The sequence below is a fragment of the Oryza brachyantha genome, chromosome 6 (genome assembly GCF_000231095.2).
Source record: "Oryza brachyantha chromosome 6, ObraRS2, whole genome shotgun sequence".
Classification (NCBI taxonomy): domain Eukaryota; kingdom Viridiplantae; phylum Streptophyta; class Magnoliopsida; order Poales; family Poaceae; genus Oryza; species Oryza brachyantha.
Window position 1 is genome coordinate 21,169,531 of NC_023168.2, and position 139,584 is coordinate 21,309,114.

Below are 139,584 nucleotides of genomic sequence, written 5' to 3' on the forward strand. Positions count from 1 at the left end.
GAATGTGCTTGGAAGAAACTCTACATCCAGGTAATCATATCCAAAACTCGTCAATCGTCACTAGCTTTTCAAGCTCACTGAGGTCATGGGGTTCACAGTTCACATGTTCTAGTGCTGCAGTAAATTTAATGTGATACCAATTTCTGAACAAGCACAAACAGTTTGAATGTGCAAAGTAAAAGATTATTTTTCTCTTGTGAGTTGTGACCTAGTTGCACTCACTGAAAAAAATTCAGTTTCATATTGCAATGTAATCCTTTTCACTTGCTGCCATAGTTATGTGCATAACTTTGTTTATTGTGTTGTTATTTGTAAATTCCAGCAAGATAGAGAGGATATGGTTGAGTTCGTGAGAAATACACCTACAGAATTCAAGGAGTATTATATCCAGATGCAGGCTTCAAAAAGGAGTCAAGCTCCCCTTCCTTCAGAAGTAATCACTAATTCTTATCTTTGTTATGGTTTCTCTGCATAGCAATGGAATTGTCTTATGTTGACAAGGCTTAAGCATGTCTCTTGTGAATTTTGAAGGTCAACGATGACAATGTTATTCTTGATAAAACGATAGCCGATCAGGTGTCTTGCTGGAAAAGCAGCAGAGGTCTCACTGATGATGCAATCAAGGGGCATTCTTGTTCTGGCAATACATGCTCTTACACGCAGATTGGTGATGCTTATATTTGTGAGAAGACAGGCCGTGTCCATGGTATATTTGTTTTTTGCACACTGTCTATCCGCATACTCACATGTAATTGTAGAGATGTGAAATGGTTGGTTTGTTCTGTTTTTCAGTTTGTGATGATGCTTGTCGTGAATTTGTCTTGGACCAATCTAGCGGGCTGCTGCTTTGTACAATATCTGGACACTGCTTTGAAAGATGGTTGTGTCCTGATGATGAGTGGGACGCTGATGATGATATTGTAAGTCCATTACATAGTCTCATTTTCATATCCTTCAAATAATTCGGTTCTTGTCTTATTTTAACAATGTGCACAATGGCTTCAAATTTATCTTATCTGACACACAACTCCATGTCGGCAACCACTTGCTGGAACACTTCAGTAATTCTGTACGAGTTTTTTTAGTCTAGTTCTGCACTTATTCATGATCCTGCTACTTTGAAATGTGTAGGATCAACAACAAGGTGGTGTGACTGATGAAGCAGAGCCATTTATGGGATCTGGACGATTTGGTATGAACTTTGAACTTCTCTACTGTGAAAATATCTTCTCCCATCATTTATGAGATTATGAAGAAAGTAGCCTTTTGGTATCACGATTTGGAAATTTAGACCATATTAAGGTGGTGATACAACATCAATAATATAATCTTGTTTAACCTACAGAAGTGAAATAACAGTGAATACCCTTTTGTACCCTCATTTTCCATTGTTTATTTGTTTTATATTATTGGATGTTCCAGTAGTGGAATGTGGTGCCACTGTGCCAAGCTGTGGTTGTAGAATGTTATAATACAATGTGTTTTGCTTCATTACATTGAGTTACTTATTTGTGCTTTGATACTGAACAGCACGTGCGTATCAGCTGGGTTACGACTGTGCTGATGAAAAGGAGCTTGAATACACTTTGCGGTTCTGCTGATGTGCTCAATGGGGATTGCCTTCACTCATACTGGCTACATGAGATCAAGTTTTTGGTTGGCAAGGAAATTAGGTTCAGAAGGCTAGTGCTTGATGCTATATTGTTTTACCTAATTTAGGTAGCTGGAATGTTCCTATGTGTGCAACTCACGCACAAATATGTGATGGCTAAAGTCTGATCTGTTTTTGATCAGTTGGGGAAGCTGTATATTGTTGTATAGTCTCCCTAAATTTCAAGCTGCAGCATGCTAGTAATAAAAGAAACTATCTGTGATACTTACTTGAATTTGCTCTTTCGCTGTTCAATTTGTATCAGTAGATCCAAGAGAACCCCGTTGGACTGTTATTTTCACGCTCCGGTGATGAACCGTGTGTATACATCTGACCCCTTGTTTGTGTATAATGAGTGCGTGTTTTTGTGATATGTTCTCTGTATAATGAGACTATCGTATTGCCTGATGGTGATCGACATCAGCATTACAAGAATGATCATCTCGATTTATTTGTGGGGCTGATCAATCGTTTAGGGATATGCTGATAATCGTTGATTAAGAGTAAATCTCACAAAACTAATCAAACTATCACAAAATTACAAACTGTAAATATCGACAATGTATCATAAAACTACAAATTTAATGGCAAAATTATTATGTAACTACATATTAAATATTAAGTCACAAAACTAAAATCATAACAAAATTACATGTTTAGTGCCAGTTTAATTAGAAAACCAGTATATTTATAACCCAAAACATAATAGTAGTAATAGTGATTTAACCCTAAAATACATAGTTTTGTAATAACTTCATATGTGATTTTTCTATACTACTACTTAAATGTGTAGTTTTGTCATAAATTTAATATTAAATCTATAGCTTTTGTGATACAACACCTTAAACCTTAAATATATAATTTTATGATAGTTTAGTTAAAAGTGCTTGTAGTTTTGTTAATTAATTGTGCCTTCCAAGGAAACATTATCGGTGATACTTAATGCTTGCGGTGAAACTGAAGCCTGGAAGAGCGGACCACAAAATTGATCTGATGGATTTCATTCAATCTTTGCACTAGCACAAAATGAGCATATCCTAGGACTATAGTTGTTTACAACATGAGACACGTCTAGCAAATCTCAGCAGATCTCTGAATACTCTATGCTGGAGGTCACGGGCAATATCTGCCATGCAAAAAAACCATGGGAATTTAAGAATTGGCTATCTTGCTACAACATCTGCTATTCTGAAAACAAAGGTTAGTGGGGAATCAAGCTACTTATGCTACAAAATTCACACGGCTGATCATCTGATGTTCAATTCCATGTACCAGAGCTATCAAGCTGAACTACACTTTTGTGTGTGTCCTTTTCGCTTGCAGTTTTGGCAAAGGCATATCCTGATGTTCACTCATTTGCTGATATTTTGCAGCCACAACATCATCAAATGCTTTTTGAAGCGCAGCCTTTGCAACCTTGTAAACTTCTGGGGACATGGCTCCTCTCATTCCATATATTATACCGTCAAGAGAAAGATCATTGTGCCAAGCAACTAGGCGCTCAGGAAAGCTACCTGCAGGCTCCAATGATCGCTCATCTGGTACAACACTAGTCACAGCATCCATTGTCCACCTCTTCAGAATGTATCCCTCCGGTAGAGTCCGAACCCCTACCATGAAGAAGATTCTTAGCACATGCCTGCACAATATACCAGCGTACTCGAACTTACAACATGTACACTCTGCTTTTCTGTCCAGCTGGTTGAAGGAAACTACATAGCTACGTCCATTTTCTCCCTCTCTGGCCACATTATACTTGAGGATAACTCCATCCTCAATTTTATCAGCATGATAGCCCAGTGATTCGATAAATTCCTCCTGAAATAAGTCGAATACTGCTCTTGTATAAGTATTTGCAGCCTGCCTTTCAATCACAGAAGGGGTTTTCAGGGTAGGCTTTGAATACGCTGTCACAGAGTTGGCCTGAGCTTCCTTCTCAAAGCTCAGTGACATCACTTGATCAAACCTAGAGATAAGAACAAGCAGTGGAGTCTTCATGTTGAAATTCGTCTTAAAAAACTTGTTCAACCTATCAGATCTTTGCGACTTGAGTAACTCAGGAAAGAAGGATCCCTTCTGATACACCCAAGCCCATTGCTGCCGAGAGTCATATAATGACTGAAGCCAAACGTTCTCCTGGAGACTATACTTGTCGATGACATAGTCCCACCGAGCCTGAAACTCCTCAGTTGTCTCAGCCCCAAAGACACATTCTTTCAGATCAGCTTTCAGGTTGATGTGCTGTGTATACAGAACAGACAACTTCTGCTTACATAGGCTCAAAATGTTCCGCTGGCAGAAACAATGCCGGGTGTTGGGCAAAACCCTTGCAATTCCTGCTTCCATTGCCTTACCCTGGTCTGTCACTAGCAGATCAGGTTGGCGGCCACCCATCGCAGCAAGCCATGTATCAAACAACCAAGCATATGAACCTTTGGTCTCATCCATCAACAGACAGCACCCAAATGTGATCCCCTGCAGGTGATGGTTGATGCCGCGGAACACCGCGAATGGCATCATGTACTTGGTCTTCCTGTAGGTGGTATCAAATGTCACTGCATCCCCAAAGCTCTTGTATGCCATCCTTGCCTTTGCATCAGCCCAGAACACATTGGTTACGCAGTTGCCGCTATCGACCTGCATCGCGTAGAAGAATCCGGTGCTCTCGGCCTGCATCTTCCTGAGGTAATCGAGCACATCTTGCACCTCGGCACGCACCCCGGCCGGATTCGCTCTGACGAGCCTATTGCAGAAGAGTGCCGCTCCATTGCCGACTGCGGCGGGAGCTCCGGTAGGTTCGTCCGAAGGTTCGGCGGCGGCTCGGGTAGATTCACCCAGTGCTCCGGCGAGAGCATCGGATGGTCCGGTGGGCGGGCGGCGGGAAGAGACCTGGAGCGAGACGGGATGGACGTGGTGCGCGACGAACTTGGTGACGGCCCAGCGCAAGGGCGGCTCCTTCTTGGTGACCTCGCACATGGCCATGCACCCCTCCCGGATGACGAGGCGCTTGCGCCTCCTCTTCCCGGCGGCGGCGGCCTCCGCGTCCGTGAGGTCGTCGTGCTGCCTGGTTGGGTGGAAGCCCTCGCGGGTGCAGACGAAGCGGCGCATGATGACGGAGTCGTCGCGGCGGGAGCGGCGGGACTTGTCGGTGCGCACGGCGAACCCCGCGCGGTCCGCGTAGGCGCAGTAGAACTCCCTGGCCGCCTCCGACGTCGGGAACTCCATCCCCACCGACGGCGGCTCCCCGGCCACCACCGGAGCGCCGGCGCTGGCGAGACCAAGACGCAGCCCCAGCCCCTCCTCGCGCTCCTTCCGCCCCTCCGCTTCGGCGCGGCTCTGCCCCTCCATTCCGCTTCCGCCCACGCCTCGCGGCTCGCGCCCCCGCGATGGGGAGCAGCAGCTGGAGGCCTGGAGCTCGAGCCGAGGCCGAGCGGAAGGGGAAGGGGATTCGTTTCGTTCGAGAGGAAGACGACGAGGCGTGGGAGGAATTGGGCCTTGTAGGGTGGGTCCAAGGCCCAAGCTCTGCGTAACTGGGCCTCATTCAGTTGGGCTTCTTCCATGGCCTTATTCAGTTGGTAATTCGATGGGCCGCTTGCTAGCTGGTAATGCTAACAGGATTATCTTTGTACTGCATATTACTCCTATGTTGTAATGGGATTTTATTAAAAAAATATTATTAGGATGTTATAAAAGTAGAGTTAATATATTTTTTTGATTTATAGGTTCCAACTATTTTCATTTAAACAAATAGGAGGGAGTTGGTGGTGGGATAGGTGACAGATGCAACACCACTCATCACTACTTCTTTTTATAAGAATATAGATAAGAGAAAAAACAAATAAAATTCTCATTATTTGTATCGGCTAAAGAAACAATAGGCATCCCCAAATGGCACACTTCGACAGAGTTGTATCATCTAATGACTTATAAATGGTCGGGGTGTTCTTTCTCTAGATTATTCTTTACGTTTTCTCAGATTTATGTGCATATTTTCTAAATTACTAAATAATGCATGCTTAGCAAAATATTTATATATAAGACTTCATCATCTCAATAGATGTTCAACTTTTAGTAATTAATTATATCTAGTTACACTATTAAATAGCTATCAAAAAATAAGATATTTTTTCATCAACAAATAGAAAGAACAAAGCCAATATCATGCAACCTTATCATATATTTGATCACAGAGAGACATTTTAACCAATCCAGATTTGAAGATATCAATGCGGCCTTTTTTCCAAAAAAAAAAAATCAGGTGATACTTGTACATGGTGAAATATGCCTAGGAGTTATCATGCATGTAAACCCAATGCACTGAGGAAAATAAGAGCAGGTACAATAGAACTATAAGCTAGCTATAAGCATATTTTAAAAAGATAAGAGGGTAGATAGAAGAGAGGTAGGCTACTAATTTATAGCCAGCTGCACACGGACTCCAAGACACAGTATGTGTATGACATGTGGGACCATGTACTAATATTTTGTAGATAACTATTGTATGAATTGGCTATTAGATTGATTATAGATGAATTGGAGCTAGTAGTTGGCTATACTATTGAACTTGCTCTAACTAGGTGAAACGGTGAAATTTAAAGTTGTATCTTCGAAACTAGAGAACTATTATTGAGGGAGAGTTTTCTTTTTATATAGAGCTGTATCTCCTATGTGGAATCTAGCACCTTACTATTGTCGAGACTCCAATTGATTAAAGGTCCATCCATTGGTTGTAATGTATTGATGAGCTTTTTAAGATGTTGGTATTATAATGTCATGTTCTCATAAATATATGGAGGCATGGTTTATTGAACCTGTTATCTAAAGGGATTTATTTTTAGACTTGGACATTTATAATCTTGACATTGCTCTTGAAGTTTTAGGTAGATGCCATGTACATATATATCCCCTTTGAACTTTTAGGGAGATGACATGTAGATATATCGAATGCCCAACCTGACTGCAAAATTAATTAGTGCCTATTTTATTGTCGAGCCTTGGGCATCTATATTTTTATTTATAACCTTTAATTGATGATATGGCGGGAGCGAGTGGTTTATTATTTATTGTAATAGTGCTAACTATCGAACCCTAGCGGTTTATTTCTTAGAAAGAGAACTATATTGATCTCCAAATATACTTAGGATCTATTCAGTTCAAAGAAAAAGCAAAAAAATTGATTCCTAAGGATTAATTCCTATAAAAATCATTCTATAAGGCTTATAGGAATAAAGTATAGAAAAACCAAAGAAAATTTTACTTTCCTACAAATTGTAAAGAGAAAACGTAGAAAAATCTCCATCCACTCAAATCTCTTAGAAAAATTCCTATGGATTATGTCGACATGTATTAATACTCCTTCACCTTTTCTATTCATACTAACAAAATACATGCTTTGCTATGGAAATGTATACAAAATGTTATAGGTATTTTTATCAACTATAATAATATCACTTGTTTAAACCAATTATAGGTTAAAATTCATATAGGTTAAAATTCCTCCAAATTGAATAGGTGACTTCTTGTTTTTTAAAGTTAGGTTTGGCATTTTGGGCAACCTTGTTTGTAACTGAAGCTAGAATTTCTCGACACTAAACATTCTTGAATAGAGAACTTATATTTTTCATTAGAGTTCATATATGTACATTCCTGAATATTGTCTTAACTAGGTCAGCACCTCCCATGATATTTCTCTTGACATCCAACCGGGCCGTTGTCATTTACAACATGCCTTTTCTTATCGTGGCGTGTACTTCTTTTGTTCTTATTTCCTTTGCAATGTTTTATGTGTCATTTCCTTTGTTAATGAATTTGTTATTAGTGTGTGTACCTAGAGACTAGATGATAGTATCTGGGTGTTGTGAACTATGTACCCAGTTCTTAATGAAATCCAAATTAAACACAGGTTGTCCTGTCTATACCTTAAGCATGAAACAAACAATTACCATAGCCAACTTTTATGGTATTAATATACTGATATTACCGGTATATACAAAATCACCTTAGTAATTTGCAATAAGAGCATTGGAGAACTCATTCATCTCCTCTCTAGGATCACATAGATAGGGCATCAGCAATGTTCGTTAATCACATCAGGTTCAGAAATCTTCTACTGTTCTGCAGCAACTATCAAGAATGAACAGGACAGCAAAAGTGCTCTCACCAATCACACATTCACACAGATGAATCAAAGATTCATTTTTTTATAGGAACTGAAGAAAAAACAGAATCATAGTAGCAAGGAAATGCTTCCATTATCAACTGAAAATGAAACTGATTTACAGATTTTTTGCGGTGAACTCAGAAGCACCTAAAATCTGAAGATTTTCTCTTCAGTAGAGCACAGAAGCACTCCTCGCAGAAAAACCTAAAGCTATCAAAACTACAGACTTGCGCAAAGGCAAGCTTTTTATGATTTTATCTGAAGCAAGAATTGACGGTGGCCAGGCATCGTCGTCTCCGGCGACGGCAGCCGGACGTCCTGTTAGCGGTTGACGAACTAGTTGAACCTCTCTGACGGGGCGGACGGTGGCACGGGCGGCCATAGGGCCGGCCTGTCGAGCGCCGGCGGTGGCGGCGACGACGACGACGACGACGGCTCGTTGACAACAGGTTCTTCGATGACAGCAGCTGGTGCTGGCGCACCGGGTACTGACTCATACACGTCGCCGCGGATCGCCGCTGCCTGCGGCGGCGAGGTCAGGACCAGGAAGGCGAGGGTGGCAGCGAGGACGAGGTGCGGTAAGGATGCCGCCGCCGCCGCCGCCATGGGAGCCGAGGCCGCGAGAACTGCGAGCTCTCTTCTCCCTGAGGCCGTGAGAGTACGAATGCGATGCATCTGCGGCTGGTGATCGAGCCCTTAAAAGGAGGTCGCCGCGAGCCACTGCAATAAATTTGCTCTTGGATTCTTGCGCTCGGCGAAGGCCGGGTTACCTCGCCGGCGCCGCCGTGGTCAAAGAGAGCGCGTCCAAACGGCTCTGCCAACTGGAGCCATCGAGTTGATGTCATCATGCATGGAAAAGCAATCAATTCACCTTCTTCAAATGCATCAATGTAGTTGCAACAAAATGAAGAACTCAAGATCATTTTGTGTTCTTGAGCAGAGGCCAGTGGTTTCGGAGCAGAGATTTGTCCATGATCATCTGACCAGAGGAGATAAGTTTATGAGCAATACAGTCTGACCAATGTTCTTACCACTTATCTTTTTTTTTTTTGAAAAATGCTGTCAATGATCATCTTGATGTAATTGTCATAGTTCAACAAAGATTTCATTATCTTAAAAATAAGAACTGAAAAATGTTGTTACTACTAATTTCTTACTACACCATGAAGTGGCACAAATACAAGTAAAATAATCATATTTGTATCGTTTTATTATGCACAATATAATTGTTCTTTGTTCATATGATATTGTTGATATATGCAAGCTATATGATGACACTTCTGTTTTGGCTGGAGGCTGTAGCGTCAGCATTTAAGTTGCAAGAAGAAAGTCATTTTGGACTCCAACTTGGAAATGCCAAATGCCCCAGAGCAAACTCCCTGTTCTTAATTAGAAGCTAGAACACCCATGGCATCACCAACTGCATGAAATCATTCATTATTCAATCGCTGGAGATAATTAGCATCATGAACTCCCAGCAAGACATAAAATTAATTATGGAGCAAGAACCGTAGTACTACTGTACATAAGATGGTCTGTAAATGGGTGAAATCTCTGAAGAAGAAGCACCTGGGACTAGAAATGGCATCCAGGTTCTTTCCCTTCAAAAGGCTGTCATATGAATGGCGTTTCTGTGATGCAGAATGACTTAAGCTTTTTTCTCTCTTTCTGCTACATTAAACTCTCTGAAGATGATATAGGTGAGGCCAAGGGAGAGTAGTACTTGGTGTCCGCATGGCATAGTACTGCCACTGGGTGATAGATGATGCAATCAACGTTACTTGGTGCCTTTCGTTGCATATAGCGAGGGACAGATCTAGCATCGGGACGGCGGAGACGAGAGCCCCCACTATCCTCGTTGAAGTTACCGTAGCTCTCATGAAGATATTCCTCTAAAACTTTATGATAAAAATCAATAAAAGAGGGCTGAAACCCTAACTAATTTATTTAAACCCGTCTAAGCTTATTGGCTAGATCCGCCACTATATATATATAGCCTTGGCCCTAAGGGATTAATTTTTTTTTTTTTGAAACCAAAGCCAGCTTTTGCGCTGATGTTATATTAAGGAGAGTTTAAGAAATTTACAACCCGCTAGGGGGTAAGGCCACACAAAGGAGCCCTCACTCCCCTAAGGGATTAATGATCAGTGAAGTACAAATCATTCAAAACACAATCCAATAAAATACCATCGCGGTATTTTCATAAACAAGGGTACCATTGTTGTGTTTAAGGTTATTTAAAATTCATAAAGATTGCATGTTTGTTGCTGTTAATAAAATTCATATTCTGCAAGTCGTTATGGAGAAGGCAAATCAGGCATGGAACCAACGCTGTTTTCTCATCAAGGTAACTAGACATGATTTTCCATTTCCCCCTCAAAGCCAAATGTTATGTTGATCGATTTTCCAAACTGATTAGCAGCTCAGCCAAACATGAGGTTAATTTCATTTCCTAAATCAAGGGATGTAGGCTATATCAATTAACACATAAGTCAGTTCCCACCATAATCTGCATCATGTTTCTCTGAGCGAAATACCTGATCTAAAGCGTATTTTTTTTACTTTTCTCGCAACCAATGAAACAAAATTCTGAAAGATGGTGCACACAGAGGAGAGAGCAAGAACATGACACCCACTGTCCAGCTTCGATGGTGTCACTAAAGCAATCATCTACATATATAAATGATGGATAATATATCGCCTCAGTTCCAACACAAAGTGGAGAAGCCCACAGCTAATTAAGCCAGCTGACAGCGGGTGAGGCGAGCTGCATACACCTCGTACTTATCAGATGAGATGGAGGCAGGCAAATATCTGAATTCTCAAAGACTCCAAGTAAAAAATAAACACAAAAAGTTTGGTCAGATATCTGTACAATCGCAGCGCGTATGCACAATATATCTCAAGATATAACTTCTCTAGCAGAAAAACAAGAAGCATTCAACCACGTAGCCCAGTGATTTTTATATTTATGCGTGATGAACTGCTACTTAATTACTTCAGCATGCACACAAGAGTTCGATCTGTAAAAGAGAAAGAAATCAGCTTTCTTGCCACACTGAAGCTTGCATTGATTATCTTGGAGAATTCAGGCTAGCCAGTCATGATTTGATTAATTATTCACTTGTTTGCAGTGACCTGATCACCACCCATAAAACAAAAGGTTAGTGAAGGAGTTAAGAATGAGATATCATTGTTTAGTTACATTTTTTTTTCAGATATCTTATCACTGCTTAGTCACATACCCTAGTTAGGAAACAGCTTTGTCAGGCACTAGCTGCTGCTGGTCAAGTTAAGGAAAAACACTAAGGTTCTTTGTTGTAAAGGAGATGCACTACTCTGTACCTGCAGATGCTCTAGTGTTGTTGTCGGCTTGACCATGCATCATTGATTCACCAGCAACAAGAGAAACATCGACAGCACTGTGAAAAAAACTCATACCTCGGATAAAGTGTTCAATTAACAATGATTGCTGAAAGATCACTTTGTTTTGTTTGCATGAGAGCAAGATCAACACTCTAATTTTATTTCATGTCATACACAAATAATTTTGTAGCTCACACATATAATAAGAGACTCTAATTTTCAGTTTATCCTATTATGACAATAATATTATATTCTTTATGTATCCTATCACCTCTCTTTCTTATTTTTCTTGGTTTGTGTGTGCAGCCTAGCTCTAAATTAAACATTCATCTATCTTCTCTACTCTACTTTGTTTTGCCAACTCAGCAATAATCTTTTAAAGTCAGCTTAGCAGCGTCACTGGAGTCTGACACTTGGCAATTGCAAGAACCATCACTCTTAGTATTATTTTAATTTGTAGCTGAAACTCTTGCATAATTGCGGCGGGCGGCTACATTATTGCTCCACCTATTATAAATACTTGACGCGGTTGGCTTTGAACATGGTATTTAATATTTTTTATGTAATAAAAAATATATAATAATCATTATTTTATTATGATTTTTATTATTAAAGGTATTTTAAACATTTATGTGTACATCATTGTTATATGTCGAGACTAGATATTAATCAATTATGTAAGAAAATATTACCTTTTTTCACGTAATGGATTAATATCTGGTCCAAAGTCAACATCAACAATATTTATGACTGGAGGAGTATTAATTATTTAATCTTTATTCTGAAGTTTTTTTTTATAATTTATGTTGGAATCCATATTGATATCAGATTTTTTTTACCCTATTTTTACCTTTATTTTTATTTTTAAATCTGAATTTGAATTATCATTTGAACTGTATTTGATGTGAATTCCTTTTCTAGTATAGACAATTGCAATATGTGCCCACGATACAATCAACAATGTGGATTTATTTCTTTTCTTCGATCACATGGAAATTTTTAGGCCATGAAATCAATGGGTACGGTTAACGCTTATTTTCACTCCATTTTGATACTATAATACGAGTAGATATAGTATGACTGTCTTAGGGGAGTTATAAATCGAAGTGACTGATCAAGATGAAATTTCTCTCCAAGAGCTTGAAATTTCTCTCACAATTTCCATAAAAAGATAAAAAAAACCGCGCTATGTTTGAAGATAGTTGATGCAGATTCTCTACCGATCAATAAAAAATAAAAAAAATAAAGAAGATGTGTTAAAAATAACCTATCACTTCTAACACATGCCTTAATTCGGAAATATCTTTCTCAAACACTACCTGTTGTTGGTCATTTTTTGAAACAATGGCTTTGCCTTTTCTCAAAAGGAGATGCATTAGCATGGAGTACTACCTAGGACACTGTGATTTGTTTATAAATTGGACCAGAAAGTGATTTGTGCTCCACTAATTGGCTTATAATATTTTAACATCAGAGTGCTAGCTCTACTGCCATTGCATTCTTTTGCCTTGAACCTAGAGTAACAAAAAATAAGGGACCGGTGTTGCTTATCTATACTATTTTAATTTTAAATGTCTCTAGTCACTGCCACGTTACTGTTTTCTACAGTTTTTTTTTAAAATTAACCCATGATATTTTCTAATATCGTGGAATAGTTCATATTTAATTCAAACAAGTGATATTAGTATAGTTGATAAAAAAATCATATAACATTTTGTAATACATTTCCATGGCAAAGCACAGGTATTTTGCTAGTGTAACAAAACAACTGAAGATCACATGAAAACTCTTTTCATTTGAATACTCAGTCTAACAGAAAAATGATGTTATGCAAATATTACATTTTGAAATAAGAATACTAGACGGATGACTTGCAACAAGAACGGATACAAAATTGAAAAGAAAAGGTTAATTAGAACATTCATGTTACATTAGTCGGAGCTCCAGGGATGCCACAATCTCACTAGTTAATAGTATCAGCAGGATACAATTGTACACCCCAAGCGTTAATTTATCTGTCAACAAAGGGTAAGAAAAGAAGTGTTGCCACTCTACATACAATTCTGCTAGTGAGGAAAGATAGTGCAATCTGCCCGGGCCAGGAAGAAACAGCCGCTCACCTGTTTCTACACTGCAACTTCGCTGCCGACTTCTGGAGCCGTTTGGGAATCCACCCCGGAATAACATCGATGTCAAATCTACATCACATTCAACCAAGCTCGACCTTGCCGTCTAATAAACACTTTCGGGTCTTTTTTCTACTTTGCTTTTGGGTGGTGTGGAATCATATATAGAAATGAGGTTATTTTCAAGAACCTACCACCCAACCTCAGCCGGGCAGCCGCTTATGGAATTTCGGAGGCTAAACTCTGGAGTGAACGGCTACCACCTCAGGACTCCTCGCTACTAGCCTTTTGGAAGCACTTCTTTCTCCAAGCTGTTTAAGCCTTTCTGTGCTCTTTGCTGTTTTTGCCGCCTCTGCTGTTGAGGGCTTCTCTCTCTTTTCAGTTTAGTTTGTCGTTTTTTTTTTCTTTCGTTGGTTGGACTTGTATCTGTTCTGTACTTTCTCTCGTTTAATTTTATGCAGGTGGGGGAAGCTCTCCCCCCGGTGATTACTCAAAAAAAAAAAGAGTAAATTTCAAACTACAATTATTTTATCAAAACGATCACTTTACTGCAACTTTAGATGCGTATATTTCATAAAACTGCAACAATAGCAGATGATTTTATCCGAGAACTACAACTTTACACATTATGTGGGTATGGCATAGGACAAGTGGGCCTAAAACTTGTTAGCCAACTAAAACTGCAGCATTATGATAAAACCATACACTATCGTTGCAATTTTCTAAAATGTATAGCTAAAGTTGTAGTAAGCTAATAATTCCAACAAAATAGTTATAGTTATCTGACTATATATAGTTTTTTCTTTTGTAACCCTAAAATGTCTAGTTAAACTGTAATTATTTTGTCAATTTACACAAACTTAATGTATAGAGCTTGACTATGGTGCTCTCTATTATTACTATTATATTAAAAGTATTATCATTGGTAGAATAATCTTGGCCTGTATATATTGAAGAAAGTACATACTCAACAAAGGATAGGGAGGGGTGATTGAGATACAAATGCCCATGACAAGCTGCTTCATGAAAGTACTACTTACAGCATACCTCTTTACAATATTGTAAAAGAAAAACTTTGAACAAAAAAAAGCCAATTAACCTCGCCTTACAACATAAATTCTCAGGTATAATATAACATATAGTGAGTTAAAATTTTCAACAAACACGCTGCAGGAGAAGTTTTTCACATAGGTTACAAAAGAAAGCATGCATGCAGCCAGTCATGCACAAGTTTTAGGGTGACAAAAAGAAAATTGAAAACAAAATCTTCGCGAGTTCTTCAGTCGCATGCCTTCTTGAACCAAATGCATATATAGAAGCTCCATGGAACAGCACATGAGTTTCATATACCCCAAGCTACAAATTTTTCAGGTTGGGACACGCAGCACAGCAGCATCAGATCATCGATCTCAGTTGGGAGGACTGTTGTGGCCAATGCTAGGGCTATGGCCAGGAGTGGTTGAATCAACTTGTTCAGCAGGGGCCTCCATGACATTCCTTGATGTGCATGGAAGATGCATGCAGATGATTGGTGCCCTCACTACCAGCTTCCTTGCATGAATCGGCACAGAGAGCTGCATGAAGAAGATGGAACTAACAAGCAACATGAACACAGCAGCAGTTTTCGATGAAATGGCCATGAAGCTGACAAGGAAAATAGATATTATGGTTGCTGGTTGGAATTTGGAGGAGATGGAGAACTCACAAGTTAATAAGTCACAGCTAAGATGGTTCACCACCTGAGCCTGCTCCCTTCTTTATATATGCAGATTGTTTCACTAATTTAGTTCAAGAAAGGTACTTTTGGAGAAGTGATGGGAGGACCCGGGAGGTGATAACAACAATCCCCAGCCAATTGTTCAGGATTTGGATGTCTCAAAATCTTCATATTTTATTAATCCTATGCCAAAGGGAACACCTTTTTCCAGTTCGGTTTTATTCTTAGAAACATCTAAGCTTCTTCTGCTAAACAGACACTGTATAGAGTGAGATTAGTAATAAAAAAAATGATGCTGTGGGAATATGTCTAAGTCTGAGAGAAATATGTGGGCATCCTGACATGTATCTGGATGATGGTTTTGATGTGAAATCCTCCTCCTTGCCACCATGATCACTCTCAACTTATTTTGCCAGAAAATGAATCAAAGCTAACTACCATTTCTTTGTTACCAAATGTTACCAAGGATTGAGGATCCAGTCATGGATCATCTGCTCATAACCATGATCAGTTATCCCAAACTGTGCTCAATAACATATGTTTAATTCACGAGTTGATCCACTTGTAATAACTAAATCTAACGGATAACACTCGATCGACAGCCCACACTTTGGCAGCAACAAAGTTGTAAATGGGCTAAACATATCTTGCAAGCCTTATTGAGTATGCAAGTTGCAAGCTTGGAACATCAAGTGCAACACTTGCATGTTCCAATCAAATTCAAGCAACCATGCATGACCAATCAGAGACGGCCAATCCATATTAGTATATGGAACAGCAGCAAGTTGGAGCTTCTAATTTTGTTGCCCAGCGCTGCATATAGAAAAGAGAACATACGGCAGCAAATGTTCAAAGTAATTATAATGTATATATGTTCAAGGTGTTGCAGCACTAAAAATTATTCTTTCCCTGTGGATCCTTATTTTCTCAAATTCCTGGAGCTTTGATTTATATTTGGAAAGGGAACTTTGAAGTCTTTTTTTTTTTTTGATTGGGAACCTTGCTTCCTGTTGGTTGGCTTGGAACTCCTAAATAATTTATTTCAGGTTCTGTCATCGTTTGTGGCACAATCCAGCTACTTTTGATATTATTCCTCTCCTTTAATTTAAGCACCCAAGAAAAAGTGACATACCTGACCAAATGTCATAAAGCATAGGAATTTTCATCATTCTTGCCACAACAGTTTTGCCTATGAAGTTTTTTTAAGGAAATAGGTCAATTGCTGTTAGTATCGGCATCAAACATGCATTAATTCACCCAATTGGAAAACATTGAATGTTGCAACCGTTTGAAAAAATACTACTGATATTGGTTGTAGGCAGTTCCCACCATAATCTGCATTAAGTTTCTTTGAGCGAAATACCTGATCTAAAGCGTTTTTTTCCTGTTCTCGCAACCAATGTCGAACGTCGATGGTGTCACTAAAGCAATCATACTAACCGGCAAGTATACGTACGTATATATATAATTGGGCAACTCTCGAACAACATGTAATTCAACATAATTTTTTTGTGAGTTTAAAAAAAATTAAGTCAAATATTAATTGACAGTACAATACATAAACTATTTATAACATGAGCTCTTTTCAGTCAAAAAGTATACTGCATCGTTGTTTAAAAAAAAGTGAACTTACCTGTATTGTTTTCACAGTTTGTGTTTCTTGTTCATCGTCTACAAAGTCTTCAATATATCGAAAGTCGGATAGCATATATTTTTATTTTTATAGGAGCTCTTTTAATAAAAGACAATCCGAACCATTGGATGAACCATTGGATTAATGCTGATAATTCTGGATCGTAGGATTTATCCAACGAGTAAAATTAGTTAGTGCAATATAGGATACATAAAGCAGTGTTCATTCCATACAAAGAGTATGTGAGACATATGGAATCCCCACTAATTTTACATCATGTGGACATAACATGAAGCGTCGTACGGCACAGACAACACAACAGGCCTATCCCATATGTACAAGACCTTTTTGTGTTCCAGACATTCAAGTATGGCTCATTCCTGTTTTTTTTCTACTTGGTACTGAGCCTGGAGAGCAGGTAGAGGCAAGCTGAGGAGAGGAAAATTGATGCCGCAAAGCACAAGAGGTCAGCACATGATGCTATGGTCACCCTCTTGCTCTTCTCAAAGATGCCAACCAGAAGAACCATGACGATGACATGTCCCAGCTTGGTCTTGAGGTCATTCACTGACTGGATCTCGAGCCACTTAGGCCGTTCCTGCAGGTACAAGCAGAGGCATCAGGACAATGAAATTCCCTTGGCTCCATGGTTAATAAGTGTGTGGACAACCAACCGGAAGCCTGAACAAGCCGAAGAGGTTGGAGCCATAGGATGATGTCTTTGCAATGTCCATGTTGCTGATGAACAGCTCGTACAGCCCTGTCCCGAACACAAACATGACCGTTCCGACCAGAAACATGTCTGAGGTGAAGCAGGTAATGCACACTGGTTAGGCCATTGCTACGTATAACTTCCCTTTAGGATGCATAAAGCAACAATGCAAATCGTCTGCAGTGAGTGTGCAAAAATCTGAAGATGATACTGGTGTTTTGATTTCTCATTGCTGAAGTGAAGAATTGGACAGCAAGGAGTTGGCCAGATTAGTTAGTTACCAATGGCTTCAACTAGCATCAGGATGACCTTGCCACCGCCGTTGCCGTGCAGATAGTACTCGATGAAAGCATCCATCACGTAGACGCAGCCCTGCAGAGTTCAACAATTTGGCGATGAACAATTTGCAAGGGGAAAAAAGGGTTCCAGCTTGAGGCGGAGACCAAAAATCGAGGAAGCAGAGCATGGTGGGCACCTTGAGGAAGCAGGGGACGGAGCCGATGAGAGAGCCGGCGATGGCGAGGAAGGTCATGAATCGGCAGGCGTAGATGACCTTCTCGATCCGCGCCTCCAGGTCGGCGGTGAGCCGCAGCACCACCGGACGGAAGTGCAGCCCGTGTACGCCGCCGCGGTGGTGCTCCGAGTGGACGGCACTCGCGGTCGCGGCCGCCACCGCGTGGGTACCACGCCCCCTCGCCGACATCACGACGGCGGTGGAGGCCACCGACGCCGGCCTCGGCCTCCACGCCCACCCGCCGCATCCCGCCCCCACCAAAACCTCCGCCGCCGCCGCAGCACCGAAACCGGAAGGCCTGGGCTTCATGCCTAGACCTACACTTGGCTTCCTCCTCCCTCCCTCCCTCCCTCCCTCCCTCCTCCCCTCTCGGCGCGCGGCTGGTCGTTAAGTAGACAAGACGGCGGCCGCGTCGCGCCCAAGTGGGGGCGCCACGTTCAGTGCACCGCGCGGGAGAGGACACCGACGGCGACGTCCCCCGTCGAGTAGCGGACAAAGCAGAGAGAGAAAGAGATAGAGATAGAGAGAGAGTCCACTGTCCACGTTGGCGGAGCGGAGGAGACACCCCACCTGCCCTCGCCGTGCTTCCCCTCGGCCGGTGGCGGCGACAGCGACGGAGATTATTCCGCGGCAATCATGCCCGAGCCCGACCAATCCAACCGGCTCTCCTCCTCCTCCTCCTCCTCCTCCTCCTACTAGTCTCGTACTGAACCAACCCGACGACGACCTGCCGCTCCGTGTCACGGCGTCATCCTCCTCTTCTCCGGCGATTCCCAGCCACACGCCGGCCTCGCGCGTCAGTCGAGGCTGACCGGCTACTTGGGCTTAGACCACGGCCCAACTCTACATGGGCTTTTCTTGTTGGGCCAATTCAGGCCCAGCCCAACGGCAAAGAAGAGCGCCTGATTGTGTCAGAGAATGTTTCGTCGGATTGCAGTTACACTGACCGAAGAGATTACGTAGGTGACGGTTCGATTGATTCTGATTCCTGACAAGACATGAACTCATGAACTGAAAAAGAATTGGAATGGACACTGTTTAGTAATTAGGACCGACTTAATTTTGTGGTACAAGCAGGGGACTGATCGAAAAAATGAATTACAAATACAAATGTGATTGCTTCGCGCTAAATTTTGAATGACCTCTTCTTCTTGTTGTTGTTGTTGTTCTTGCAGCTGCAGAGATTCTTGTATGTATAGGAGCATTATTTGGCTGTACAAGTATGGCGTAATGGTGTAATGGAATGTGGAAGAACGTGTCTGCAGATGGTGTCGAACGAACGAACGAATCAATGGCGAACGGTTCTTGTCATGGCGACCTGGAGGTGCAGGTGTTGCGATCGGAGTCCATGACGGTGCCGTTGCCGGGGTAGAAGAAGTGGAGGCGGCAGGAGATGCGGGTCCAGAACTTGAGGGAGGCGAAGATGCCGACCCCCCACCGCGTGCGGGCGCGGCCGAGGAGGTCGAGCGGCACGACGCCGGACTTGAGCGACGCGTCCATGACCCGCATCCCGTCGGCGTCCAGCGTCCGCCCCCTCGACACCACGTCGTACCGCAGCGGCGCGGCGCTGGCGCGCGCCACCAGGAACGGCGCGGCGCGGAGGCGCGCGACGTCGGCGCCGTGGAAGCGGAGGGCGAGGTCGACGCGGGAGAAGGAGGCGTCGGCCCTGGAGTTGGTGTTCCTCGCCTGCACGGTGATGAGCACCTCCAGGTAGGCGATGGTGCCGGCCTGGTCGTACTCCAGCTGCACCAGCTGCGCGTCGGAGACCAGCAGGTACGGCATCCTCGGCTTGTAGATGAGGTACACGGCGAACACCGTCGCGCCGGCCACGATCACCGCGATCGCCAGCACCGTGCACAGGATCACCAGCGCCCACGCCACGCCGGAGCTCCTGTGCTCCTTCTCCGGCCTGATCCGCGGCTCACGCCACGCCCTACGGCCATGCTCCCCCTGGGGCTGACCGGAACTACTGCGCCGGCCGGCCGGCGGCATCGGCTGCTGCCCGTCGTCCGCCATGAGCGATCTCCCGGTTGCTCGCGAATGGGAGATGGCGGCGGCGCACGGCGAGGCGAGGCGAGGAGTGGCATTAAGGGGAGGCTGGGGAACGGGAGCTAGAGCAGATAGCTAGCTAGGGTAGGATAGGATAGGATCATAGGAGGAAGGTGGATAGGGGAAGAAGAGGGTTTGGTATCTTCTTTGCTCTCTCAAGCAGCTTCCTTTTTGGAGATTGCAGGCTAGCTCAAGGTACTTGTTCATGTCATGCTACTCTTAACTCTACTGCTCTATTTGCTTGCTTGCTTGCTTTAAAGCATCTCAAAGAGAATTGCTACCTTAATTAATTAATCTCAGGTTTATACTAAGATATGTTTTTTTATAAATTAATGATGAAAGCTTATCTGATTTTTATTATAGTTATTTAATGGTGTAAATGATGAAATTAAGAAGTTAAAAGTTCATTTAGAAAGACAACATGATAAGTTCTATATAGAAACTTTTTTTTAATATACACCGTTCAGTATTTCGAAAAACATGCATACAAAAGCCAGGGAAAAATCCGAGAAAAATCTTAGGTAAAGAATCACAAAGCTTATTCTCCAAAAAGAAAGATCATCACAACTTGCCTTTTTGTTTTCTTCTCCCACGCACTGGATTAATTGGTTGAACTGATCCTGTACTGGGTCATACGATCTGTTTTGTGTTGCAGCTGTAATCTGAACATCTGATTCTGTAGCAGCGCGACTGACTGTTGCGAGACAGTCTAGGAATCCTCCTGTCCAACTGGAACCTGCAGAGATGGAGGTGTGCATTGCACACTGACGTGTGTTTGTGTATCTGTGTCTGTATGAGCCTGAGTGAAAAGAAAGCGGAAAGAAAAGGCAAAAAGCAACAAAGGCGACGGCACATCGATCTGGATATCTAGATCGAAACAGTTTTGTGTAGGGTCGCCTCACCCACCCTGAAGAACAATTCGATCTGGCCAATGTATCCTGCTGAACAATACTTTGGTCTTGTTTGGTTTGGAGCCAGTTCTTGACTTATCAAAATTTTGGTAATTTTAACAGTGTCTTACATTTGTTTTGTTTGCTACTAATTTTTGCTCATTCCAATTCAAATTCTATACCACCAAATTTAAAGGTGTCAAAAAATAGTTTCAAACCAAACAAGTCCAAAATTAACCGACGTGGGCCGTGAGAGCGCGTGGTTGACGGTATGGCCCATTCCCGTTCAGAGCCCACTTCGCAAGTTTGACTGCCAAGATTTTTTGTTTACCTTGATTAAATTTTGAATGAAGAGCAGATTACTGAAAATTACTAGTACGTTGACAGCCAGCTTATATATTGACCAAACATCGTTATGGTCATGTTTTGTGTAGAAAGCAAACGACAAGTTGTTTCAGACTATTCATGCAAATGCTTCAACAAGGAGATTTAAACAACCAGAGGTAAGAGGAGCTGTTGACCTGCTTTGGTCCTTTTTATTCTGTGTGATTCGTTGGTCCAATGGAAAATAAGTTTATGCAAGACCATAGGCATCATTTGGCCAACGGTTTATAAGCATAAGCGAAATTTAAAGTCCAAAACTGGTTTTGGAGTTGATTTTAAGTTCTTAGTCTATTTTATGGTATTTGATTTTTATCACCCATAACACATATATAAAAAATTTATTTGTAAATACTAACATATCGCTTATGCGTTGCAACGAAATTTTATTCATAAATATCATTAGTATTAACATATGTAAAGTTAATAAAAGTGGTTTGATATATAGGTCTTAATTATTTTCTCTTTTAAAAAATAGGAGGGAGTTGGTGGTGGGGTAGGTGGCCGATTCACCGCCACCCACTACCACTACTTATAAATATATTTATAGTAGTATAGAAAAAGTTAATAAAAGTGGTTTGATATATAGGTCTTAATTATTTTTTCTTTTAAAAAATGGGAGGGAGTTGGTGGTGGGGTAGGTGTCAGATTCACCACCACCACTACTCATATAGTAGTATAGATATTTTTAATTACTAATAAATCGTTTCACTTATAGTAAACAAACGAAACAACAAGGCTGAAGTTTTTCAGCAAATCCTTTGGGATACATTCCCATATTTTTCACTCTTCTCCTTATACTTATAAGGCAAATTTTAAATTTTAAACTTTAAATTTGAAGTTGATTTTATGGTTTTCTTAATCGTAATTTTTTTAATCTTGGACTTTTGATCATCAAAAACACGTATAAGAAAAGCCAAACAATCACATCTTCACCCATTAATCTTTAGATTCCGCGTTCCTTGTCTGAATATATTGCGGTGGTGTTTAGATTGAGAAAATTTTTGGGAGAAATGTCACGTCAAATGTTTGACCATATGTCGGAAGGGGTTTTCGGACACGAATGAAAAAATGAATTTCACGGCTAGCCTATAAATCGCGAGACGAATCTTTTGAGCCTAATTAATCCGTCATTAGCACTTGTTGGTTACTGTAGCACTTATGGCTAATCATGGACTAATTAGACTCAAAAGATTCGTCTCAAGATTTCTTTCGTAACTGTGCAATTAATTTTTTGGTTCATCTATGTTTAATGCTTTATTTAGGTGTCCAAAGATTCGATGTAATGTTTTTGGAAAAAATTTTGGTAGCTAAACAAGGCCAGAGGATGCAAATAGATCGAATACGACTAACAAACCTCTAAAATAATCTAGATTATAAATAATAAATTGAAATATTACCAAATAGACCGAATCCTCGTCATGTGTACCAACTACCGAGGATGCAACAGAATGGATGTGGCAAAGGGGCATCAACCTACTTTTAAATCTTTGGACTCAAAAGATCCGTCTCAAGATTTCTTTCGTAACTGTGCAATTAGTTTTTTTGGTTCATCTATGTTTTATGCTTTATTTAGGTGTCCAAAGATTCGATGTGATGTTTTTGGAAAAAAAATTTGGGACTAAACAAGGCCAGAGGATGCAAATAGACCGAATACGACTAACAAACCTCTAAAATAATCTAGATTATAAATAATAAATTGAAATCTAAAGTCTTAAAGACTTCCCCGGATTGAGCCCTCCACGGCAATTTGGCTGCCGTGGCCAGGGGCCTGTCCCAACGCGTGCCCCCTGCGTGCTCGTGCCCTCGTCTGAGCTTGGTGCATGGTGCGCCATGTCGCTGCATGGTGGGCTACACTAGGGTATTGCGGTTTTTGTCCGTGCTGCTGCAGTGCTTTGCCTCTTTTTTGCTGTCTTCCTATGCCTTGTTACTTGTTGCTCACCTTTTTCTCATAGGTTATGTGGACTTCATCTATGCGTATTGTCTCACTATTTTGTTGGCGGTTTTACTACTTGTTTCTCTACCTGCTATGCGCCGGGTCTATTCGGTTCCTCTCTTTGCGTCGGTACTTGTGTGTTTCTTTTCCTCCTTTCTACCTGTGTACGCCTGTTCCATGGATCGGTCTCTTTGCTGGTTTTGCTTTTCCTTTATTTTTGTTGTGGGTTTGGTCCAGCGGTCTATTACGTTTCCCTCTCTCATGGTTTTGCATGGCCTATGCAGAGGTAGGTGCGTTTGGTCAGTGCTTCTGCCTCCCTATTGGTTGCTGTTCTCTGCCCTATGACCGGTGCACAGCCCCTGCATGGGAACTTTCGCTGCCTCGTGAGCCCGTTTTATTTCTCATTTGCTACTCCCTTCGCCCCAAAATAAATCAATCTTTCACATTTTCCTATAGTATTTGTCTCTTCGTCTTATTTTTAACAAAAATTTAATCTTTCATATTTTCCTACAGTATTTGCCTCTTCGTCTTATTTTTAACAAAAATTTGTGGTTCATATTTTTTATTAGATGCTAGATCGTTGATGGTACTTTGAGTGTGGCTAATTTCTTTACAATTTCTTTAAAATTTTTCGAATAGGACGGCCGGTCAAACGTTTGATACGAAAACCAAACGATTTGTTTTTTTGGGACAACAGTATTTCTCAGTGGGGTTGCCGCCTGCTTTGCCGCATTTAAAGTCTGACAGTTTGTGACGTTTACTTGGGTCATCTCCGTTCTTTTCCTGCCTCGCTGCCGTTGATGGGTGGGGTCACCCTCTGCGGGGCCGCTTCTTGCCTCTCTGTTTTGCCTGTGGGTTCTCGTTGTTCGCGTGCCTAATGTCGCTGCCGCTCTTATGGTTTGCTCCGCCTTTCTGCATAGCTTGCTTCCTCTTCATTTTTTCTTTCTTTCTTGGTTCACATGCTCTCGTTCTGACCTGATCCTTTTGCGTTTGGAGTCTGGCTGACCGATCATGTTGCTGCCTGCGAGGATTTTGTACAAAGCCCTGGGTTGCTCACTGTTTTTCTATTGTGGTTCGCTCTTCGGCTAGATTTTGTCTGTTCTAATTTTGCGTTCGCTCTTGGTTGGCCTGTGATTTTGCTTTCGTCATCAGGGGGATGGAGCTGCACTCCTTCGATTCGGGTTTGAAGGGCTCGTGATTGCCTCCATCCATTCTGGTCTGCGCGCTGGTAGGTATTGTTGCTTCTCATCTTCCGCTGACTGCGCTTATTCCTGCTCTTTGTTGCCCTCTCTTCTTTGGTATAAGAATGTTCTCTATTATTCATTGCTTAGTTTGCCTCTGCTGTCGGCGTGCCCTCGGTTCTGTTTCTGTGTTTGTGCTGTTGGTTGGTCGCGCGGGGCGCCTTGGTCCAGTCTAGATTGGTGATCGCATTTGCTGTTGTCTACGCTGCTCTCATACCAGATATTTTTCCATTGCTCTTTTTTTCTCTTGCGCCTACAATGTTGTTCCCTTGGTCTGCTTATCCGTGTTGTTCGCGCTGCTATTTTTGTTTCTTTATTGGTTGTCCTGTCTTTTTTGCATGCTTATATACACTAGCTGCTGCTCTCTTTATGATGCTCCTCTTGCCCTATATGGGCGCTGCGTATCGTTCTAACGGTCCATTCGCTTAGTCGTTCTAGCCGTTGCGTTGCCTGTTTTAAGCCATGCTCTCTCTGGATGATCTGTCGGGCTATATAGGAGATTGTATGCTTGGTTCACCCATCTATCCTGCTATCTATGCACCGTTCAATTAGCTGTGCTACCCTCCTTTCCACCCTCATACCTTGCCCGTTTGCTCCTAGCCTTCGTGCGTTCGCTATTTGAGTGCGTGTCTGTTTACTGCTGCTTATGGTTGTCGTTCGTGGTTCTTGTGTTATGCTTCTCAATCAGGCTACCCAGCATTGTATGATTCCTTGTCTGTCCTATCTGTGGGAGTTGGATTCATGCAATAACCTTCTAGCTGGTATTGAGCTCGCCGTTCCGTTGGCACAGAGTCCGGCTCAGTTACGGCCAATCTTCTTCTGGGTTACAGCCTGCGATCCACTTAGTTGCGCGCATGATGAACCAGCTAGAGAGGCTCTTCGATATTTGCAACGTTCATACGCTTTTATAGTTGACGATTACACTTTTCCTTCGATGATGGCTTATAGAAGATTGGCGCGAGATGCTATTGATGCCGCGCTATCGGCGTGTGGCTATATCGCACGCTTGCTGTTGCGTTCTCGGTCCACACGACCAGAGTGTAATAATATTCTTCGTGCATGTTGTATGCTGTGGTTTGGTTTTTTTGTTGAGGACAGTGAGCATCTACGGCTACGGTGATTGTATAAGTCCTTGTTTCTATCTAAATGTTATATATAATTTCGCTGTTTCGGGTACGTTATTGTTGTTTGTCTGTAATTTTCGGCTATGCTAGACTACATCCTCACGATGTCAGCTGAGCATGCTGACAGTGCATGCACGCTTCGTCTGGGTGGAGATAGGCAGTCCGTAGGTCGTTTGGTTTGCCAATCAGCCATGCATACGCAGCGACCGATACCGGTGTTATGTCGATTAGCTACCGATCGCGCACCCAAAAGGGCACGCTCACTTCTGGATTTTCCTTCTGCCATGGCTGGATTCAATAGGCAACGACATTCTTTGCTTTGGTTCGGTGATAGTCCTACGCCTTCCACGGTTGGTCATAGCAGTATGTTGCGTTCTAAATATACTATGTTAGCAATATTTTAGCCTATGTGTGCATTTCTGCTAAGTTATGGATTCGATGCAGCTATCATTGGGCAGCCCAGTGATTGCTCGCAGCGCGTGAGTAAGGAGTATGTTGCGTTGCTCAAGGATTCGTCCTTTATACTGTGTATGCTATTTTAATTTGCGCTCCATCATTGTGACGATGGCTATGTGTGTGATGCAGCATCGTACCCTCATAGATCATACTATGGCCCTCCAACATATGAGTGTCCATATTGTCGTGCTGTCTTTTGGTACTAGGAAAGGGTAAAGAGCGCTTCTGCTGTGTCCAGAAGGAAAATTGTCTATAATCTCTGCTGCAAGGGTGGAAAAATACGTCTCGCACCGTTACAGACTCCCCCTGAACCATTAGCTACACTGCTAACATGCCATGACATACGATCAAAGAGATTTTTGAGATAAATAAGATCGTATAATTCGTTGTTTGCTTTCACGTCGATGGGTGCATGCGTTGATAAGTCCATTAACACTGGAAATGCACCCTATGTTTTCAAAATAAACGGTGTCGTGCACCATAGAATTGGTACTCTGCTTCCATCACATGGATCTGCGCCTAAATTTCCTCAGCTCTATATCTACGACCTGGAAAATGAAATACAGAATCGAATAAACCTTTTTGAAAATGAGAGCGACGATGCGGAGAGACCCGACCCCCATATTGTTAGTGCTCTATCGACTATGCTTGATGCCCATAATAGTTTGGTTCAGAAGTTTAGATATGCTAGAGCACGACTGTCTGAGCATGGTGGCCAAAGAATCACTTTGCGCCTTTTAGGGTGCAATGCAACAGACGATGTCCAGTATAATCTGCCAACGAGTGGTGAGCTGGCTACGATTATCGTAGGCGATTTTGATGCTGGCGAGTATTGATTTGATATTCTTGTCCATGATAGAGATTTGGGGTTGCGCCATGTCTCTTCACTGCACCCATCATACATGGCTTTGCAGTATCCGCTTTTATTTCTTTATGGTGAGCGCGGCTTTCACCTTGGTATAAAATACATCGACTATGATGGAGTTGGCAGAAAGTATGTTACGGTGCTCGAATACTATAGGTACATGGTACACTACAGACTTAATGAGCCAAATCCTTTGACATGCTATGGCCGACTTAGTGACCAGGCAGATGTAGATGTCTATTCAACGATCGAGACTAATAGACTCAAATTTATACTTGAACATCAAGATGACATTCGAACAAAATCGGTTGAAGGAATAACCGATGCAATTGATAGAGGTATTACGAATGGTGATTCTATTGGTAAATGTGTCATACTTCCTGCCAGTTTCACTGGTAGTAGGCGGTATATGGTCATGAATTATCAGGATGCGATGGCAATATGCCGTGTCTTTGGGTCGCCTGATTTATTTGTGACCTACACCTGCAATTCTAAATGGCAAGAAATAAGCGAGGCGATTCGATTTGAGGTTGGCCAGCAGCCATCTAATCGGCCCGACATAATTGTTCGTGTTTTTAATATGAAGGTTAATGAATTTATTACCGACATCAGAGAGGGAAGGACGTTTGGCAAGGTTTCGGTAGGTAGACTACACTTATTTACTGTCGTAGAATTATTTATTACAGTTTTGTCCATGCTAATACCTACAAAACTATCACAGTCCTCTATACAGTTGAGTTCCAAAAGCGGGGCCTGCCCCATATACATTGCTTGGTGTAGCTGGCAGCGGACACTGCTGACGTGTCAGCATCTTTGATAGATGGGTTTATTTGTGCTGAGATACCTGACTATGACACTGATCGGCTAGGATACGAATTAGTTAGCGAGTTTATGATGCATGGGCCATGTGGTGATGCTAACAAACATTGTCCTTGCATGAAAAATGATAGATGTTCAAAGCATTACCCAAAAGATTTCCAGGACGAAACGATCATGATGAATCTGGATTTGCTATATATAGAAGACGCAATGATGGTCGTTCCATCATCAAGAATGGTGTGGCTTTGGATAATAGGTCTGTTGTGCCATAAAATCTTACGCTTCTTAAAAAATATCAGGCTCATATAAATGTTGAATGGTGCAACAAATCTAACTTGATAAAATATATGTTCAAATATATAACTAAGGGACATGATTGAGCCAAGATTTATTTTGAGACTACAGCTCCGACAGGAAACATATCACCAAATCATGATCTCGCACCCCCAAATGAGGTTTTGGAATATATGGATGCTAGGTTTTTGTCAGCATGTGAATCGCTGCATCGCATGTTCGAGTTTGATATCCACTATAGAATTCCCCCGTTGAACGTTTGGTTGTGCATTTACCTAGCCAAAACTATGTTAGATATGAAAGAGGATCCGATTTGCATGATGTCCTTAATAGTCCTGCGGCCAAAAAATCCATGCTAACTGAATGGTTCGAGGCAGCACGAACGCTAACATACTGTGAATTTCCTCGACAATATTCATGGGATTCTTCACATAGAGTTTGGCGTCCACGAACCGCTTCTCCCAAAATTAGTCGTATCTATTATGTGCACCCAACTGCGGGTGAGCTATATTATTTGCGAATGCTGTTGATGATTGTCCGCGGTGCACAGAGCTATAGTGATATTCGAACCTACAATAAAATTCCTACAACACCTTTAGGGAAGCATGTGATGCTCGTGGCCTTCTCAAAAATGATAATGAGTGGCACTTGCTCTTCGACGAGGCTGTTGTGTCAGCCTCCTCTCGTCAGCTGAGACAGCTATTCGTTATTGTCATCTTGTATTGTTCTATTGGTAATGTTAGATCATTGTTCGATAAATACTAGATTCACATGACTGACGATATACATGATAGAATAAAGAAACAGCTTGGTAACCCGCACTGCCTTGTTTCTCATTAACATCTACTTAACCTTCTTTTGCATGAGCTAAAGGCTGTTTTTGCAAATTCTGGTGGGAACATTGCACATTTTGACCTCCCACAACCATCCTTTGTTTCATCTCTACACACAGCGAATAGACTAATCGATGATGAGCTCTCACATGATCCGCTTTTGTTGTCGAATCAGGCACAATCATTCATCGATCAACTAAATCATGATCAGCTGGTTGTTTTTCATGCTATTGTTTCCCGCGTAGTTGCTGGATCACCTAGGTTCTTCTTTGTCTCTGGCCATGGTGGCACAGGGAAAACCTTTCTGTGGAATACAATAGTAGCGAAGCTTCGATCACAAAATAAGATTTTCCTAGCTGTAGCATCATCAGGGGTTGCTTCTGCTTCTCCCAAAGGGTCGAACAACTCACTCTCGCTTCAAGATACCACTTGAGCTTAATTATTCGAGTATCTGTAATATAAAACGAGGCACTATGCTGCTAAGCTATTAACTGAAACTGCATTGATTATATGGGACGAGGCTCCAATGACACATAGGCATTGCTTCGACGGTTAGACCGGACGTTACGTGATATCCTTTCTGAGGTTGACCCTCCAAATGTTGTTGTCCCTTTTGGTGGAAAGCCCATTGTTTTGGGTGGTGACTTCAAACAAATATTACCTGTCGTGCCTAAAGGTTCGCACTCTTCTATCGTCAATGCATCCATCGTTAACTCATACCTATGGAAGCATGTTACTTTACTAACTCTCAATATAAATATGAGATTGTTGAACACAACTCTGTCAAGCGAAAAAAGAAAAGAGCTACAAGAATTTGGTGAATGGATTCTGGCAGTTGGTAATGGAACCATAAACGCGACTGCAACAGCGAACGACGCATCTCCTTGCTGGATCACAATTCCTGATGACCTCCTTGTTAGAACTGATGGTGATAAGATAGCTGCTATTGTTTATGAGGTCTACCCTGATTTTCTCCTATCATATAAAGATCCAGAATACCTTGCCTCGCGTGCCATAGTTTGCCCTAATAACACAACAGTCGACGAAATCAATGACTACATCATAGATCTTTTCTCAGGAGATCTTGTGATATATCTTAGCTGCGACACCATATCAAAATGCTCTGAATAGATCCCAGACTTTGACTTGCTCTACCCGCCTGAGTTTCTTAATTCAATTAACTGTGCTAACTTTCCTGCTCATACGATTGCTTTAAAACAGGGTGCTACTATCATGCTGCTTCGAAACCTTAACCAATCCATAGGTCTGTGTAATGGAACTCGCCTATTGGTTAATGAGCTAGGCCAACGAATTCTGCGATGCACCATATTAACAGGCTCTAATATAGGCGACACTGCGTACATACCTCGAATTGCACTTGCTACCACACAGATGAAATGGCCTTTCACTCTACAAAGACGTCAGTTCCCTATACGTGTCTGTTATGCAATGACAATCAACAAAAGCCAGGGGCAGACACTACACCATGTTGGTGTGTACCTAAAAAGACAGGTTTTCACACATGGGCAGCTATACGTTGCTTTTTCGAGAGCAACAAGTCGATCTGGCCTGAGAATATTGATTGAGGACAGCGATGGCTCGTGTGGTAATCAAGTAAAAAATATAGTCTATACCGAGATACTCTCGGCTACACAGCCAACGGTGACTTTTAATGCGCTGCCTCATATCCTATAATTGCAGTGGATATACATCTTACTCTAACATTTCACGTTCTTATATTCTGCAGCCTCAAGCGCACGCCAACTAGCAATTACTTTCCCCTCTTTTTGTTTGTACATTATACCTGTTACTGCACATATATGCCTATAACACACTACGGTTTTGTGATACGGTATACCTCCATGCATGATGACTTTGCCTTTGTATCGTTCGTTCCAACTACATTATCATGATATTCTATATGTGCTAACAACTAGCGTTATCCATCATACAGGTGTATTATGGCGCATAGCCTTATTTCGGAGCTTTCAATTGGAGATACAGGCGCCAAGATTTGCGCAAGGATTTCTAGGCTGTGGGACTTCTGCGATGTAAATGATGACACAAAAATTATACACAACAACATAGTCCTCTTAGATGAAAAGGTCATCCATCATTCTCTTTGTTCTTTACAGTCCATTTACCTAACTATGCTATCGTATATGCAATTTTCTCACAATCATCTTAGCTGCAGCGAGCCAGTATACATGCACAGGTTTATCCACCAACAGCTCAAAGGCTCAAGTCAATGTTACATGAAGGGAAGGTTTACTATATTGACTCCTTCTGTGTCAAACAAGCTACTAGGACATATAGGCCAGTAGGGAATGATTTAATGCTATCATTAACAAAGTGGACATCCTTTGAAGAACGCCTCCATGTTCTTGAGCAATTTTCTACTGTCACGTTCTCGCTCACGCCGTTCGAAGACATTGCCTCTTTCGTTGATAGAAATCTCTTCTATGTTGGTATGTTGGTTGTGCATATACATTTAGTTATCTATGTCTTCTTTATTTAGTTTGACATGCCTAATGAAATGCCCTATACAAGTAGATGTTATGGGTCTGATCACCCAAATAGGAGACACAAATATACTCCGGCCTAAATCAAGAAATGCTGACAGCCTGAAGAGAACTCTGCAGATTTGCAATGCAAGGTTTATTTACCAAAACAACTATTCCTATGCATGTTAAATACATCGCTATTATGCATTGTTCTCTTCATTTGTGACTAACAGGCTAATCCATACACTAGAGTAACCGTTTTTTGCCTAACATTACACCACAAATTTTCCCACAAATATACACATACAACGGCTCAACGCTACCGGTGACGTTGTTTGGGGACAGAGGGTTGCTGCCTTTGATGCAGAGAGTATATACAAGGCTGGGCAAACACAACCTCAGATTGTGGTGTTTGTAGGCACACTTGTCAAAAACTATAGAGGCATAGGTACAGTCATCCCATCTTCTTACATCATTACATATTGCATTCCACCATGTGTGCGCTTACTACATGTCCGTAATATATGTTTCAGGGCTGACAGTTACTGGGAGTGCACCCTGCAAGTGGTACATCAATCTTGATACACCAGAAGCTCTTGAACTAAAACAAAGGTGATGCTATTTTCGCTACCGTATTTTACATACTGTTGTGCAGCCCGCAAACCAAACATCACCATAAAATGTTTCATGATTTACACCTACCCGGCTTTTCTACAAGCTTCCAGCCAATTAGGTGGGCCGACAGTGCACAGTCAGGATGCAAACAAGAGGATCCCAAGCAAAAAACCATCAAGGAAATTCTTTCCATTAATCCTCACAAAAACAAGGTTATTTTCTTCTCTCTACATGCTGTTGCCTTCATTGCTACAGGTTGTGATCAGCCTCTCTTCATAGTACTTCTATGGTTTATAGGGAGCTCAGTACATAGTCAATGTGACAATTAAGACAATATGCAGTGAGAATTCCTGGTGGTATAAGTTATGTGACATATGTTATCGCACTTCTAAACCGTATGTTTCAAGCTACAGATGTACTGGATGCTTTAGTATAGGCACACCAGTGGCAAGGTAATTCTTCTCATGGCTATGACTTTGCTCTCACTGTGTTACTCGCTTCAGTAAATATCTCATGCTCACATTGCTTTCATTGCATATGTACAAGATTATTCTTATAGCTGCTGATAATACTACCAGCACCACTTTTATCATCTTTGGCAAAACAGTGCAGCGCCTTATTCGTAGACCTGTTGAGTCTCTAATTGAAGAAAACCCAACAGACAAAGATTTTATCCCAGATGAAATCTTACGTCTTACTGATCAATCTTTTACATGGAATGTGAGTTACACACAGGAAGCTCTCCGAAGAGACCAGGAATCCTTGCAGGTTAACAGTGTGCTGTCTTCCAGTTCCTTGGTTACTCCACTGATGCTAACTTGTCCAAGTACCTCCCAGTCACCATCAGCCAGTGCATCAGCAGACTCTACATCCTCTCTCAAAGCACCTGCATCAACTAGCGAAATGACAAGCCCCTCTCATATATTAGATAATGAGAAAGAAACTATCCTGGTACCTCAACTTCCATCAACCCCCTTGAAAAGCCCAGTCCTTTCCACAGGGGACAACACACCAACAAGCAAACTGAGCTCAGTCAGCCTAGAAAAAAGGAAAGATATTGTATCAGTGTATCCAGTGCCATCGCCATAGCTCCAACCATCAACAGATGCAAAGGTATTATCCCCCCGAACACTGGTAATCAACAAGTACTTTCTTTTGGTATCCACAAGACTAATTTCAGTGTTTCTGCATTTTTTGCAAGTCTGATAGTCCTGACCGAAAAACCGCAAAGCACCTGTCTAATCCATCGTCTGCTACACCAACCATGTCTGCATCAGGAACAAAGGTAATAATTTTTCCTTGGTTCTTTTACCTCGACTGCATTCTATCCATCCCATGCTAACCTACCAAGGCAAGATAGGTCTCTGTGCCATTACATGTTGCGCAGTCTACACAGTCCTCTGCAACAGCGAAAATCAGTGCAAACAAAAGGTATGAATCCATTCTTCTATCGATTACAAACGTGCATCCTTGCGTACATTCAAAGCTGACCTCGGTATTCTTTCATTAGAACACGGTCTACATCTCCAGCTCCAGCTGCAAAAAAGTTGTTCAAACAGAGTGGTACCGACTCAAGGTATTAGTATAACATACTACATTTTTCCATTTGCATCGGGTGTAATGTTCCTGCTCATTTTTCACTGCAGCGAGTAAGCCCTGATAAACACCATCTGCCACGTCTTTTGGAGCCCTGTCTATATCCTATCATGTCAACCACAACAGACATTATAACGAACAAACATATCTTACCCTTTTGTATAAAATCCACTGCCTTGTTGGATGGGCTCTATACCTATCCTTCATTTTGCTAAAAACCTCTATATATTGTATAAGGCTACCAAGATCTTCTCTAATCAACATACAAACTTATTACATATTGCTACCAGTGTAGCTAATGCTGTATATACTATGGAACTACACCTTCGCTGTCTGTAAATTATTCTGTTAGTCTATAAACCAGATTTGACTGATGGCCATGTTACTATCTCGCTCGCCCTCTATATACCTTATATATATCTTCTAAATGCATCTAACATGAACAAAGAGACTGTGTTTTCCCTCTATGCCACTCGCATTATTAATGCAGTAAACCAGCATGTCTATGTACCCAACATAAACAAAGACGTTCTGTTTTGCCTGTGTACCACGCACATTGGTAGTGCAGTGCACCAGCATGTCTATGTATAGTTATGACCATCCACCATGCAACATCATCTATTATGTCCCAATTCTATCCATGTATGCCTATGTAATACAACCATCTCTTTTATATACATCTGCTACTACAAATGGTGCTCTGCGATCTCACATTGTACCGCGCGCATAGCGCGCGCCCCCCGCTAGTATTACCACATAGACCGAATCCTCGTCATGTGTACCAACTACCGAGGATGCAATGGAATGGATGTGGCAGAGGGGCATCAACCTACTTTTAAATCTTTGGACACCTAAATAGAATATTAAACATAGATAAATCAAAAAAACTAATTACACAGTTATGTGAGAAATTGTGAGACAAATCTTTTGAGTCTAATTAGTACATGATTAGCTATAAGTGCTACAGTAACCTACATGCGCTAATGACGGATTAATTAGCTCAAAGGATTCGTAACACGGTTTCCACGCCAGCCGTGAAATTCGTTTTTTCATTCGTGTCCAAAAATCCCTTCCGATATCCGATCAAACGTCTGATGTGACATATAAAATTTTCATTTCACCGACTAAACACTCCTTAAACAGCAGTAGAGGAACAGATTCACAGGGATCTACGGCAACGGCATTGCCGGGGCGATGGAGTAATTGTTTCGTTTTTCATGAAAAATATCAAACGGTATATTTACAGATAAAATATAATTTATAAATAATTTTTTTATATATGTATTCTTAACCATATAAAATTTAATGCTGAAAAATAACTTCAAAACCCAAAATTGATTTTAAAATTAAGGTTGATAGTTTAATTTTTTGGTTATAATCATAATCATAATTTATAAACGAAAAAATGGTGTGGATGGGTATCCTCACACCTCCCTTGACGTGTAGCACACATCTTCTGCATCATCTATTCATCTGATTGATGAACAGTGCCAGCATGTTCCCGTAGTACATAATAGTCCGTGCATTTTATTGGACATCGATAAAAATCTGATTAAATACTTTCCATACCAAGAAGAAACAAGAACAATATAACACACCTTGACTGACAAATACTTTTTATTTTAAAAAAAAGAGATAAGTTGAACACACGAGCTGCAATTGCATCACTGGACTGGACAGCAGCAGCAGCAGCAAGCGAGCGCCTAGATGAGTTCGGTGGTGAGGGCTTGGACCTCGAGCTGGAACTTGTCCATGGCGTCCTTGGGCAAGCAGATTGGCACGACGACGCTCTGCTCACCCTTGCTGTTCTTGGACCTGGAGAAGTAGTTGGTGACGCCGACAAGCGGCCCTTCTCCGCCCTTCGCCGGACCGCCGTAGACGGCCTCCCCCCACCCGAAGTCCACGCTCTTGAACCCGGCGTGGCTCACGTCGGAGACGATGTACGTCCGCGACAGCGCGAACAGCGGCCGCCCGGCGACTACCATCAGGTCGGCCACCGACTGCAGGTAGTCGTAAGTCACCGCCGACTTGGCCTTCTTCACCAGCCCCAGCGCGTGCCCGAGGTCGCCGCCGGCGAGATCCCCGGCTGTCGTCGCCGCCACGGAGTAGGCGAACGCGTTCCCGTAGAACCCCTCCGGGAGCGGCACGTCGGGGCGCCCCCGCGCGTTCACGATGAACGACAGCCGCACCTCCTCGCCGGCCGCGTATCCGAGCGCCGCCGTGCGGCTGCACCAGATGCACGCCACCACCAGCTCGAACCGTGAGCAGCTGCCGCGGATGCTCGCCGGCGCGTGCTGCCGCAGCCCGGCGATCTCGCGTGGCCCGAAGAAGAACGTGACGCGCACCATGTCCTCCGGCGGCGTCGACAGCATCCGGTCCGGCCCGCCCGCCGGCTCGCGGTACTCGAGGTGCGGGTACGACGGCCGCGGCGGGTCCCGCGCCATGAACATCTCCCTCCCCCACGAAGGCGCCACCGACGGCGTGTCGGCGCCGCGCGCGAGCTCGCACACCGCCTTCTCGAACTGCATCCCGCCCGGCGCGTCCACCACGCAGTGGCAGAATCTCTGCCCGAAGACGAAGCCACCACACCGCAGCCTCGTCACCTGGATGTAGAGCAAGGGGCGGTCGATGACCGGCTCGACACCGGCGATGGTGGTGCTCTCCAAGATAAACTGCTCGAAGCAGGGGAACGGCGGGCTCTGCACGTCACCAAAGTCGTCGGCGGTGAGGTCAGCATCAGCCTCGGCGAACATGACGCCCTGGCCGGTGCACTCGACGACGAGCTTCCTCCCGGCGTCCTCGCGGAGTCGGCCGGCGAGGGGGTAGTACGGGACGAGCGCCTTGGCCAGCGCCTCCCGGATCACCATGGCCGGATCCTCCCCTTCCTTGGCCGGGTTGTTGCGGTACAGGTGGATGCCGGAGCTGTAGAACCGCATGCCCTCGCCGTCGTCGATGTCCGACAGTGCCTTCACCTCCCGCGGCGTCGGCGCCGCCGGTGCAACTAGCACCGGCTCTCCCCGCCGCACCGTGAACGCCGGCAGTGGCGACGACACCATTGTTGATCGATGGATCAGTGAGACAGGTGATGCGTGGGATGGATGAAAGGTGGTTTCGTAGTATGCGTGGCGCGAGTGGAGTGAGCTAAGTTTTGGCGCGTTTTATAGCGCGGGAAACGAAGACGGGGTTGGTGACTTGGTTTGGTGCCATGTTCACCCATGCAAGTCCATGTCAGTCTTATTTTCTGATGGTAAACAATCAAATGTTTTCTTCCTCTCACAAAGAATTCAATTTTCACCTTCTCTAATTGTTATAATTGTTATAGAAAGACTGTGATGTAATTAATGTATTAGAGTTTGGTAAAATAGGTGACAAGTGTATTAGAATTTAAAAATGGACGCAATATATATGCATTGAAATTATATTGGTACATACGTGATGAGTTAAAAATAATTTGTTTTGGATAAAAGTGTGATCAAATATTTAAAAATTTGGCGGTTAATAACTTTAAAATATTTAAATGGTCAATCTTGGATAAATTAAATCAGGGTACTTATATTTAAAATGTAATACACCTCAATAATATAACATCATTTTGAGTGTTTACGAGTCTTTATAAAAAAGACAAAGGTTAAAATTTAAATATGAGTAGTATCATGTTGTTTAGAGTGATTTTTTTAGTGCTATTTGTTTAGTAACGAGGTTTGCAATTATAAAATGTGGTATTCCTACCTCCCAACCTCCTCGTTGTTCAAGAGAAGACGCCACACCTTTCTTACTGTGTGAATTAATCCGAGCTACAGAGCAAAGTACTAATCAAGAGCAGAGAATGCCTAAAGTTATAAACGTACGGCTCCTTAATTAGGTAGTAAGAGTAGTAATCAAGCTGCTATAAATCATATATAGCACATTTCTTATTATTCCGGCCGTTCACATCACCTTATTCATCTAAACTGCACTCATAAAATCACTTCGTTCCCGTCGTAAAAGATCTCGAAGAACAACTTTATTGGTCTCACTGATTTTGTCTCTTTTCAAGTGAGGTTTGGTGGCCATTTTAATACCGGCGGGCGACTCCTCAGATTAGGTGGGTCATCTTTTCGACTTTTCACTAAAAAAATATCTATAAATAGAAAATAATTTGTAAATAAAACTTTTATATACGTAATCTTGGATATCCAAAAGCAAATGTTAAAAATAAAATATAATAAAAAATCCTCCAAATTAACTTTAAATATAAGATTAAAAATTAAAAATTTGGCTTATAAACATACGAGTAAAAACTAAAAAAATGTGGTGTAGGTTTAGAAACTAGTGGTGGAGTGGTGTTGCAAATCTGGATCTTTTTGACCTGAAGAACAAGGAATTCAGTTAGCAAGAGAGAATACTGGCAAAACATCACTGTTCTTCCTGCCCGAATTATTAGCCGGTGCTGTGAGTAATCAAGAATCGCACGTAGAAATTCTACGCTCATTACTGCCACGTGCATGATGTGATAATAAATTAATAACAGATTATATTAGTGCAGATCTCTCTTGTTTGATGCCTCTTCTGATTTTCAGTCTGTCTGCGCTGTTTTTACACGACAATATCATCAGTGAGATTAGCAGTGTACCTAAGAGACCGCCCACTGAATCTGTATTTGTTCATGAATTAATGGATTACTTTAAATGTTGCGTCCAAAGTACACCGTATAACTAGTTGATACCTTCAATGGATCACCATTCACCAATCTACAAATATGTATTGTGTAGTGGTGTGCATGGTTAGCAAAATTGATGTGTTTTTTCATGAAATCCGTTGGCCACCGGCGGCTAAAAAAACGATATGTTTTTAGCTGGTTTCCATACAAAATCGAATGAAAGTCATCAGTTTTCAGCAAACCAGTAGGAAGTGGTTTTTACTCTTAAATGAAAGGTAAACCCTGGTGTGTGTGTGCTTGAGGGTATACTTACCTATGGGTGTAGCTTGCAAGGTTTTGCATGGCTAGGAGACCAATTCATTTGAAATCAGTTAAGTATATGTTTGGTTCATGAATTTGGTAGGATGGATTGGATCTATCCCTAATTTATAGGATGAGTTAGTTCTATTTTATCTGTTTGGTTAGAGGATGAGTTAAACTTTCTTTTGTTTGGTTATAAGGATGGATGTGATGGGATGAAGTAAACCTAACATTTGTTTGGTTCGACTATTCGAGAGATGGATATGAGATTTGAATGTGATTACTTTTTCACAATGAGTTTGTGAGGTTAACTACCATATCCAAAATAAAATATTGGATACTAGGATTAATACATGAATAACATAAAGTAATTGATCGTACGTTTATACAAATAATATATTTTTTAAAAAGTAATAAATGAAATTGATATTTCACAACTAATACATGGAATGGACAACGCAACACATGTTAGGACTAAATTATTTTTTTTGTCATGCTCTGAGTATGCCATTCAATCCGAGCAACAGAAAAATTCAAAAATCAGAGAAACAACACATTTTCTACTTTGCTACATGACGGCAGAATATTGCATCCCTCTACACAAGGAGAGCCAACCATATGTGGAACCATCCACCGGCGTCGAGCCGTCGACGGCATCAGAGCAAAAACAAAATCAGCTAATTTTGAGGGCAAATGCGACGGCCACACAAAGCAGTTTTTTAAGCACACGGGTGTATGTATGTTCGTTGCTTACATGTCATCTAAATAGTCATAAACAATTATAAAAAATTTGACAAGATAATTTAACCTGAGTTATATCACTCCACCAATATGCAAATTTAAATTCAATTTCTATAAGTCGTAGCAAAAATAACAAAAACAATTATAAATATACGTATACTTAGTTTCAGGTTTGTTTGTTTTTTTGCTACAACTTGTAGAAGTTGAATTTAAACTTGCATGTTTGTGGAGTGATATAAATCATACTCTCTCTATATTTTTATGTATGACACCGTTAACTTTTCAAATTACGTTTGATCATTCGTCTTATTCAAAATTTATATCCAAATATACAAAATTATAATGCATACTTAAAGTTCATATAATAATAAATCATATTATAACAAAATAATTAATAATTACATAATTTTTTCAATAAGACGAATGGTCAAACGTGGACATAAAAGTCAACGGCGTCATATAAAAAAATATGAAGGGAGTATTAATCTATCTTGTCAAATTTTTTCATATTTTTATAACTATTTAGATGACATGCAAGCACACGGGTATACCTACACTCGTGTGCTAAAAACTGCTTCCCAACGGCCACATGCATAAACAGCAAAATAATAATAATAATAATAATAATAATAATAATAATAATAAATAACCCAGGCGGCCCCGTCCCCTTCAGCCTCCCCCGGCGGCGGCTCTGCGGCTGCCCTCATCACCTCCCCCACCGGGGTGGCGCGGCCCTCTTCACCCCCACCCCGATGGCCGCGATAGAGTCTTGCCCCGACTAAGACAGCCCCCGGCAACCCCCACCCCCCGGGCAACGGCTGCTACGCTCTTCATCCCACCCGACGGCGCCGACCAGCAGAGGTACTCCCTACTACGATCCCCTCACCTCCTCCCCTCTGTACGACGCCAGACCCAGCGTATCCGGGTCCGCACGGTCCGGCTAAATCGAAGGGATAGTTCCATCAACATACGGAGGAAGTATTTCCGGATGGGTCCAACCTAACTCATTTCATGAACCAAACCAAACACTATCAACAATGAGATGACTCGGTCGCAATCCATTTCATAATTTCATCCTTATAACCAAACGCATCCTAGCATCCTTAATAAAGGTGATAACCGACTTGTAATCATGTTAACTAAAACGCCATTGATTGGTTCGATTTATCATTAATATTTATTTAATGTCAAGTAGTAAGTTCATGATTTTTCTCTAAATTTGTAAATAAAAAATAACTTATGAATAAAACTTTTATATACGTGTTCTTAGCGATATCAAAGTCAAGCCTGAAAAATAAATTATAATAAAAACTATAAATCAACTTCAAATTTAAATTTAGCTTATAACTATAACCAAAAGAAAAAAGACGAGGATAAAAGCAAACCAGAAAAACATCAGGCAAGTTAACCTGGAGATCCATGATCAAACAAAACCTTTTTATAAAACTAGATAATATAATTGACGAGATGACAGAGGTCAGGGAATTCACCCCAGTACATCGCCAGAAACATACAATGAAAGCAAACGTCCTATGGAAACCAGCTAAAAACGACATTGCCGCGGCGAGTGTATCCTCGTACCAACGGCATTGAGTCATTGAGTGCATCGTTTGATCGATGAACAGTGTCAACATATTATGGCTCATTTTTTAGTTATGTTTATGTTTATAAGGTAATATTTAAATTTATAGTTGATTTTAAAGATTTTCATCGAAATCTATTTTATAGTCTTAACTTTTAAATCACTAAAATATATATACAAAGATTCTATTTGTAAATTATTTTTTATTTACAAATAGGCGGTCAAACCATCGCCACCTTCCCGTAGTACATACTCCATGCATTTTACTGGACATCCATAAAAATCTGATTAAATACTTTCCAAACCAAGAAGAAACAAGAACAGTATAACACAGCTTGACAAATACTGAGAACAGTTGAACACACGAGCTGCAATTGCATCACTGGACAGCAGCAACAGCTAGCAATCGAGCGCCTAGATGAGTTCGGTGGTGAGGGCGTGGACCTCGAGCTGGAACTTGTCCATGGCGTCCTTGGGCAAGCAGATTGGCACGACGACGCTCTGCTCACCCTCGCTGTTCTTGGCCCTGGAGAAGTAGTTGGTGACGCCGACGAACGGCCCTTCGCCGACCTTCGCCGGACCGCCGTAGACGGCCTCCCCCCACCCGAAGTCCACGCTCTTGAACCCGGCGTGGCTCACGTCGGAGACGAGGTACGTCCGCGACATCACGAACGGCGGCCGCCCCGCGACCACCATCAGGTCGGCCACCGACTGCAGGTAGTCGTACGTCACCGCCGACTTGGCCTTCTTCACCAGACCCAGCGCGTACCCGAGGTCCCCGCCGCCGAGCTCCCCGGCCGTTGTCGCCGCTACGGAGAAGGCGAACGCGTTCCCGTAGAACCCCTCCGGGAGCGGCACGTCGGGGCGTCCCCGCGCGTTCACGACCAACGACAGCCGCACCTCCTCGTCGGCCGCGTACCCGAGCGCCGCCGTGCGGCTGCGCCAGATGCACGCCACCACGAGCTCGAACCGTGAGCAGCTGCCGCGGATGCTCGCCGGTGCGTGCTGCCGCAGCCCGGCGATCTCGCGTGGCCCGAAGAAGAACCGGACGCGCACCACGTCCTCCGGCGGCGTCGACAGCATCCGGTCCGGCCCGCCCACCGGATCGCGATACTCGAGGTGCGGGTACGACGGCCGCGGCGGGTCCCGCGCCATGAATATCTCCCTCCCCCACGAAGGCGCCACCGACGGCGCGTCGGCGCCGCGCGCGAGCTCGCACACCGCCTTCTCGAACTGCATCCCGCCCGGCGCGTCCACCACGCAGTGGCAGACTCTCTGCCCGAAGACGAAGCCACCACACCGCAGCCTCGTCACCTGGAAGTAGAGCAAGGGGCGGTCGATGACCGGCTCGATGCCGGCGATGGTGGTGCTCTCGATGATGAACTGCTCGAAGCAGGGGAACGGCGGACTCTGCACGTCACCGAAGTCGTCGGCGGTGAGGTCAGCATCAGCCTCGGCGAACATGACGCCCTGGCCGGTGCACTCGACGACGAGCTTCCTCCCGGCCTCCTCGCGGAGGCGGCCAGCGAGAGGGTAGTACAGGACGAGCGCCTTGGCCAGCGCCTCCCGGATCACCATGGCCGGATCTTTCCCTTCCTTGGCCGGGTTGTTGCGGTACAGGTGGATGCCGGAGCTGTAGAACCGCATGCCCTCGCCGTCGTCGATGTCCGACAGCGCCTTCACCTCCCGCGGCGTCGGCGCCGCCGGTGCAACTAGCACCGGCTCTCCCCGCCGCACCGTGAACGCCGGCAGTGGCGACGACGCCATTGTTGATCGATGGATCAGTGAGACTGATGCGTGGGATGAAAGGTGGTTTCGTAGTATGCTTGGACGCCGTGGAGCGAGTGGAGTGAGGTAAGTTTTGGCGCGGGAAACGAAGGCGGGGTTGGCGACTTGCGGGGAAACTTTTTAAGCACATGGATGTCGGGTTCGGATCCTATGCATCACGTGAGGAAAACAGTAACACAAAACAGTGCACAAAACACCCTAGTAACAGTAACACAAAACATTTTTACTACTGTAGAAATAATTGTATCATCTAATTTAATTCGGTGGTTAAAGGTATACCAAATGTAAATTACTATAACATCTCTGTAGCACCTCTGCATTTTGTTCTCTAGTGCGGAGGATCTCATTTCTATGGATGTTATCTAAAATGTTATAAAAAATATCATTTTTAAAATTTTCAATCTGAATTAAAATTCAGAGATGTTTTTTTGTTTTTTCACCGTCTAGCTTTGTTTCTAGAACACTAAGAATATATATATATATTATTTATAAATTATCTTCTATTTTCAAATATATCACGAAAAAATCATCGCATAAGTAAAAGAAAAAAAATTAGGCAGGAGGTTCAGAAACTTGTGGACTGGTGTTGCAAATCTGGATCTTTTGACCCGAAGAAAACGGAATTCAGTGGCTGGCTGGATTCGGCGATTTTTTATGTCGCTCCTAAAATTGGAGGTTTGGACGTTAATTAGAAGTATTAAATATAGATTAATAACAAAACTAATTGCATAAATAAAGGTTATTTCATTATATAATTTTTAAGCCTAATTAATCCACGATTAGCAAATGTTTACTGTAGCATCATATTCGTTAATCACAGACTAATTAGGCTTAATAGATTCGTCTCGCGAAATAGTATAGAGTATGGGATGAGTTTTATTAATAGTCTATACTTAATACTTTCAATTAGTGTATAAACATTCGATGTGATAGGGACTTAAAAAAATTGGAGGGAAACACACAGGCCATGTTTAGTTCCTAAAAAGTTTTTCCAAAAATATCACATCGAATCTTTGGTCATCTAAATAGGGCATTAAATATTGATAAAAATAAAAACTAATTACACAGTTATGGACGAAATCGTGAGATGAATATTTTGAGCCTAATTAGTACATGATTAGCCATAAGTGCTATAGTAACCTACCTGTACTAATGACAGATTAATTAGGCTCAAAATATTCGTCTTACGGTTTCTAGACAAGTCGTAAATTTTTCTTTTATTCATACAAAAACTCTTTCTGACGTCTGGTTAAACGTCCCACCCTTCTTTAAAAAAAATTGGAATCTAAACGGCCTCAGTTAGCAAGAGAGAATACTGGCAAAACATCACTGTCCTGCCCGAATTATTAGCCACGTGCACGATGTATAATAACAGATTTGATTAGTGCAGATCTTTCTTGTTTGATGCCTCTTTTGATTGTCAATCTGTCTGCGCTGTTTTTACACGACAATATCATCAGTGAGATTAGCAGTGTAAGGGTATTTCCAACCTAATGATTAGGATATTGTCCATATATTAAATAAGTTGTCTTCTACGATAAAAGATGATGTGGCAAATAAATAAATGAGGAAAGAGAATAAAAGCATGTCTTGCATGAGACATGGTTTTCTACACAATATTCAAGATATCATGTGAGATAAGTAGCATTAAAGTATGAAATAGTGGTGTTTGTATTGGAAAAGCAGTGTCTAGTACTAGTTTCTTGATGATGTGGAGTTTATAAAAACTACATCCAGTGTTATGGGTTATGAATGTCCTAAAAGAAAAAAGAAGAGAGAGAGACCGCCTACTAAATATGTATTTGTTCGTGAATGAATGGATTACTTTAACTATCCATAAACAAAAGAGATTCCGAAATTTTTGGCAGAGTTTATATTTGAGATGATATTACATAGATGGCCTGTGACAAGTTATTCACATCAACTATTAGTGAGCGATAAATAGAGTGGTTGAATGTAGTAGAAAAAAATATTAATACTCTCTCATCAAAAAAAATATTAATACTCTAAAATTCGTTGTGTTTATCGACGGAGGGAGTTCCAATCAACGAATGAAGTCCCATGCGTGAGGACTGTACAATAAATTTCACGACTAGCCTATAAACTGCGAGACAAATCTTTTAAGTCTAATTAATTCGTCATTAGTACATGTTGGTTACGGTAGCACTTATGGCTAATAATAGACTAATTAGGCTCAAAAGATTCGTCTCAAGATTTTTTACATAACTGTGCAGTTAGTTTTTTGTTTATCTATGTTTAATGCTTTATTTAGGTGTCCAAAAATTCGATGTGATGTTTTTAAAAAAAAATTTTGGGTACTAAACAAGGCCTTAGTCATATGCACGAGGACTGTACACGACAGCGGCGGAGGACGAAAATTTACCTCCGGCGAACTTAATACTACTAAGACCACGTTCTTTTCAGAGATGCTAAGTTAACATATCCTGAAAAACGTACTAATAGATTTTTTTCAGTACTAATAGATTAGTACATGATTAATTAATTATTGATTATTAAAAAATAGAAAGTAGATTAATATGATTTTTTAAAACAACTTTCCTATAGAAATTTTTTTGTAAAATATACGTCATGTAGCAGTTCGAGAAATGTGCGCGTGGAAACGAGATAGATAATTTAACTTAGCAATGCAGCTGTACGCGGCCATGTAAAATAAAATGAAGCTATAATGTATTAACTTATAAATTATCATGTGAATGGTATTCCATATGAATAGAGCTTTTTTCTCATTCTTGAGGAGGTACTACTGACTTAAAACAGCGGTACCAAAAGGTACCAAATTTTACATAGAAAACAGTGATACTTCGCAGTACCTGCTCAAGGATAAAAAAAATGCTCATATGAATAACAGTAGTGTGATAATGCCAAAAATTAAATTGATATGTGGATAAGCAGTAACCACTAATTGTTACGAGTTGTTTGAGGAAGACTCATTCTTCGATGTTTTAAGGCTTGAAACCGCTTCATGATTATATCATCATTTAATTCTTTAAATATCTTCAGTGTAGCATATCATTAAATCACTAAGCCAGTCATCATCCATCTTATTGCTCGATCAGTCCTCCTCGTTCGTTTCTTCCTCGTTCGCGTACATCACTGAGTATGACGAGGGGGAGAGGGGATCTGCCAGCGGCCAGGTACGGCGACTGCCATACCTCGTCATATTGATGGCTCCGCCACTGGTACATGATGATAAGCACAATAAATTTGTTGTAGACTGGCCCTGTTTCAGTTCGTGAAAAGAAAATTTTTAGATGACATTTGGAACGTTTAACTGGACATCAGAAATGATTTTTGGACACGAATAAAAAAAAACTAATTTCATAACTCAACTGAAAACTGCAAGATGAATTTATTAAGTCTAGTTACTCTGTCATTAGCATATGTTGGTTATTGTAGCATCTATAGCTAGTCATGAACTAATTAGGCTCAAAAGATTTATCTCTCGATTTTCATTTAAACTGTGCAATTAGTTTTTCTTTTAATCTATATTTAATGCTTTATACACATGTCAAAGGATCAAATGAGATGTTTTAGGAAAATTTTTTTTGCCAATTAAACATGTCCATAATGGATAAACACAATTCATGGCTACATGCTGACTCATGCTGATTCATGGACTGGATCATTAGAGATATCTGCTCCTTGACGATACCTTTCATCTTCATGCTTGCTGGCATACTGTTCGTTTGATTGATAATCAGCAGATGAACAATCAGGAGCAGTTTGGTGCACCAAACCCTATGATCTGGGACCAATGAAGACACCTGCTGCCCTACCAGAGAGGTGATCCCACATTTTTCCTTTTGTCCTAGGCATTTAGCTTCAGAGACATACAAAGTATATGAATTTATCCGTACCAAATGGATCGCTTAATTGAGACCCATTTGATTTTCATGCTATGGTGATGACTGATTTTTGACGTGTGCATGGCATCATAAATTCATAATTTATTGAGGAAGATAATATGAATTATGATCTACGCTATGATCTGGGACTAATTAAGACACTACAGTTCAGCTACTCTCGTGGCCCCATGGAGCCACTTTGTGCCCTGTAGAGGGCAAGGAGGGTGACTCTACCTGGATGCGGTACGGTAGATGAAACTAGGAATACCATTTTACTATGGAGCCCATCTCCTAATCGTATATAATACTCCATCTATTTTATATATACAAAATTATATGTATTTATTAATAAATAAATAAAACTAGAAAATCTTATAGTATTAAATATAGTAAACGGAGGTAGCACCCAAATTTGATAAGAGACCACTCGTGATAGCAGATTGTACTGCTAATGCCCTAAACAACAAGTTTCGGGAAAAAAATCTATATAAAATTTGTTCCAAATATTTTTCAGAAGCAGCCATTTTATGTTTTAACAGGTAATTCGTTCGTTTATGCCCTAAAAGAGCTATTAAAAATAAAATAATCTAAAAAATATCCATTTCGAACTGAAAGAACAGTGACTAAGGCTAAGAGTTTAAAACATCCAGAAGTTCATATAAATCAAGGCATGTTCCTGATTAGTCTATATTGAACTATCCTCAAATTTCAAGTTGGAAAAAATACATGAATTTTATTGCCATTTACTTCCCTGTTTATGCTCATGAAAAACATCGACATACAATAAAGTGATAAACACGGCTTTTACATTATTGCCCACGGGTTTTTCGTTTCCGCCAACGCGACTAGGAAGCGGATTTTTAAAAATACGTATCCACATGAAGAAAACATATTCGGGTGGATCTTTAGCTCTATCGTTTCTACCTTTCTTCCCCAACTGGCTCCCGTGTCCTCCTGTCTCCGCAGCTCACCACCACAGCGAGCCAGCAGGCGCGCCGCCATGGATGCTTACCACCTCGTCCGCCTTTATCTCCCACCACCACTCCAGATTCCACCCACCCTGCCTCTCACGCGAGGCCGCCATGACCGTCGCCTCGCTGGCGCTGGCGCCGGCGCCGTCGCCTGCCGCGCCACCGCCGACCCCGTCGACCACCAGGAGCGGCCGTGGGAGTCCTACGACCGCGGCATCCAGTCCCACGCAAGCTCCGACCTCGCTTTATCACTGTCTATGCTCGCCGACATGCAGGCGGCCGGGTTGCGCCCTAGCGGCGCGGCCCACGCGCGCCTCATCCGGGCGCTTGCCCGCACCGGCCGCACGCTCGAGGCCGAGGCGCTCCTCCTCGAGATGCGCTGCCTCGGGCTCCGCCCGGACGCCGCGCACTACAACGCCCTCCTCGAGGGACTCCTCTCCAGGGCGCACCTCCGCCTCGCCGATCGCCTCCTCCTCCAGATGGCCGACGACGGCGTCGCGCGGAACCGGCGCACGTACATGCTGCTGCTGAATGCGTACGCCCGGGCTGGCCGCCTCGAGGACTCGTGGTGGGTTCTCGGCGAGATGAAGCGACGGGGTATTCGGCTCGACACCGCCGGGTACAGCACGCTCGTGCGGCTCTACAGGGACAATGGCATGTGGAAGAAGGCCACCGACCTCATCATGGAGATGCAAGACCACGGAGTTGAGCTCGATGTCAAGATCTACAACGGCTTGATCGATACGTTCGGCAAGTATGGGCAGTTAGCAGATGCACGCAGGGTGTTCGACAAAATGTGCGCAGAAGGGGTCAAGCCCGATATTACGACTTGGAACTCTTTGATTCGATGGCATTGTCGTATTGGGAATATGAAACGTGCTCTGCGATTCTTCGCTGCAATGCAGGAGGATGGGATGTATCCAGACCCAAAAATCTTTGCTACAATCATCAGCAGGTTGGGGGAGCAGGGGAAGTGGGATGAGATCAAGAAGCTGTTTCATGGCATGAGGAATCGAGGGCTCAAGGAGAGTGGTGCAATATATGCAGTTTTGGTTGACATTTATGGACAATACGGCCATTTTCGTGATGCCCATGACTGTGTAGCTGCTCTCAAAGCTGAAAATCTGCAGCTTTCACCTAGTATCTTTTGTGTCTTAGCCAATGCATATGCTCAACAGGTTAGTCTAGTTATTGGATATAGATGGATTTTTTTCGCCAGCTGAAAATGGCATGATAGTTACTCGATATAGTTGGAATCAACTTTCCATGGTGGCATGATAGCTGTTACTGTTATCTGATGCAGCCTAACATAGGGTGTCAAAGTATTAATTTTTGAAAACAATAAATTGTGTTTTTTAGTATGTAATCTCAGTTCTATCTCCCGATTAGAATCTCCACAAATAATTTAGTGAATCCTAATCACTTTGTTTATCTATTCAATACCATGTTCATTGTTCACTTGCCAGTTACCACCCGATCTGTTCAGGTCTAGTTAAAGGGGGTATGATCATTGCTTGGCAAACTGATCATTTCCCACCCATGGGTCCCCTATGGCACAAGTTTTCTTGCAAAGTCTAGCAAGGTATTGCAAGGCCAAATATGTGGTGGCATTATGCTACAGTAGGTTCAAAAGTGCTCTGAAATCCTCAATTATCATTCTGCCTTCCCAGTTTTGTTTTCTGTTGAGATTAGGCTTAATTGGTCTGAAAACATCAATATCTATATGTTCACTGTAAGTACCTTTTAGTCTGTGTGGCACTGTGGATGTGGCTACGTGCACCATTTGAACTTATCTCTTTTCAGGGTTTGTGTGAACAAACCGTGAATGTTCTTCAATTGATGGAGGCGGAAGGAATTGAGCCAAATCTTGTTATGCTGAACTTGCTAATCAATGCGTTTGGTACTGCTGGAAGGCATTTGGAGGCACTTGCTGTACTCCAGCATATCAAAGACAGTGTATGTTCTTTCTCCAGAAATGAGAGAAGAAATGAATTAGTTATAGTTATTATGGTTCTTGTTTGGGTTCCATGGTTTACTTAGTTTTAGCATCCCCTGCCTATCATTTATTTTCTCTTTTTCAGGGAATGAGTCCAGATGTTGTGACTTACACAACACTTATGAAAGCTTTCATGAGAGCAAAGAAATTTGAAAAGGTATGTGTATGTCCACTGTTTTACCACTGTTTTATACTCTTTATCATTTTAGTAACTTAAATATCGTGAACCTTAGTAACGGTGGGATTCTGAACAATTTATTTGTTTCACTGTTCACCATAACTCTTAAAATACATTTTTCCTTATGGTATGCTACTATCTACTATCTCACATTATAGAATGCGATTAGATTATCTTGATAAGGATGGTACAAAGAAATTTGCATAACCAAACTTTATGGAACATGATCTATGCACCTAACATTAGAAGATTGAAGCAATTCTGATTGTTGTCCTGTATAGGTGTCAGACATATATAAGGAAATGGAGCGTGCTGGTTGTACCCCTGATAGAAAAGCTAGAGAAATGCTGAATGACGCCTCTGCTATACTGGAGCAAAGGGGATGTAAGTGTTTCATTTGTAGCTGCCTCTTAAATTCCAAGGATAGATTAAATATATATGCTTTTGGCAGGTTATTGAAATTGGAATACCTACAATTCTGAAGCGGCTCAAGCTTCAATTCCTATAACTTGAAGAATCCCATCTCCGTCTTTTTGCTTCAAATGCTGAATGTATGAAACAGATATGATTTGAAGCAAATGCAGGTGAGTTTTGGCAATGCTCAGGAGTCAGGAATTTGGATATAGTCACTCGTGTAATTATTTCACTCCCTTAACATTGTAAGATGCCACTTTCCGATAGAGGTGCTCCAGTCTATTTAATCTTTTTACTGCTGAATTTGCCAAAAAAAAGGGAAACAGAGAACAACATTATTTGGAAAAAGAGTGTTAGGCCTCAACTTTATTAAACATAACAAAGTTTGAGGTCTTGGTAGTTTCTCCTAGAACTGTAAGACGACTTCTTGCATTACACTGCAATAACTTGGCTTATCTATCTGTTCAGATTTACATATTATTAAATTTCATGGGAGAAAATTATGGAAAACAACCATTTTATTAATTAAGAAAAGTTTAGGTCTCAAGCCCTCGATTTTTCTGAAGCATAGCAAATAAGTTATCATATTTCCATGTCTATCATTGTTTCTAGTTAGAAATTCAACTTACTTGGTTCCTCCTCAACATGATAGCCAGTGCTTTTGCACTCTTTTAAGGAGGCAGAATATCAAACTACATTCGGAGTGCACAAATGAATCCATATGGTGTAGTTTGAGGCACATTACATGGGAAATTCAACGAATCCAAAGAGGCACTCTTGTGGTATTTTGACATTGGGTTCTCACCTGCTGTTGAAAAATGTTTGGGTCTGCAATTGAAGCACGCAAGACTGAAACAGTGACAACAATTCTCTTGAAGTGTTAAGCTTTGGAAATTTGAGGTTGGATAGAATATTGAAATGGCCATTATCTTTTGATGCTTCCAGAAGTCTGGTTCTTCAATGCAGGTAACACGAAAACTGCCAGGCACTACTACATTCATTGCACTATGTAGGATCGGTCAAGCATTAAATCATTCATTTTACACCATAGGATCAATTGGCACACTCGTTTGCTTGTACTTGGATGCAAATTTCATAGTTAGTAACATTTCGAGGCATCAGGATAGGGAGGAATTAGGCCCCGTTTAGTTCTCAAAAATTTTCACCCAAAAACATCACATCAAATCTTTGATATCTAAATAGAGTATTAAACATAGATAAATCGAAAAACTAATTGCACAGTTATGTAAAAAATCGTGAGACGAATCTTTTGAGCCTAATTAGTACATGATTAGCTATAAGTGCTACAGTAACCCACATACGCTAATGACGGGTTAATTAGGCTCAAAAGATTTGTCGCGCGGTTTCCATGCCAGCCGTGAAATTCGTTTTTTCATTCTTGTCCGAAAACCTCTTCCGACATCCGGTCAAACGTCTGATGTGACACGTAAAAAAATTTATTTCACCAACTAAACACCCCCTTAGAAATGAACTTCAAATCAGGAAAAGGAATATATTAATTTTCTCTTCTGTTTATGATACAGAATTTTCTATCGCATAGTTTTCCGTGTGTTTCAGATGAAAAATTATATTCAGAGATGGTGAGATATACGAAACATCTGGAATTTCCTCACGTTGCTTTCTTGCTGAATCATATATGAGTAGCTTTGCACGATAAAGTCATAAAGAGATGTTGATAGTATCAGATGGCCTGATATTGACTTGTGTGCCACAAGATTGAGTGAAGTATGAAATAACCTGTGTAATCCATCATCCTGTGATAAGGCAGTTCTTTTATAATAAAATGCTTGTTTTCTTTGCTTCGCCCCTTATCTTTTGGTTTACATTCCATTTATCTACCGATAGACCATAACTCAAAATTGAATAGGATAAACCAATTAGACCTAAACGTGCATGTTTCTGTAGTTATTCATATATTGTAAATTAGTACTCCCCGAGAAATTGTCAAAGTGCTCTCCGAGAAAAATGCCAAAATACTGTTATTGAATTCATAACGGCATGATCAGTGGCTTGTAAAACACTAGAGAAAATTGCCAATTACTGCTATTGAATTCGTAACGGCATTAGCAATGGTTTGTTCATGGTTTAGACATAAGATATGAGCAAAAGATGAAACTTTGACAAGAACTCCTTCATTTCTACTACTTCTGACGTCATTACATATTCCATTCATTGATTCATACATCTTTTTAAGTTTATCTCATGCAAAATAGAAAACAGTACTAGGATTTGTATCCTTTTCCCTGATGTCTCTAATTTATATTACTCTATAGTGTAACCAAATTAACATTTTGAAACATAGATAATGCAGAAGCCATGGAAATACTAGTTTTGATCACTTGAGGTCGTCTTCATCGTCACAGTCGCTGAGCAGGTCGTCAATGGCAGCGGTATGCGTCATGCGCGCGGACGCCTGCTTCACCCACTGCGCCATCTTGGCCGTCTCCCTGCTGACCTTAACCTGCTCCTCGAGCGCCTTCTTGAGCTTGCGCTGCTGCTGCTTGAGCTCGGTGACCATCCTCTTGTTCTCGTCGCCCCACTCGCCGGCGTCGCCGATCCCAAGGATGTCGTCGGCGGCGGCTCTGACGCCGGCGTGGCTCTTCCTGCCGCTCCTGGTCGGAGTCCTCTGCAGTGTCTTCTTGGGGGAGAAGCCGAAGCAGCACGCCTGACGCGGCGGCGAGGGGGAGTCGCCGTCTCTCCCCCTGTTCCGCTCCCTCAGCATCGGCCGGCCGCGCCCTGGCCGGAACAGCTTCTCTAGGTCCTCATCGTCTTGGACCGCCGCCGGCGGCGGCGGAACGGTCATGGCTGGTGGAGGATGAGCATGCGGCGGCGAGGAGTTCTCTTTCTCCTTCTCCTCCTCCCGGGGTTTGTCGGCGTCTTCTGGTCGCCGCTCTTGCGCAGGCGGAGGAGGCTCCTGCCGCGGCGGGTCGGCGGGATCGGTGTGGTGGTGGGGCGGCGCGGTGGCGCTGCGGCCAAGGGTCCTGGCGGGCGGCGGCGCGGCGGGGAAGGACTTGAGCTTGCGGAAGCGGGACTCGAGGCTGGAAGGGAGCGCGGAGCCGTCCTCAGCGAGGTGGGCGGTGTTGAGCCTGGCGATCTGCTCGAGGGCCACGAGGTCGGCCGCCTCGGCGAGGATGGCGTCGACGGCCGAGAGCTTCCCGCCGGGGTACGCCATGCCCGGGCCCGGCCGCGCGAGGCGATCGGCGAACGATCAGGGAGGAAGAGGGAGTGGAGTGAGCTAGTGCTAGCCCAGTGTGGACGGGGAGGGTCGCAGCAGCTGGGGGGCCGAGGATTTTTGTTGCGGGGCGAGGGGAGAGGAGAGGTGGGGTGGGGGCAGTTTCGTCACGTCGGGCGCGTGGAGCGTGGTGGTGGCCCAGCCTCGGTGCACTGCCGCTTTTGACCGTTGCGGCCTGCTGCCTGCACGCCGCATGAAAAGGGTGTCGTTGTTAACACCGGCGGTGGCCGGACGCTGCTCCGGCGGCCGTGGTCGGGGCTTTTATGGGCATCGGTTCATGGACATCCGGGATATATAAATACTTTCAATACGGCAATATATGGAACTTAGGGTCATTGATGCCACTTTAAACCATATCATTGATGGATAAACCCACAAAATACGCATGAATTCGGTTTATTACCAAATGTTGGCAAGGTGTCTAGGGTATTTGGCAACAACTATAGTAATGTACTAAAATTTGGGTTGATGATATTTACCTTACAAGGAGCTAATGATGCCAAATTTTGGTAGGATAAAATGTGGGCAACAAACTAGAGACAACCAAAATAATCTTGCCCTTCCAAAATTTGGCAATGTCATCAAGTTACCAATATTTTGAGTGCCAAATTTTGGTAAAATTCATTTTGGCAACAATCTGAACAACCCCTTCTTGGTTGTCCTAATAATTGCATTGAAATTTAATAAAGTGCAGGGTATTATAGTCTTTTTTTAATTTTGTATAGGTATATGTAGGATGGGTGGAAAATAAAGTTATTTTAGGATAGAAGGAACAGTAAGTTAGCGTTTACCAAAGTTGGAATCAATGGATAGATTTTTGTAAGGATTTTAGGCTTAGACGGATGAATTAACTTTTATGAACTTAACAAAATTGTCGGCATTTCAAATATATATGCATAGAATTTTTTACACGAAACTTAGGAACTTACAAAGTCTGTAAATAAACATTGAAAAATTTATAATTAAAAAAGAAGGCCCACATCCTGTAGCCGATCCATCATCCGTGGAAGGAGTTTATGATAATGGCCTGATGATGGGTCGGTTTTTTTTCCAAGACGAGGCGTGTTGTTTTCCTATCTGTACACTGTACTCATCTCTGATCCCATCGGGGTAGAATTCGGATGACCGATGATTCTGCATTTCTGCCTGCAAGCTACCGATAGAATTTGCGAACAATATGGCCTATGCCTTTATATTCTGGCCCAAACTCCTGTGAGGTCCAAATGGAATGCGAGTATGGGAGCTTCTGGGCCGGAGCAACAATACATATATGGGCTTATGTTCAGTGGCAAAAGCTAAGGCCGATGAGGGATGAGACTTTGTCCGCGTTCGACCCATCCCTCTAGTTAACATATTACCTTCTTTTTCGCGCGCACGTTTGTCAAACTACTAAATATTATTTTTTTACAAAATAATTATAGGAAAGTTGTTTTAAAAAATCATATTAATTTATTTTATATTTTTTTAATTAATAATTAATTAATCAATCATGTATTAATCTAGTACTATATTTTTCGCGTTATAGTAAGTTAACTTATCTTCACTCAACCAAACGTGGCCTTTGTGTCTGTTTGAGGCTTTAGATTCTGAGAAACAACAGTTTGGTAGCTAGTTTCTGAGAATCTAGAAAAGCTCGTAAACCTAGCTTCTGGATTTTTAGTTCATTTTCTAGAATCTGTAACTACAGGTTTTCAGAAGCTGTGAACCGTTTGGGGTAACTTTTGACGAAGCAGCTTTTAGGAAAAGCTGTAGCTGGAAGAAGCTCCTCAAACAGGCCCTTTGCCTTAATGCAGTTATGAGTACAAGCCTAGTGCTAGCAGGGACTAGGCTCCCAGCATTTCGTGTTTTAGATGAAAAATCAAAATCATGTTTTTGCAAATAAAAAGTAATTTGCTGGTAAAACTTTTATATACGTTTACATAGTGACTTAAAAGTAAAAACTATAAAGCAAACTACTACGAAAAAAAATCATAAAATCAAGTCTAAAATTAATTTTTAAAAATTAAATTTTGGCTTATAAATAGTTGCAACTACAAAACAATAAGAGCCTAAGTACATATATAATCACTCTATGTATTTAGTTCTTTAGAATCACACAAAACAATACATATACATGATAGTATAACTAGTATGTAATTATAAATGTAGCCTACAATAATTGTAGTGTGATTTTAATGTAATAATATGTAATTATAAATATAACCATTATCGGGTACACAATTAGCAGCAACCGTCTTGAGACAAACATTACCCAAAGTATATAAATGATTGAGTTTTGGAACAACCAATCATCAATTTTGTAGTACGCGTCCTAGTACAGCAGTACTGCCATGATCTGATGGCTATGCATCAACAAACACATGCTATAAAACCAAGCCGTGCTGACTGCTGAGTTCTCCATATAGTACGACGAAAGAATTATTAGTTTTTATAGCTATTTAATAGTATAAAAAATAAATTAACTATTATAAATTTGAGTGTCTATTTTAGAAAGATAAGATAATAAATTTTTATATACATTTTTTTAAAGAACATTTGGTTTAACCGATCGAAAAAAACATGTGTATAAAGAAGCTTGTGTACAGAGCAGAGAAAGAAGCTTGTACTCCTCGTAAAAAAAACCAACTTTTCGATTTTTGTGTCGAGCATTTGACCATTTATCTTATTTGAAAAATTTTTGACACATAAAATACTATTCGTGTTTTATCATCTAATAAAAATAAAATTATTAATTGTAAATTTTTTTAATAAAATAAAAAGTTAAATATTATATTAAAAAACTGAAAAGTTGATTTGTTTTGGGACGGAAGAAGAGGTATGCAAAGCGGCTGTTGTACTGTCTGGTCTTTAATTACCCTTTCCTTACTCGAAACTTTAGTGGTTCAGCTCTTATCGGCACGGTGGTAAAGTACTAAAGTATACCCTCCCTGCCTTGTACTACTACGAGTGAAGAGAAGACAAACAATTAAAACAAAGCACAGGACAGCGCTCATCCGCTTCATCAAGAGCTGGAAACACAGGAGATCGCCGCCGGCTCAACTGTGCTGCAAACGAAAACTGGAAAAGTGGGTAACCTAATTAAATATACATATTTACAACTCCCTCCATCTTTATATTGTTAACGGTATTTTGTATTTGGTTTGAGTCAGACTTTAAATAAGTTTGATAGGATCTTTCAAAAAAAAAGTTTGATAGAAAACATATTAAAGCTAAACTTATAGCTAACATATTACTATGAGAAAATCTTAAAAATATCATTGACAAACATCTAAGTCTAAAATGACATCGACAAATGCGAGTTCTAACAAATGTGATCGTACAAATAAATTTGTCTGAGAAATATCATTGTTGTTATGATTCTATCTATTTTTTGCCATTAAATACACTGTTCACGCTATATCACTTAACGGGAAAAGTTGATGGAACCCTAACGACGATAGCATTTCTTAGATAAATTCGTTTGTATGATGATATTTTATAGAATTCATGCTCGTCGATGATATTTTTTTATAATTAAGTGTTTGTCAATGGCATTTGTTAGATTTCTCTATTACTATACATGTTTGCTCCTTCCTTGCTACTACCTCTCTGTCCGAGAACAATTTTATTTTTCGTTTTCTGTATCCACCGTTTGATCATCCGTTTTATTTAAAAATTTTATAAAAATTTTAAAAAAAATTAGCTACGCGTAAATTACTATTTATATTTTATCATCTAATAAAACAATTAATCATAAAAATTTTAAATAAAACAAAAGGTTAAAAATTATATAAAAACTGAAAAATAAATTTATTTTAGAACCGACGTACCGTTAAATTTTCTCTTAGTTTGAGGACGCAGTAGAAGGGTTGTTTAGTTCATAAATTTTTTTTAAAAAAACATCACATCGAATCTTTAGACATCTAAATGAAGCATTAAATATATATAAACATTAAAACTAATTACACAGTTATGGAGGAAACAGTGAGACGAATCTTTTGAGTCTGATTAGGACGTGATTAGCTATAAGTGCTACCATAACTAACATATGCTAATGATGGATTAATTAAACTTAAAATATTCGTCTCGTGGTTTCCAGGCGAAATCTAAAATTCGTTTTGTAATTAGACTAAGTTTAATGTTTAAAATTTTAATATGATGTTTTTTTAAAAGAAATTTTCAAACTAAACGACCCAGAAGTTGCGTAGGTCGAGGACAAGGAAAATACAAGAATAACGTGGGCTGAGAGTTGACACGATCGGGATTCGGGAAGCTGGAAAGAGGAAGCCACGGGGTATAGTACATGTGGCTGCTGCACTGCTGGATGAATTTTCGTGGTACAGTACTAGTGGAGTTGAAGAGAAGACAGCAGCAGCGTTGGTGCTGTTCCTTCGTCCGCTCCTTTTCTCGTGGAACCTTCCGGTCTTCCGTCCATTGCAAGCACAAAACACCAAACTTCGTTAGCCGCTCGCACGCACCCACAGCTTGCACAGTTGTACGTGTGTTTCATTTGGCTTTCATTTACATGCAAACGAACCTTTTCACTAGCACGAAAGAATTATCTTCTCTTTCTTAATTAAATTTTTGTCATATTATCAAAAAAAATCTGATGTGATACCTAATTAATATCAAATGAAGAAACATCGAAAATGACCTAATAACTTTATTTTTTTATTTCTGTGTTCAATGATTAATCATTCGTCTTATTTAAAAAAATTATACAAAAATATAAAAAATTAGTCACGTGTAAAATATTCATGTTTTACCATCTAGTAATAATAAAAATATTAATAAAAATTTTTAAATAACACGAAGAGTCAAAACATTATATCTAACAACTGAAAAATAAACTTAATATGAGACGGATGCAGTAGTTATTAAAAAAGAAGTCGTGGGACAACCAATATAAGATTAAAAATAAATACTTTCATCTTTCCGGTTATGCTTATACTTATAAGACAAATTTAAATTGTCAACCTTAAATTTAGAGTGGATTTGGGGTTTTTTCACTGGAGTTTATTTTTCCAGCCATGATTTTTAGATCTCTGAGAATATATATATATATATATATATATATATATATATATATATATATATAATTTCTATTCACAGATTATTTTTCATTTGTAAATATGTTGTTTGGATTTTTTTTTCAAAAAGACACCAAAACAATCACCACCAAAGGTTGTTTCGGACGAATTTAGTAACACTTGTATTTGACCTTCGCTTATGCTTATATGTAAATTTTTTGCATCTTATATGTAAAATTTTTGCATCTTAAAACATTCTTTTGAAGTTGATTATGAATTTTATTCATCATATTCTATTTTCCTATTGTTTTTTTAGGTCACTGTCATTCAACTTGTTATCGTATATTATTTTTTAATAACCGTTTACGCTTATTTTGAGCGAGACAGTGAGTCAGTCAGAGCTTGGTACGGAGGAGCATCAAGGTGATGAAATGTTTATTAAAGAGGTTTTTCAAAAAATATACTGAAATATTAAAAATTTTAGTATAAAATTTCAATACCTCACAACACATTACCGTATTTTTGAGACGAACACGAGAAGTGGAGGCGAGCAGATGGACCGGACCGGTGGTTCTTGGGCGCCGCTGCTCTACCACCAGACAGTTGTTGCGACTTGACCCCTTCCGCCATTTCCAACGCCCTCCTCCTTCCTCCCTCCTCCTCCTCGTCAACCTTTCAACTCACATCCTTCTCTCTCTCTCTAACCACGACCACGAGTAGCGGAGCACCCGTCGTCCTCGGAAATTCTCCGCACCATCATCTCATCTCGCAAGTCAACCTCCTCTCCCCCGTAGTTATTCGGTTTTCGTTTCGTGTTCTTGCCTTGCTGCTGCTGCGGTTGAGTGGGAGAAGCTGAGCCGCCACCGGTGATGGAGGAGCGGCAGGCGGTCAACCCGGCCTGCCCCAACGCCGGCAACCCCTTCCACCGCTGCGCAGAGTACTGCCCCGTCCCTGCTCCTGCTCCCGCTTCCAAGCCCCCGCCGCCGGCCGCCCGACCGGCGCAGAACGGGACCGCCGCGCCCGAGCAGAACGGGGCGAACGGGACCACCACGCACAGCGACGGCGAGCTGCAGGCCAAGCCCCGCCGCCGCGACAGGGCCGGCGGATCCGGCGGCCTCCCCTTCTACGTCTTCCGTGAGCACACCTCGCTCCTCTCCCCAATCTCCCACCTCTCTTTGCAACAATTCACAAGAAGAAGAAGAAAAAAAAAAAGGGTGATGCTATGCTACGAACGAGATGAGAATTCGATTTGATGTGTTGTGGTGGTGATGCAGTGCGAGAGGGAGCGGATGGCGACGGCAAGAAGGTGGACCCGCGGTGCCCCAACGCGGGCAACCCGTTCCACGTCTGCACCGAGCACTGCGCCGCCAAGATGGCCGAGGCCAGCCGCTCGTCGGAGGGAGGGAAATCCCCCATGTCCCTCTTCTCCCGCCACTCGCGCCGCTCCTCCTCCTCCTCTGAAGGTTTGTTGTTTGCCACTTTGCCCCCATTCTTACTACCCGCCACTGATTGCTGGGCTATTGATCTTTGCGGTATTGTCTGCCACAACGAATTCTTGGATGGTTGCTGCAGATGGCAGCGTCAAGTCGGGGAGCAGCAGGAAGGTGGATTCTAAGTGCCCGAATGCTGGTAACCCGTTCCATGAATGCACTGAGCATTGTGCTGCCAAGATGAAGGAGGTGGATCGGCAGAAGTCTGATAAGAAGTCTTCGTCGCGCAAGAAAGGTACTAGCATATACCAGTGGCCTTCCTCTGTTTTGATTTTTTTCATCGTATGTTAGCTTCCCCAATTATGAAGTTAGTGTAGTTAAAACCTAACCTTTAGTAGTGTTTGAGGTGAAAAAAAAAAATCTAACCTTCCATTTCTAGGGGAGTTGGGTACTAAACCACCTTTTGTTTTTGCCCTAAACATAACTAACCATATGTCCCTTAAATGACACTAATGTTATAACAAATTAGTATGCACTGTAAATGGAGTTTAGAGATTAGTATTTATGGAAGCAAATTGGGAAAAAAATGACTAAGTTAACCGGCTTATGGGAAAGGAAAATAGAGGGGGACCAAGTAACCAACCATGGATGCTTGCTCACTAAAATGTTTGCCATTTGATGTAGCGGTAACTCGTGAGAGAGAAGCAGTGATACCCTTTAGCTTTATTACATTATTGTAGTTACTATTATTGTGTTCCTCCTATATTAAGTGGTGCAATGATAAGAAATTCCCAAATAATTTGTTCCATTACATTGAAAGGATTGGATCACCTACAAACAATTGTGGGTACCATAAAATGGCTCATGTCTTAATCAATGGCATTTCTGGTGGAGTGGTGAATTATCAACGTGCTTATCCGAATATGCTCAATTCAGAATTTCAGATTGCATTTTATATTTTTCAATTGGTATTCTTAACAGATTTTCTTTCGACCTCTGCAGGGGGAAAGGAAATTGCCGTGGTGCAGAATTGGAAGGTGGATCCCAGGTGCCCAAATGCTTCCAACCCTTTCCATATATGTGCTCAATACTGCTTCGATCATTTGAATGAAGTGGGGCAGAAAAATACGAGCAAGCCAGGTAAACCTTCTAGTTAACCCAACAGGTAGTGGCATTTTAATGGATACAAAAGCTTTGGCAGCCATTTTTATGCTTACTATCTCTCTGTTTTCAGACTCAAAGAAGGGCAAGGCTGTTCTGAAAGCAGAGCAAACAGGAGAAATCAATCCTGATTGTGCGAACGCATCCAACCCCTATCACAAGTGTGGGGAATATTGTAAGAGAAAAGGTTATAGGTAGATAAGGTAATGCAATTTCTCTTTTATGTTTGGTTGTTCTTGCCCATTAAAGTTATCTAGACTTCATCGATGGATGTGCATATTAACCAAACATGTTTTACTTAACATGGGTGATATGTTATCAAGCTTCAAGCCATGATTTGGTTGTATTAAAGTTCAGCTAGCTAAGCTCTTTTGGCCCAGTAATCCTTCATGAAAGTCTATAGTTCAATATCATTTTAGTACCTGTGAAGTGTCAGCTAGTTGAGTCCACACATCATATAATTAAAAAAATGTTATCTTTCAGCAAGTTTGTAGATGTTACCTTGAACAACTAGTAACTAAACCATCATGACCTAGCTATGGACACATCATCTTTCATGCTCCCTAGAAGGCCACTGAAGCTTTATATCTAATTATATGCAATTTTCTTTAGGGACTGATTATTAACATGTAATGAGGAGCATACAAAAGAAAAGCCTTTTCATATGATATTTTTTTGGTCAACCTTTGAAAAATATTATGAGCTGTAAGCATCTGGTCAACATATCTTTTTATTCCTTGCCAGATAATCTGACGTGTTCCAGATCTGCAGTGATTTTTTTTTTTGGAAAAAAGATACACAGAAGCATTAATGTGATGAACATAAGCAGCACATGCCATGTTTTTTGTATGCTTTTTATAATCATACAAGTGATTTCTTTGTTTATTTGAGTTAACAGTATCTCCTTTTGTGCTCTCAGGCTGGCGATGCAAGATTTGTTCTCCGGATGATGACGATGATGAGAAAAAAAAAGTATAGCCCCCCGACAGTAGTAGGTTTCAATAGAAGCTGTGTTTCGATCAGCTCCTCTTTGTATTGTGTCTGCAGCATCTCAATCTTTGCTGTGTTATCATGTAATTTCTACACACATTCTACCACCATTCGCTCCCTATAAAAGAGTCAAATATTCTAGATGTAGCATAATTTGTCCCGTGAAGATTGTAAAAATAGCAGCGTGATGTTTCTTTCTTTCTTTTTTGTAAGATAATGGCCTGCTTATATAAGTTATAATTTTGTCACAAACCAAATGGTCCACAAACCAGTTTTTTCATTTATTCTTTCTTCCATCACTGTCCATATTTGTTATAGAAAAAGATGAGAGGCATACAATGTTTGTTAGCAAGTGCTGCTTCTGAACCAAGATTTGTGGCCATTAATTTCCCTTTTGTTTTATCATCAATGAGCAAGGGGGATCCCATCATTGAGATCAACTCGTTGACAAGTATGGCTGCCCTTTCTGGTTGTCAGGATCTGGTTGTTTAATGTTCTTCCTTTTTTTTTCCCCTTCTAGAATCTGTGGCATGGAATGAAACCATTGGTCAGCATAATACAGCGCCATCAGTAATTCAGGATTCAGTACTACTGTACACATCATGTTTACTTGTTGATGAGGAATGCCTGAAGCTTGGACTTTTCAAACTCGTGTTAGTTCATTGGTTGGAGACGTCAAATTCAGGTCTGGAAATTTCTTTTGACCTGGAAAAGGAGAGAATTTTCCAGTGCTTGCAGCATTGCTGATGCGCATGATGATGTGATCACCATTCAACGACACGGTTGGTTGTGCGTTCTGATTTTATTTATGGTTCACACGAGGACGAAAAAGAGGTCTCAACTCCAAACCTGCATGAAGAAAAGAAAACACACCAAACCATACAGCCAATCAAAGCTTCTGGGAGCACAATCAGATTAACTGCAAGTTAGCATGTCTGTTCCAAGAGTAGCAGTTCGTCCAACAGAATTGGAAAACAAATGAATGATGTCATGATGATGCTCTACTCACAGAATTTGTACTGATTTAGGGAAAAATCAAATAACAAATTTGTAAATAAAAATTAATTTATAAATAAAATTTTTATATACGTGTTGACAGTAATCTAAAAGAAAATGCTAAAAAAACATGATGAAAAAACTCAAAATCAACTCTAAATTTAAGATTAAAAATCCAAATTTTGTTTTATAGGCATAACTAGAAGTGAAAAGATAATAGTGTGAATTTGCTGAATATACACTTGAATATACTGGAATTTGGCATAAAATGTGATTCTTCAAGATCGTGGAGTCTCTGCTTTGGTTGAATTCTTGGGCCAGTTGGGACCTGAAAACCTTGTTTTGGACTGCAAATGTTTTTTCTTCGTCTGTACTTATACTTGTAACCAAAATCTAAAATTAATTTTAGGCTTTCTTATCATAATTGTTTTTCAGTTTTTTATTTAAATGCTAAAAACATGTATACAAAATTTTTATTTATAAATTATTTTTGGTTTGTAAATATATTGTTTGGATGGCCCGTTTGCACGAACTTTCTCCTGCTCCTTCAGAACCAAGGGTTTTCAATCAGAGAGGTGGCCATGGATGTCGTTGACGACCCACCCCGCGTCATCGGCGCGCACTACAGATTAGCACCGCCGGTCCGCCACCATCGTTGCCTTCGCCGGCGAAGGGAGAATCTGTGATGCTTCTCGTTTCTCGAGCTCTGCGGTGGAGGATGAGATCTCAGTTGAGTAGCACCGGGAGACGACTTGTGGCTCCCTATCTCGTCGTCTTCAACTCCGGCATCGTACGCCCCGGTCTTCTACTTCCTCTGTCTCGCCGGCCACGATGACGACTAAATCTTTTTGCTCGTGGAAGAAAAAAAAAGAAATAAAAAAAGTTATTCTTAGTTATCTAAAAACTAATGCTGAAAATAAACTACAACAAAAAAAACCGTAAAATCAACTCAACTTTAAGGCTCAAAATTTAAATTTTATTTGTAAGTATAAGTAAAAACCAAAAGATGAAGACGACACATCCAATTGGACCTAACTCCTTCCGTTTTCTATATCGTTTGTCTTATTTAATCATTCTAAATATATAAAATTATAAGTTATATTTAAAGTGTATTAAATAAATTATAACAAAATAACTAATAGTAATATATATTTAAATAAGATGAATGGTTAAACATAAAATAAAAAATTAATGGTGTTAAATAAGAAAAAAGGAGAAGAAATTACATGTACACAGCCATACGTGAAAAATACTTGGGCTCAAGTCGAAAAAAATGGCTCTATATTGTACGATTTTGATCCATGTACATGCATGTTTTAACTTATAAAATTGGATTTACCTTTTTTACTTATTAGCGATGTTTAAATATAACAATGTCTCATTTTATGTTTAGATCACCTGCTTTATGCGACTCAGTTTAATCCTGTTTCTCAAAAAAAGAAAAAAAAACGTGGATGTTGGGCCGCGTTGGGGAAGTACTGCGCATGGAAAATTTCCACAAAACAAATGGGCCTTGAACGGAGGCCCAGTTAGAATCTCACTCAAAAACGAGATCGAATTCAAAGCAAAAGGCCCAGAGCCAGACAAGGCCCACAGAGGCACAGCCTGCCTCGCCGACCTCCCCATCCAATCCCCAATTCGCACCGCACCGCACGCGTGACGCGTGGTCTCCGGCGGAAGCGAGGCGGCGCGCGCTAATCCTCTTCTAGGGTTCCGTCGAAATCCCGAATCCGGAGGCGGGCGGGAGCTCGAATTCGATGGGGAAGGAGTCGGCGTTGGCGTCGGCGTCGGCGCCGGGGAAGTCGCGGCCGGAGTGCATCAACTCGTCGAACCCCTACCACGAGTGCTCCGACTACTGCCTCCGCAAGATCGCCGAGGCCAGGGAGCGCCTCGAGGAAGAGCAGCGGCCGCCGGCGGACCGCACCGTCCACCCCGACTGCATCAACGCCTCCAACCCCTACCATGTCTGCTCCGAGTACTGCTTCAAGCGGATCGCCGACGCCAAATCAGGTAGCCTTCTGATCTGAGTAATTTCGCCACGGGTCGGCGTCAATGGATCCTTGCTAGGTGTAGTTCGATTCGTCCTGACCCTGTATAGGATGCTTATGGAGTGTTCGATTGGCTTCTTTTTAGGGTTGGAGCGTGCGGAGCAAGAGCCATCCGATGCCGCCGCTGCCCGACCTGAGGGTGATGACGATGGTGATGCGCAGCAGGAGGATGCCGGTGCAGAGGACGGTTACCCGCAGATGACAGAGAAGCAGAAGAAGCTATTCGAGCTGCGGCTGAAGATGGTGCGGTCATCGACAACTTTTTTGTTTATTTTTCATTTAGATTCATATCCTTGATGCTTCTTTCTGACGCAGAATGAAGCTAGGAAGGCAAATCAGCAAGCGATGGTGGCGGAGAAGAAGAGGATGGAGCCTCGCACCGAGAGTAGAGGTGTTTCGAAACAAAAATGGCTTGAAGACAGGAAAAAGAAAATTGGAAAGCTGCTCGACTCAAATGGGCTAGACATGACAAAGTCTTACATGCTTGATACGCAGGAAACCGCCGAAGCAAAATACAAGAAATGGGAAAAGGAGCCTGCACCATATGGTTGGGATGGTGAGCCCCATCTCTTATATTTGTCATTCAATGGATAAACAGAGACGTGTTCTTTACTTTGGTGAAATTTGATATATCCGATCTCCCTGGACTGTTATATTGCTATTTGTCTGTCTTATGGTCAGTTATTGCTGCTGTGTTTATACATGTTTCAAGTAAATTCCAAATGAATTTTCTGAAGTTACTTGAGTAATTGTTGGGCTATTTGTTATCTGAGTATATATAGCATGTTGCTTATTTTCCATCAGGTTCTGGGTTGTATCAATGTGTCACCATTTATTTTATAAGTTTAGGCTGTGCTTTGCAAACATTACAAATATCTGTTTCAGTTTGTGCTGCACTTAAATGCTAAACCAGCTAGCTTAAATACTGATGTTCATAAAGAAGATACATGGTATATATGCATTGGACAAATGCACCCTATTATTTTTTCATCTAGCCTTCAGCAATGCAACAGCTTGTCATCGTTTCTCGTTACATAGTGCATTGTGCGCCATGCAATATGAGTGTCTATTTACATGATTCTTGATATCTGGAAATCCCTGATGCTTATTTATAGTCTGAATTCAGAAAGCGACAAGGTAGCCATAGTGGTATTTTAATTAAATTTCTGTTTAGTCATATTCTGTTTGATGTTTTAAATTTAAATCTCTCACCTATATACATAAATGGGGCGTGTTCTCACTTGCAGTTTTTAACCAGAAGACCTTATATGATGCATACAAAAAGCGAACCAAGAACATTGACGTTGACATGGAGGCATACAATAAAGCAAAGGAAGCTGATCCTGAATTTTATCGGGACGCTTCAAGTCTTCAATATGGAAAGGTACTTACCATCACACCAAACCCTTTGTACAAAATTGAGTTTAAAATCCTGTTATGTAGTCCTTATCGGCGGCATGTGCATGGCACAGGTGTCTAAGGTGCCAGAAGAAAACATAGACAGGATGGTTAATGAGCTCAAGGAACGGGATGAGAAACGGAAAGCATTCAGCAGAAGGCGCAAGTTCCATGAAGACAAGGACATTGACTCGATCAATGACCGGAACGAACACTTCAACAAGAAGGTTGAGAGGGCATTTGGCAAGTATACTCTTGAGATTAAGAACAACCTCGAAAGGGGGACTGCCTTGCCAGATTAACAACCACGCACAATCTCCCAGCATGAACCTACCCATTCTACCTTTTGCTTGTAACCTATCAACGATTTGCGTGGAAACTGTAACTGTAAGAAAGCCAACTCCGATGTAATGACGTGCAAATATAGCATGCTTAAGCAGTTATGTATTCAGATGTGCCGAGTCATTAGTCGAAGACTTGTAGTGGTGGCTTTATGTATTCAAATGAGTTGAATCATTCAGTGTACTGGTGTACCCACACTTGTACAACTTACAAGAAAGTTGTGATAGTGAGCTTTGGGCAATCGCCGTGTTGAGCAGAAACCGCACAGCACAGCAACAAGAAGTCGTCTCCTCGGCGTGCTTGCATCGCCGAGACAGCAGCGCTGTTCAGACAGTCTGGATGATGTCTTGATTGTAATTGATTGCTCGTAGAGGAGAGCTAACAATTAAGGTGGATCCAGAGTTTTACATGACATTCATGCAGCGACTAGTATGCTATCTATAGGCTTAAATAAGTTGTCACGTGTGATAAACGCTGATTAAATAAAGAAAAAAAAGAAATTGTATCTTATATGAGATATGATTTTCATGCAACACCTAAAACATAGCGTGAGGTAACTATTTACATGATAAAATGATGTCTATTTGTAGTTTCTTAATAACATGAAAAGATGTATAAATCATAATCATTCTTGTGTTATTACTGCTATTAAAATCTAAGTCGTTCGTTTTTCTCCCTACGTTATGTTTTGTATGCTACAACTGCCTCCAAACAAAAACACTCCTAGTCAGTCCATGTTGTATGTGCCTATATATCTTATGAGGCGACGTTTCGGTATATATTACTTATATTATAATACTGCTAGTAGAACTAATCTTGTTCATTGATTTAAAAGGGTATTTTCGTACTCTGATTAATATTATATTTATATTTATTATTTTTTATCACATTACGCACGGAGATAAAAAAAAACTCAGCAAGACCTACTTACTATCCCAATAAAAAAGACGATATTGCCCTCTTAGAATTCTACTACACCTAAAATTATTGGTAGTATAATTTAATCACAACCGTTCAACAAAATTAGATCAGCAATCTAGATTAAATTATACTACAAGTAATATGCACCGGAGTCAGCCACTTATATATGAAGAAAACTGAAAAAAAAAAAACAATCGCCCCTCCTGCCCTCCACATGTAAGGCATCACGTTCGCATGAAAATTAAAACAAATAAAAAGCTTTTTTTTTCCTACTCAATCCATCTATTGGACTTATTTTTAATCAGCCCATAGACAATCGATGTTACGGTGAAAATTATCAGTTATCTGCTTATTATAGAGAGTATGTTAGAAGTATACTGCTATCGGTCAAGCAAGCCGGTGGGTATCAGAAAGTGACTATTCCTAACCTTAATTGCTTGGTGTAGTATTAAGCAGCGCTAATTAGACTGGTTGAGGTAGCAACATCATGAGACTGTGTTGGGAAACTGATTTGCATTAGCATTCATCTGTTGGCTGTTCAGTCATAGCTGAGACTTGTGCCAAATGAGTATATCACTTTCAGACTTTTAAGTGACCTTTTAGAGAGATCACTCTCATGTTACAGTTCTTGTGGTTTCCTTTTTTTCTTCCTAGGTGAAGGGTAGCTAACAAACTGCAGATTTAATTTCATCGAAAATAGTTTTATTTTCTCTAAGATTTCCTTGTTTTTTTCTTTGATGTTGTATTGCGCCACTTATCTGGTCTGGAAATCACTCGGTTTTTCCTCAGAAAAAAGAAGACTTTGTCAGAAAGTGTGATGGGATCAGGACGTCGTGAACGCATCACTTTCAGAGCATCTGGGACTTGAAGAATTTGGCAAGTGAAGAAGGATGTAGAGAAAACCATTCAGTAACCAGAGAAAGAAATAAAAATCAAGAAATGACATCAGGCATGAGCAAATAATAAGGCGGTGGCTCTGTGCTGCACGGATGCCAAATACGCGGGAGATCGAATTAGCAATTAGCAACCAAAAGGAATCATCGTCTCGCGCGCAATTAAGGACGCCTTTTTGGCTCGTTTCCATCGTCCGCTCTGAACCTGACCGACCGGACGGGGAGAGGTCGCCGTCGGCGGCCGGCCACCGCGTCGCTCTCCCGCCTTTCGTCAATGAATCAGCCAAACTTAATTTCCCACGTCCAGATCTTTTTTTTACCCCCTCTCTCTTCTTTGTGATGACCGAGCGAGCGAGTTGGCCATGGACGACAGGTGCCTACTTTTCGAGCTCATTTAGTCATTTATAACCGACGACGAGACAAGAGGACACCAGCCAGGTCGCCGTCGCCGTCGTCACGGCGAGTGGCCGCCTCGCCCTCCTCCCTTGGAACCACGGCAACCACACGCGGGATATCACCTTACCTTACTCCCTCCGATCCCCTGCCCCCGCCGGCGGCGACCAGCCAAAGTCCAAACTTCTCCGGCCGCAGGCATGCCGGCCGGCAGGATTCGATGCATGGTCCGTCCACCTCACCTCACCATGTGTGTGCACAGCATCCACGCGAAAAGGAGATGAAAAAGATGAGGATGCGAGGTTCTTTCTTCCGGCATGGCGGTGCGGTGCAGCCCCACCGCCGGAGATCGACGGCGAAAGCAAATCAGCTAGCCATTCACAGGCAAGCAGCTAGGCCGCTGCGGTTGCCATCGCCCACGCGGATCATGCCACTTTGGAGCTTGCTTTTTTGGCGACGAATAGAACCCAAATTTTTGGAGCTAAAAGCAGTAGCAACAGAAATGGACCACGGTATCCAAATCGCAATGAACATTCACTCAGTCGTTGGGTCAACAAAACAAATTCGATTGATTGATTGAACGGAGGCATGCATGCATGATTGAGAGTGTTCTTTTGGGGTGGGGGGATCTGACTTGCTCCAAACAATCAATAAAAAAATTATCGATTTGTACCAAACGCAATCAAAACTTCAAAAGCTCTCGTTTTTGCACAGTGTTAGTACGTGTACCGAATCGCATATGCCGCATGCGGCTTCGCCTACTCGGGCCGGGTCATCCTGGGCAGCACGTGCACCGCCACCACCCGCTTCCCGGCCGGCGCCGCTACCTCCCACATGCGCGGCGCCGGCGGCAATTCCCTCCTCGCGGTTGACACCTTGGGCGGCCGCGCGATGTCCACCACCAACACCTTCGCGCCGCCGGGGGCCACCACGCATGCCTTGCCGCCGGCGACCGCCATCTCGGCCGCGCCCTTGAGGCGCTCGGACTCGGCCACCGTTTTCCACCGGTCGGTGGCCCAGTCGTAGGCCGTCAGCGCACCGTGCTCCTCGTCGACCACGTAGATGGTGTCGCCGCTGTCCGGTGGAGACGCGGCCGCGGGGCCCTTCCACCCGGCGAGCATGCCGGGCGGCATGTCCTCCCAGCGGCCGGCGCGGAGGTCGAACACGGCGCCCTCCTTGGCGCCGCGGCTGCGGAGGTTGACCATGCAGACCTTCCCGCCGGAGCAGACGGCCTCCGCGGCGTCGCGGCTGAACCGTCCGTCGCGCAGCGGCGGGATCGGCTCCCAGGAGGAGGAGGAGGACGGCGCCGCCGGGTCCCACGTCGCGCCGGAGCGGGCGACGGCCAGGTCGTAGCCGGCGCCGACGCCGCCGGCGACGAACACCCGGCCCCGTGCCGCGCCGGCCGCGCACCACCGGCGCGGGGATAGCGGGATCCGCGGGGCGAGCTGCCACCGCGGCGTGGGCGTCGCCGGGTCGAACACGAGCGGGCGGGACAGCGCCGGGTGCAGCGACTGCGTCGACCCGGAGACGAGGACGAGGCGTCCCGCGGCGGCGACGGACTGCAGCGGCAGCCGGCGAGCGAGGAAGGACGGGTGCCAGAGCATGGGCGGCGGCGACGGCATCGGCGGCGGGGGGAGCGCGTCCCACCGCCCAGCCAAAGGGTCATAGGCGGCAAACGACACGCCGGCGTCGGCATCCTCGTCGTCGTCGAGGAGCGCATACAGCGACAGGAACGGCGGGAACGACGGCGTGTACATGAGCCGCCGCCATGGCCGGCACACAGCGTGTAGAAGACGCGGCGGGAGCGGCGAGAGGCAGAGCTGCGCCAGGTGGTCCGGCAACCCAGGGAGCAGCGGCTGCGGCGGCGCCGCCATGTCGTCGTCCATGAAGGAGGCCGGGCGCAGGCGCTTGTGAATCTGGACCTGGCCGGAGGAGGAAGTGCAGGTATCAGTCGTCGTCGTCGTCGTCGGTGGCGGCGGCTTGCAGCAGCAGGGGCGCTTGGCCGCGGCCATCATGGGAGCAAGACACTAGTAATATCAGGCACCGGAGCGGGCCGGAGCAGGTTGCTTAGGCGAGCACGGCGGCAGCGGCAGTATTATATTGGGGGTGTACGCATGTGCGGGGGCGAGGTGGTACAATTAATCCGGAAAGGTGGGGTGCAATGGAGGGGAAGGCGATCAGACCATACCCATAGATATGGGAACTGGAGAGGGCAGCTCCAGCTTGTGTGGTTGCACTGCACGAGTGGTGATCGTAAAGCTAAGCTAACACAGCTGCAGCAGCAACACGGCCAGTGAGCAGCGAGCAGCGACGTTTGCCTCGCAATTCCTGCGGCTAAACAGGCAACGCACAGGCCCATGCGGCTAACTTTTGGGCACGTACTGCGTACACATGCTTCAGGGATTCAGGATCACTCGCATCACACACAAAAAAAAGTCAGAGTTGGAAGCTGTAGCGTTTGGTCGTCGCTGCAAAAGGCAAAAGCGGAGAACGCGAGGTTTAGTTGGCGGCCATTTCGTACTTGCTGTTAATTTTTTCCATTATAAAACCAGAGATTGGTTATAAATTAAAGAAAAATACTGGGAATATTACTCTAAGGACCAAGATAGCATTTATCGATAATTTTCTGTGCATGGTTGGCAAGATTTCTTTCGGAAAGGTGTTTCTTACCAATGGCTTCAAATAGTATGCAGTTCTTGTCTTTGTCAAACCAATCATAGCCTCATTTGTTGCACGGTAAGTGAAACCCTGATGGGTGGTGGCGAGGTGAAAGTGTGGCCGACCATGTCGTCCGTAGGATAATGTGAGGGCCTTTGTGTGCTGTTTGAATCACATTGCGAGGAGCTTTCACCATTTATTTCTACCTTGTGAGATCAAGACATTCAGCTTCAATTATCGTGTATACTTCTGTTCCAAAATATAAACATGTTTAGAGTATTTAACAGATAGTAAAGTTAAGAAAAAACATTTTGATGCCTCCTTGTTAAGCGAAGAAGGGTAGTTGAATGGAAGACGAGAAAAAAAATTGATATGATAAATATTAGTACTACTTATAAATATGAATAGTGTTTAAAGTTTGTTATATTTTGGAACATATTTTAAATCCTACAAGTGATTATGTTTTCGAACCGAAAGAGTACACGTTATTAGTGTATATTGCAACAACTAACTAACTCGTACGTCAGCTCTGATTAACAAATTAAATGGATAACAAGGCAGTGCAAGCGTATAACGATGGATCCACTTTATGACAACATAAAACGGACTGCACATCAGTTTAACTTGCATGGTCACCATCCACCAGAAAGAAAAAAATGCTGCAAATATAAAGCGATTGAGTTGACGAACTCCAGCTGGCGTGTAGCACGTACACACATACACATTCTCAGCTGGCTGCTGCTGCTGCTTTTCGTTATGTGACTCAAAAGTTGCACGATCGGATCTGCTTGTATCTTGTGTTCTTGCAATTTGGACCTCTTGTTGTGCTATCATGCAGCAATTTTTCAACGCTGGGAAAAGTACACCTAGAATTCCTTAAGTCTGATTTCTTTGACAATCTATGCACTTGACTGTGAATCCAAACTAGTTACGCAGCTGCTGCGTTTTCTTTGGACAGAATACTTGTTGGTTTTTTGCACGCGCTTGAATGTATTTTTTATAATATTTTTATATAAAAGTTAATTGTCTTATATATCTAAAATATATTTTCAACTTTATAGTCGTTAATTTTGTTTATACTATAAAATAGTTATAAAAAATCAGATAATTTTTTATCTTTTATGTTCATGTAACTAAATACGCAGAATCTCTAACTGCAGAAATAGTTTTGGATTGTCACATTAGCTTTTTGTGTCTCAGTGTATATAGAATCTATAAATGAATTATAAAATATAGAAGCCGAAGATATACCAATAAGTAATCCAGAAATAGCCGTAACATCAGCTTCTTTGTACTCGCATCAGCTGGTTACTCACCAGCTTCTTGGTAAGCAGCTATGCAATTTATTATAAACTTTTTTCCGCTGAACACAAAAACAATTGGCATGTCACCCTTTGAAAAAACTTCATGGTAAAGTATGAATGTCATTCGAACAGAGATTTAGAAAGCATAGAAACACAATCTGATTCGACATCTCTGAATTCGGATATTCGACAGTGAAATAGATCGATCGATTGAAAATTTAAATTTTAGCTTATAAGCATAAGCAGAAGAAAAAAGATAGAGCTGCATGAGAGTCAACGCTTCTTAATTTTCATAGATTATTATAGTTTTCTATTGTACTCGCCCTAAACTCTAAAAAGATATGTGTCCGGAATGTCCCCCCAGTATCTATCTCTAACCACTTCACGTATATAGAGCTCGTACATAGGGATTAAGTTAGATGAAAGAAACTGGTCTTGGTTTTACAATCTTACGAAAATGTTCGGGCATCCAGAGTTGGAGAACGAATTGCACTGTAAATTATTTAAGACCAAGCAATTTGGTCTCCATTTCGGTTATAACAAAATTTATTTCTGACCACTCCACACACTCCATATAGATAGAGCTAGCAGACAGGGGTAGATATCCCAGAAGAATTCATTTTAGGTTTTTGGAATTTTGAAGAATTTCAAAATACAAAACTAGAGATTTACATCAGAATTGGACACTGTAACGAATTTGTTGATCTCGGTCTTTTCAATTCAATCTTTTTGGATTCGGTCTATTTTATCCCTTCATACTTTTGGATGAAAGGAGAAGGTGAAAAGAAGGAACCACGTGAATGTCCAAATTCAGAGAGCACACCTTGCTTTAGATCGGATTTAATATAGAGTTGATTTTAGATTTCTTTCATCGCGGTTTATTTTCTAATTTTAACTTTTAGATAGCTAATAATACATATATAAATATTTTATTCATAAATTATTTTTTGTTTATAAATATATCATTTGGCTTTTAAAAAAAAGATAAACAATCACCTCAATGTAATAGTTTTAGCTCCATCCATGCTATAAGAAAAATGCATTAAATACATAAGTAAGAGAAAGATATAGAAGAAAAATAGTGTATACAAACTTATTGCTAATATAAATTGATTGCTAATATAAATTTGTTAGCTCTAATACATGTTTATAGCTATTTGGTTGTACTATACATGTTTATATACATTAAATCATATGGAATGAATCTAGCTAAATCCAGAAAATCTTATAATGTAAAATATGAGGAGCATATTACAACTAGAGTTTTTTTTTACATCCTTAGTCTTAAAAAGTATCTTGAGATATATTATATTCTTGTTATCTTGAGGTACTTTTCAAGAAGGGTAAAAAAGCCCTTACAACTAATTTAATTATATAGACATCACTCAAGTCATTATATCATGAATGCGTTAATTACTCAGACTTTTCTGCCGTGGCCGGGTTGATGAGAAAAAGGAGCAGCCAACCGACGCACCAACGGCCAATGGGGAGCAGTCAATGCGTAAAGGCAGCAGCAAGCAGCAGATGCACACTTGCAATCAGATTATCTGCTCCTTTTTGGAGGCAGGTGAGGTGAGGACACCACCCATTTATGGAAGACGAGTACACTTGCCTTTTCCAGTGTTTAGTGCACACCCCCCACACTTTCTGCACATGATGGTACAGTAACTACCGTTCCGTTGTCTGCAATAGGCAAAAAGGTCTGCATAATTGTGTGTTGTCGATCAGTGCACTCACACCACCCAATACTATTTGAGTTGAAATCCTCTACCAACCATAATGTGGAATGATACGTGGACGCGTATACTATTTGGACGTGTAAAAAGGAGAATATATGTATCTATTATACTTTCTATCGAAATCCTTTTATTTTTCTTGGAGCCAAAATTTTCACTCCAAGCAATTAATCATAGAAATTTATATTCAATCATTCTATTTCATAAATATGACTTTTTAAACAACGAAGAGCATCACTAACAGAATGGTTAAATTTCTAAATTCCATCCATTTATTTTATTTTTGGTATCCTAAATAGAATTTGATGTATAAAAAAAATATCCCTCAAGAAAATGGATAAAATTGATCCCATAAGCATAAAAAGGTGGGTCTCTACGTAAGGAAATTTCAACCCGACTTATGAAGACCGACTTTAATAGGGAAGAGTTCTCCAATTCCTGGGAGGATGGTTAGGAGATCTGTTTAGGAGGTATTTTACCTAAAATCTTATAATTTTGGGATTTAGAGGAGTTTAGGGAGACTGCTGGGCATGCTCCAAGTAAATAGATTTCCGAAACCTGCATCGAGATCGTGTTTAGTTTCATCCATAATTCTGTTACTTGGCTTGGCTTTCGGTGTTGAATATTCAAACCTTGTGTCCTTCGTAAGTGCTGTAGATTTAGACCATACAACAACCATCCGAAGATACGGAAGGTCACCGACTACCTTGCTACCGCTCAAGCTCCACTGTTACCGACTCCACTGCGGATTGATTTTGATGTTAAAGGCCCTGTTTAGACACTTTAAAATGGCAAATATTTTATCATTTTAGAGTACTTTTTAGTAAAATGGATCTAAACACTAGAGTAAGAAAATGACAACTTTGCATTGGCATTTTAGCAGTCTAGAGTAGTAAATTTTATCAAAAAGCGCATAGGGATGCGGACCACCTCTCACTTTTACCCAAAAAATGGTAACTTTTGCATGCCTCTAAACACTAAGTTATAAAAATGCAATGCCAAAACTTTTGTCACCAAAACTTTTATCATTTGCCATTTGCTATTCCGAATGGATCTAAACAGACTCTAAGTTGATCATTACAAAATACTTTTAGGTACCAGCAGTAACTCTGAACGCAACGTTAGCTCCACACCCAAAGGCCAAAGGCCATGACGTACGCAATAAAAGGTGTAGCCAGAATGGTACGAAGAGATGGAAGAGGGCAAGTTTGTTTTGGCTACTGAGAACCGAGTAACGCTCGAGTGCCTAGTCGCGCGGGCGCGCAAGCAGTACAAGTGAGTTCAATCCTTGGGATTGTAACTCGCGTGTCGCATCAGAGGATTTTCCTCTCATACATATGCACACCCTAAAATCTTAAGCATGTAGTAGGGACGTGTACATGTGTATGCACGTATGTTATGGTGTAGTTTCGTGTGCGTCTAAAGGTGAATAGCGGCATGCCCACTAGCTCGCACACGGTCACACCACATGACATGCGTGTACGTATTGCGTCACCGCGAAAAAGGCACCGTTCGTCCGTATTTTTTTCTCCAAACCGCGTAGATCAGCATCGTTTGCCGACTATTCCTCTGCCGCTAGTTCTACCTCTTCCGAAAGATTTATTTTTAATAAAAGAATATATATAAAAGTTTATCAACTTATTTTTATATAGTTTTTTTAAAATTTTATAATAGTTAATGTCATCGTGCATACTATTAAACTAAATAATATTTTATCTTACATCAAATAAAATAACACATGCTAATTGATAGTCGTCTCCGATCTTTTTCATGTAACAAAATTTTCGCTCTTGGAAGCCCATGTAGAAGCAGTCAAGCACACGCTTTTGGTAGTAAAGTGCTTGATGCATTGTATGTAACGCTCGACCCACTCGTCGGTCTCACTAGCAAACGTACGTTGTTTCTATTTTAGTTTCCCACATGGATATATATATATTTTTTGGAATGTCCTTATTTGAGGCTGATAAGTGGACATGATGTGTTAATACGAATATAATAATGCTTAGATTTTAGAAGACATAGTTGTGGGAGAAAAGGTGCATCCAACGTGGCGGATTGGACATATAGTTTTATGATAATTTTGATATGATATTTATAAAAATATAACTTACGTACGGGAAGGAAAAGTTAAGAATCAAAGCCACGCATAATAGGTATTGTGCTGACATCGAGTATGGAGGGAATCACATAGTGCATACATTCAGGCTAAATATTGTCGAATTTCCCTGGCCTAAAAGAAGAAAATAGACTAATTCTATTTTTATAAAGTTAATGTCATTCTCTCTACTCTCATGAAGTCACGTCACCTCAATTATTATTATTTTTAGTCTTAGAATAATACATCATGGGTGTAAATTAAGTCACACCATCTCAATTATGTTTAGCCTTAGAATGCTACATCAAGGGTGTGAATTGCATCTCTTCACATCACCTCAATTGTTTTTAGCCTTAGAGGATAATTCATCAAAAGTATAAATTGCATCTCTTCTCCAAAAAAACACACCATACAACACAACCATTTATAACCTATGGATAATTGATAAAGACACAAAAAAAATATAAACATATGAAATAAATCATATAGTAGATAAGAATTGTTTTTAGAATTTATATTTACTATATTATATATTATCACACGGTCTTTCCTCAGTAACGCGTGGTATCCGTCTTGTTATTTTGTTCACGAATCTTCTATCGCTCATCACGTACATTTGTTGCTTAGCTTTGACTTTAAAACTGCCAAAAGAGAAGTGTGTGTCTTCTGTGTAATAGAGAGAGAAAGCTAAAACAAAAGAACAAAAGCCTTCTTTTCCTTATTTTGGTCATATGAGTTATGAATTTTTGGCTTATAAATTAGCCAGAGTCCAGAAAATATCAAGCTGTCATACCCTAATAGGCTAATATACAATGCTGATAAAATCTGGTTGCCTAATGAAAGTGATGGGAGCCAAGCAAAGTGTACGGAGGAGGAGCAGCTGGGGTAACATGTTGGCAACTTGGTTGGTCCGATGGATCCCTACAGGCGTACAGCTGCCCACGCGCCCGAGAGCGAGAGAACGGAAGAGAGTCGGTGTGACTGAGAAGCCTACGCCCGGTCCCACGACCACACTAAGCTCTTGTTTCGAAAGTGCTTAAAAATTCTGAGAAGCAACTGATAACAAGTAATTTAAAGATGATTTATTTTGAGTTTCTCTGAATTCCATGAGTATGTATTCTTGTAGAATGAAAATCTCAAATGTTTGAATAAGCTAAGGCTCGATATATTTGCAAACAGAAAATAGTTTATAAATGAAAATTTTATATATGCAATGGCTAAAAAATAAAACTTTGATAAAAACCCTAAATTAACTCTGAATGTTAGGTTAGAAAATTTAATTTTTTTTGTTTATAAACATAATCAAAAGCTAAAAGTTAAAGGTGTAAAACTTTAAAAGAAACCACAACGGCTACGACCTTTCCAAACAATTTTCTCTCAGATTAAAAATAAATTAGAAAAGAAAGAAACTTCTTCGAGGGATGTTCAAGGGGTTGATTCTTTCCAGATTAATAATTTAAGAGGTTGTTGTGCGTCGAAAAGGTAGCTTTTGGCCTTTATGCACGCCCAGGGGCCATCACGCCGCGACTGATTTGATCGTGATTGGTTTATTAGCCAAACACTCACACACACATGCACGCTTAATTAATACTACTACTCCGTTTGATTTGTTTAATTAGTCGATGCGCAACAGTCCATCCGTCGCCTTTTCGCCCCGATCCGTTGGCACATGCCTGCTTGCTTCCTTCGCATCCTTCTCTTCTTCCAACAGTAGAGTTAGAGTACACTGTATCTGGATCCTATAGACCTTGCACCTTGGCTGATTATTGGTTTTTTTTTAAACGATATATTTATAAACGAAAAATATTTTGTGATTATAAATTTTATATACATATTCTTGGTGATCTAAAAAAGTTAAGGCTCAAAAATAACTATTTAAGAGACTCAAAAATCAACTCTAAATTTAAGATTAAAAATTCAAATTTTATTATATAAATATAAGTAGAAATGAAAAGATGAGTTGCAGCTGGCCTATCTGTCACCACCAAGTCTCACGTGCTCCAAATAAACCACCACCACTCGATTGGAGGAGAATAAAATGGAATGGAGCCATTTTGCTTTTCTTGTTAATGATTCTTCCGTAGAAACTGTTAATATTTACATTCAACTGAAAATTTATCAGGAGTTTTAAAATATATATAGGATGAGTATAGTGTGATTATACTATAGCTTGTGTTTTAATTATATAAATTGCACATTATTATTGAAAGAATACGAAGACCCTAGGAGGATGCAGGTTCTGGTAGAACATCTTTAAGAGAATGCTAATATTTACTTTTCAAAAATTTGTATTAGGTTCATCTAAAAAAATATTAGACATAAAAATTACACACTCCTCCAACATAAATGTAAAAAAATAACTTGTATTAGAAACATATATTTTTGCCTCAAATTTAGGGTATAAGTGAGCTAATATTAGACAGATGTAAATATTAAAAATGTATTTAGTAACCTATTGTAGAATATATTTTCTAGTCTAACTACCAAAATTTAGTTTTAGGGATCAATTTTAGATATATCTTGAGATGCTCTTATCGCCTCTAATTCGGTGGCTGAAAAATAAATCTCAAGGCAAGTCTGGTGGTTACAAACTTGAAAGTTCCCCTATTTCTAGCAATTTTATTTTTTGTAGGGTATTTTTCTCCCAGAAAAATGAACCACTAGACGGTGCGAGGTTTCATATTGAAAATTTGATATATCAGAAAACGATTGTATGATTACAAATCTGTGAGAGTGTGAGACCATGATCAGGAAAAAAAAAACACTTCACCACGTTGCTAGTAACCACTCTTGCACGTACACTTCTTGACAAACACTTGGGGCAGCCAATTCGGGGTTTTGCTTTGTTTTCGCGTGTTGCAGATGGTAAACCACAATCGAATAAAATAGTCATATAGCAAATCAATACAAACCACTGATCAGTATACGTGTTTGCAATAATTGTGTGGAAAACTCTGTTTTTTTAGGAACGTGAGTGATGATCCTGTGGTGGAGAAAGGAAGAAGGTCTGTCTGGGGAAGCTTCTCTCAGCTGCAAAGCTGCAGCAGCTGTCCCAAATAGTTTACAAGTTCTGAGAATATGTAGTTATAGATTTTAAAAAATGAACTAAGAATCTAGAATCTGAAGAAACTAGGTTTATGAGCTTTCTAGATTCTCAGAAGCTGTCTGCCAAACATTTGCTTCTCAAAATCCAAACGCGAAATAGGATCGTGATTTAATTAGGCATGTTGGGAGTTTTAATTAGCCGCGTTGGCGATACCGACGTGTTCTTGAATGAGCCAATGAGGTCGGCCTAATCAATTCATTCTCACCAGCTAACCCTGCTTACTTTGACGATCATATCTATCGGCTAATCAACTTTTTTTCTTAATCATGACAGGATACCCGAAAGGAACAGCTAATTAGGTAGCAAATCGATGCGGTCCTGTCCCCAGAACATGCCAAAATTAGTTTTTTGGCCACTTGCCCCACATGTCAATCAGTTGAGCACTTGAGCTAGCATGTAACAAATCGATAATTAACTGAATTAATAATTAGGTGGCTGTGTTTGACCAAACATATGTACAATTTTGTTGGCTTATTTAGAGCATGTACATTAACAGATCCTACAAAACATAATGGTTTATTAGCAACCAAAAAATATTTTGAGTGAAATTTTAATATGTGTCGTTAACAATATAATACTGAAAAATAAACTATAATGAAAAATCCAAAATTAAATTCTAAAATTTAAGCTTTGGAAGTGACAAGTAAGCTACATAGGCAAACAATGGCTCAATATAAGAGAAATATTGTGAAAAAATGGATAGAACAAAACTATCAAAATCCACCACAATCTCAAAAGAAAGCTTAGCATACTTGAGTTTCCACCATCTCCTAATGCAGAAGGAACTTAGAAAACAGCTGCCCTGACCATCAGCAACCACATAGGAATGCTCCTATATATGCCAATATATAAGTACATATTATCTGTTTTTATAAATGATGCTAAGCCGGCCGCATGTATTGACAAATGTAGCCCACGATCTGTTGCATGTAATACTCAACAAACAAAGACGATCCAGCACTATACAATAGTATTTGCAAGGGAGGACTGTGAGGAGAAAAAATGACGCATTCATCTTTTCACTTTTGCTTATACTTATAAGCCAAATTTTAATTTTTTAATCTTAAATTTAAACTTGATTTTGAGGTTTTTTTTCACCAAAATTTATTTTTTAGCTTTGTCTTTTATATCGCTAAGAGTACATATATAAAAATTTTATTCACAAATTATTTTTCGTTTACTGTTATTTTTTATTTAAAAGGCAAACAATCACCTCTCGAAAGAGTAGTGCTGATTGAGTCAATCCACAAACAATGTCATGGCCGGCCAGACCACGCATAGTTCTAGTATATATTATGTAACCTAGCCGGCCAACAAATAAATTCGACTTGGTGGTGCAGGTGCAATGGGCATTCACCCCAACATACGTACTTTACTAACCACCGTGTATTTCTTATATTTCATCCGTCCCAAAATAACATAATCTTTCTTTAAATTTTAACACAAAGGAGGACTCGCTTAGAAGGAGGGTCGTCCATTGTTTCTTTTATTGGGCACAGAGCACTCACACACCTTCCCCGGAGAAAAAAAAATGTTCCATCCATACTTCCAATCCATCCCTATTTGTATGGACTAATGTACCCTAATGTTACTCATATGACCTGTTGCAATGCACGGATATGTTACTTTTTTTTGTCCTGCCCTCCATATTGGCTGGCGTATTCTATCATGTCGCACGACTAGCTCCTAAGTAATGCTATCGTACCATTATCTGAAAGGGAGGGGTATTATCATATGTATTGATCATGGACAAACTAGGCGTTTGATCAACTTCCAATTTGGTTTTTGGGCGAGAAGAAATGCTGACCTTGCTCTGCACTTGTGTGCAAGAGCAAGGGCCCGGCCCGGCCCACGAGGAAACAAAGCCTTTGCTACCTTGGGCTGGCCTTTCCTGCAGCGGCTCCCATCGATTATTGGGCTAGAGGGCCCAGGAAGGATTCCCGAGGTAAAGGCCCAGAAGGCCCATGTGAAAACAAAGGAGAAAAGAGAAGAGCATCCCATGTCGGCCATATGGACAGAATCCTGCAATTCCAGCTGAGTCTGAGCTGACAGTGACAGGTGTCACTGATACTTCACGTGGCCAACTAAGCCTGCCACGTCGTCCCCCGACATGGCAACATTCTGCACACCGTACACACTCCCAAACGTGGAACGGGATCCAATATAGTAGCAAGACACATTTTGAGATATCTTGTTACCGTTGGATTTAAATGGCAAACTGAGATTTATTACTATAATAGTGAACACTATTTTAAAAATTTTGTAGCTACGGTATTCTGACATTATTTACTGTATTTATTCATTGTTGCTCTCACACGAACGAACCCCAAATGTACACTCCTACTCCTACATACGAACTGGACAGAGCTAATGAATGTGAGTATAAATGTACAGTTGATTAATCAGGGTTAGATCGATCATGGCAACGGGAATCCGAGAAGAAAGCTGACAGAAGCAAGAAGTCTTGTCAGAGTGCAACAGACGGGTGATTGTTCAGATTCAGAAGATGATTGCGTGGCCAATTGGCAAAGTATCATGATTCAATTTCTAGCACGAATGCATATTTCTCGTTGTCGATTTCTGCTGCAGATGTCGATGGTAAAAAAGAGAGAAAAGAACCATGCCAATTTCTTGCTTTTTCGAGCTGAAGGATAATGATCAGATGAGTGCAGGTTTCGCTTGGGCAAAACAGGCAAAGAACATCATCGTCGGCGAAGAAGAACAGCGGCGGCGAACTGTACCTGTTTTGCACGAGGTTTTGGGTCGATCCGACGAGCATTCAATTGGCTTTCCTTCTCTGCAACAAACTGCAATCAAACCGTCACGATCCACAGCCACATGATCATCATCAATTCATCACGCAGCATGAACTCCTTTCATTTACTGACCGATCCATGCCAGGACAGCAGGTTGGTTTGGTGTCTATCCAAATCTTGAATCTTTTTGGGACCTGGCTGGCTCCTGTTCATCCAACCAGTGACAAAACTCTGATAAAATCACCATCGATTCAAGATCCATTCATTTCGCCCTGTATATATGATGGCAATGGTTTCCCTTTCTCTCTATTGTTTCTGCGTTCTCCTCATGTGAAAATAATACTTTGCTCTATTTAAACTCGAATATGATGCAATTTAGCATTGGTTCTCGAACGAATTTAACTTATGCCTAGCAAGCAAAACACAGATTAATTACTCACCACTTGTTCAGTGTAAGACTCAACCATTACATCGACTTTTTTTTAAAGTCTGAATCGACTAGTATATAGTTACATAACAACGAGGAGTTACCACCAAGACAAGAAGCTAATTAACCTCAAGAACAAACTTAATTAGTAGAGTATGTGTTGATGCAGATAGCAAGCAAACCGGCCATGGAGGCGAGGCGATGGATGCGGTGGCTAGTTGCCGGCGGGGCCGACGTGGTTGACGAGGGCGAGGGCGTTGCTGGTGACCTGCGCGACCTCGACGATCTTGCCGCGGATGGCGGAGCGGGTGGCGGCGTCCACTCCGCGGGAGAGCCCGTCGAGGCAGGTGTTCTCGTCGGTCAGGGCGGCGCTGCACCACGTCTGGACGTTGCTCAGGTGCCACTTGAACCCCGGCGAGCCGGCGCGCCCCATGTTGCCGCCGAGCTCCTGCGCCGCGTCGCGGAGGTGCTCCACGCTGTCCGCCATGTTCTCCAGGCAGTCACGGACTGGCCCGGCGCCGGCGCCGTGGCCGCCGCCGCCGCCGGGGCCGCAGAGGCGGCCCACGTACGCAGACGCCGACCGCGCCCGGTCCACGCTCACCGACAGCGCGGCGCGCGCCAGCTCCCGCGGGCTCCGCGGCGGCGCCGTCCCGCCGTACGACGCCAGGCTCTGCACGCACACCGCCGGGTACTGCGTCGCGCGGCACGACTTGCGGATGAAGTCACTGGCCGCCGGCGCGCCGTTCGCCGCCGTGGCCGCCGCCGCGGCGAGGCCGAGGAGGAGCGCGGCGGCGGCGGCGAGGAGGGGCGCGGCGCGGGGGGAGCTCGCCATTATTGAGCTCTTCTTGGAGGTTGGCGGATGAGCGAGTGAGCAGTGAGCTCAGCTCGGGTGGAGTACACAGTGGCACAGTGTGTGTGTTGGCTCTTTGCTTGGTCACTTGGGTGATTGCTTTGTATACTACTCTACTGATCAACACCAACTTATATAAGGAGAGAAAAACTATTATAAATTTGGAAATGAGAGAATTTATTTAAAAATACAAAATTCCTTTTCAGTTTGGGGTTTGGACCTTGCATGTATAAAGACATGGGTGGAGATTTTTTTTTTCTAGACAAGTCCAGTTGTTTAGTGGGTATTAAAATTTGCAAGCTACTCCTTGACCCTACCTAGGTTTTGTTATTGCTCCATGTTGTCTATAGATGCTAGCTTGGGCATAAAGATAATCTAAACGCCATTCAATTCCGAATTGGCACTACTTTACCGGTTTACCCATTGCTCCGTCATTGATACACTACAAATTACAAATTCTGACACTACGAGAATAGTCTCTCCGTCCTATAATATAAGTTATTTTGTCATTTAAAATTATCCCATGATATAAAAGATTTCGGGATCATAAATTTAATTTTGTGCCACTTTATTTTACAACGATAAGCTTTTATACTATTTTATTTTCTCATATACGATCAGCTTTCATACATATAATTATTTTTTTCATAAATATATCATTTAGTTTTTTCTATTATGACAATCACCCTTTTTTATATTAATTTGCTCATGATGGGTGAAAAAAAAAGTTATTTGGAGGAGGGATACCACGTGGCAAGATTGAGACCCAATAAGAAAATTCCATAACCATAAGGGGTAAAAAGAGAGAAGACGTCCAAACAAGAAGAGGAGTGATCACGTGATGGGCCATGGGAAGGAGAGGAATTTGGATGCGTTTTTTACGGCTGATTATTTCTTTTCTTTACATCATATTTTTTAAATTTCTAAATAATGTATTTTCTAACAAAATATATAATAATTTATTATTTCACCTTTAAAGAGTAAATTTTAAATTTATAGTAATTAATTTTATTATTTGTACTATTTAATAGCTATCAAAAAAATTATATAATCTTTCATCCTCCATCATCCAAATCAATGCAGCCTTTCTGTCTACTGTCTAGTGCGAAAGAAAGAGATCTCGTGTGGTTGTCTCCGTGCAGTGCAACCGATGGGATCCGGCCTACTCAACTCCCGTGCTTTCGTGGACCCTCCTCATGTGATTGATGCCATCAACCTCATCACACTTTTCTTCCTTCATCTGCATTCTGCAGCAACCAAAATAAACTCCAATTGGTGCATTTATTTATGTTCAAATTTTGAACTTCCACGAATCAAATCATATAACCATTGGATTATTGACATGAAACGATGATATGATGTTCTTCAATGCATACATGATGGATAATGTTTATTACTCCCTCCGTCCTAATATAGCTATATCTGTGTATTTCCGTGTCTGACTCAAGAATTGTTCGTCTTATTTGAAAAAATTATAATTTTTAAAAAAATAATCATACGTAAACTATTATTTATGTTTTATTATCTAATAACAATAAGAATAATAATTATATTTTTAAAATAAGATAGACGATCAAATGATGAACATAAGTAGTGCAAAATTATGCTCGGGATGGAGGTAGTAATTACTACAATGACATGATGAGGTTTGAGGATAAGGAGTACAGGGCATTCATTCTGATGGAAAAGATATATGAATGAATCATGAATGTAGGAGTACTGATTAAATGGAGTTTGAAACTCTGTTCAAATAATTGTGTTAGTACATGCACATGCATGTGCAAAGCTTGAATTATGCAATGGTTGGAGTTGGACATGGCCTAATTTGTCTGGTCCACTCCACTCACGCTCTCACCTCGCAGCCCTACTGCATTCTGCGTTTGGTCGCCTACACCTTTGTGATTTTTTCAACCCTCCTTTTGACCCACATTCTTCTTTAGTTTCCTTCATTTAGGCTGAGTTAGTTAAAATATCAGTTGTTCCCAGCATCTACCAAATAATGTTCCGTACAGAACTCCCAAAGTATGTATGCTGATCTGCCAACCAATTTTTTTACCTGTACATGGCAGTATATGAACTGTGAAAGAACACCAAAGTTTCAGAAAACTTCCCAGAAGATGGCCATACCTTTTCTTACCATGACAGTCATGGCATCTGATTTGTTTATCAGTTGCTTCATTACTTGGGATTCTGGATTAGCTGGAGTACGGCTGATGATTATTTGTTTATCTGGCAATGGAATCAGTCATTGACGAACGCGCGGCGCCGGGAATCAAGAGGCTGCAGAGTGCAGATACCTCAATCTCCGCAGTAAGGAACGCAAGCTAGCTGTAGCTATCAGTTGTGTTCTCACTTCACACTCATTGGAGTCTGAATTTCTTGCTCTCAGGCTAGTGTCAGGCTACAACCCTGAAATGCAAGCAAATACTACTGCCCCTTTTTTTTTGTTTGACTAGATTCATCCATGTATCAGTGTATATGTTTTGCCTACGTGTATAGATTCATTAGTATATTTATGAATTTAGGTAAGACTAAAAAATAGCATACATTTGAGTAAGCCCTGCAGTACCAATAATGTAGCAATTGATCGAAAGCGAAGCTTGCGTCAATCGTTTTCAGACCTGCCCGGTCGATCATCCATGAACGATTAAAATGCAAAGAGTTTAGTGTCTGAATTCTGAAGAGCTGTCGGGTGTCGTCGACGGAGCCAATCGTGTGTGGGGTTAATTATTGACAAATGACAAGCTTAGTAGTAAGCTTCACAATTCCGATACCGGATCAAAAACCCTTCTGTAATCAGTATCTCCTGATTCCAGGCAAAACAGATAAAATTCGTACACATTTTATAATAATATAAAATAAAGTTTGATTTTCTAAAAACAACTTGACTGGAAACTGAATGGTCCGTGACTCTGTGTTATTGATCCAGTCCGGATTTCGCGAAATCCAACCCGGTTTTGTAAACTCGCTGCTTACTCTGAGCAGACGATTTAGAGTTCCAAATTGTGCCTGATAGGAAAATGTACATGTGGAGCATGTTTGTTGGCGGTAGTACGTCTGGTAGGAGCCCAGTTACAATAATCTCGTCTTTCGGTTCGGCTTATAATTAAGTTAAAATTTAAATTTTTAATCTTAAAGTTAAAACTAAATTTAAATTTTTTTCATCATTGTCTTTTTTTTAAGCCTTAAAAACATATATATATATATAATAAATTTTATTTACATATTATTTTTCGTTTGTAAATATGTCATGGTTTTTTGGTTCACTTGTACAGTCGTAAAACAAAGAGGCCAGTGGCGCAGTTGTTAAAAGTTTGCAAAATTTTGGTAGGCCACTTTCCAAAGGCAAGTCGGAGATCGATCGATCCAACTTAATAATGGACGTGACGCAACGCAGCCTATCCATTATTCGAAGCCAGAGGGTATGCCAGCCTGCCAGGTATGCATAAAAAAAATTAAGAGGTCTGAAAAAATGGAGTTTTCTATTTTTTTTCTCTAAACTCGTAGTAAAGAGAAAAATCCTATCATTATATTCTATACCCCATTTGTACAAACCAAATGCTGTTTATAGGAATTAATACTTAGGAATTGAGACCATTTGTTTTTCCTCTCAATTAAACTGACCCTTATATTATATAAAGATTTAAATCCAATTAAAAAATATTTATATTTTTTACCACAACATCTTCAACACTGCACTTGGAATTTGCAACTTTAAAATGCTCGCCGGCAGTAAATAACAGCACAAATGCACAATCTGATCCTATGTACGTACACGAAGGTCCAACTAAGCCCAAATATGAAATATCCCAAATCAGCCTTTTTCATTTCAGACATAGGCCCAGCCCAGTTGATCGAGTTATGCACAGAATTACTAATTGGCACATTTACGTTCCCAGCGAATATTTTTATGTGAAAGTTTTCACGTCGTAATGTTCTGTATGATTTCAGTTAAAATTTAAAATGGTTATGAGTCACATTTATATTGAAGTGCCACTAGTATTACAAGAGGAGAGAAGTGTACGTTAGAAACAGTAATTAATTGCATATACCCGTCGAATGCATGCATAGTATTCTACAGCATACGTAGGGCTGATGATTTGGGTTAAATATTTGCATAATAAAATATATTCGAGAGATTGGTCAAATGACTCTTTGTACTAAATTCTAATAATTATATTATATTAAAAATAACATCCAAGAGAGTACTCATATAACTTATCATGCCATCTGAATGACTAAACGTGTCCCCTCAGTATCTATATATGGCAAGTCTTACTCCTACCAAGCTGGATGACTGCATGTAGGTCTCACAGGTATGAGCTCACACTAACATGGAGTGGATATAAAGGGTCTGATTAGAGGTGTTAGAGTTTTCTAAAATTTAGATAGTGATAACTAGTCGTTAGGATTTGAAGAAAGAGGATATATAATCTATTGAAGTGCAAAGATAATTATTTGGAGAGGTAAGGTCATACTATCGTAGATGCTCTAAGGTGCAAAAATAGCATGAGAACTCCTATCTAGAGCACAGTTAATAACAACCACGTACGTTGCTCCCGGCAGCAGGCAACCCATGACGACCACATGTGACCGCCCTTTGATCACACAAACGTCCACCGCGCCGTAGCGTGTCGCTTGTTGTGTAGGTTGCATCGCACATGCATGGCTCATACATACGCGTACAATCGAGTGAGCTCCCATCTTTCTTTTATGTTTATAACTATAAACTAAATTTAAAATTTTAAAACTTAATATGGAGTATATTTTAAAGTTTTTTCATCATAGGCTTTTTTTAACATTTAAATTTATATCACTAAGAACATGTATATAAAAGTTTTAGCCATAAATTATTTTTTAATTGTTAATAACTGGTTTTGCTTATGCTTTTAAACATCCAAACATTTAGTCTACGAGCGTTTGGTTGTATGCACCGACATTAGGGTCTGGCTCGAGCTCCGATCCTCATTCGGACTGAGCGCATGCAGGGGAGGTAAAAAAAATACAGATATGTAAAAAATTATACTACAAATATTCATTCATAAGTGTACATGGTAATCTCACCTTAAAGAAAATATACATTCCTATGGCTATGGTCCATGCAACTAACGGAAACAAAATCTCTTTTGGGTTCTTTTTTTGCTTGCTTACGGAAAAAATCAAACGGCATATTTATAAATAAAAAATAATTTACGAATAAAACATTAATATATGTGTTCATGGCGATCTAAGCCAAAGCTAAAAATTAAATTGTGATAAAAAAAATTTTAAAATCAACTTGAAATTTAAGATTAAAAATTCAAATTTTAGCTTATAAGCAAAATAAAAACAAAAAGATGAAAGGTGTTTATACCCACGTGATCTCATACAATTCACCAAACAAAAACTCATATTAACCAAGCTAAACCAATACATTTGGCTAGACCCATCCTCATCCCAAGAGATGGGCCATGCTCAAAGAATTGCACTTAAACAAATACGTTCGTATTTATTGATCTAGTGCCAATATATGCCCGCGTATACCATCGAGTTCGAGACATCCAGTTGAGCTACTCAAGTTGGCAGAGAAACGTCTTCTCCACGGATGCGGATGAGGCTTCCCCGAAAGTCAAAAGGATCTCGACCTCGTTCGTTTCCTCTCTTCTTATCATCGCTATATTTCTATCTTTTTCCCACTCACGTTTCTCTAAAATCTAAAATACTAGACAGCATGTTTTTATGAAAACCTCTATAATAAAGTTATTTAAAAAAATTAGACTAATCTATTTCTCTAATTAATAATTAATTAATCATGTATTAATCTGTTATCGTGTTTTAAACGCCGGTTAACAATACAGCTGCCGAATACAGCCCTACTTCCACGAATACGTTGAACAGTTCTAGCTAGCTTGCAAAATAATAATTAAGGTTCCAGCACGCATACTTCAACTATTTTGATAAGTCGGGTTGCTTTGAACAAGGTTAAAGTCAAATGTAACTCTAGCTCTTCATAACTTTAAAAATATTTACACGCTTGAATAACATGTATAAATAAGTTTTAAAAATATTTTGATAAAGTAAAAAAGTTATATATTTATTATATATTATAATAGAAAACTATAGGTAAAGATGGATTTTGAAAACCGTATCGTTATCAAAATGACGTGTATTATCAAGTGGAGGGAGTACTATACATTATACAAGGCAGACCAGACCACACCCTGCCAGAGTGGCACACACGCCATATATCATATTAATTATCATGCACCGAACCATCACCAACCACACTACCTACGTACACTTCACTCTCCCCGCGAGCGATCTACCACGCTGCCAGCTCCGCGGCTCTCGATCGAACACCTATGGGGAGCCGAGCCGTAATGCAGCTGCGGGTGGTGGTCGTCGCCGCCGCCGCCTTCATGGCGGTGCAGGGCGCGGCGGCGGCGGAGGAGGAGGAGGACACCGGGGCTGCCGCTGGGGTGCCGTCGTGCGCCTCCAAGCTGGTGCCCTGCGGCGGCTACCTCAACTCCCCCTCCACGCCGCCGCCGGCGTCGTGCTGCGGCCCGCTCAGGGCCGCCGCCGCCAACGAGACGGCGTGCATGTGCGCCATCCTGACGAACAAGGCCGCGCTGCAGGCGTTCGGCGTGGCGCCCGAGCAGGGGCTCCTCCTCGCCAAGCGCTGCGGCGTCACCGCCGACGCCTCCGCCTGCGCCAAGTCCTCCTCCACCGCCGCCGCCGCCGGTAAACTCACACAGAAAATATCCCATTGATTACCTCCTCGCCGACGACGATCGATCCAGCTGAGAGGCTCGTCTTCATCCATGAAGCTAGCTAGCTTAATTAGTTAATTACTTAGCTGCATCTACCGCGGTTGATGCGATTTGACGGCTTGTTTTGTTTGTTTCCTAGCTAGAGTAGAGGTAGAGGGCAAGTGATCTGAATTATTGCTTACTTTAACGTTAACAGTGATCCTAACTGGACAGTTTGTCGTTTGATATCACCTACTCTCACTAGTCTCTAGTGCCAGCTAAAGCAATTCTCTCCGGTCTCACAAGAATCCGAGGCTCCTGATAATTGAGAGCGCAAATTAATTAGCATGGCTCACAATCTAACTATGGCTTTCAGTTCATGCCCTAGCAAGATCTCTGGCAATTGATCAGATCACAAAACTGATTTGAGACTATTCTTCTTCTTGCAGGTGCTGGCACTGCAGGTAGCACTGCTGCGTCTTCAGCATCCACTGGCAACGTTGCCTCTACAGGTATATTCAGACAACAAATTATTGCTACACTGCAGTTCATAAGCAAGGGAATTAAATGAAATTAAGCTTGCTCTTGACACAGGTCACTCAATTTACTTGTTTGTTAGTGTTACATAGAGAGCAATAAACACTAGCTCGATCAATCCATGTATAGATGAGGACAGAATCACTGAATCACGCAATGCAGATTATGTTTCAGTTTGCACTGAATGAACTGAACTGGCAGCTAAAACCTCTTTTTCAGAGAGAACTTATTGGAGAAAACTTCACACATCATTAATTTCAAGCTCAAAAATTTCCACTGATTCACATACGTGTGGCTGACCATTCCATCCTGAATCCTTGCAGTGGCCAAGCCAACGGCAAGCGGAGGCTCAACGGGTCGCCTGAGCTTCGTCAGTGTATCATCCTTGGTAGGCTTCAGCTTCATCTGCTGGGCGATCATGGCGCAGTAGCAAGAGCCACATGAGCTGTTTCAAGATTTCTATTTGATCTACTGCTATATGATGAGGAGTACATAGGATTCCATTGGCGAAATTCCTTTGTCTGTAGATTGTTGTTCATCACTGGTCGGTTTGTCAGTTGAATCAGAGCTGTTTAATTTTGTATTGTCCCAACAAAACATGGTTAATTTATATCTGTCTGAATTTGTTCGGCAATACATAATGCGATCGTTCAGTGTATTGTATCCCTTCGAGGTACTAGCAGACTACCTATCCATCACACGACACTCATCTTTTACAATAAATTAGACAAATGCTATTATAGTATAAATATTGTGAATTACTCCCTCTATTTAATAATATAAGTTTTCCTAGCCTTGACTAGATTTAAATAGATATTATTAAATTTAGACACATATACAAGTCATATACCGACCAGGCGATCAATCAATGGATGAATTTAGATATAAATAGAAAATCTTACCATAAAAATAGTATGCAAGTAACGTGTAATTTTCAAAAAGATTTAAAGCATTGTAGTGCTTGTGCGGTTTGACTTATTTCATCCCCTCTTGAGCAAATCTAACAGTCCAAAATTCAGCTGTTCTGATTTTTTTCCCCATCCCTTCAAAATTCGACAGGCAGACTACTACCAAAAAACCGTTGCCAACCGTCCGATCAAATTTGCTCGGCGCAGATGAAGGCCCATACACAATTTGGGCTACGAATATTCAGCCCATCACACATTATTAGGCCCATTAACAATTTGGATCGATATCAACAGTGACTCGAGAATGGGCCTAGTGGGCCGGTGGGCCCACCAATCACGCGGGGTTCGCTGCCTGGTGCAAATTTCTCCACGTGAGCCACGTCTCGTCCCCATTTGCGTGCGAGCGTGCGTGGGAAGCGAATCCGCGATTCCACAGCCACCAGTGATTCGCCGGAGCAGCGATGCGGTCGCCGTCGCCGCCGCGGCCGCTGGCCTTCCCGACGCTGGACTCGCTGGCGGCGTTCCTCGGAGCGCGGCTCCCGGCCTCGGCGCTGGCCTCCTGGGGCACGGCGCCGGGGACCAAGACCCTCCTCAACCTCTTCCTCGAGCTCTCCCAGGGCGAATGCGTGCTCCTCCCCGCCGCCGCCGACGCGCAGCAGCAGGAGGAGCACCCCGTCGTCCGCGCCGTCCACGTCGCCACCGTCCGCATCCGCAACCGCCGCGGCGGGCTGCTGATGGAGACCGGGCAGCTCCTCTCCGACGGCACGCTCCGGTCCCGCGGCGGGCCCCGCCCGCTCTCCGAGAAGATGCGGCCCGGGGAGACCTCCGAGGCCGCGGCGGCCCGCGCCGTCCGCGAGGAGCTCGGCGAGCGCGTCCGCGTCCAGATCCTGGGAGCCGAGGAGCCGCGCGTGGAGGAGCGGGAGTCGGCGTCCTACCCGGGGCTCCAGGCCAGGTACGTGCTGCACGCGGTGGACGCGGAGGTGGTGGAGGGCGTCCCCGAGGATGGCGAGTTCGACACCGAGGAGGGCGGGGAGCACGAGGACGAGGTCGTGGTCGAGGGAGCCGCTCCCGCCATCACCGTGAAGAGGCATTACTGGAGGTGGATGCACGACGGCGCCGCCGCCACCGCCGAGGAGGTCGAGGAAGAGCGCCAGAGCGCCAACCAGTAATCATCTCACATCTCGTTCGGAATCCCTCCCTGTTCTTGCAAAAAATCTGGAATTTCGACAACAATTCGGTACCATTTATTTCTTTCGTGCCATTTTACTTGCATTTTGTGATGCTTGAATAAGGTATACCTTTTGATTTCGCCGATCAAAATCAGCTAGCAAAGCCAATTTAAACGGATTTCTTCGGGGATAGATCTTGTGAAAGGTTTTTGGGAAGAAAACTACCCGGATTTCGTACTCTCAAAGCAAAGTATGAACCGATAAATATGGGTCAACTGAAGTGAAGGAATGATTTTTCGGTATTTAATTGAGTTGTTCTCAATTGAATCGGCCATAATCTTTATATATGCTTGGTCTTACGGGGAAAATGATTTGGGGATAATCCTTTTTTTTCATCTGAAACGAAATAACCGAAGACGATCACACGCTATGAAGGATGATAAAATCTACCTCTTACGAGTGTTGACGAACAATTCGTTGCCCCTTGATTGATATATGATCCTTTCCGTGCTCTTGTTAAATCAATGTGATGCCAAACTCCTCTACATTTCTAATTTACTGCATAATTGCTGAGCGTATAAAAACATTATCACCCTAATGCAAAACTGAAGCTGAAAAACTGATCGTTTTGAGAAGCAATTGTAAGGTTTCACTTATCGAGATTATCGCAATAAATCGCACAAGTCGTTACGACACGATAACGATAGGTCTCGTTCGGTAATTATCACAAGAATTTAAAATATTATAAAAATCTATAAAAATTCCTAATAAACCTGTGGTAGTATGTCACGATAATAATGACATTTGAATTTGTCAAAAACCATTCGAAACATCACCCGACAGTTGATTTCGTGCCACTACCAAATGTTGGAAAACCGTGAAAATCAATCGGCTTCGCCGGTTTTGCGAACTCTGGACTCCATTCTACCTCATGAACTGATGGCGCCTCTGTCTTTTGTTTCTACCGCATAAGATAAATTTTGAATTTTTTACTTTAAATTTAAAGTTGATTTTAAATGTTTTTACTAGCTTATTTTCGGAGATCACTAAAAATACATATATAAAAGTTTTATGTATAATTTATTTTTTATTTTATAAATATACTTATTTAGACTTTTCTAAAAATCAAACAATCACGTCCTGGATCCTGAGAGGCACGTGAAAATAACTGAACCCAGGGCACAGTTGGTCGGATCATCGTGTCGGCGAGAGCTGTCAAAGCAGAGACGACGAAACGTGGCCGTGTGTCCGCTCCTCGTGCCTGCGTGCGTACGTGCCCGCGGCGTTTTGGTCGGCGAAACACGTCGTGGGATGGCCGTGCCTACACAGGTGCCAAGCATACGTTCTTTCTTCGCTCAAAGATAAAAGATTAATAGCTCTTTAATAATAGAAATAGTGAAAATAACTACTATAAAAAGCAGTCACTTCTGGTTTGTGCTGGATGATAGTTCTGGTGGGGGCTTTGTCTCTCTTTTTGGATGGTTGTAATGCCTTTATGTACAGTAAGCTGGTAACACCAGCAAACCGTGACTTTGCTTTATAAAAATCAGGGCTGGAGAGCCTTTTCGTAAAACGAAAAAATAACTACTATAAAATTCGTGATATACCTCTATATGATTTTTTTAGAAAAAATTGTTTATCCCTTTGTACTGAAAAACCGAGTACAAATCTGACAAAAAAGTTTGCAACCTCAGCCAAGTCGCTGCAAGAATGCGACTGCTCCCGTTCAAATTAGTAGCGGTGACTTCGGCCCTGTTTAGTTAGAGGGACTAATTCATTAGTCTCTCTATTTTAATTACTTTTAGTCCCTAAAAGCCTACTTTTAGTTTGTAAAAGCCCAAACAAGAGGACTAAAACTAACCAAAATATTATTAGGCTATTAGTCTCTTTAGGAGAAACTTATTGTGACTGATTTTCCTTCTTTACGTAGATCCCCGCGGCCCATGCCGGAGGCAGCCGTCGCTCCTGCTGCTGCTTAGCGCTGGCTCCTGCTGCTGCTTAGTCGTTGTTGTTGCTGCTGATTTGTGATTTAAAAAATAATTACTTTTAGTTCTTTTTAGTCCCTCTAATCAAACAGTAGAGACTAAGGTGGTGTTTGGGCTTGTCCCATCGAATATTTAGACGCTTATTATAAATAGTAAACGTAGTCTGTAAATAAAATCCATGCATAATCTTGGACTAATTTGCAAGACGAATCTAATGAGACTAATTAATCCATGATTAGCATATGTAATGCTACCGTAAACATGCTTAATTGTAGATTAATTATGCTTAAAAAATTCGTCTCGTGGATTAGCACTCATTTATAAAATTAGTTTTTTATTAGTCTATGTTTAATACTTCGAATTAGTGTCAAGCATCCGATGTGACATGCGGCTAAAAACATCTAAACAACCCCTAAATGTTTTATTCCATTGACTAATTTTTAGTCATAGGATAAAGAGCCGAAATTGGGTGCAATTTTTCGTTCCTGGGATGACTTGTTCGTGGCCAGGGCACTTCTCCTGTGTTTAATACGCCGGAGAAGAATGGAGAATCCGTCAGGTCAGCCAACCACAGCTCCCAAAACCAGATAATCCAAGCTGAAAATCTGACATCTTGACGCCAACGAGATGCTGCCGATCGAGACCTCACGAACAACAGCGAATAGACGTCCAGAGAGAGCCAAAGTGAACATGCATTTTCAGTCAGAGACGACGCGGCCGGATTTTATTATACAGGTAGTACGACTTAAAAAAAAGATTAAACATTACTCAGACTGGTCCTCCAGAGTCCAGATCATCGGTGGGATTGTTTATCCTTTTAATTTAATCAGAGGCTTCCCCCCACGCAATTGGAACTATATAAAATTAGAATTGAATCCATATACAACACTTATATATATTCTATATGTATAACACAATTACGATTTTCTATATGAAACTGAAAATAGAATTAGATTTTTTATATAACTCCTACATTTTCATACATACAGCTGTAATTCATACACGATGTAATTTAGAAGTGGAATTAGATTTTTTACGCAACTCTCGGCTTCCTTTATTATAGACAATAAAGACTCGGTTATATTTTATACACATTTGCATCGCTCAACATGTACCATTATAGTCTTGGATATACTATGATCCGATGTTTAAAATATTTTTTTATTTTCTTCGATTAACATGAAAAATTCTATCATATTTTAGCGTTGTATTTTTTCAACCACTTGCATTAGGACCGTCGTGCCACGGCAAGCCAGATCCTGAATCCTGATCATGGCAAATAGAATATCCCCGTCCGTGCCGGTGTTCATGTGAGGTTAGCTTTAGGCACATGAGCCTCTCGTAATTAACTACTCCAAACAGAAGTATATTCAGATTCAGTTTGAGTGTAAAACAAAGCAAGTTACGCAATATCGGCCAAACACACTGTTAATCAAAAGCGTCATACGCAACCGTTTTCTCTCCCCGATTGCACAACCGTCTTCAAATATTTGAAGGGCACAGAATGGCATAGAATGACGCCCTATTTTTTTTCTTATGCTTATGCTTATACACTAAAATTTAAAATTTTAACCTTACATTTTAAGTTGATTATAAGGGTTTTTCACCAAAGTTTATTTTTCAGTATTAATTTTTAGATTGTTAAGAATACGTATATAAAAGTTTTATTCACAAATTATTTCTCGTTTGCAAATATAGTGTTTGGTTTTTTTACGAAAAAGACAAACCATCACCCTGAACCGTGTAAGGGAGAAGGCCGGCTCTGTTCGTGATATAGCTTAGATAAATAGATTAAAGGAATATGCTTTTTTATATGAGATTTGCTCCAGTCCAACAAAAAGTATCTTGAGTTACCAGTAACTTATGTAAGCAAATCATTTCTAATTATTGGATCTAATCATACTTATCCTACTCGGTTAGATCTAATGTTGAAAAACAATTTAGTACTGTGAGGTATCGGAATATCGAGGTATTTTTATATAGCTAATGACATAACAAATGATTTATCTATAAAATGTGGAAAATTTCTTAATCAAATGAGGAATTTTATATAGAGATTTTCTTTACACGAAACAGATCGTCTAGAAGTATGTAATATATCCGTAAAAAATTCAAAATCCATCATACTTAAACGGCCAAGTGATGAGTCAGAGACATTTCAATGACTGTTTACCAGTTTTACTTAAAAATTTAAACACCGGTGAACAGGAGACATGCGCTTGACTTGGGGCCGATGGTTTTTATATCCATTCTCATTTCACGTGAAACCCATGTCAGAATTTTATAAACGAAAACGTCTACTGGCAGCTCTTCAACCTCCGATGACGGATAATAGTAGTAATTAGCTTCGCGGTCAGAGGATTAGGCTTACAATTACGCGAACCTGTATGGTCAGCATGAGCCCACTCCACTGCAATGAACAGGACGAGAAGCTAGGCCTCGTCTGAAAGTGCTAAAAATTTTAAATCCTTTTTGGGATAACTATTTGAAAATACAAAAATGATAAAAGTAGAGGTCTTGCTTTAAAATAATCTTAGGAAGAACTTCTAAAAAATAATTTATATGAAATACATCGCTTAATCTTTTTAAAATACGTCCATACGAATACAACTATAGAGTAGAGGAAAGTTGTCGAGCGGACAGGCAGGTAGTGGTGGCGTCGGAAGCGACGGCGATGGGACGCGGCCGCACTTGGCCTTCGTCCGTCACGGCGGCGGCCCGGCCGGAGCCCACCGGCACCGCCCACGTCGAGCCAAGTGGGGTGGGGCCGGAAGAAGTGGGGGGCATGAATGTCAGTGAGTGGGTGCTAGGTGGCGCCTGCGGTGAGAGGAGGCCCCACGTACAGCAATCCTCCTAGGAGCACAGCTACTGCTCTAATTCATCTATAATCAATCTAACAGTTAATTCATATAATAGTTACGTACAAAATATTAGTACATGGTCCCATATGTCATACACATACTTTGTCTTGAAGTCCGTGCGTAGCTAGCTACTTCCTTCATATTTTTTTATATGACGCTGTTGACTTTTAGGTCCACTTTTGACCATTCATCTTATTAAAAATATATATAATTATTAATTATTTTGTTATAATATGATTTATTATTATAAGAATTTTAAGTATGCATTATAATTTTGCATATTTTAATATAAATTCTGAATAAAACAAATGATCAAACGTAATCCTAAAAGTCAACGGTGTCATACATAAAAATTTTTATGGAGGGAGTACAAATTAGTAGCCCACATCTCTTCTCTCTTTTCTCTTATCTCTTTAAAATATGCTTATAGCTGGCTTATAGCATGCTATTATACCCGCTCTAATGTCCGCTTGCTGTTTGTCTTATCATTTTGCTGTTTCATGCCTCGACTTCTACTAAATACAGCAATGGCCCAATGAACCCCCTGCTCTCTTTCTTCCTGGGATTGCAGCTAAATACATGTGTTTTGCCACGTATAAATATGAATTATATACATGTTAGTATCGTTTAGAACTTGTATTTTAGAGAAGAAAAACAGAACCAATGTACATGACTATTTTGAAATATTTTAAATGCATAAATAAGCTGGTAAGAATATATAATATAGTTTGTGAATGACAGCTTCACTGACACTATCATTATCTCTTTTTTAATTGTATAGAAATAGTAGCCACAGCATTGGGTTACAAATGAGTTTGAACAAACATGTACAGGATTGCGATTTCTTATATGCCATTAGAATTTCATCCGATCCATTATATATCACTGAAGTATTAATGGTGTAAGAAGTATGGATCCACACTTTAGTTAGAAAATATGTTGCATACATAGGAAAACGAGCAGTTTTTCAATATCATGTTATCGTTGCTGCATTGTACTGGATGTGTCTTTGAACTGGGATACATTTCTCGTATAACATGGAGTATGTGATACAAATAAAAAACACCAATTTTAGAAATAGTATCATCTGAAATATGGAACGCGAGGAGAATATAAAATGTGCAAGGACAAGTGCAGTGCCCCTGTGCTTATGAAACATTTTAGAACATTACCATATAGCATTGTTCTTATTCTATCCTTTGCCACGTTTGATCATCTTTAGTTTATACCTCCTCCATTTATAAATAACAATGCTTTGATTTTTTACACGACACTTGTTCATTCATCATGTCTAAAGATATGCTCCCTTCGTCCCTAAATGTTTGACACCATTGATTTTTTAATACACGTTTGACTCTTCGTCTTATTCAAAAAAATTTACATAATTATTAAATATTTTTATATTATTTTATTTATTGTCAAATATACTTTGATGCGTATATATACATATTGTACAAAAGAATTTGAATAAAACGAATGGTTTAAACCTCCTCCATTTATAAATAACAATGCTTTGATTTTTTACATGACGCTTGTTCATTCATCATGTCTAAAGATATGGTCCCTCCGTCCCTAAATGTTTAACACCATTGACTTTTTAATACACGTTTGACTCTTCGTCTTATTCAAAAAAATTTACATAATTATTAAATATTTTTATATTATTTTATTTATTATCAAATATATACTTTGATGCGTATATATAACTTTACATATTGTACAAAAGAATTTAAATAAAACGAATGGTCAAATATATGTAAAAAAGTCAACGGCGTCAAATATTTAGAGACGGAGGTAGTACGTAAGTACCACTTATTTTGGTGTAATTTATTTTGTCATTAAAGTATGTTTACTATAATTTATATGTTTTATATTTGCACTAAATTTTTGAATAAAGTAAATGAGGTCTAAAAGTTAAAGCATCCTACATTATTAAAAAAAACAGAGATAGCACTTAATTAACATATCATGTTGAATGGAAAAAAATTGCTAAATGTGTGCCTACGGTATGGACGGTTAGAGCGTTACCTGTATTTTCTATAAACAAGAAGCACAATAATCTATCCTACATTCCTACTACTTATAAATTAAACAAAAAAAATCATGGTTATACTGTGGTAATTGATAAAGACAGCAGGCTCTATCACATATGTCAGCTTTCAAAGCTATGAGGATTACGTGTTGAAAGACGAGTTCCATCTAAAAATCCTTGAGCACCAAACCCAGTGCATCCACGTCCACACAAGTAAAGCTAATTCAACCTTCACATGTAAGCATCCATCAAACCTCTCAATTCAACTTATTAAGGACCCCAATTATATATTGGAGACTGGGTGATTAAGAAATAAACACATGTGAAAAGAAAGAAGAAGTTGAAGAAAAATTAAGGGGTTGTTTAGATGGGGCTAAACTTTTTAGCCACATGTCACATCGGATGTTTAGACATTAATTTAAAGTATTAAATATAGACTAATAAAAAAACTAATTTTATAAATGAGAGCTAATCCGCGAGACGAATTTTTTAAGCCTAATTAATCCGTAATTAGCAAATGTTTACTGTAGCAGCACATAGGCTAATCATGGATTAATTAGGCTCATTAGATTTGTCTCACAAATTAGTCCAAAATTATGCATGAGTTTTATTTATAGACTATGTTTACTATTTATAATAAGTATCTAAACATCCGATATAACTAGGGGCTAAAGTTTAGCCCATAGAAACAAAGAACCTCTAAAAACCACTGAATCAAAGAAGAGAGACAAACATAATTATATATATATAACAGCCAGCCACCGATCATTCCTGTTTCACCCATGCTTCTGCTTATAAGTTAAAGTTTTAAATTTATATTAATTTTGGAGTTGATTTTATGATTTTTTATATTAATTTATTTTATAACATCTGTTTTTCTAGTTATTAAGAATAATTGTATTATTTTCATATGAATTAATTTTTACTTTATTACGGTAGACATAATAACTATAAACGAAACGACGAAGGAACAAGACAACGCACAAAAACCGAGAAATGCGAGGACTCAAAAGCAAAAAGATAAATAGAGCCACGACCACAAAAGGAACGTCTCCTTCCTCCTCCTCTCGCTGCTGCTAATGCTTTCGCTTTCATAAAAGCCATTACTCCTCGCCTCGCCTCGCCTCGCCTCCATTGCTGGCCTTCTCCTCCCTCCGCCGCCCATGGCTTCTCCAAACCCTAGCCCCACCTCCCTCTCCGCGCCGCTCCTCTCCTCCGACTCCATCACGCCCACCGTCGCCAACGGCCACGCGCACCGCCACCACCACCACCGCGGCGACGACGACGACGCGTCGGTGTGCGATGGCGAGGGAGGGGGAGGAGAGCCGTTCGCGTTCCTATCGGAGGACGGGTCGCCGTGGCGGGGCCGGGCGTCCCCCGCCGACCCGTTCCTCAACGGGACGCCGGCGTGGTGCGGGGCGTACGAGCTTGTGAAGGTGCTGGTGTGCGCGCCCGTGGCGGCGCTGAGGCTGGTGCTGTTCGGGGTTTCCATCGCGGTGGGCTACGCCGCCACGTGGGTGGCGCTCCGTGGGTGGGTCGACGTGCGGGAGCGGGCGCAGGAGGGGGCCGGCCCCATGCCGGCGTGGCGCCGCCGGCTCATGTGGATCACGCGGATCTCCGCGCGCTGCATCCTCTTCTCCTTCGGGTGAGTAGCTGCTCTCACTGCTCAGATTAGCATCATCCCCACCAAACGCAAGCAAGCTGTCTGAATCGATGAGATATCAGAGAGAGAGAAACTTTAATCCGATCTGAATCGGATGATCTCGGTTAGCTGCTGTTAATTAGGTTCAAAATTGAGGTGATTAGATTTGGGTGGTGAGACGGAGCACACGAAATCTGTGGATGGATGGATGATTCGTTGGCGCGATTGGCTCGCAGAATTTTGGGGTTGGTGATTCGAGGCACGTGCTGGTGGGCGTGGCTCGCAATCATTTGTTGGGTGGGGATGACGACGCTGTATGGAAGGTGAAGTGGAGGCCAGGTCCGTGTGTGAGATGTTGTTTGTTTCGTTCTGCACTTATTGCGGCTAGGAAGAGACCGACAGAAAGGGGGCACCATGGTTCTCTAGAGATTACAAATTGATTTCTGTACGGCGAGATGTAGATGAAAGCACGATGGGGGTGATATGCCTTGCCTAGATGGTTTGTTGTTCATAAGAACTAGGAGGGAAACCTATTCTGAAATTTGTTGGTCTTTCGTACTGTCGCTAATTAATTAGGGTGTGGGACTAATGAGGTGGTCTGTGGCGTGTGTGGATTGGTCTGGAAATGTGGCTCGTACTTAGTTCAAACTGGAATTCTAAATTCACTGTCTCACTGGATTTATCATATATGTTGCTGAGAAATGCACACAAGTTGCTAAAAAAGGGGGAACTGGCAGAATGCTGGTGTCCATGTATTTTTGCATACAGTTGTAGAAATGAAGCTTTTTGTTCAAACTTCAGGGTAGGCAGAATGCTTGTATGTGGATATTGTTTTATACCAAAGTTTTGTTTTGAGTGATGCTCCTGGTATGTTATTCTTTTTCCTCTAGAAAATGAAGCCTTTTGGACAATACATTTTTGCCCTTGTTTCTATATGCTGGGGATGTCCTCGGTCCTGTAATGTTCTGAATTCATACTATTTTCCATCGTTTCTCTTCTTGCAATGCTACTGTTTACTGTCTGATGTTTGTTAGCCACTTGTTTTCTGTGTCAGATACCATTGGATAAGGAAGAAAGGAAGGCCTGCGCCTAGAGACCTTGCACCTATAGTTGTCTCAAATCATATATCATACATAGAACCTATATACTTCTTCTATGAGTTGTTCCCGACCATTGTTTCTTCAGACTCTCATGATTCCATACCATTTGTTGGAACGATTATTCGAGCCATGCAGGTATATGCCTTCCCAATATGCACTTAAAAAGCATTTCATGCAGTTGCTTTTTTAAGACTATTTTGCAAGTTACCTTCAAGTTTCAAATTTACAACAAATGCATAGGTTATATATGTTGACAGATTCTCGCCAGCTTCAAGGAAGGCTGCTGTGAATGAAATAAAGGTTAGAGTGATTCCTCTTAGCCCCACTGTTGCTAGGCATACCTTTAATTAGTTGTATCATGTATTTTTCATCCTTAATAAAATCATGGCTTCATGGTGTCAAGGCATTTTTAATTGGCAGTATGCAAGTTATCCTATTGCTTTCTGTCGATTATAGCTGTTAGCCTGTCGAATTATCATTAATACACACAGTGGACTTCTGAATTCCTACGTAGAAACAATAACAATCAGAGAAGAACAAACATGTGCTTGCAACTAACCATCACTTTTGTAGCTTCCTCTTACTGTTATCTACATTTTGCAAATACACGATAGTTGGAGCGATGCCATGACACTCATCCTAAAATATACTGCAAAGCATGATTGTCTGTTATGTTATCTTGTTCATATGGTACATACTCTCTAGGATGTGATTTCAGAGAAAGGCAGCTTGCAATAGTTTCCCGCGTGTCTTGTTATTCCCGGAAGGCACTACAACAAATGGGAAGTTCCTGATTTCATTCCAACATGGTGCATTCATACCTGGCTACCCTGTTCAACCTGTTATTGTACGCTATCCACACGTGCACTTTGATCAATCATGGTGAGTTATCTGTACAGAAAATTGGAAATACATCCTTGTTTGTTTCATCAAATATTTCATTTATGCCCATTTTCTGCTTCAGGGGAAATATATCGTTAGGAAAGCTCATGTTCAAGATGTTTACCCAGTTTCACAATTTCATGGAGGTGTGCACTCATTGTATTCAGCCTAGAAAGTAAAATATTTCATGTCTGTTAATGACTACTTACACAATAAGCTCTTTGTATGAATCATATAATTTACAGGTAGAGTACCTTCCTGTTGTTTACCCACCTGAGATCAAGCAAGAGAATGCCCTTCATTTTGCAGAGAACGTAATTCTTCTTGACTCAAAAGAATTGTGTATTTGGCATCTTTTGCATTCAATACCAATGTAATAGACAAAGCACTTTATTATAATTATTGAATTTTGCAGACTAGCTATGCTATGGCACATGCACTTAATGCTATTCCAACCTCTTATTCATATGGGGATTCAATGATCATGGCTCGAGCAGTGGAAGCAGGAAAGGTGGGATATGTTATATTATGCTCTTCACTCGGAATTCATGTCCATTGTTTTATCATTTTTTTGCTACATTCCATATAATGGAACCATGCATATGGCATATATTAACCAATAGCTGCAAATAAGTTGCCTCCCATCATCTATTATAATGCATATGGAACCATGCATATGGCATATATTTGATCTCTAACAGGCTGAGTTTAACATTTGCAGGCGAACTGCTCGAATTACATGGTGGAAATGGCTTGGGTAAAAGAAGTAAGTCTTCCAGAATTGCACTGTTGGCATGTGCATATCGATGTGGGACTTGGTGAATGTACAGATCTACATGAAAGAAATAACATGAGTTTAGAAATTTTAATATTATTGAAGAAAATGTTGTACTAGGACATAGTGCATGATTTATATGTGAATTAAGAGTTATCCTATCATTATAGAGATGAAGCATAACTATAGCTGTGTTAATGTATTTTTCTTGGCCCATGCAACATTTTCTTTCGTTTGTTGGTGCTTTTTAGGCATTATACTTGCTAGTTCCACCAATTGTGGTACCTGATGTTTTGTACTTTTTCAGACATATGGTGTGAACACATCAGAAGCAATGGCACTCTTGGAAGACTTTTTGGCTATGAACCCAGACAAGGAGTAAGTTTTGTCATCCTCAAACAGACTGTGCTATGCTTTATGGGAGAGTACATAATTTGGTCGTAAAGTCTAAAAAGATGTTTGCCATTTCATAAAAGCTGTTATCATGAGCAGGCATGCCTACCTGTTAGTATGATTCCAAAACCGTGACAAATGACATTACTTACCCCTTGCAGTGGACGTGTGAATGCAAAAGATTTTTGGGCTCATTTTGGCCTTAATTGCACTGCACTATGCAAGAAGGTACTGGCATTCTCCTCGTGTAAATACTGCCAAGCTTAATTGGAGTTACACCCTTTGCTGAGCTTGTGCATCTGTTTTCAGATATTTCAGTACTTCGATTTTGAAGCCAAGGAATCGATCACATTCCGTCAGGTATTGACCTGAACACAATGAACATCATAGCTGATGATGCTTGCGCATTGCTACTGCTTACTGACATTGAAGGACGTAATGTATGCAGTTCTTGGTCGGATGTGCACACCTAAGGAAGCAGCCATTGTTCCAGGACACCTGCGAAACCGCCTTTGAGAAGTGCAGGCATCCCGGAGCATCTGACATCGGCAGGGACCAGCTCGCCGATGTCCTGCGGTCAAGCATGCTTCAGCTGACCGATGATGGGGTAAGCCATCGCTTATTTGTAATCATCAGGTCTCCAATGCAGTTTTGAGTTTCGACTCATCTGCCATTGCCTACTGCGGTCGCAGATGATGAAGCTATACGAGACGTTGGACGTCGATGATGACGACAGAATCAGCAAGGATGATCTGATGGCATCCCTTGCGAAGCTCCCCTTCATGATCGCCCTCTTCGCCGGGCGGATCAACGGGGAGGTCTACATCGAGATAGTTTGAAATGATGGATTGATCGGATTTCAGGAGAGCAAAGGGGTGGATGGAGTTTGTAACGCGGGGAAACAGTATACAAAACCTCCGTTTGTTTTTAGAGGGAAATATGGTTTCCACCGTTCCAGCCACGTAGCTCTCTCACTAACCAGCCGACCAGTATAGTGCGGCAATTTTGTTTGATATCTTATTATATTATACACATTTATATGATCCATAGAAAGTTCAAAGCTGTCGTGGGATGGCACGTTGGATTGTGCATATGGATACTATACCAATATTGGTCAAACCGAGTGTGCACATAGAAAGCATTTTGTAAGCCTTGATCATGTAACAAACTTTTGTTTTTGTTCTTTTGTTTTTTGGCTAACTGGATGGAAGTATCTGTTTCCTATCTGTTCTTTTGTTATTTGTTCTATATAGAATGTCTTTTACACTAAATCATATGCTTGGAAAATTGTCCCGTTAATCGCTCGGATTCGAACGCAACCAAACTTGCTGCTACTAACAAACATCAGCATCGCTACACGTCGTCAGCAAAGTTTGCTAGAGAAAAAGAATTGGCAGGATGACAGACGTATTGTTGTGACGAGGGTGGTTAAACCTATACGATGAAACCAATCACATCGAATCGGAAGGCTATCATTTGACAGCATCTGTTGTCTTTACGTTTTATGACATTTCTGAAAGGTTATTTACACCAGGAGAAGAGAAAAAAACACGCAAAATGCAGAGCGCTCAAAATGGGGAAATGGGAAAAAGGTGGCTAAAAAAACAACAGGTTGCTGCGGCACTAAAGAGTAGACAAGAAGATTCTTTACAGTATTAGTATATATGATGCTCCTTGTCCCCTTCTCTTTTTCTCTTTTTCCTGTCCCGTCTCCGATATGTATCTTTACATCACGATGCACTTCTCTTTCTTCGTTGCCGCCGGTGGTGGAGCAGGTGGCCTCTGCACAAGATTTAACCACTCGATGCTCAGGTATAATAGTTGTATGGATTGGAACAATCACAAAACTAAGCGTCCTAAATTCTGACGCGATCAAGGGATCAAACAATTGATGCAATAGGAAAATAAAAGGAGAAAAGTAAAGATCAAATCCAACGCTCTGCTCCTTAGATCATGCCTTTGACATTTTCTTCTTGATTAGGGGATCCCCTGCTTTTCTTCAAAGCATACGTGATAAATATTTAGAGTCCATAGATGTAACTTAGATAACTACTGTTCTGTGCAGTAAATTGCTTGTTGGGTGGGTTCAGGTGTATACTAAAGACAGGACAGCTAAGTTTCTGATATTGTAAACGTAGGATGCAGAAATCATGTGTTTTTAACCTTAAATAGAAGTATACGGACAACGTGATTTAAGAACGATGGGTTTGTGACCATGCTCTGCTTCAAAAAAGACTATGCATGTTTGTGGATAATTCAGAATCCTAAAACCAAATAGCATATGACTGTCGCCACATGCTAGACCAAATGGGTGACTCTCCAACAAGTTGAATTTTATAAAATTCACCTGACTGTCAAATTAAGTGTGATACTAAAAGGCCCCAATGCAGTGCAAGCTATGGTATGACAGATATAATATAAATCAAATATCACAATCCTAACATTCACTGCATAACAATGAGGTGTATTCTAGTAGTAATTAACAGATATTTGCTACTGGCAGAATCCTTCAATTCAATGAAACATACCCTTGCTGTTGTTGGACCAACAACTAATCCTGGCCGACCTGTGCCATGTGATTGACTGGATGTCTGCTGCGGCTGCTGCAGCAAAGGCTCCTGCTGCTGTGTTGCCGACTGGTGACGTTGAGGTTGTTGCCGCTCAAACTCCTGTTGTTGAAGTGCTATAGCTAGCTCTAGATCAGAGCTGCCAGAACAGAAGAAACACCAATACATATCCATTAGACCTTACCTTAGGCACATATGCAGAAACACAAAAGTAGCACCTAAAAGAAACAAACAATAGAAAGTGTGTGGATAGTATCAAGTGAAATTCAGTCACGATACTAATGTGCAGCTGCGCATTGCAGGATTCAGTTCCAGTGCCATACTGTTATGCACTCATGCACATTTTGTTAATCAACATATCATGAAAACTTGTTGACCGGATTGTCATACCAAACTGAAATGCATGACCTAAATGTGCTTCTGAGATAAATGAAGACTGTACTTAATTAACCTGATGCACGAGGAACATTTATGAGCATGTCAACTTCAAGTCATAGGAAAATGTTAAATGACTAGTTTGACACAAATTTCAAGATCCCCAGCTATCACAAACTAGGCATGGAACTGATCATGGGAAATAGCATCATACTTGGTTTGTAACAAATGATCGTATAACAAAACAGATTCCCAAAACCTACCAACAGCAGAACACAGCTTGTTCTGGCTTCAAGCGGTATCACAATAATATAGCTAAGCATATTTACTTGTGTTGATAATCACAATGCTATACAAGCCCCACATCACTACAGATGTCAGAACAGACCAACATTCTGACCAATACATCAATAGTTAAAGAAAAAGGTAGGTAGGAAGGACATACTTTCCAGACGAGTGCTGCAGGGTAGTATTGTCAAATTGAGCAATAAAGTCCTGTGGACGGAATACAATTTGAATCAGTCAACATTATAGAAACCAATGGAGATAACACTAGCTTATCGACGTTGCACATACTGCGGTACTTGTCATAGCCTGCTGTTCATTCCAAGAATCATTTCTTGGCGTTTCGGCCTTAAATGGAGTGAAATTGCTGGTCAGAAAAACTCCATCTCCATTCACCTGATGAATATAAAAAATCAGTAAAACCCTTCATTTCAAGCAAACACAAACTGTCAGAAAATGGTATGGTGTACCTCATCCAACTTCTGCCATACTAAATCACTTTGGCTGAAGAAACCCTGATCTGTTGCTAGGAGATATAGGCTTCCATTTAACTGCACCAAAAAGAAATTAAGAAAATGGCTTGGCTGGCTTATTAAAGAAACAGAAGACTAACTTAATTAATCAGCATACCTTGAACATTGTGTTGAAATGATTATTTCGGAAGAAGACACACAATTCTCTTTCATTAAGACCCTCTTGTAGACAAAATAAACTGGAATGTTGAAATTTTGCCCAGGTATTAGGTAACAGTATAAATGAGGAAAAAACACGAGGTTAAGCCTATGTAGTAAGTACACACCCATAGACAGTTAGCTGGCTAGCAGTGTTCTGAAGGAAATTATCTATCAGTTCCCCTGCAAACAAATAAAACATGCAAATGCAATGTCAAATATTGTACATTGGATATTCATGTTTGTTTGATACTTGAATAAATTTGAATACTTAGGTGACTAGAAGAGAAAAATTCTCACATTGATGTTCTGCAGCCCCATCTTGCATGCACTCGCTACTTTTCTCAGTCTTGTCAGCTTGCTCAGCGAGAACCACCTCTCCCTCATACACCGGCTCCTGATTTTCATATGCCAAATTTCCACTGCTAAGTACATGCTCTTCTCCTTGATATATTGGCTCACTTTCCTGAATGCTTAAGGTGATAGGCTCAGGAGTATAGCTATTTTCCACATCCAGCTCTTTTGTGGCATTATTTGGGGTAGTTTCACTAGTTGCAGTTGTTAGCTCAGAGCTAACCTCAATGTCAGAAGCCAGATCATGAATTTGCACAGGAGTTTGTTCTTCACAAGATTCTTCATCAACTTTCCCAAGTGCAGGGGCAAAAGCAGCAGCTTGATTGGGAGCAGAAGACTCATTAGAGGAACAGTCAAGAACAGATTCTGAAGGTTGAGCGGTTATATTGGGCTGCTCTGGCAAGATATTCGTTTTCCCATCATCTTCTAATTCGTTAGAAGTCAAAGTCTGTTGGGATTCCTCTGGCACAACTTCATTAACAACAGGGGCAGCATTTGTGCTGTCCTGTAACATAGGACCATCGCTCAAAGCATGGCTGTTCCCATGTTCGTCCTTATTTGTCGAATCGATCATCTCAACTGCCTCTAATCGGAAGCTGTCACTGTGTGCTGTTTCCTCCATATTGGAGGATGAATGAGACTGTGAAGTGTCAAAGGAAACAGATCCATCAACAGCATTAGCATTTTCAGCTTTTGATAGACTAAGGACTCTCCTTAGTTCCTCTTCTTCCTCACGATCGCCTCGTCTAATGTACTCGACTGGATCACCAAATGTATGCTCATCAAATGATCTGCCTCGAGAAACACTGGGAGAAGGAACCCCTAGCGCTGCAGTCGTTGCAGCAGCAAAGTCAACAGTTTCTTCCTCCTGTACATGTTTATCATCTTTTGTTGATTCACCCGACTTAAATTCAGCAAGCCCAGATGCAAGGGCATTGTAAGACTTTGATCCAATGGCAGTAGCAGTGTCAGTATCCTAAAAATAGGAAACAAATAGAATTAGCAAGCAGATAAGAGTTACCAGCATAAGAGGCAAGTGAAATTTTTATCTGTTTCTTTTGTTTGGTAGACATTACATATGCTAAGTGGATATCAATGTCTAACAGTATGCAACCAGTATGTAGGGAGGTAGAGACTATGCAGTCCAAGCATCCTATCTGGCTATCTTAACAAATTGCATTGCACAAGATAAATAAATCCTACCTGGCCTTATGTTAACTAGTACTGCCTCGCTTCCATATTATAAGATGTTTTGGTCCTAACTAGATTCATTCATGGATCAATGAATATGTTTATATATGTGTCCAGATTCATTACCATCCATATTAATCTTGGGAGGGCCTGAACAACTTATAATGTGAAACAGAGGTAATCTAAGGTTGGGAAACAAAGTACTCCCTCAGGCCTCCGTTCCAGTTTAGAGGGTGTGTAAACATTTGGGCTGAGATAAAGGACATGCCACACTGAGGATTTTATTCCCGATTTACCCTCAATTAAAACAAACCAACGCGTGCATGGAAAGTAAGTGCTCTGCCATGCAGCGAGCGTTAGATTCCTCATTGGATGAGCGGGCTGTGCATTTAATGTTAGTGGCGCCTCCAAAGTGTCTGCATGCAGATTTGCCGCAGAATACTTTCAGGGGAATGCCTTAGACGGAGAGTGGGCACCCTATGCTGCGGAACAGGAGCAAAAAAGTTGTACCCCTCTAAATTGGGACGGAGGGAGTAGAAAACTAACATAAAAGGTGGTGCATATTAGAAAGACCAAGCAATAGCTGTGATTGCTAACCACGTAGCAATATTAGATAGACCTTTAACAAGTTTTGATAATGGGTGAGCATTGCCCATGTAAGGTAAATATCATTAAAAAGGAAAGTACACTAGTATATATATATATAACACACTTTATATGATTTTCTGGAGTATGCTTAGAGTTTTGTTGCATATAACAATCATGAGTGCATGGTCTACGTTATAAATAACAGAAAATGTGAACGTTACATGCACAAAGTTGTGTCCAAGCACAATAATAATTATATTCCATATTGACAGAAGTACAGTAAACTCTAAACCACACACTGATCCAGTTATATAGTTACATAAGTTCAACAAGGCTTAAAACGAACATGCCATAAGGAGATTAATACCTGGGGATCCACTATCCACCCATGGTATAGTGGGATATCCAGAAGGTCAAATATGGCACGTTCTCGGGTGAACTCAAAGTCATCGATCCTGCAACGACCACAGCCAAATTCATGTTAGAGCATATAGAGCGCCATAAATGAAGTGAATAACCAACAAAGCGAACCGCAGACTCACTTCCTGAACATCACATTTACATCAATGCCGGTGGTGAGGCGCGGCAAAAGGTCAATCGCATCAGAGATGTTCTGCTCCCGGTTGCGCACATACTCCTCATCCTTGTCCTGCGAATCACATGCCAAACCAATTCACAAAGCAACACCAGAAACAACCGCAGCCCTAACTCCAGGCGGGGCGACCGAACCTGCACATTGCTGTTGGAGTCAATGAGGCGCTCCGCGACGAGCTGGAGCAGCTTCTGCTGCGACACCTCGCCCGCGTCCGGGTTCAAGCTGATCACATTCTTCAGCAGCATCACGTTACCTGCAGGCGAAACCCCCAGGGCCACTCACGACGCGCGGGAGGGATGGAACCCAAACGGAATCTAGGGGGGAGGGGAGGGCTCTCACAGATGGCGAGGAGAGGGCACGGCCCGTTGTCGTTCTGGTAGACGATGGGGGTGCGGCGGCCGAGGAAGTCGACGGCCCTCGTCTTGTGCATCACCTCGGGGGGCTCGAGCGGCGGGGCGGGGGCGGGGGCCGGGTCGGGATCCGCCGCAGCGCCGGGCGGGGGCGCGGGCGGCGGGAGGTGAGGCTGGTCGGTCGACATGGGCCGGAGAAACGGACGGATCTCTCTCTCCCCCGATCACCCAGGGGGTAGGCTTCAGCGCCGGAACCCTAACCCTAGGTGGCGGTGGTGGTGGCGGCGGCGGCGGCGGCGCGGCGGGGAAGTCGCCGTCGCGGGAGGAGGCGCGCGTGCGTGGATCAGACGACGGGGGAAACAAAAGTAACGAAAAAAGAAAAGGAAAAAAAATGAAATGGGGAATAGAATACGAAGACAGTAGTGGGTTTGGGTTGGGTTGGGGTACAAGTAAACTGCAGATTATGTCGTTCATCTTTTTCGATTCAGTCCCTGAGGTTTCAGATATTGTGTTCATGGTCCTTGTTCTGATATGATGATTCTACTTTGGGGGATTGGGATCACCTCCAAGTGCTTCGAGTTAAGCTACAGCACATATTATCTACCATCCAATTTTGTGATAAGCGGTTCAGATCACAAGCTACAGTAACTAAGCTACAATACATCTCAATACATGCTACAATACCCAGATGAATTTTAACCCTTGGATTTAAATATAACGGTCGGCAGTGGATTATCTAAGATGCAGTCACACTCCCGACTGCACCTGATACTGATCCTGCTTTGGGGTAGTTGATCGTAGAGGATTTGGAAAATTGTACTTTGGGTTAATTAATTTGGAAGACCACTTACTTATGAGACCGGGTTTTTGACGAAATATAAAAGATTATATTTGATAGCTACTCTCCCGTTTCATGATGTAAGATGTTTGATTTTTTTTAATGTTTGATCATTATCTTATTCAAAAAATTATGGAAATATCATTTATTTTGCTTGTGATTTACTTTATTATCCAAAGAACTTTAAGCATGACTTGTCATTTTTTATATATGTACTAAATTTTTTAATAAGACGAATGGTCAAACGTTACAACAAAAAAGACAAACATCTTACATTATGAAATGAAATAAGTATTTAATAGTACAAATGATAAAATCAACTACTATAAAATTAAAATTCTACTATGCAAAGGTAAGATGATAAGATTCTATATAATTTTTTTTATAAAAAATGCACCATTTAGCAATACGAGAAATGTGCGCACAAAAATCGAGAAAAATAGACCATGTCAGGTTAACTTCAACTCTTGGTTGTTAACTTGCAATGTCCTTTTTAATAAAGGATTTGCAGTGTCGACATGTAGACAATCAGTGTTGGAATCTTTTCTTTAAAAAAGGTCAACTTCTTTCTAAAATTTAAAAGAAAAAACCCATCTAACATGGCCTTAGGAATTAGGGGTTGATCGTTGGCTTTTTAGGCATATAAGATTTTATAAACAGGGCAAGTGGAAACATTAATAAATGAACGAGGATAAAGGGAGACAATTTGGTTTATTCTATGAGAACCTTTCTCACACTCTAAATATGTCCAATCATACCGTCCTACTAATACAAATTAATAACACACGACCATTTCACCGATGACGAAGAATATATAATAACTATACCAATGAAACATGGTTAGCAACATAGGACAAATTAGCAAAGAGCATGTCCTCCTTATTCTAATAAATACATTTTGACATTTTAAAGCATGTTTAACCATCTATCAAATTTAAAATTTGCGTGAAAAAAAATGAGAACGTAGGTCATAATTAAAATATATTTAATAATGATTTTAGTTGAAAATAAACAATAATTTTAAGTTTTTAACGACGAAGGGTCAAACGTGTAATTCAAAAGCTAACAATATTATATATTCAAACACGGAGAGAGTGCTAGGATATGTATAAGCATATGAGATGATAGATAAAAGATATATAATTTTTTATAGCTATTAACATTATAAACAATAAAATTAACTAATCCTCTATAAATATAAGATGATAGAAAATTTATATATTTTTATATAAATACACTATTTTGTGTGGTTTAGAAGCGACTTGAATATGACATGCCAAAATGGACTCATACTTTTTTTTTTGCGTCCAACATCTTCGTAACCGTCGTCGAACAACGCACACGCTAGTATCTTTTTTCTTCCATTTTTTCTAGATTCTCATCACTACTTCGCATGGAAGTAAACACAACACGCGTTTGCTTGTGACAAGGACCAACGTTTCCGTCCGTTCATTTTCAAATACAAAATTTTGCAGGTAGCACAGTGTAAAAATACCGGTGGATCTCTCATCTCCGCCGTCCGATGGCCGCGGCCCCACACGATCCGCCCGTTGGGTCAAAGTGTACAGAATTAGCACGTGACCCCTCCCCTTTTTTAATTTCTTTTCGACCACGCGATCTCGATGTGCCATTCCAGCAGTATAAAATAGACCAAATTATTGTCGAGTTATTATCGAATTAATTGTTAAACCAACCATTTTTTATGTAAGAGAAATAAAGCAAAGCAACCACTCCTACGGTAATTATTAGGTTAAGACACACCTAACCACATTAGCACCGACAAACGCAGTAGCTCCAAACAAGTTGCAAAAATTTAATCACATTTTTCTAGGTCGACACTACGGTTAAGATATAGTATATGACACACTAATAACCACATAAGTTTTTCTTCGATTGTTTATGAATCCTTTAATTTTTCATCATCTGTTATGTTAGTTGACGCACTTATTTTTCTATAGTACCTATGTGCTAACTTACTAAGAAAACCAAAATCTCCAGCTTGAAAATTAAAATAATTTGTAAAATAACAAAGAGGATAGAACTATTTGACCACAAAGAGGGTATTAAGAAAGTATATAAGAATGATCGGAGAATGTTGTGACCGGTTAAGAAGAGAGTATAAATAAAATTAAACGTAGTGAGTAACATTTATTTTGTAATTTACGTGTTAAATCTACCGTGTATGATATCCGGGCTAAAATCTACAGGTTCGAGATAGTTATATCAAATTATACCTAGTTTTTAAACTCTACTATTTTTTTTCAAACTAGTTAAATACTCGTGATTTGCTACAGATTTTATGATACGTTATTAAATTTTTTATATGAAATAGTCACCTTAATTTGAATTTATATGTAGATATCAATAATTTTTAATATCAAAAAATTTAAAAGATAAATTATAAAATTGTAATGAAGCGAGGTGACGGTGGACTGCCACCGACCCTATCACCGCAGCTCCTTTTTACAGGAGTATAAGGAATATTGTTAGTTGGAAAATAATCTATTTTATTCACAATCGAGACGGGCCTTAAACTCTGGGCCACTCTCCACTGAAATGGGCCTACCTTAAAAGGCCAGGCCCACAAGGCCCACAAAACGAAACCCGCACACGGAAACAGAACGCAGTTCACCCCTCCTGGCTGGCTGGCGCACACTCCCCAGTCCCCCACTCCACAAAGGCGGAGGAGCCGATTCACCGACATCCATCCTGGGGGCGGATCCCGGAGCGCGACCCCTCCCCCCCCTCCTCCGCCGCCGATCTGCCGCCGCCTCCCCTCTCGCTGGTCGGTCGGTCGATCTCGGTCCTTCCCCGCGCTTGATTTCTGCTGATTGCTGTGTTAAAAATCGTGTTAATCTGTTTTTTTTTTCTCCCTTTTTTGGTGGGAGTCAGTGGCTGGAGCCAGATTGGGGGCGGGAATGGCGGGGGCGCGCGTGATGGCTTTGGCCGCTCTCTGCGCCCTAGCCGCTGTCGCCGGAGGTCAGGAGTTCTTCTTCTTCTTCTTCTTCTTCTTCTTCTTCTTCCCCCGTTCCGGCGTTTGTTTCTTCTAAGATGAGATGCGCAGATTAACACTTGCAGTGATGTTGCTACGTTTATTTGTTTTGTTCCTTGTGGAATTGGAGAGTATCTTGACTTTAGATTAGCAGGACGTGGTAAGGTGTCGTTTGTGCCATAGGCGGGTGGTGTTTCATGTGCATGTGTTGATCTATTCACAGCTTAGTGGTCTAATTTTGTATCCTGTAACAATGCAGCTTATGTACTGAGAATATCTCGAAATTTAAGTGGGAAGCGGAAAGGTTGAAACCGAGCGGTCATTGATAATTAGGAGAGTCACTTGGTCTTAGATGCATCTTTGTCCAGTATCTATCTTATGTTATCAAGTAAAACAGTACCTGTTGAACTAGCTCTTGTAGTTTACACTATGCACAACACTTTAGATACACTGAGCTGGATGTGACAGCTGACGAAATTTGTTCAGTGACAGGGAAGAGGCATTTGTGTCTCTCTACATGATTGTGTCACAAGTAAGCCTTTATACATCAGTATCGAAATGGTGTCTACTTTGTCATCTCACCAGGTGGATAGAATTAGATAGCCTTCCTTCCAGCATTGTCTAGATATAATGTTAAATGGTAAATACATAGTGAAAGCACCTAGTATATATTCGCCTTACCAGTTAATTATACAGGAACAGTGAGATCACCTTTTTTTCCCCCTTGACCTTTTGTTTGAACATAATGTTCTGACGAGCACATAATGTTTATAGGAAATAAACTATAGGTGTCATTTTCCAAATGTAGAAGAAATTTGCTGCCATTTCAGTCATATGGTTTTATCCTAGACATGAAGAGTCTGTGTACTCCCACACAATTTTGAATTTTTTTGTTTTGTCACAAATCCCAATGACATATGCTGCCAAGATCTAGAGCTCATATATTGTCACGGTTCACCATCAATATCAAGTTCAACAGATCAAGTCAAACTCTAGTAAGCACAAGCAGACCAACATCAATCGCTGAAATAAGGATAGAAAACCAGGGAGAAATGGAGTTTAAAACTGGGAATGGAACTAGAGTGGGGAGTGAAAGATCGGGAAATCAGAGAATCTTTAAGTATGAAATTGGGGATGAACCAGGAGGAAGGGGGAACCAAAGAAATGCTTCTGTTATTTGTTCATGAGCTGAATGAAGTGCAGACAATGGCCTCTTCTCCCCTGATGCTTATTCTCTCCCAAATTTCTTTTCTCTTGATTCCAATCTCGTTCTTCTTCCCACTGACTGGTTCCAATTCTACTCAACCGTATCCATCTTTGCACTTGTATTCAGTGAGTACATGTGGGGGATTTCTCTCTTGTCCAAACTGTGAGTGTCATTGTTGAATTGATTCATAACATATATATTCGCTTGTCTCATGTTTATAGTCTTAGTTTGATCAGTTTACTCAAGCATGTCGAATTTGCGTACAACCTGATTACATGACCATATACATTGCCTTTTCTGGCATTTTTCTGGAAGCACTGTATAACCTGACTGCGTACAACCTTGCTTTGGGATGTTCTTTTGGAAACACTTCAGATTTGAACATTGCCCTTACCTGTCAAGAAGATAATATCACTCCATTATTCTCTTCGGTCCTCTGTTTAAAGTTTATTCCACTTTGGAGCTGGCAGTGACGTATAAACAAGCCTTACCCTTTTCGTACAGTGCCATATTTTCTCCCTTTTGTTCACAGTTTTCTTTGCTTGTTTTAGCTTATGGAACCATTTTCACACAGAATGATTCCTTGTTACCCGAGTAAAAGAAAAGTTTCTTCATTATATCTAAGCCATGGCAACTACAGTCTAATCACCGTTTGAAAACTCGATGGTTTTAAAGCTTATCCCATCAGTCATTCTAATGCAAGTATTCCTTCTTTCTGCAGCTCGAGTGGACCCACTTTATTCTAGCAAACAGGTTTGAATACTTATCCCGCACTGCTACCTTTTCTATTGGTGTTATCAAAGCATTTGTTCTTATGTTGCCATAATTATGTGATGCTAGGTACTGGACTGGAGTAGGCAAACCAACCTCAAACTGCAGAATTATTCATTAACTGAAGAAGGTGATAACTAATAAACAATGAGGGTCTATGTGATTTTATATGCTGAGGAGCAATCCATTTATCGTGTGATTTATTCCTTGATGCAGATGGATTTCTGTTGCTGCGAAGGCCAGAAGAAGTAGCTCGCAGGGTAACTTTTCTCCAGTCCTTAGCCCTTGCAAATTAACTAGGGATAATCATAGGTTTCTTGTATCATAATTCCCATCAGAAGTATCCATTCTTCTTATGCCATTTCTTTTAATATTATATTTTTTTTTCAATGAAACCTTATGGTTGTTAAAATCTGACCACCTTTTGTATTTCCTTACTACAGAAATTGCTGGAGAGAACTAGAGTAAAGAAGAAAATTGAACCAGTGCAGCAGGATGATGAAGCACTAGTTAAGCTTGAGAATGCTGGCATTGAACGTTCAAAAGCTGTTGATTCTGCCGTCCTGGGAAAATATAGCATATGGAGGCGTGAAAATGAAAACGAAAAAGCTGACTCAAAGGTTCGTCTAATGCGTGATCAAATGATCATGGCCAGAATATATTCCGTGCTTGCCAAATCCAGGGACAAGCTCGATCTTTATCAGGATCTACTTGCGAGGCTTAAGGAAAGCCAACGCTCCCTTGGGGAAGCAACTGCTGATGCTGAACTTCCAAAGAGGTAATTTCTATTTAACCTATTCTTTTGGCATTCGTTTTTCTTTGCACTACTAAATTTTTCCCTTACTAATTTGAAGTGCTTCTGAGAGAGTCAAAGCAATGGGCCAGTTACTAGCAAAAGCAAGAGATCAATTGTATGATTGCAAGGCAATTACTCAGCGGTTAAGAGCAATGCTTCAGTTTGCTGATGAGCAGGTCAGGAGCTTAAAGAAGCAGAGCACCTTCCTAAGCCAGTTGGCAGCGAAGACAATCCCAAATGGCATCCATTGCCTGTCCATGCGGCTGACGATAGACTATTACCTTCTCTCTCCAGAGAAAAGAAAATTTCCAAAGAGTGAGAACTTAGAGAATCCTGATCTTTATCACTATGCTCTTTTCTCGGACAATGTTTTGGCAGCTTCAGTTGTGGTGAACTCAACCATCATGAACGCGAAGGTAAGTTCAATCTGTAACTGCAATTTGTGTATTGGCCATGACTTATGATGTAAACTGTATGAGCCAATTTGGTGACAACTGCATATTCGTCTGCTATAAAACTGCAGGAACCTGAGAAACATGTATTCCATCTTGTTACTGACAAGCTGAATTTTGGAGCAATGAACATGTGGTTTTTGTTGAATCCACCTGGAGATGCGACGATCCATGTTGAAAACGTGGATGACTTCAAATGGCTGAACTCTTCATATTGCCCTGTTCTGAAGCAGCTTGAGTCTGCAGCCATGAAAGAATACTATTTTAAGGCAGATCGTCCAAAAACTCTCTCTGCTGGTTCTTCTAACCTGAAATATCGAAACCCCAAATATCTTTCCATGCTCAACCATTTAAGATTCTACCTTCCACAAGTGTATCCTAAGTTGAATAAGATCCTTTTCCTGGATGATGACATAGTTGTTCAGAAGGATTTGACAGGACTCTGGGAGGTCGATCTTAATGGCAATGTAAATGGTGCTGTGGAAACATGTGGAGAGAGTTTTCACCGTTTTGACAAGTACCTCAATTTTTCAAATCCAAACATTGCTCGGAACTTTGATCCTAATGCTTGTGGTTGGGCGTATGGAATGAATATGTTTGATCTGGAAGAATGGAAGAAGAAGGACATTACTGGCATTTATCACAAATGGCAGAACATGGTGAGTTGAAATAAGGTTTATGGTTTTTGTTATTTTTTCATTTTTCGGAAGAAATAAGGTTTCATTTCCAAATTTCTTTTGCAGTAAGATGACATATTTCAACTTCTGCAATGTCTCTTGTTAGTTCACTAATAGACGTAGGAATGCAGTTCTGCAATAACAGCTCATGCATTTTCTTCGCCTCAAACTATTAAGGATATTTTTTACTTTGCGAGATTTACATAGTATATTGTAAATATAATATAAACAATCTGCCTCACATTTTGTTGCCATCTTTATACAGAACGAAAACAGGCTGCTCTGGAAGCTTGGGACACTGCCACCAGGTCTCCTAACTTTCTACAAGCTGACACATCCCCTGGACAAATCATGGCATGTTCTTGGCTTAGGGTACAACCCATCCATTGAGCGCTCAGAAATAGATAACGCCGCGGTCATCCACTACAACGGGAACATGAAGCCATGGCTGGAGATTGCAATGACAAAGTACCGACCTTACTGGACAAAGTACATCAACTACGAGCACACCTATGTTCGTGGGTGCAAGATCAGCCAATAGGCCTTTTTGCCCGGAGCATTCGTGATCTCATTTCTTCAGTGATGAACATTGGAGTAGCTGGTGGGACTTGGAACCAAGCCCCCTTGTTAGACTTGGATATTATAGTAATCATAGCAGTAATTCCATTGCATGTTCAGATGGTTCTTTATTCGTGTTGCTAGAGGTATATTGTGTATGTAGCTGCCTGCCTCGCACATTGGTTTTCTAGCCCCTTTTCCACTAGCCCTCTGTGGTATCTGTAACCCTCTTTTCTTTTCTTCAGAAAAGAATGACTTGAACCCTGTGATTGTTCTCACCTGATAAAATGAAATGTCTCAAAAGGTTTGTTTGGCTAATGTTCTTCTTAGGCTTGTGTTTTTTCCAAGACAAGCACTACGAGCAGGAGCTAATTGTATGTGACCTATTGTACATTCATACTCCATTGTTATCATACCAAGTCAAATATTTCTATCTTTCACGATTAATTATAGGAACTTGTATAGTTTAACTACATACGAATTATATATTCTATAAAGTTTCCCACATTAAATCCAAGAATAAATTTTATAAAACTACAACTACTTTGATTAAAATATCATAAAACTATAGATTTAATAGGGTGTATAAAAATTACAGATTTAGCAAAATTTTAAGATAACTATATAAGATATATTGTATCATAAAACTATAGATTAACTTTAAATTTATAAAAAAACTACAACTTTCGTAATTTTAAAAATGATAGTGCCATGTAGGTAAACTCTAAAATATGTATCCGGTTGCCTATCTTTTAGCTTTTTCAAAAAAAAGAAAACAAACAAACGGCATATTTATATAAAAAAAGTATGAACAAACTTTTATATACATGTTCTTAGCGATTAAAAAACAAAAGTTGAAGATAGACTATGATGAATAAAAACCCAAAATCAACTCAAAATTTAAGATTAAAAATTTAAATTTTGGTTTATAAGTATAAGCGAAAAGATGAGGGTGGTGTAGTTTTGTAATATAACCCCTTAAATCTGTAATTTTGAGATAGATTTGATGCCAACTCTTTATTTTTGTAGTTTTGGGATAGTTTGATCAAAATGTGTGTAGTAAGTGAAATTTACTCTAAATTGAATACGTAAATCTTACAATATAAATGGTATATATTTTTTGAAATTAATTATCATAGCTATAAATGTTTGATTTATAACAAAACTAATTATAAAATGAAATGGAGGGAATACTTTAATTCTATTGATCTGTGGTTTGTCCTTGTCCGTTCGTTCGAAGATCAACGGCCAGGATCTCTCATCAGCTGCTGGTTCCCAATGCAAATACAGGATACGGGAGGGACCTCATTGCAAGTTGCCAGCTTGAGGCTCCTCTCCTTCACCGGCGACGGCGACGGCGACGGCGACGCCGCCTGGGCGCTCCTCGACCGCACGCGCGCCGCGCGGTGCCCTCCACCTCCGCCGCCTCACCGGAGAGCTCGAGTGGCTCATCGTGGAGGAGACGAAGGCGCCCGAACCGCCTTTCACGGTAACAGCCGAGGTACCTTCTCCCGCCTGCACCTCCGGCCTGAATATTAGTGTGAATTTCTAAACCTAGGAGCATACATATATTGATACGATTCTGAATAGTATTCCGCGTTGTTTTTGGATTAGGGTGCAATGTGCTGTGAATCGATCGATCATGCAATGCCCTTGCAGCCATCGTAGCAGTTGGTTGGTTTTGATCTGGCACTGATGTCTGTGAAGAAATCAAACGGGGGATTAATCCGCGGGAGATTTTGCCTCACCGATGTTTCAATCAGACCAAAAAGTAGGTCGTTTCAGGTCTGTTGCAATTTTGAAATGCTGTCTCGTTTTTTGCTTGAGCTCTGAACTTCTGAATAAGGCATGGTATTTACTTCACCTAATATTTAGCTTTCTCAAGGCGAGGTAGTTGTTACTTGCCAGTAGTAACACATGGACAGATGATGGATTTAGTATTACTGCGGCGGGTTGCATCTGTCCATATGATTTGATTGCTGAACCATTTGCGTCATTGTGTGTCACCGCCATGAAGGCATATGTCCATGTGATTTGATTACTAAACCACATGGAGATTTTGACATGGTAACCATTGAAACCATGCATCAATATATATGTACTGAGAGATTCGTGTTTTGTTTCAACATGGACCCCAAGCCAACAGAAACCAGCTCTTAATCATAAGTACTATCACTTGTAAAGAAAAGTGTGCTTTAAGAATCATGATATCTGTAACAGGGCAAGCAAATAATTAGGTGCTCAGGATTTCTACCAGACTTGTGAGTTATGGCGACCTCTCTAGGTGATCAGAACTTATTAACATCCTAGTTAGTTCGTCAGTCATTGACTTTTTTTTTGATGTGGTTGGTCTTAGAAATTGATTTAAGTTTTTACTTGTCTATTTGTCAGATAATAAACTATTCCCTTTATTTGCTTACTTTCCTGGTTTGATCATCATAAAGTTGTCTCATGTTTTGGTTTAGCAATCAAGAATTCTACTAAATAAGGTCAAGAAAAAAATATTCAAGATAGACAGAAAGAGAAGTCGTCCACAGATGAAACTAAAAAACAGAATGCAAGTTTTATGATGAATTTATAGCTGGTCATGATTTATGTGATTTCTCTTGCTTTAAAAAACATGCTGGTTCAACATATTAGGAATGAGTAGACTAACTTCAGAAATGTCCAAAAGAGTGAAATCTCCATCACTTGATTTTATCATCATTGTTCTATCCCTCCTTCAGGAATTTGTCCAGTTCCTTTACTTTTAATTTGGAAGTATGTGTATCTTGAATATCGTGGTGTTGTAGCATGTCCTCCATCCAAATGTGTCTAGTGGCTACCGCGCCTATGTTGCGATTTAGTGCTTCTATTGACACTGTCAAGATCAGTCTCTACAGTAAAACTAGCTATATTGTGCTGATAGTCATTTTTCTTCATGAAATACTTATGTCATTATAACATTTTTATATCTTGTGTTTCACTAGAATTTTAGAAATGTTCTATACTTTTGTTGTGCACATTGCACTATAGATGCCAAAACCCCAGACAATCCTGACAACATGTATGTGCTCTGTGTAGCACAAACTGGACAATCCTGTACTGCTCTGGTGTTTTCAATGATGCACAAATAAGCCAAAAAATTGAATTTTTCAACCTTAAATTTGGAGTTCATTTTAAGGTTTTTTATCGTAGTTTATTTTTTAATTTTGACTTTTAGATTGGTATGAACACGTATATAAAAGTTTTATTCGCAAATTATTTTCCGTTTGCAAATATGTCGTTTGGAAAGAAAAGATGACCCCCTAGCTAGTTCCCACAGCCATATTTTATTTGGTCATTTTCTTTTGAATTTCCCTGTTCAAAGTACTCTTTCAAATATCAATTCATAAGTTTAGTTTGGATAAGTTCCATGGCTATACTCCAGATTTTAGAACTGCGCATCATTTCAACCAACCTACTTAGAACCAGCTCACAACCTATTCTTGGTCTGCGCGGATGATTGGTGTGCCCCCTTCTTGGGTTCGTGTTGTTTTCTTCTACATCAATAGAATGGGGCAGAGCTTCTGCCTTTGTTTCAAACAAGGATGTTTCAAAGAAGAACGACTGCTTTGCCGACAGGGAAGAGAGGGGTGGTTTTCAATGGGTTGCAGAAACCGGATTTGAGCACCACTACTCGGAATTCAGAAGTCTGTAATTCATATTGTTGTTAAACATGATCCAATCAGTAAGTGGCCTGCTATAGATTTTAGGTGTCGACCAGGTTCCTTGATGTTCAGATTGATGGAGACACTCCCACGTTCTGTTTTACTCTCCAAACCCTTCTTCTGACATCCTGACTGTGCATATCCCACTATGTACAATTTTTTCTCACTGAATGCTCTTCTTGGCAGATGAAAACGGCTGCCGATATCTGCACTGCAAATAATTCTGGAACTGTGACCAACTGTATGCTTCAAAGTTGAAACTAGGGAAAGCGAAGACACGGTCGTTCATTCTGGGGCCGCAGCTACAGATGTTTTCGCCGTGCGCACGTGTGCATGAACTTGTTCCCTTGGAGTTACATCACGCATTCATGCTGGTGCAGCTGTTGATTGACTCTGTGTTTTGTGGAGTAGAAACATTGATGGTTTGATTGATGTGGTCGCGCGGACATTGCACATGCCTCAATGAAGCGCAGTTTGTGACATGCTGTTCATCAAGCAACGTGTGGGCACGCGGGTGTTTCAAATTCTCTGAACCACAAATCTTCACTGTGAGGTACAACCACCACCTTTCCAATTCTTGAGCCATATAGTGCATAACCTAATTATGCTGTGCTGCAAATTAAAAAAGATTATGAGCTTATCAGTGATATTACCCTTCTTGTGTTGCAGTACATTGCATTCTGAAATGATTTGATGCCGGCACTGGAGGAGACTCCAGTCCAGCTGTACCCTCTGCGTGCATGCTTGGCTTGTACTGCTACATGTCTTACACAGGGCATAAACATCTTTGGATGATTACCATCACATAAAGAAATTAATAATTCTTTGATGGGAATCCACCTATTCAACCATGCAGAGGTCACTCGCAAGCAAGGAGTGACAAAATGATGGCGTGGTTATTCTTGGGAGCAGCATTAGAGGTAATTAGGGCATAAAGCACTACTACTAAACATCACATGATCACCACCATTTGGAAAAAGGATGGGCATGGGTCCTACTCTAATGATCCTTTTTAGACCAACACAGCAGGTGTTTGTGTCTCTAGTGGTGCTAGGAGATGATAGCCTGGTTTAAGATACTGCCTAGTGATCTTGAGACATGTGCTGCTACTAATGCTTCATTAAAGGGTGAATACGGCCTGCAATTGCTGCAAACACACACCCAAACAACATACTCAATTTTTTAGTTTTGCAGTGATCTATCTAGAGAAGACTACCAAAGCTAGGGGATGATGCACTGCAACCTACTGGCAAATATTTTATACGCTTGGAGCATATCTTTCAGTGATCACAAGAAGCTACGGACTCTATCCTGTTCATCTGCTGGCCCATTGGAGGCAGGGGTTGCTACAAATGGAATCAACGGGCCGATAAAGAAGTAGGCAAGAGAGTTTTTCCTCATCCATTATCTTTTGCCCATTGGTAGGTGCACATGTAAATCAGCTCGTCATATTTATACACGGCCATATATGATGCTGCACCGGACATGTCCTTCCTCGACCCTGAAGGTACAAAAGTTCACTATCCTCTTCCTCTGCATATACAACACATTCTAATTACTTTTTTTTTCTATGCATGATGAACTTTTTAGCATTCATTTATTTGTTGGGAAGCATATGGTCTATAGTGAAATGTATACTAGCATAAATGTAGAATATACTAGTGTATATAGGAGAGGAGTGAGAGAGTAGCTAGCAGATGGAGGAGGTGATCAGTCTGAGTTGAGTTGAGAGGTGAAGAGAGACTAGAGAGGAGGGAGGCCGGGGGGCATGCAGGCATGTGATGGTTGGCCCAGTTGCTATCAAGTCGAGCTTCTATTGCGCTTTCTTGTCAAGGGACAAGGGGCATCCCTATTGCATCTATTTGCTTGTAGAAACGGAACATTTTGTTTCCGGCTATCTGCTTGGAGCTGCAAAAAGCTACTGTTAGTATAGTGCAACCGGTACGACCGATATATATACACGGAGGCAGAGGCACACTTGGGCAAGTCCTCGGCTATAATTTTTTTTTCTGAAACTGAAAAAGGAACAGACTAGAACTAATTAATTAAAGAGCATGGCCGCCTTTTGCGCGCTTTCTTTTTCTTCCATTTTACTCCTCTACATCGATCTCATCTTTTTGTTGTGGTTGCATTGCCAAAGTGAAATGAAACTTGAAAGACATGGCAGTGCGTATAGTACTATACTTGCTGCTCTGTTTGGACATGGAGCTAGCATGTATAGAAGTGACGACACCTAGCTATTTACTCCAAATAATAAAGAATTCCAAATTGGTATAATTTACTAATAAGGATATTAATAAGATTAGTTTAGACGTTATTTTTAAGTGCTCGAACAAGACCATAAATAAAATACCTACCATAGCAAGCTTTGATGCCAATCAAGTATTTTTATCATTTGTTAGGTTTTTTGTCGGGGACTAAACATATCATTGTCTTATTGGAAGCAATTAACAACTGCATCATCAAGACTTCTAACTAATTTTTTTGACGGTTACTGCGGAATTAAGGTATCAGCTAGAGGGCAGTGGAAAGGGGGGCATCACCTGACTTTATTTTCTGTTCAGTTCCTTAGCATGCACGATGAGGAAGCATAATGCATCTTGTAAGAACTATTTGTGGGCTTTCTTACGTAAAGCTGGGAGGTACTAATGGTCTTTGATTTTCTTTAAAAAAGGACTAAGCATGCATGCCTATAATTGTATGCCACAACTAAAATGATGGGTTAATATTTTTATATATCCTCTTCTGCAATATTTGAAATATTCTCTCCTGCAGAGATAGATTCAGTGGTGGTACAAGTGTTGTCAGGTTCATTCGCACGTGATGCGATGTGTTAGGTCTTAATTCAAATCATCGTGTCGGGCCATCGTTTGAGCTGATCAGAGCAGCTTTCGTGAGTCAGTCAGTTAGGATAAATGAGCAGCTTTCCAGTTAGTCACTAAATCAGCACAGATATTTCTCTGTTCTTTTTTTTTCTGTCACAAGGAAACTGCACCCACTCACATCCGAGTACACATGCATGCTCAGCTCAATTCTAAACTCTATGAACCTCTCGAATTCCTACTAATGTGCACACTTATGGGCATTACAATTTGATTATGGTGGATACACTAATTAGCTAGTGCTGTCTATTCTCCTTGTTTCAGTCCAAGTTAATCAACTAGCGGGAAGCTTGCTTTTGAGATCAATAATAGTTTGTATAATTAATCAATGAAACCACCTCATAGGCTAATTAATTCTTCCCTGGGGTTGGTTAATTGTTAGGTCATCTTAGATCAGTCAGTCAGTATATATACGGCTGTCAACCAGTACTCCTGCTAGCTGCATCCAATCAATCCATAGCAAGGAGAAGTGCGTCATGCATTCAAAAACCCAATGGCACACCTCTCTAGGCACCATCCTCTCGATCACAGGTTGCATGCATGCTCCTCAAGTGAGACCCCCAAACTCCAAAGGGAATGAGTTAGTTAAGCATAGGGATTTGGGCATTATGGCATTCTTCTTTCTTTCTTCTTCTTCTTCCCCCTCTCCAGCCATGCATACACATCTCTCTAGCTCTTTCTCTCCCTTCCTTTTCTTTCTCCTCCTTACTTTCATCCTTTGCCTTTGCATATGTATGTGTGCGTACACACGCCAACGACACATACTCCTACATGAACAGTGTACATACATACAACGCACATTCATGTGGTTTTGGATGGGGACAGAAAGGGACTGAAATGAGTGAAAGGGAGTAAAAGAAGAGTCAACTCGTGTATTGCACAGGGCTCGAGAGCAAAGGCCACAGCAAGTACTCAATTATTGGGACCTCACCCACATCACTGTCAATGTCAAATTTTAGGCCCCCTTTTAATCCTTTCTTGATTAATTAAATAAAACACCCTACATACTTATACTTTCTTTCTGAGATCTTCTGCATATAGTTTTTGGAGCTAGCTATACCTAGCAGCTCTAGTCGGTTCCCCCCTATTAATTGCACGTGAAATCATATATATGTAGAATGTAAATTTGATAAATATATTTATAGAAGGCAAATAGATATGTTAACTTAGAACAAACAGCTTAATTACAAGAGTACATAATTTTATTCTTCTGTTTGGGCTTTCTTCTTTATTTGATGTATATCCAAGGAAATTATTACTCTGACTGCAGGATGACGAATTATTTATGTTCTCCTAAAATATAAAAGGGATGATAGGAGAGAAGGATTACTCTAATATTTTTCTACTTGGCACAAGAGGGATTCAACGGGAAAAAAAGCACAAGTCAATATTGGAGGGGAGAATAATTATATCTGAGGAAAAAAAGGATTTAGACGCCACTACCACACATTAAGCCACTAGCTAGCTAGAGCTATATAAGCTTTCAGCTGCAAAGTTCACTGGAATGTCACACATAAAATCTCTCACCTGGAGGATTTTTTTTTTAAAAGCATGTGTAATGCTCATCACGTATGAAATGAATATAAAGTGCACATATATTCTTTTCTCCTTTTTCATTGGATCTGAATGACCCACGGTGGCTGGAGTTGAATGTTGAGCACTGTTCTTATGTGCACTAGAGAAAAGTTAGGCAACCCTCTTGTCACGGTGGCCTTTAATTTGGTGCCGTTATGTGGAAAACTGAATTATTCTTTTGACCACATACAAAGCGAATCTGAAAAATAAGAAACATTCCCTCGCTTTGTATTTATACATGGATATTTCTAGAAATGTTAGAATATGACAGTGAACTCATATTTATCATTAACTATATCTCATAATGATCAGATAACTCAGAGTTGATTTTTTTATGGATATTACAGTGAACTAGTTAACCGTTATGTAGAATTTACTTTATCTCGACCATTTATCTGTACATTGTTTCCTTTCAAAAAGGTGAATGACTAAAAGCTGCATATCAAATCTCTCAATATGCATGGCCATCATAATCTACATCTTCTCAAGTATATTCCCTAATTGACTTTTATCATTGATACATGTGCGCATGAACGGACCGGGTACATGTCCAGTGTACCCGTTTGTTGGTCTATCTGTGATCACCCTCGGTCTTAAAGTTCTTGCCAATGTAACCAACATACACATATGTCAATTAATGTTTCACATTATTTATATATATGTTCTAGCCGACTACATTTCAGTGAAATTTTCTGGCTTAATTAACTTTCAGTTCTACCACTCCTTTTGCAGATCAAATTAACCATGCATACATAGATACCTCCAGCAGCAGGGAAGTACACTAGTGCCTAGCTGGAGATGGAAATGATCGGTTTAAGTTGAATTGAATCAGCAGTCGTCGCATTCCACCGTGTGCATATATAGATGCATCATGAGGCATTTGCACACTGTCTAAGAGCAAGTTCAATAGTACCAGTTGCTGGCTACAAATGATCTATAGCTAACTTAATAGCCAATGCATACAATAGTCATAGACTACACAATTAATATCCGACCCCACCTGTCATACACACATTGTGTCTTGGAGCCCGTGCTACAGCTGACTATAAATTAGTAGCCTACTTCTCTTCCCTCTCCTCTTTTGTCTCTTTAAAATATGCTTATAGCTGGCTTATAGGCTGCTATTGTACTGGCTCTAAGTGTCTATATACCAACAGTTGATACATGGGGACTCACGAGGTAGAGACCAGAGACCTATGCTAATCATGCTACACCTCTCTAGCAAGCTAGCTTAACCAGCAAAAGTGGCTATATGCAGCGGCCTTGCCTGCTGCATGGATCGATGCTGTTGCTCTTGGGTTTTGGTCGTGTAGGATCAATGCAGGCAGGCAGCTGCAGGAACAGGTATAGTGTGGAAGCACTGCATGTTTGATGTTTTTGCTATCGCTTTCTATTAAACCAGTCATATAGGAGTATATTAGTTGCCAGAAAAAAAATAGGAGCATATATATGGTTTCTCTTGTATGTGTGATAAGAATACCCCAAACAAAACAAACAATACTCATATAGTCATATAACTGCCACTTTCTGTTCCATGTTTTGTCTTTTTTGGATAACTGAATTCCAAGTTTTGTTAAACTAGCTAGCTAGGGAGAGTTTATAGACTCGCATTTTGTTTAGTACTAACTCCGTCAAAAAGAAACATTAGAGATTTTGGCTATGCACCTCGCGAAAATCTTTTATATTTAGCAACTTATATTTTGGGATGAGGTAGTGCTAATTATGAAATGAAACGCAAATTAATTAGATATTGGGTTAACTCCTATGGTATGTACTCCGGCCCCTATCTTGATTGATATGACTTTGAGAGTACATATAATGAGAGGATTCACTAAATCATTTGTTTGATAATTCTAACGATTACAGTCTTGCACGGTTGTGACAGCTGTGGCGCATCTATAATTACAATTACACTACCGGTCAAGTTGCAACAGGTTTGATGCCGCAATAAGCACAGCTGAGCAGCTTCTACACATTTGCTGTCTACCCCTTTCATCATAAAAGGAAAATTATTCTAGGTTATTTAGCAGAAATTAAGGTTTGAGAAGAAAACTACTTTATTGAAGAACATGTAGCTAGAAGTCGGAATGTGGTTAGGGTACGATAGAGAGAAATTTGAACAGAATATGGTCGACGGGACAACTGGTAAGTGTTATTCCTTATGAGACAAAATTTTGATACTAGAGTGGTGTTATTATTTGCAACGAACATAGTATTGTGTTAAAATAAAACAATGGATTTTAAGATCAGAAAAAAATATCATGTACTAACTTTGGTCCCTTAGGGTATTAGCAATGTAGACTCCTAGAAGTGGTGTCATGTGCCATATGGTTGCCATGTAGACTAAGATCATAAGTTTTTTTTTCCCACAAAGTGGCTTCATAGGTGGATTCAATCTTTCCATGTTAGCTCTTGATATTTACTATCATAGACTTTATATTCTTTCATTTTACATGGGAGTCCAACATTTTACACTTTGCACCACCAAAAGAAGCACATGCATGAAGCCACGTCATGAGTAATCCTAAGCCATTTGATCATGTTGCATATAAGTATCAACCATTGGATCAAGAGTTACATTTTCACATTTATTATAAGTGCACCTTTCCCTCGTATTCACCTTTAATTAGTATATAATTATGTACTCTATCCGTCCTAAAATAAGTTTAATTTTCACTTATCACCATGTACCAGTATAAAAACTAAAAGACTAAAATATCCACTTTATCAAATCACAATACAATTATCTTCTACTTTATCTATTCTCAATGCATTTATTCCTTACTTTCACAAACTCCAATGCAATAATTACTTAAAAATAAACTTATTTTGGGAAACTAGAATAACTAAAAACAACATTATTTTGGGATGGAGGTAGTGCATATGTACCACTAACACTTTCTCACCAGAAATAGACTAAATAAGAGACGAATATACAATCTAATTTAAGCACCAAGGTTGAACCATCATATAATATTTAGATTCAATGCTACATATTCATTTCTTGTGAAATTATTATGAAATGACGTTTTGCTAAAATAAATCGAGAAGCGGAATTATCAATTTGATATGTTTATTTTTTCTTGATAATTTAAACTTTGATTGTTACACTAACAAATTTAATAAACTAACAACAAATCGAAGAATATTTTCTAGTTGTATAAAATTATTCTCCTAACTGTTCTCCCCTTTCCTTTCTCGCCACTCTTCCTAACGTCTTGGCCTCCGCCTCCTCTCCTTACTCCCTCTCTATCTGTGATGGACAGACGGCCCTCTTCCATCCTCTCTCCCTAACTGATACAATGGTGTAGAGTCGTTGACAAACAACTTCGGACAACATCGACTGGCAATGACTAAACTAAGGCAACAAATAGATTGGGCTGGTTAAATATATTGGGTTGTCAAGCTCAGTAGTTGATGATAATAGGCCGTCCCCTACGGGAGCTCAGAACATGGTTTGGAGCCATGACCCGAGCGGTGAGTGGCCGTAACCTTTCTAAGGCATATGTGTTCTCTACAAGACACAGACGCGAGAAATTTCTCAAAGAAACAATTGATGTTGAGGTGAAGTGTTGGCTCCGACTCGATGTAGCGAGGCCACCCACCACGCCCCCACCTCAATTACAAGAGGAGGGAGAAAAATGTCTGTGACCATGACAAGGAGGATAGAAACTGGTCCCTAGAGGCAGAGGATCCTGGGGGCTTGGGTGCCTTGCATGATGATCCCTGCACCAGCCTTTCCAAGGCAGGGGAGGACGAAGGAAGGGGAAGCACTGACAGGTTCTAGACCCCAAGTGGCGTCAATGCCATGCCAAGCAGCAGAAAGCCAGGAGCATATGGTGACAACAAGACACAAATTTAAAACACGCCATGGCCAACAAGCCTGAAGCTTCTTTCACTATTTTGCCTCTCTCTCTCTCTCTCCATTTTTTTTTTCAATTCTGTTCACTCATTGATTCAGCTGCTACTGTGTATTCTGAGCTGAAATGTTTTACTGCCGTGCCACTCCCAGCTAGGAGCCTAGGAGGAGTCTCACGGCATGGCCCTTTGGCCTTCGGGAAGAAGAAGATGTGAGGTGAGAGGAGGTGGGGCCGGATGGGCAGCTGCGGCTTTCACGGCCCGATCGAAAGGACCCCCGACACACGACCTCCATTCCCGCCACGTGGCTAGACCTGCGCCGTCCGCTCGATCGTGCCTAGACGGCCACGATGGCCCCCACACTAGCGCCACCTCTCTCCCCCCTCCTCGGGGTTTTAAACTCATAGCTACGTGCACGCTAATATAGGGTCTGTTCGGAGAGAGCTTTAGATTCTGAGAAGCAGCTGCTTGACAGCCAGCTTCTGAGAATCTGGAAAAGCTCCTAAACCCAGGTTCTTCATATTCTATATTCTTAGTTTATTTTCCAAAATCTGTAACTATAGATTTTCAGAAGCTATGGACTATTTGGGGCAGCTTCTGGCAGAAGCAGCTTTTGACAGAAGCTGCAGCTGGAAGAAGCTCCCCCAAACAGACCCATATACTCTCCCATCCTGTCCAAACTCGCTACACCAGAATATGTCAAGTACAGTATAAGGTTTATTTTTTGGGACGGAGGGAGTAGGCATATGCTTCAGCTTACTAGTATTTTCACTCGAGTTAAGCATAATGATTTAAAAGAAAATATTAAAAAAATAAAGGACAATGAGAAAACTAAAAATACTCCAATTTAAACTTCAGAATTTAAATTTTGGCTTATAAACAAATTCATAAGTGAAAAACCTGAGGCCAACTTGGCTTGCAAGAAAACTCTGCCCTATATATAGTCTTTTTCTTTCTTTGGACTGTTTCGGCTGGCGCTTCTTCTGTTTCCTACTAATGAGAGCAGGGGTGGATCCAGCACGAGGGCTATGGGGGCTCCAGCCCCTATGAGTTGGATCCCCTTAGTAAATAGGGGAGAGGAAAGGGGAAGAAGAGGGAGGAAGAAGAAGAGGAGACCGAATGAAGAAGAAGATAACTAACCTACTAACCTTTAAATCCTGGACCGTCTCTGGATGAGAGATACACTCCTAATAACAAATCCTAGACCGTCCCTAGATGAGAGATAACAATACTATTAACAGATCATCATGGTCACTGCAAAACATATAACTATAGGAGCCGTTTTTGAACGTACTTTGTACGAATATGATTAATTACATGCAAATTAAGAACATTGTTAGATTTAATGGCACGTACGTATACATGCAGGCGGTTGATACATCATATTCACAAAGTGTCGTCGTTGGACCGGATCTAATAGTCTAAGGTCTTGTTTAGTTCTTAATTTTTTTTAAAAAAACATCACATCGAATTTTTGAACACGTAAATAAAACATTAAACATAAATGAACCAAAAAACTAATTACACAGTTATGGAAGAAATCCTGAGACGAATTTTTTGAGCCTAATTAATCCATGATTAGTCATAAGTGCTACAGTAACCAACATTTGCTAATGACAAATTAATTAGGTTCAAAAGATTCGTCTCGCGGTTTCTATGCTAGCCGTGAAATTCGTTTTTTTATTCATGTCCGAAAACCCTTCCAACATCCAATCAAACATTTAACGTGACACTTCTTTCAAAAATTTTCTCAATCTAAACACCACCTAAATCTTCTTCACCTACAGTACTGGACGAGCGACATGCTTGTGTACCATGTATTTGTGGTGGCGCGAGACTGTACGTGAGCTTGTGTGTTGTGCGCATCCAATTATTCTCTCTCAGAGAGAAACCCGCATGCATTTTTCTTGCGACAAAACTTGACATCATTGTTCCATCTTATTCGAATCTACTCCAAAGTTCCGTATCAATAAAACTTTTCAGTCTAGATTTATCTATAAATTAATACATATATTTTATATATGTGTCTAATTTTTTGAGTAACATGTATAAATTTATTAGTATTTATATAAATCTTAGTAAAGCTGAAAAGTCCAGAGGAGTAGCTCTTAGCATTCACTTGCACGTACATCACTGCCATCTCCCTTTCTTTTGTGTACCACCAAACCTTCCCTCCTTCAGCACCTCAACGATGTCTTCTTCTTGCATTTGATATGCATCACTGGCACCTCATCGACTAGCCAACCTCTTCCCCTTTGAGCCTCCAATTAATCTCTTAATTTGATATGCATCGTTATAAAATTGCTCCCCTAACCTCACAATCCTTCTAAACCTAAATTACCCCTCTTTAGCTAGCTCACCCGCTCCAATCCCCAAATTCTATCTAGCCATTTCTGTTGCCAGGGTTTCATTAAACTCAGGAGGTGTTTGGATACTCCTAGCTTTTTTAAGTCCTGTCATATCGAATGTTTAGACACTAATTAGAAGTATTAAATATAGACTATTAATAAAACCCACCTCATATTCTGGACTATTCCATAAGACGAATCTATTGAGCCTAATTAGTCCATGATTAACAAATGTGAAGCTACAGTAAACATTTGCTAATTGTGGATTAATTAGGTTTAAAAAATTTGTCTAATGAAATAGCCTTTATTTATGCACTTAGTTTTATTACAGTCTAAATTTAATACTTCTAATTGACATTCAAACATCCGATATGACAAGGGACAAAAAAAAAGTCCCTGGATCCAAACAGCCACTCACGTCGGGATGCATGACAATCACGAAAATTGTAGAATTAACATGATTCATCCCCCTCCCAATGAATTTGCAGGCCTTTCTAAGAACTAACATATTTACTCGCTTCATTTTGATTAGTCCCGTCGTTTTGACAGTGATATGGTCAAAACATATATATATATATATATATATATATATATATATATATATATATATATTTGACTCTGATTTTCTATTATAATGTATACAATAAATACATATTTTTACTTTTACTAAATTACTTTTTAAGGTTTATCTTTACAGTGTTTCAATATAGATATCTTTGAAGTTATTAATAGTTAACGTTTTAAAAGTTTGACTTTAACCATGTCGATTATCAGATTGAAGGGAATATATAGTAATAAATATCACACATGAAGGGTTAAGACAGTTAGGACTAACATGTTAGTTTATGTTTATAAAATTATATTCCCCGTCCAAAAAATATAACTTTTAGCCATAAAAATTTGTCCTAAATATAGCAACCTTGTGCTGGTAAAAGGTAACTTTTGGCCCCCAAAGTACCCACACTACCATTCTACCCCATGTCTTTATTACATCCATAAGACCATAACTAGTCCGAAGCTATCTCAATGCACGAAGGAGGCCGCAGGTCTCTTAATTTACTCCTCTCCTTAATTAATATTCATACAGAAGGCTGAAACTTATTATATTTAGGACAAAAGAAGTACTTAAGCACAAAATTTATTGGTTAGTTAATTCATGTGTTTGGAGGCCCCATCTTTTTGCTTATTCTTACATTTATAAGCCAAAATTTGAATTTATAACCTTAATTTTAGAGTTTTTCACTGAAGTTTATTTTACAACATTGACTTTTAGATTGCGAAGAATACATATATAAAAATTTTATTTATAAATTATTTTTTGTTTGTAAATATGTCATTTGACTTTTTCATAAAAATCCAAACAACTAATCACCCTCTATTGTGCATTTCCTCAGCATTTTCTTGTACTGTTATGCATGTACAGTTGAACTGATGGTCGTGACCTACCCATTCAATCAGCTAGGCCATCAATTTTGAAATATATGTTGTATTTTATTTTGTAAGATAAGAGTTTGATAAAAATATATATTATTAGGATATAATTTCTACGACACAAAATTGATACTATTAAATTATTAAATTTGTATTGGGAAGTAATTTCTTATTGTTATACTTTTATGTCACAAGAGTGACTTATTAATAGACTAATCTCTGGATAAATCATTGTCACAACGAAAACAATACATCATATATTTTGAAATGATGGAGCACGTATGGTTAAGTTCCATGCACAAATATATTGTTGCACGTAGGCTCCACGTACGCACGTACGATACATTTGATGAGAATTGACCATACTCATCATTCCATCAATCGTAGCAGCAGCTAGCTGAAAATATATCGTCCTCGTTGTACCTACGTACTCTTTTGATATACTGCCTCTGTCAAAAAAAATTAATTTTTCGGTTTCCGTATCCAACGTTTGATCATCCGTCTTATTTGAAAAAATTTTAAGAAATTAGAAAAAAATTAGTCACACGTAAATTACTATTTATGATTTATCATCTAATAAAAACAAAAATATCAATCGTAAAAAAAATTTAAATAAGACGGAGAGTCAAAAATTATAGGTAAAAATAAAAAATTGGTTTATTTTAGGACGGAGGCTCGAAATCAATCATGTATATATGCTAGTAATTACATTTGGAACAGTCCTTAATTATACTCTTAATTTCGATTTTGATGCAGCACAACTTATAATTAAATACATGTTGACGAAGTGATCAACAAACAAAACAACTTAAGCAAACAGTGGCTTAATTACACGCTCTAAATCAGCATTATTACATGTCAGAGATGGTAATTAAAATGGAGATTAACAAACTGCAAGACCATCAAGTCAGCAATTAACAAGATTAGCAGCCGCATGCGACCGGGCGTCTTGGGTAATCGAGACGAAGACGAAGACGACGACGAGGAGGAAAAATGCAAATTAATTAACGCTGTGTATTCTGCTCGATCTCTGCTACCCAGTAAAAATTCCTGGCCATGTCCTCTGTCGCCAAGTAGTCATGCTGTTTTTGACAAGGCGGGCAAGCGGCGGAGGCAGGAGAATGGCAGCTCCGGTAATTACGCGGGAAACGCCATGGCACAATGCAAGGTCTCACCCTCTCTCTCCTCCCATTTTCTTCCTCCTTTTTACTCCTCTTTCTCTCTCTTGCATGTTTGTTCTTTCATCTGGTTGGTTAGACAGAGAAGGAAGCAAGCAGCACAGAGATAAGGGCAGAGAGAGAGAGAGAGAGAGAAGCTGTGAGCTCGTTGCCGCAAGTCTGCAACTGCGAGGAGAGGAGGAGGAGCAATAAATAGAAAATTAATGGTCGGATCGAGCTAGCGGCTCATGGCGGCGTTTGCAGGCGGCGCCCTAGAATTCCTCCCCTCCCGCTGCTGCTGCTGCACCCACTCCCACCTCTTCTTCTTCCTCCTCCTCTTCTTCTTTATATAGCCCATCCACCTCTCCTCCTCACCACCTCAAAAAGGCACCACCACCATCACCACCACTAGTGCTACCTAAGCTAACCCAAGAACCTCTCTTCCTCCTCCTAACCCTTGTTACTTAGACCCCGAGTCCCCGATTAGGAGAGGAGGAAGAAGAAGGAGTGGAAATCTCTCTACAAAAAGAGGAGAATTCTAGCTAGAGGTGAGTGGTTGTAGAAACTGTATTGGTGCTACTAGAGTGGAGTGCTACTGTGTACTGCATCTGCATGCCACCCACTCGCTCGCTCTCTCCTCCATGTCTATGCCTGCATGATCTCTCACTACAGATCTATGGTTGTAGCTTGTGAGTGAGTGAGTGAGAATTGAAGCAGCAGCAGAAGCTATGCATGTCATCTTTGCAGCTTATCTGATTCTGACCTAGCTACATGTACAATCCCATGACAGCTGCCATGTTCTCTTGCTGCTGCTGCTTTTTTTTTTTTTGGACAAGATCTGATTTTTTTTGGTGTAGGGGATAATAATTAAAGGGGAGATCGAAGAAGAAGAAGAAGAAGAGCAGGAGCTAGCTGGTGTTGCACTCGAGGTTTCTGGATGGGCGGCGCATGGCGGGATTCTCTCTGAGGGGAGGAGGAGGCGGAGGCGGAGGAGGAGGGGGCGGCGGCAGTGGGGGGAGGGGAGGCGAACGCGGCGATCATCACGCCATAGGGGCCGACAGCCTGTTCCTGTACGCGCGCGGCGCGGCCGCCGCGGCCGCCGACACGGCGGGCAGCGGCGGCGGGGGTGGGGGGATAGGGTTCCAGCTATGGCACCCGCACCAGCAGGCGGCGGCGGCGGCCGCGGCCGCGCCGCACACGTCGCAGTTCTTCTCGTCCGGCGTGGCCACCGGCGTCGTGCTGGGCTTCTCGTCGCATGACGGCGGCGGCGGGATGGGCGGCCCCGGCGGAGGCGGCGGCGCCGGTGGCGGCAGGGCGGGCACCAGCTGCCAGGACTGCGGGAACAACGCCAAGAAGGACTGCTCCCACCTCCGGTGCCGCACCTGCTGCCGGAGCCGCGGCTTCAGCTGCCCCACCCACGTCAAGAGCACCTGGGTCCCCGCCGCCAAGCGCCGGGAGCGCCAGCAGCAGCTCGCCGCGCTCTTCCGCGGCGCCGCCGCCAACAACAGCGCCAGCGCCGCAGCGGCCGCGGCCGCCGCGGCTGCCAGCAAGCGCCCCCGCGAGCTCGTCCGCTCCCTCGGCCGCTTGCCCTCCGCCAACACCGGCATGGTCACCACCACCTCCTCAGGTACACCACTCAATTCACTGGCACTGTCAATGCTCACACGAGCGGCACTGACACTGAGACGAGCTGGTTCGCCGGAGCACGCACGCACGCACGCTGACGCGGCGGCTTCTGTTCGCAGGCGAGGGAGACGGGAGGTTCCCACCGGAGCTGAGCGTGGAGGCGGTGTTCCGATGCGTTCGGATCGGGCCGGTGGACGAGCCGGACGCGGAGTTCGCGTACCAGACGGCGGTGAGCATCGGCGGGCACACGTTCAAGGGGATCCTCCGTGACCACGGGCCGACGGACGAGGCGGCGGGGCAACTGCCGCCGTCGTCGGCGGAGTACCACCAGCTGACGGGTCAGGGGAGGGAAGAATCGTCGCCGGCGGGGAGCAGCGAGGCGGTCGGCGGGCACGGGGCGGCGACGGCGGTGACGTCGGCGGCGGTGCTGATGGACCCCTACCCGACGCCGATCGGCGCCTTCGCTGCAGGCACCCAGTTCTTCCCTCATAACCCTAGAACCTAGCAAGCTATCTATCTAGCTAGCTACTTCTTCCATGATCATCACATCAATTGCTAGTTTCATTTGCATTATCTCAACGAAGACGATGAGCTCCGATTCTCATCTGCGTCTCCAGCCACCATGATCGAGCAACCAAACAAGAACAACAACAAGAAGACGACGATTAAGAGATTAATTATCAATTTGTTATTTCAGCCGATGAATTGAAGAAACACTAATGCATCGAGTTCGAGCATGCCATTAGCTAGAGCTAGCTAGTACTGCTGCTGCTGCTGCTGCTTGTCGATGAGCTTATTAATTCCGAGTTTTATTAATTAATGACTTAATTTAATGCAATGCAAAGAGAGCAAAAAAAAAAAAAACAAGAACTAAGTGTAGCTTCCTTTAATTCCTCTCCAATGATGATACTATCGAACTTGTTCTAATTTAATTCACTTTCTCCCTTGATTAATTCCTTCTTTCCCCCGTTAATTTTGGCTGGCATGTGATGAGTTGATTTAACTAATTAGTGCAT

The 139,584-nt window shown here is 41.1% G+C and overlaps 19 protein-coding genes and 1 long non-coding RNA gene across 25 annotated transcripts in view; 11 read left to right on the plus strand and 9 right to left on the minus strand.

Annotated features, from left to right (window-relative positions):
• LOC102716881 (F-box protein SKIP31) overlaps nt 1–2,035 on the plus strand; it is a 2,857-nt gene extending 822 nt beyond the window's left edge. The window contains exons 3-8 of the mRNA XM_006656414.3: nt 1–30; nt 323–433; nt 532–706; nt 793–920; nt 1,132–1,192; nt 1,531–2,035. The exon at nt 1–30 is cut by the window's left edge and continues 43 nt beyond it. Of these exons, the coding sequence (XP_006656477.1) occupies nt 1–30; nt 323–433; nt 532–706; nt 793–920; nt 1,132–1,192; nt 1,531–1,601 (576 nt within the window). The 3' untranslated portion in view covers nt 1,602–2,035. The remainder of the gene's footprint in view (nt 31–322; nt 434–531; nt 707–792; nt 921–1,131; nt 1,193–1,530) is intronic.
• A 964-nt stretch (nt 2,036–2,999) lies between these two features.
• On the minus strand, nt 3,000–4,999 carry LOC102712738 (protein FAR1-RELATED SEQUENCE 5-like). The gene is made up of 3 exons (XM_040525210.1): nt 3,408–4,999; nt 3,115–3,290; nt 3,000–3,010 (listed from the first exon to the last, which is right to left on the minus strand). Exons 1-3 carry the CDS (start codon nt 4,997–4,999, stop codon nt 3,000–3,002), a joined length of 1,779 nt encoding a protein of 592 aa, XP_040381144.1.
• An 11,861-nt stretch (nt 5,000–16,860) lies between these two features.
• Nucleotides 16,861–18,224, minus strand: LOC102713006. Its single transcript, XM_040524747.1, has 4 exons — nt 17,841–18,224; nt 17,647–17,737; nt 17,328–17,455; nt 16,861–17,251 (listed from the first exon to the last, which is right to left on the minus strand). The coding sequence occupies exons 1-4, from the start codon at nt 18,186–18,188 to the stop codon at nt 17,045–17,047; spliced, it is 774 nt and encodes a 257-aa protein (XP_040380681.1). The 5' UTR covers nt 18,189–18,224; the 3' UTR covers nt 16,861–17,044.
• Nucleotides 18,225–18,810: 586 nt separating this feature from the next.
• On the minus strand, nt 18,811–20,097 carry LOC102713285. The gene has a single exon (XM_006657267.3). The coding sequence runs from the start codon at nt 19,893–19,895 to the stop codon at nt 19,188–19,190; it is 708 nt and encodes a 235-aa protein (XP_006657330.1). The 5' UTR covers nt 19,896–20,097; the 3' UTR covers nt 18,811–19,187.
• Nucleotides 20,098–30,728: 10,631 nt separating this feature from the next.
• LOC102713832 (replication protein A 70 kDa DNA-binding subunit B) lies at nt 30,729–31,887 on the plus strand. The gene is given in 6 exon segments (XM_040525211.1): nt 30,729–30,872; nt 30,962–31,235; nt 31,321–31,423; nt 31,581–31,605; nt 31,608–31,719; nt 31,805–31,887. Coding segments are annotated over 6 exon segments (741 nt in total).
• Nucleotides 31,888–34,841: 2,954 nt separating this feature from the next.
• LOC102714107 (benzyl alcohol O-benzoyltransferase-like) lies at nt 34,842–36,599 on the minus strand. Its single transcript, XM_040525313.1, has one exon. It carries the CDS (start codon nt 36,536–36,538, stop codon nt 35,186–35,188), a length of 1,353 nt encoding a protein of 450 aa, XP_040381247.1. The 5' UTR covers nt 36,539–36,599; the 3' UTR covers nt 34,842–35,185.
• A 4,418-nt stretch (nt 36,600–41,017) lies between these two features.
• LOC102714387 (benzyl alcohol O-benzoyltransferase-like) lies at nt 41,018–42,614 on the minus strand. Its single transcript, XM_040525283.1, has one exon. It carries the CDS (start codon nt 42,509–42,511, stop codon nt 41,159–41,161), a length of 1,353 nt encoding a protein of 450 aa, XP_040381217.1. The 5' UTR covers nt 42,512–42,614; the 3' UTR covers nt 41,018–41,158.
• A 4,716-nt stretch (nt 42,615–47,330) lies between these two features.
• On the plus strand, nt 47,331–57,816 carry LOC102714658 (pentatricopeptide repeat-containing protein CRP1, chloroplastic-like). Of its 4 annotated transcripts, none has more exons than XM_040524871.1 (7): nt 47,331–48,547; nt 49,173–49,325; nt 49,451–49,522; nt 49,825–49,927; nt 49,995–50,127; nt 50,610–50,923; nt 57,398–57,816. In XM_040524871.1, the coding sequence occupies exons 1-5, from the start codon at nt 47,399–47,401 to the stop codon at nt 50,000–50,002; spliced, it is 1,485 nt and encodes a 494-aa protein (XP_040380805.1). In that variant the 5' UTR covers nt 47,331–47,398; the 3' UTR covers nt 50,003–50,127; nt 50,610–50,923; nt 57,398–57,816. The 4 variants fall into 4 exon arrangements, with proteins under 4 accessions (XP_040380805.1, XP_040380804.1, XP_006657333.3 ...); XM_040524870.1 differs by lacking the exon at nt 57,398–57,816 and adding an exon at nt 51,536–52,037; XM_006657270.3 differs by lacking the exon at nt 57,398–57,816 and having other exon boundaries at nt 50,610–51,088.
• Nucleotides 52,099–53,267, minus strand: LOC102717164 (formin-like protein 1). Its single transcript, XM_006656415.3, has one exon. It carries the CDS (start codon nt 53,148–53,150, stop codon nt 52,314–52,316), a length of 837 nt encoding a protein of 278 aa, XP_006656478.2. The 5' UTR covers nt 53,151–53,267; the 3' UTR covers nt 52,099–52,313.
• Nucleotides 57,817–58,458: 642 nt separating the features above from the next.
• On the plus strand, nt 58,459–62,052 carry LOC102717443. Its single transcript, XM_006656416.3, has 6 exons — nt 58,459–59,353; nt 59,494–59,682; nt 59,792–59,944; nt 60,652–60,789; nt 60,884–61,013; nt 61,730–62,052. Exons 1-5 carry the CDS (start codon nt 59,089–59,091, stop codon nt 61,006–61,008), a joined length of 870 nt encoding a protein of 289 aa, XP_006656479.1. The 5' UTR covers nt 58,459–59,088; the 3' UTR covers nt 61,009–61,013; nt 61,730–62,052.
• Nucleotides 62,053–64,445: 2,393 nt separating this feature from the next.
• On the plus strand, nt 64,446–66,762 carry LOC102717720 (pre-mRNA-splicing factor syf2). Its single transcript, XM_006656417.3, has 5 exons — nt 64,446–64,806; nt 64,930–65,087; nt 65,160–65,400; nt 66,092–66,228; nt 66,317–66,762. The coding sequence occupies exons 1-5, from the start codon at nt 64,554–64,556 to the stop codon at nt 66,542–66,544; spliced, it is 1,017 nt and encodes a 338-aa protein (XP_006656480.1). The 5' UTR covers nt 64,446–64,553; the 3' UTR covers nt 66,545–66,762.
• Nucleotides 66,763–69,313: 2,551 nt separating this feature from the next.
• On the minus strand, nt 69,314–70,963 carry LOC121054751 (F-box/kelch-repeat protein SKIP25). The gene has a single exon (XM_040525321.1). It carries the CDS (start codon nt 70,804–70,806, stop codon nt 69,550–69,552), a length of 1,257 nt encoding a protein of 418 aa, XP_040381255.1. The 5' UTR covers nt 70,807–70,963; the 3' UTR covers nt 69,314–69,549.
• An 11,864-nt stretch (nt 70,964–82,827) lies between these two features.
• On the minus strand, nt 82,828–83,830 carry LOC121054750 (21 kDa protein-like). The gene has a single exon (XM_040525318.1). It carries the CDS (start codon nt 83,703–83,705, stop codon nt 83,088–83,090), a length of 618 nt encoding a protein of 205 aa, XP_040381252.1. The 5' UTR covers nt 83,706–83,830; the 3' UTR covers nt 82,828–83,087.
• Nucleotides 83,831–90,001: 6,171 nt separating this feature from the next.
• LOC102714933 (non-specific lipid transfer protein GPI-anchored 9-like) lies at nt 90,002–91,610 on the plus strand. The gene is made up of 3 exons (XM_015838486.2): nt 90,002–90,443; nt 90,901–90,963; nt 91,312–91,610. Exons 1-3 carry the CDS (start codon nt 90,065–90,067, stop codon nt 91,416–91,418), a joined length of 549 nt encoding a protein of 182 aa, XP_015693972.2. The 5' UTR covers nt 90,002–90,064; the 3' UTR covers nt 91,419–91,610.
• A 656-nt stretch (nt 91,611–92,266) lies between these two features.
• LOC102715218 lies at nt 92,267–93,216 on the plus strand. Its single transcript, XM_040525297.1, has one exon. It carries the CDS (start codon nt 92,358–92,360, stop codon nt 93,063–93,065), a length of 708 nt encoding a protein of 235 aa, XP_040381231.1. The 5' UTR covers nt 92,267–92,357; the 3' UTR covers nt 93,066–93,216.
• A 7,839-nt stretch (nt 93,217–101,055) lies between these two features.
• On the plus strand, nt 101,056–105,978 carry LOC102718000 (lysophospholipid acyltransferase LPEAT2). The gene is made up of 13 exons (XM_006656418.3): nt 101,056–101,588; nt 102,640–102,820; nt 102,926–102,985; nt 103,404–103,567; nt 103,650–103,713; nt 103,813–103,881; nt 103,983–104,078; nt 104,289–104,333; nt 104,650–104,720; nt 104,897–104,963; nt 105,045–105,095; nt 105,184–105,342; nt 105,428–105,978. Exons 1-13 carry the CDS (start codon nt 101,107–101,109, stop codon nt 105,572–105,574), a joined length of 1,656 nt encoding a protein of 551 aa, XP_006656481.2. The 5' UTR covers nt 101,056–101,106; the 3' UTR covers nt 105,575–105,978.
• Nucleotides 105,979–106,191: 213 nt separating this feature from the next.
• LOC102715493 (ubiquitin carboxyl-terminal hydrolase MINDY-2) lies at nt 106,192–112,119 on the minus strand. Its single transcript, XM_006657272.3, has 12 exons — nt 111,701–112,119; nt 111,496–111,614; nt 111,309–111,415; nt 111,134–111,221; nt 108,934–109,963; nt 108,762–108,816; nt 108,593–108,674; nt 108,433–108,513; nt 108,254–108,358; nt 108,123–108,172; nt 107,264–107,441; nt 106,192–106,517 (listed from the first exon to the last, which is right to left on the minus strand). Exons 1-12 carry the CDS (start codon nt 111,897–111,899, stop codon nt 106,461–106,463), a joined length of 2,151 nt encoding a protein of 716 aa, XP_006657335.3. The 5' UTR covers nt 111,900–112,119; the 3' UTR covers nt 106,192–106,460.
• A 3,099-nt stretch (nt 112,120–115,218) lies between these two features.
• On the plus strand, nt 115,219–120,405 carry LOC102715771 (polygalacturonate 4-alpha-galacturonosyltransferase-like). Its single transcript, XM_006657273.3, has 9 exons — nt 115,219–115,334; nt 115,442–115,528; nt 117,470–117,501; nt 117,589–117,649; nt 117,736–117,779; nt 117,963–118,297; nt 118,374–118,731; nt 118,839–119,426; nt 119,710–120,405. The coding sequence occupies exons 2-9, from the start codon at nt 115,468–115,470 to the stop codon at nt 119,983–119,985; spliced, it is 1,755 nt and encodes a 584-aa protein (XP_006657336.1). The 5' UTR covers nt 115,219–115,334; nt 115,442–115,467; the 3' UTR covers nt 119,986–120,405.
• A 3,487-nt stretch (nt 120,406–123,892) lies between these two features.
• LOC107304434 lies at nt 123,893–129,198 on the plus strand. Of its 2 annotated transcripts, none has more exons than XR_001550528.2 (3): nt 123,893–124,244; nt 124,361–125,198; nt 128,881–129,198. It is a non-coding gene; the product is annotated as an uncharacterized LOC107304434 (long non-coding RNA). The 2 variants fall into 2 exon arrangements; XR_001550529.1 differs by lacking the exon at nt 128,881–129,198 and adding an exon at nt 127,844–128,160.
• A 7,828-nt stretch (nt 129,199–137,026) lies between these two features.
• LOC107304377 (protein SHI RELATED SEQUENCE 1) lies at nt 137,027–139,521 on the plus strand. Of its 2 annotated transcripts, none has more exons than XM_015838223.2 (3): nt 137,027–137,490; nt 137,800–138,569; nt 138,688–139,521. In XM_015838223.2, the coding sequence occupies exons 2-3, from the start codon at nt 137,891–137,893 to the stop codon at nt 139,071–139,073; spliced, it is 1,065 nt and encodes a 354-aa protein (XP_015693709.2). In that variant the 5' UTR covers nt 137,027–137,490; nt 137,800–137,890; the 3' UTR covers nt 139,074–139,521. The 2 variants fall into 2 exon arrangements, with proteins under 2 accessions (XP_015693709.2, XP_040381249.1); XM_040525315.1 differs by lacking the exon at nt 137,027–137,490 and adding an exon at nt 137,514–137,715.
• The last annotated feature ends 63 nt before the right edge of the window (nt 139,522–139,584 follow it).

What these genes read in the sequence shown, in the direction of transcription:
- LOC121054751 (XM_040525321.1), bottom strand. Translation starts at nt 70,806, where the DNA reads ATGATGGCCGCGGCCAAGCGCCCCTGCTGCTGCAAGCCGCCGCCACCG.
- LOC102717164 (XM_006656415.3), bottom strand. Translation starts at nt 53,150, where the DNA reads ATGGCGTACCCCGGCGGGAAGCTCTCGGCCGTCGACGCCATCCTCGCC.
- LOC102717720 (XM_006656417.3), top strand. Translation starts at nt 64,554, where the DNA reads ATGGGGAAGGAGTCGGCGTTGGCGTCGGCGTCGGCGCCGGGGAAGTCG. An exon ending in TGCACCATATGGTTGGGATG is followed by an intron (nt 65,401 to 66,091) that starts GTGAGCCCCATC and finishes TCTCACTTGCAG; the next exon opens with TTTTTAACCAGAAGACCTTA. An exon ending in CAAGTCTTCAATATGGAAAG is followed by an intron (nt 66,229 to 66,316) that starts GTACTTACCATC and finishes TGCATGGCACAG; the next exon opens with GTGTCTAAGGTGCCAGAAGA.
- LOC102713006 (XM_040524747.1), bottom strand. Translation starts at nt 18,188, where the DNA reads ATGAAGCCCAGGCCTTCCGGTTTCGGTGCTGCGGCGGCGGCGGAGGTT. An exon ending in CCGTCCCCTGCTTCCTCAAG is followed by an intron (nt 17,738 to 17,840) that starts GTGCCCACCATG and finishes TGAACTCTGCAG; the next exon opens with GGCTGCGTCTACGTGATGGA. An exon ending in TCGGCTTGTTCAGGCTTCCG is followed by an intron (nt 17,252 to 17,327) that starts GTTGGTTGTCCA and finishes TTGTACCTGCAG; the next exon opens with GAACGGCCTAAGTGGCTCGA.
- LOC121054750 (XM_040525318.1), bottom strand. Translation starts at nt 83,705, where the DNA reads ATGGCGAGCTCCCCCCGCGCCGCGCCCCTCCTCGCCGCCGCCGCCGCG.
- LOC107304377 (XM_015838223.2), top strand. Translation starts at nt 137,891, where the DNA reads ATGGCGGGATTCTCTCTGAGGGGAGGAGGAGGCGGAGGCGGAGGAGGA. An exon ending in GGTCACCACCACCTCCTCAG is followed by an intron (nt 138,570 to 138,687) that starts GTACACCACTCA and finishes TTCTGTTCGCAG; the next exon opens with GCGAGGGAGACGGGAGGTTC.
- LOC102713285 (XM_006657267.3), bottom strand. Translation starts at nt 19,895, where the DNA reads ATGGCGGACGACGGGCAGCAGCCGATGCCGCCGGCCGGCCGGCGCAGT.
- LOC102715493 (XM_006657272.3), bottom strand. Translation starts at nt 111,899, where the DNA reads ATGTCGACCGACCAGCCTCACCTCCCGCCGCCCGCGCCCCCGCCCGGC. An exon ending in GTGCCCTCTCCTCGCCATCT is followed by an intron (nt 111,615 to 111,700) that starts GTGAGAGCCCTC and finishes TTTCGCCTGCAG; the next exon opens with GTAACGTGATGCTGCTGAAG. An exon ending in TTGGTCCAACAACAGCAAGG is followed by an intron (nt 106,518 to 107,263) that starts GTATGTTTCATT and finishes AATCTTGTGCAG; the next exon opens with AGGCCACCTGCTCCACCACC.
- LOC102715771 (XM_006657273.3), top strand. Translation starts at nt 115,468, where the DNA reads ATGGCGGGGGCGCGCGTGATGGCTTTGGCCGCTCTCTGCGCCCTAGCC. An exon ending in CACTTTATTCTAGCAAACAG is followed by an intron (nt 117,502 to 117,588) that starts GTTTGAATACTT and finishes ATGTGATGCTAG; the next exon opens with GTACTGGACTGGAGTAGGCA. An exon ending in CAACCATCATGAACGCGAAG is followed by an intron (nt 118,732 to 118,838) that starts GTAAGTTCAATC and finishes ATAAAACTGCAG; the next exon opens with GAACCTGAGAAACATGTATT.
- LOC102714658 (XM_040524871.1), top strand. Translation starts at nt 47,399, where the DNA reads ATGGATGCTTACCACCTCGTCCGCCTTTATCTCCCACCACCACTCCAG. An exon ending in CCAATGCATATGCTCAACAG is followed by an intron (nt 48,548 to 49,172) that starts GTTAGTCTAGTT and finishes ATCTCTTTTCAG; the next exon opens with GGTTTGTGTGAACAAACCGT. An exon ending in GAGCAAAGAAATTTGAAAAG is followed by an intron (nt 49,523 to 49,824) that starts GTATGTGTATGT and finishes TGTCCTGTATAG; the next exon opens with GTGTCAGACATATATAAGGA.
- LOC102714387 (XM_040525283.1), bottom strand. Translation starts at nt 42,511, where the DNA reads ATGGCGTCGTCGCCACTGCCGGCGTTCACGGTGCGGCGGGGAGAGCCG.
- LOC102715218 (XM_040525297.1), top strand. Translation starts at nt 92,358, where the DNA reads ATGCGGTCGCCGTCGCCGCCGCGGCCGCTGGCCTTCCCGACGCTGGAC.
- LOC102712738 (XM_040525210.1), bottom strand. Translation starts at nt 4,999, where the DNA reads ATGGAGGGGCAGAGCCGCGCCGAAGCGGAGGGGCGGAAGGAGCGCGAG. An exon ending in GAGGATGGAGTTATCCTCAA is followed by an intron (nt 3,291 to 3,407) that starts GTATAATGTGGC and finishes TATATTGTGCAG; the next exon opens with GCATGTGCTAAGAATCTTCT.
- LOC102717443 (XM_006656416.3), top strand. Translation starts at nt 59,089, where the DNA reads ATGGAGGAGCGGCAGGCGGTCAACCCGGCCTGCCCCAACGCCGGCAAC. An exon ending in CTCCTCCTCCTCCTCTGAAG is followed by an intron (nt 59,683 to 59,791) that starts GTTTGTTGTTTG and finishes TGGTTGCTGCAG; the next exon opens with ATGGCAGCGTCAAGTCGGGG. An exon ending in GTCTTCGTCGCGCAAGAAAG is followed by an intron (nt 59,945 to 60,651) that starts GTACTAGCATAT and finishes CGACCTCTGCAG; the next exon opens with GGGGAAAGGAAATTGCCGTG.
- LOC102714933 (XM_015838486.2), top strand. Translation starts at nt 90,065, where the DNA reads ATGGGGAGCCGAGCCGTAATGCAGCTGCGGGTGGTGGTCGTCGCCGCC. An exon ending in CTCCACCGCCGCCGCCGCCG is followed by an intron (nt 90,444 to 90,900) that starts GTAAACTCACAC and finishes TTCTTCTTGCAG; the next exon opens with GTGCTGGCACTGCAGGTAGC. An exon ending in TGGCAACGTTGCCTCTACAG is followed by an intron (nt 90,964 to 91,311) that starts GTATATTCAGAC and finishes GAATCCTTGCAG; the next exon opens with TGGCCAAGCCAACGGCAAGC.
- LOC102718000 (XM_006656418.3), top strand. Translation starts at nt 101,107, where the DNA reads ATGGCTTCTCCAAACCCTAGCCCCACCTCCCTCTCCGCGCCGCTCCTC. An exon ending in AGTTTCACAATTTCATGGAG is followed by an intron (nt 103,714 to 103,812) that starts GTGTGCACTCAT and finishes TATAATTTACAG; the next exon opens with GTAGAGTACCTTCCTGTTGT. An exon ending in TTCAGCTGACCGATGATGGG is followed by an intron (nt 105,343 to 105,427) that starts GTAAGCCATCGC and finishes CTGCGGTCGCAG; the next exon opens with ATGATGAAGCTATACGAGAC.
- LOC102714107 (XM_040525313.1), bottom strand. Translation starts at nt 36,538, where the DNA reads ATGGTGTCGTCGCCACTGCCGGCGTTCACGGTGCGGCGGGGAGAGCCG.